The 144,179-nt window shown below is 36.7% G+C and overlaps 1 protein-coding gene across 6 annotated transcripts; it reads left to right on the top strand.

Moving 5' to 3' along the window:
- Nucleotides 1-52,913: 52,913 nt before the first annotated feature.
- LOC102555617 (uncharacterized) lies at nt 52,914-113,691 on the top strand. 6 transcript variants are annotated; one of them, XM_063280952.1, is made up of 4 exons: nt 61,885-67,363; nt 105,049-105,849; nt 106,135-106,174; nt 110,439-113,691. In XM_063280952.1, exons 1-3 carry the CDS (start codon nt 67,356-67,358, stop codon nt 106,172-106,174), a joined length of 849 nt encoding a protein of 282 aa, XP_063137022.1. In that variant the 5' UTR covers nt 61,885-67,355; the 3' UTR covers nt 110,439-113,691. The 6 variants fall into 6 exon arrangements, with proteins under 6 accessions (XP_063137025.1, XP_063137024.1, XP_063137022.1 ...); XM_063280950.1 differs by lacking the exon at nt 61,885-67,363 and adding an exon at nt 76,494-91,605; XM_063280951.1 differs by lacking the exon at nt 61,885-67,363 and adding an exon at nt 96,843-98,623.
- Nucleotides 113,692-144,179: the final 30,488 nt, after the last annotated feature.

Below are 144,179 nucleotides of genomic sequence, written 5' to 3'. Positions count from 1 at the left end.
ATATATACATTTGTGGTATATGTTTATAAGCTTCTGTTAATTGAGAATTTTATATATGAGTATTGTATTTACTACTCTCCCTACTCCTACTTAGCCAATACATGCTCTGCTGCATTCATTATTATAATGATTACCAATTATTATTATTATTACTCATATTATTGATACTATTGTTCCTGTTACTTTTTCATATATGTGCATAATACTTTCTGATGTGTATGTTAAGTGTTTGTCTTAAGTGTTCTATTACTGTGAACAAGACCCTCCAGCCATGGTAACACATGGAATATAGCATTCAAATATGGCTTATGTACACTTTCAAAACATGAAGGAAATGGTGCTGAAGAGTCAGGTGAATCAATAGGCAACAGGAGGAAAGAAAGAGCACATGGAGTAGGTGTTCTGAAATCTTAAAGCCCACTTCATGTGATACATTTTCTCCAGCAAGGCCACATCTAGTACAACAAAGCCTACCCAAGTATTGCCAAATCCAGATGATTACATATTCAAATACACAATATTATGGCTGCCATTCTTATTCAAACAACTCCAACATACACACACACACACACACACGTGTGTGTGTGTGTGTGTGTGTGTGTGTGTGTGGAAGTGTGGCTTGTGTCTGTGTGTTTAAGGGTGACGTCTTGAAATTAATATTCTACAATTTTTTGTCCCAGGACAAGACTGATTCATCTTTTAATATCCATTAATTTCTTGTTGCTTTGCTTATTTATCCTTTTATTTTATTGGATATTTTATGTATTTACATGTCAAATAATATCCACTTTCCCAGTTCCCCTCTTTCCCTCCTCTCTCCCCTGCTTCTATGAGGATGCTCCCCCTCCCAGCCACCCACTCCCACCTCACTGTCCTGGCATTCCCTACACTGGAGAATCAAGCCTACACAGGACCAGGGGATACTACTCCTATTGATGCCAGACAATACCATCCTCTGCTGTATATATGGCTAGAGCCATGTCTCCCTCCTTGCATACTCTTTTGTTGGTGATTTAGTACCTGGAAGTTCTGATGTATCTGGTTACTTGATATTGTTGTTCTTCCTGTGGGGTTGCAAACCCCTTCATCTCCTTCATTCATTTCTCTAACTCCTGGATTGTGATTCCTGTGTTTAGTCCAGTGGTTTGCTGCAAGTGTCCTTATCTGTATTGGTAAGGGTCTGGCAGAGCCTCTCAGGAGACATCCATATTTTCTCATTAAAACTGTCATGATAATTGTGATTTAATTGATTTAAGCTCTATTTTCTATTTCCAATATTTTTTAATAGCATAAATGGTATTCTTGTATCCAAAATTGCCATGAGTGTGTTTTTTACTCATTTTAATTTTTTTTTTACTGTCCAGCAGTTGCCTCCCTCCAGGTCCCTCTCTCACAATTCCTCATTTCATTCCTCCTCCCCGTGTCTCCAAGAGGATATCCCCTCCCACAAGGCCTCCACACTCCCTACGGCCTCGAAACTCTCCAAGGTGGAGCATCTCCTTTCCCACTGACACCAGAACAGGAAGTCCTTGTGTCCTGGGTCTCAGAACAACTCGTGTATGTTACCTGTTTGGTAGACCAGGGTCTGAGAGATCCCAAGGCTCTGGGTTAGTTAAGAATTCTGGCCTCCTCCTCACTTTCTTCCAGCCTTACTCTAATGCAACCACAGGAGTCCCTAACTTCTGTCTAATTGTTGGGTTTAAGTATGTGCATCTGTCTCAGTCAGGGAGGTGAGTCTCTCATAGTACAACCACGCTTCTATCAGTATTAGTGTCATGCCTTGAACCAACTCCTAGAGATGGATCCAAATTTGGGTCTGTCACTGGACCTCATTTCCTTCAGTCTTTTCTCCATTTTTGTCCCTATATTTCCTTTGGACAGAAACAAATTTTTGCCAGAATTTTTTGACTGTAGGATGATAACCCTATCCTTCCACTTGATGCCCTCTGTTTCTACTGGAGTTGAACTCTATGAGTTTTCTTTCCCTAGAATTGGATGAGTGCACTTTTAGTACTTGGAATCTCTCACTTCCCAGGTCTATGGTATCTTCTAGAGGGTCTACTCCACCTTGCAACCCATGAGTTTGCATATTTCCATTCATTCAGCTGGCTTTGAGGGATTATCTCCTGTCTCGACACCGGTTTTTATAAAATTATAAAAATTAAAACAGTCTTTTACTCAGCCCCAGGACCAGCACTGCAGTGCCTGAACATATCTGATGGATATCTCAATCTCAGTCAGCAACGTGTCTACTCCATCCCATAACACACTGTCAAAGGCTTCTCTCTGAGCCTGGCAGCATTCTCTCCACTTATCTAGTTCCCAAAGCAGGTTTCCAAGCCAAAAACACACATCTCAACTCCATGGTAGCCCAGAGCAGCAACCCCACACGCTCTTACACTTAATTCTGCACATGAAAGAACACACAACACAATAACCTCTGATCTAATTGATAAGATATAATTGCCCACCTAGACATTCACAGCCTTGTACACATCTATCCATTAAGAAATTCATAACAAACTGTAAGGTACAGCGTGGAATCTTAAGTCAGCTTCTATGTTGTTCTATGGCTACTCTACCCTCTCATCCTCTCTCCTCCTCTCCCATTAAACTTTTCTCATGTCCATCCATCCTTCTTATCCAATGACAGGCCTCATTCTATCCTCTATGGACCTCACATGTTAAATGAGAACGTTCTGAGGAAGTCATCTGAGTCCTGAGTATATGACAGGGCAGCTGTCCTTGGGGCAGCAGAATTAGCATCAAAATACAGGGAACTCCATGGCAAACCACAACAGACACTCCCATAATTTATTATGTTCACCTTTTCACACCTCCTCCCTTCTACTACCCAGACCTCTTCCTCTCTGTGCATACTATGATGGTTTTCTTCCTCTCCAAAAGTGGTATTGAAGATTCCTCACTTAAATCCTTTGGTTTTTTTTTTTTTAAACTTCTCGTGTTCTATGGATTATGTGCTTGGTATTTTGTATATTTTTGGCTAATATCCACTTATCAGTTAGTGCATATCATGCATGCCATGTTGAGTCAGAGTAAACTTACTCAGGCTTAGGCTTTATAGTTCAGTGCATTTTTCTGCAAGCATCATGATGTTCTCATTCTTAATAGCTGAATACTCTTATTTTTTTTCTTTTTTTTAAATATTACATATCTTTTTTTGTTTTTTTTTTCATCTTTATTAACTTTGGTAGATCTTATTTACATTTCGATTTTTATTCCTTTCCCGGTTTCCGGGCCAACATTCCCCTAACCCCTTCCACTCCCCTTCTCTATGGATGTCCCCCTTCCCACCCTCCCCCCCTTCCCACCCTCCCCCCAACAATCATGTTCACTGGGGGTTCAGTCTTGGCAGAACCAAGGGCTTCCCCTTCCGCTGGTGCTCTTACCAGGCTATTCATTGCTACCTATGCAGTTGGAGCCCGGGGTAAGTCCATGTATAGTCTTTGGGTAGGGGCTTAGTCCCTGGAAGCTCTGATTGTTTACATTGTTCATGTGGGGTCTCAAGACACTTAAAGCTCTTTCAGTCCTTTCTCTGACTTGTTCAACAGGGATCTTGTTCTCAGTTCAGTGGTTTGCTGCTGGCATTCGCCTATGTATTTGCTGTATTCTGGCTGTGTTTCTCAGGAGAGAATTACATCCAGCTCCTCTCAGCCTGTACTTCTTTGCTTCATCCATCTTATCAAGTTTGGTGGCTGTACGTGTATGGGCCACATGTGGGGCAGGCTCTGAATGGGTGTTCCTTCTGCCTCTGTTCCAAACATTGCCTCCCTTTTCCCTCCCAAGGGTATTCTTGTTCCCCTTTTAAAGAAGGAGTGAAGCATCCACATTTTGGTCATCCTTCTTGAGTTTCATGTGTTCTATACATCTAGGGTATTTCAAGCATTTGGGCTAATATCCACTTATCAATGAGTGCATACTATGTGCATTTTTCTGTGATTGGGTTACCTCACTCAGGATGATATTTTCCAGTTCCATCCATTTGACTATGAATTTCATAAAGTCATTGTTTTTGATAGCTGAGTAGTATTCCATTGTATAAATGTACCACATTTTCTGTATCCATTACTCTGTTGCAGGGCATCTGGGTTATTTCCAGCTTTTCGCTATTATAAATAAGGCTGCTATGAACATAGTGGAGCATGTGTCTTTGTTATAGGTTGGCGCATCTTTTGGGTATAAACCAAAGAGAGGTATAGCTGGGTCCTCAGATAGTTCAATGTCCAATTTTCTGAGGAAACTCCAGACTGATTTCCAGAATGCTTGTACCAGTCTGTAATCCCACCAACAATGGAGGAGTGTTCCTCTTTCTCCACATCCTTGCCAGCATCTGCTGTCACCTGAGTTTTTGATCTTAGCCATTCTCACTGGTGTGAGGTGGAATCTCAGGGTTGTTATGATTTGCATTTCCCTTATGACTAAAGATGTTGAACATTTCTTTAGGTGTTTCTCAGCCATTCCGCATTCCTCAGCTGTGAATTCTTTAGCTCTGGACCCCAATTTTTAATAAGATTATTTGTCTCCCTGCCGTCTAACTTCTTGAGTTCTTTGTACATTTTGGATATAAGCCCTCTATCAGTTGCAGGATTGGTAAAGATCTATTCGCTATCTGTTGGTTACTGTTTTGTCCTAACAACAGTGTCTTTGCTTACAGAAACTCTGGAGATTTATGAGATCCCATTTGTTGATTTTTGATGTTAGAGCATAAGCCATTGGTGTTTTGTTCAGGAAATTTTCTCCAGTTCCCATTTGCTTGAGACTCTTCCCCACTTTTTCTTCTATTAGTTTGAGTCAATCTGGTTTGATGTGGAGGTCCTTGATCCACTTGGACTTAAGTTTTGTACAGGGTGATAAGAATGGATAGATCTGCATTCTTCTACATGCTGACCTCCAGTTCAATCAGCACCATTTGCTGAAAATGCTATGTTTTTCCCATTGGATGATTTTGGCTCCTTTGTCAAAAATCAAGTGATGTGTGAGTTCATTTCTGGGTCTTTAATTCTATTCCACTTGTCTATCTGTCTGTTTCTGTACCAATACCATGAAGTTTTTATCACTATTTCTCTGTATATACTCCTTGAGTTCAGGGATAGTGATTCCCCTGGAAGTCCTTTTATTGTTGAGCACCATTTTAGCTATCCTGGGTATTTTGTTATTCCAGATGAATTTGCAAATTGTTCTGTCTAACTCTGTGAAAAACTGGATTGTTTTTTTGATAGAAATTGTATTGAATCTGTAGATCACTTTTGGTAAAATGGCCATTTTTACTACAATAATCCTGCCAATCCATGAGCATAGGAGATCTTTCCATCTTCTGAGATCTTCAATTTCTTTCCTCAGAAGCTTGAATTTCTTATCATACAGATCGTTCAATTGCTTGGTTAGAGTCACTCTGAGTTATATTACATTATTTGGGACTATTAAGAAGGGTGTCGTTTCCCTAATTTCTTTCTCAGCTAGTTTCTCTTCTGTGTAGTGGAAGGTTACTCTTTTATTTGATTTAAGTTTATACCTGGACACTTTGCTGAAGGTGTTTATCAGGTTGAGTAGTAATCTGGTGGAACTTTTGGGATCACTTAAATATACTACCATGCCATCTGCAAATAGTGATATTTTGACTTCTTCCTTTCCAATCTGTATCCCTTTGATCTCCTATTGTTGTCTGGTTGCTCTCGCTAGAACTTCAATAACTATTGAATAAGTAGGGAGAGCATGGGCAAACTTGTCTAGTCCCTGATTTTAGTGGGATTCCTTCAAGTTTCTCTACATTTAGTTTAATATTAGCTACTGTTTTGCTGTATATGGCTTTTACTATGATAAGGTATGGGCTTGAGTTTTTATTCTTTCCAGGACTTTTATCATGAAGGGGTGTTGAATTTTGTCACATGCTTTCTCAGCTTCTAATGAAATGATCATGTGTTTTTTTTTTCTTTCAGTTTGTTTATATAGAGGATTATGTTGATGGTTTTCCATATATTAAACCATCCCTGCATGCCTTGGATGAAGCCTACTTGATCATGGTGGATGATTATTTAGATGTGCTCTTGGATTCGGTTTGCCAGAATTATATTGAGTATTTTTGCGTTGATATTTATAAGGTTAATTGTTCTGAAGTTCTCTTTCTTTGCTGGTTCTTTGTGTGGTTTAGGTATAAGAGTAATTGTGGCTTCATAGAAGGAATTCGTTAGTGCTCCGTGTGTTTCACTTTTGTGGAATAGTTTGGATAGTATTGGTATGAGGTCTTGTATGAAGTCTGATAGAATTCTGCACTGAACCCATCTGGATTCCTTTTTGCTTGGGAGACTTTTAATGACTGTTTCTATTTCCTTAGGAGTAATGGGGTTGTTTAAATGGTTTATCTGTTCCTGATTTAAGTTTCATAGTTTGATATCTATCTAGGAAATTGTCCATTTCCTCCAGATTTTCAAGTTTGTTGAATATAGGCTTTTTTAGTAAGATCTGATGGTTTTTTGAATTTCCTCTAATACTGTAGTTATGTCTCCCATTTCATTTCTGATTTTGTTAATTTGGACACACTGTGTCCTCTCGTTAGTCTGGCTAAGCATTTATCTGTCTGGTTGATTTTCTCAAAGAACCAGCTTTTGGTTCTATTGATTCTTTGTATAGTCCTTTTTGTTTCTACTTGGTTGATTTCAGCTCTGAGTTTGATCATTTCCTGCCTTCTACTTCTCCTGGGTGTATTTGTTTCTCTTTGTTCTAGAGCTTTTAGGTGTGCTGTCAAGCTGCTGATATATGCTCTCTCCTGTTTCTTTCTGCAGGCACTCAGCGCTATGAGTTTTCTTCTTAGCACAGCTTTCATTGTGTCCCATGAGTTTGGGTGTGTTGTACCTTCATTTCAATGAAATTCTAAGAAGTCTTTCATTTCTTTCTTTACTTCTTCCTTGACCAGGTTATCATTGAGTAGAGAGCATTGTTCAACTTCCTTGTATATGTGGGTGTTCTTCCCTTATTGTTATTGAAGACCAGCTTTAGCCTGTGGTGGTCTGATAGGACACATGGGATTATTTCCATCTTTCTGTATCTGTTGAGGCCTGTCTGATAGGACACATGGGATTATTTCTATATTTCTGTATCTGTTGAGGCCAGTTTTATATTTTGGAGAAAGTACCATGAGGTTGTGAGAACAAGGCATAACCTTTTGTTTTAGGATAGAATATTCTATAAATGTCTGTTAAGTCCATTTGGTTCATGACTTCACTAAGTCTGTCTATGTCTCTGTTTAATTTCTGTTTCCATGATCTGTCCATTGATGAGAGTGGGATGTTGAAATCTCCTACTATTATTGTGTGAGGTGCAATGTGTGCTTTCAGCTTTACTAAGCTTTCTTTTATATATTTAGGTGCCCTTGTATTTGGAGCACAGATATTTAAGATTGAGAGTTCATCCTGGTGGATTTTTCCTTTGATGAATATGAAGTGTCCTTCATTATTTTTTGATGACTTTTGGTTGAAAATCGATTTTATTTGATATTTGAATGGCTACTCCAGCTTGCTTCTTCAGACCATTTGCTTGGAATGGTGTTTTCCAGCCTTTCACTCTGAGGTAGTATTTGTCTTTGTCTCTGAGGTGTGTTTCCTGTAGGCATTGGAAGGCAGGGTCTTCATTGTGTATCCAGTTTGTTAATCTGTGTCTTTTTATTGGGAATTGAGTCCATTTATGTTGAGTAATATTAAAGAATAGTGACTGTTGCTTCCTGTTTTATTCATATTTGGATGTGAAATTATTTTTGTGTGCTTTTCTTCTCTTTGTTTTGCTGCCAAGACGATTAGTTTCTTGCTTTTTCTATGGTGTAGCTTGGGTCCTTATTTTGGGATTTACCCTTTATTATCCTATGTAGGGCTAGATTTGTAGAAAGATATTGTGTAAATTTGCTTTTGTCGTGGAATATCTTCGTTTCTCCATCTATTTTAATTATGAGTTTTGCTGGATACAGTAACCTGGGCTGATATTTATGTTCTCTTAGGGTCTGTATGATATCTATCCATGACCTTCTGGCTTTCATAGTCTCTGGTGAGAACTCTGGTATAATTCAGATAGGTCTGCCTTTATATGTCACTTGACCTTTTTCCCTTACTGCTTTTAATATTCTTTCTTTGTTTTGTGCATTTGGTGTTTTGACTATTAGGTGATGGGAGAAGTTTCTTTTCGGCTCCAATCTATTTGGAGTTCTATAGGCTTCTTGTATGTTTATGGGCATCTCTTTGTTTAGGTTAGGAAAGTTTTCTTCTATGATTTTGTTGAGGATATTTACTGGTCCTTTGAGCTGGCAGTCTTCACTCTCTTCTATATTATCCTTAGGTTTGATTTTCTCATTGTGTCCTGGATTTCCTGTATGTTTTCAACCAGTAGCTTTTTCTGTCTTACATTATCTTTAACAGTTGTGTTGATAATTTCTATGGACTCTTCTGCTCCTGAGATTCTGTCTGTCTTCTCTTGTATTCTGTTGGTTATTCTTGTATCCATGCCTCATTGTCTCTTACTTTGGTTTTCTATATCCAGGGTTGTCACCCTTTGTGCTTTCTTTCTTGCTTCTATTTCCATTTTTAATTCTTTCTCCTGTTTGATTTTTCATGGAATTCTTTCAGGGATTTTTGTGATTCCTTTCTATAGGCCTCTACTTGCTTATTTATGTTTTCCTGTGTTTCTCTAAAGGAGAACTTTATGTCTTTCTTGAAGTCCTCCATCATCATGATCAAATGTGATTTAAAATCAAGATCTTGCTTTTCTGGTGTGTTTGGATATTCAGAGTTTGCTTTGGTGGGAGAATTGGGCTCTGATGATGCCATGTAGTCTTGGTTTCTGTTGCTTGGGTTCATGTGCTTGCCTCTTGCCATCAGGTTGTCTCTGGTATTATCTTGTTCTGCTATTTCTGACAGTGGCTAGACCGTCCTATAGGCTTGTGTGTCAGGAGTGCTATAGACATGTTTTCTTCTTTTCTTTCAGCCTGTTATGGTAACAGAGTGTTCTGCTTTCAGGCATGTAGTCTTTCCTGTCTACTGGTCTTCAGCTGTTCCTGTGGGCATGTGTCTTGAGTCTAACAGGCAGGTCACTTGGGGCAGAAAAGTTGGTTTACCTCTAGTCCTGGGCCTGAAGTTGATCCTGGAGGGATGCGTTTCAGCTCTCTGTGAGGGCAGCAACTAGAAGGGCCTGCCCCACCTTTTCTCAGGCCCTTGTGCACAGAGGTCTCAGACAGATTTAGGTGATTTCTTCTAGAGTCAGAAATGTGGGCAAAGTGTAGTTTCTTCTGGCTTCTCAGGTGTGTCTGCATGCATGCCCCTCTGAAGGTTTAGCTCTCCCTCCCACGAGATTTAGGTGCAGGGAACTGTTGACCCAGTCCCTTCAGATCTGGACGGTGTCTGCACCACAGGGTACCTGCCACTTGAGTGCCCCTATCTTCCTGTTCCCAGAGACCTGAATACTATTCTATTTTGTAAATTAATCACATTTTCTGCATCCATTAGTCAATTGTGGGACATATTGTTTTCAGCTTCTGGCTACATAAATAAGGCCACTATGTACATGTGTCCCTGTGTCATGGTGGAACATCTTTCAGGTATATGCCTAAGAGTGGTATAGCTGAATCTTCAGATAGATCTATTTCCAATTTTCTTAGGAACCTTCAGATTGATTTTCAGAGTGGTTGTGTCAGTTTGCAATCTCATGAGCCAAGGAGTATTCGTCTATACATCTTTACCAACATGTGTGGTCACCAGAGATATTTGTCCTATCCATTCAGATTAGTGTCAGGTGGCATCTAGGAATGACTTGATTTGCATTTCCCTGATCACTAAGGACTTTGAACCTTTCTTTACGTGTCTCTTAGCCATTCCAGATCCCTCTGTTGTGAGTTCTTGGTTTATGTTTATTTTTTAATTGGGTTTTTTGGAGGTTAGTTTCTTTATTCTTTATATATTTTGAATATTAGTCCTTTATCAGATGTGGGGTTGCCAGTTTGTCCTATTGACTTTGTGTTTTGCCTTAAAGATGCTTTTCAGTTTCATGTTGTCCTGTTTGTTAATTCTTGATAGTAGAGCCTGAGACATTGGCATTCTGATTACGAAATTACCCATTCCCCCATGCCAATGAATTCAAGGCTCTTTCCCACTTTCTCTTCTATTAGATTTAGTATATCTGGTTTCATGCTAAGGTCATTGATCCACTTGAACTTGAGCTTTTGTCTGGTAACACAAATAAATCTATTTTCATTTGTCTACATAATGACTGCCAGTTAGACCAGCACAATTCTTTTTACATTGTATATTTTTGTCTTCCTTGTCAAAGATCAAATGTCCATAAGGATGTGTGTTTATTTCTGAGTCTTCAATTCTATTCCATTGGTTGACCTATCTCTCTTTGTACCAAATCAATACTGTTTTTGTCACTACTGCTTTGTAGTAGAACTTGCGGTCAGAAGTAATTTTAATGCTATGAAATATTTTCGCTGTTTTTTTTTTCCATATGAAATTGAGAATTGATCTTTCCATGCCTATGAGGAATTGTGTAATTTTGATGGTGAGTTTACTTAATCTGTAGAATCCTTTTTTATATTTATCATACCAATCAATGAACATGTGAGGCCTCTCCATTTCTGAGGTTTTCTTTGATTTCTTTCTTTAGAAACTTGAGGTTCTTGTCATACACATCTCTCCCTTGTTTGGATAGAATTACCTCAAGATATTTTTGTGACTATTGTGAAGGATGCTTTTCTCTATTTTCTTTCTTAACCTATTTGTCATTTTTATAGAGAGGGCTATTGATTTGAGTTAATGTTATATCATGTCACTTTGCTTAAGTTTTTTATCCAATGTAGAAGTTCTCTTGTAGAAATATCGTTGAGTGCATGTGAAATAGAAACAGAAAAATTGCTGAATTTTACTGGCCAATTAGCCTATACTGCTTGTCATATTCCAGTCATAAGAAAAAACATTATCTTAATTGATCCACAAGAAAAATGCATCTGCATTTAACCAGGATTTGATAGAGATTGAAATGCAGTTGTGCTCATGCTTTTCTAACATCTAGTATGTCATGAAATATTTTATACTATATCCATCTGGCCAAAACCCAGTATGCTTATAGGCAGGATTGATTATCAAAATCCTTTTTAGTGGCTATTCACATCTAATGAGCTGATAGAGAAGTAGAAATAGAGATGTCTCTGATATGCTGGCTCTAAAACACTAGCCATGCTTCAGTATGAAATCCCATATTAATACACAGAGCACTGGCTTGAATAATTTTCATCGTTATAAAGAAAGAAAGGATATAAAAATGGATATACTAGAGATAATTATTTTAGGAAAGGAATGATAGTGTAAGTAATGCATTGTTTTTTTTGAACCATTCATATAGTTGCATTGGATTAAATATTGCATCAAGATGAACTGCACCTGAGTAACAATAATAGAAATGGTCTCACAAACACAAGTGCAATACCACATAGTAACATATTTACATATGTATTGCATGTATACATATTCTCTAATAATTTATTTTCTAAATTATTTACCTCTTAAGTTATGTCTATATGAGCTACACTTCTGGAACAGGGTTAGCCCCTGGGAATCTATTGGGGTGACTTTAGATATGACTCCTGGAAGTGGGGGATATGGAAACTGAAGTGGCAAACATCATCATATAGTCAGGTGTGAGTTCCTGTGTGTGTAGGGGGCACCGTCCCACCCATAAAAACTTTGACCCAAAATGTAAAATGTGTACACCATGTGCATGGATGAAGATGAACAGAGAAGGACAGAAAGGCCAACAAATGACTGACCCAACCTGAGACCCATCCCAAGAGCAAGAACCAGTCCATGACACTGATACTCTGTTATGCTTAAAGATAGAATCCTACAATAACTGTCATTTGAGAAGCTCCACCTGAGAGACAATTGCAACAGACAAAGAGAACTAAAGCTAAAGAGCTCAGGGAGTATAAATTAAGAGTAGGCAGAAGGATTAAGGCATCCAAATATGATAGGGACTCCACAGGACGTCAATTAACCTGGAATCTTGCAGTTCCCATAGACTGATAGATAAACTAAAAGCATGTTGAGGGTAGACTTAGCTTCCGTCCTATGTGTAGCAAATGTGCAGCTTGTTTTTTATGCAGGTTCCCCCAACATTTGGAGTGAGATGTACCCTGACCCTGTTTTGGCTGTAGATCCCATTCTCCTAACTGGTGTGCTTTGTCTGGCCAGAGATTGAAAGAATGCATATTGTTTTGCTATGACTTCATATGTCAGGGGGCTGTACTTCATCTTCTCAGAGAATAAGAAAGAAAATGTGGGGATGATATTAGTATATAAAGTGAATAAATAAATTAAGAAAAAAGGTTTGTCTATAACATTATGACACTGTTAGATACACTATGCTAAATGATTATATTTCTGAATTAAAGCTTGAAAATATGTTTTTAAAAATGCAGGAAGATTTCTGAAGGACACTTCAATGAACGAAATGCTATCTAATATTATAACTAATGCTTATTATCACTTAGTAAAATTAACAAAATCATATCACAAAAAACATAAGAAAGCTGAAATTAGCAACCAAAGTCGCATTCCGAAATGTCAAGACCAGTAATAAAGGCCTACATATATCTAGAGAGCATCTATTTCCTATAAGCTAGATATGTGTGCACTCCCCAGATACCATTGGGTGTATTTTTTTCTACTGCTAATTGGAACCTCGGTAGAGAGTAAATTACATTTTTCAAGACTTTCTACCTTCAAGTTTTATGGTTCTGCTGAAATATACCAGGAGTAGGGATAGATAGGTGAAACAATTTTGGTGGCAGTCTCCTAGGTTACAACAGACTCTTCATTTCCATAATTTTGGGTTGTGATCTAACTGCAGAATAGTCCTAAATGCAGTCTCTCTTTGAACGCACATACTTCAGAAGTCAGAAAATCAGAGCTAATAGAGTCCCTAAATGCAGGAACTTTACCAGTCTGGATCCTGGCTTGTGTCTGGCTCTCAGGCAGTTCCAGGCTATCCAATGTCTGACTAAAAGCTGCTTATCAGAGATGGAAGAATGCATTTGAGATCTGCATGAGACAAAGCTGATAGAAACGAAGCAAAGGCAGGTTTTGCTGATATTCACAATGGTTTTCTTAAGTCACCTGCTCCTGTTTTCCTGTACAGAATGTATTCTTGCAGCTGAAGTTATGGATTCTGTTTTAAGATCAATCTTCCCTGTCTCATTCCTAGAATTCTGCATTATCAGTAAAGAGTGTGATTTACATCAGACCTTAGTATCTGACAAAGACCAAAGATGGGCTACTAGTTACACTGGTTTAGAGCACAAATTGGTAAACTCTTTGCTCTGAATTGAGGTATTCCCAACTGCAACCAGAGCTGGGGATGTTGCATAGCCCTCAGACAAAAAACTTGCCCACAGAAGTCTGCTATGCCAGGAGCACTCTCCCTCTAAGCCAAGAGCCCACAAGTGTTACTCCACTTTCTCTCCATTGACTGTCCAAGGAGAGATACTACAGGAGATCACAGGGTGTGGGACCCTCCAGGCAGCCTAGGTCAGCAACCTTCTAGACTTTATATGCCCCCAGACCTGGTGATATCCCATGGTTCTCAGAAACAAATGTTGCCCTGAGAAAACTGGTTCCCAGGAGTGCTCTCACTTCTAAATCACAGGCTAATAGACTCACAGGTCCATGGAAGGACAAACTCTAGTCAGAGATAGCAAGACCAACTAAAATCAGAGATAACCAGATTGCAAGAGGAAAGCACAACAACTGAAGGAACAGAAACCAAGACTACTTGGCATCATCAGAACCCAGTTCTCACAACACAATAAATACTGGATATCCCAATTCACTGAAAAAGCAAGATGTGGATTTAAAATCATATCTCATGATTATAATAGAGGACCATAAGAAATGCATAAATAACTCTCTTAAAGAAATTCAGGACAACACAGATAAAGAAGCAGAAACACTTAAAGAGGAAACACAAAAATTCCTTCAAGGATTACAAGAAAACTCAAGCAAGCAGGTGAAAAATGTTGAACAAATCCATCCAGGATTTAAAAAGGGAAATAAAAACAATAAAGAAATTACAAAGGGAGACAACCCGGAAGATAGAAAACCTAGGAAAAAGTTGAGAAGTCATAGACACAAGCATGACCAACAGAATACAAGAGATTGAAGAGAGAATCCAATTGATAGGAGATAGCATTGAAAACTTTGACACAATCATCAAACAAAGTGCAAAAAGCAAAAGCTCCTAACCAAATAAATCCAGGAAATTCAGGACATAATGAGAAGACCAAATCTAAGAATAATATTTATAGAAGAGAACAAAGATTCCCACATTAAAAAGCCAGTAAATATGTTCAACACAGTTAAAGAAGAAAACTTCCCTAATCTGAAGAAACAGATGATCATGAACATACAAGAAACCTACTGAACTCCAAACAGATTGGATCAGAAAAGAAATTCCTCCTGTCATGGAACAGTCAAAACATCAAATACACAAAATAAAGAAAGAAGATTAAAAGCAGTAAGGGAAAATGGTCAAGTAACATATAAAGGCAGACCGACCTATCAGAATTACCCCAGACTTGTCAACAGAAACTAGGAAAGCTAGAAGATCCTGGACAGATGTCATACAGACCCTAAGAGACCACGAATGCCAGCCCAGGCTACTATATAAAGTAAAACTCTCAATCACTCTAAATGGAAAAAAAACCCAAGATATTCCATGACAAAAAAATATTTGCACAGTGTTTTTCCACAAACATATCCTTACAAAGAATAATCAATAGAATACTCCAGCAGAAGGAGGAAAACTACACCATAGAAAAAGCAAGAAAGTAATCACCTTTTAACAAACCCAAAAGAAGAGAGCCACACAAACATAATTCCACTTCTAAAAATGAAAATAACAGGAAACAACAATCATTTCTTAATATCTCTTAACATTAATGGACTTAATTCCCCAATAAAAGAACATAGATTAACAAACTGGATATGTAAAGAGGACCCAGAACTTTGCTGCATACAGGATATACACCTCGGTGACAAAGACAGACACTTCCTAAGAGTAAAAGTCTCGAAAAATTTTTTTCCAAGCAATTGGTCTCATCAATCTGGAGAAGCCATTCTAATATCAAATCAAATCAACTTTTAGCAAAAAGTTATCAAAAAAGATGAGGAAAAACACTTCATACTCATCAATGGAAAAATCTACCAAGATGAACTCTCAATTCTGATCATCCATGCTCCAAATCAAGGGCACCCTCATTCATAAAAGAAACATTTCGAAACCTCAAAGCATTCATTGTACCACAAGCAATAATAGGGGGAGATGTCAAAACACCATTCCCATCAATAGACACATCATGGAAACAGAAATTAAACAGAGATACAGTGAAACTAACGAAAGTTATGAACCAAATGAATTTAACAGAAATCTCTAGAAAATTTCATCCTAAAAGATACAAAAGTAGACCTTTTTCTTAGCACCTCATGCTACCATCTCAAAACGTGAACAAATAATTGGTCACAAAACAGGTCTTAATAGATACAAGGAGATAGAAATAAGCCCTGCATCTTATCAGAACACCATGGACTAAGTCTGGTATTCAATAACAGAGAGAGAGAGAGAGAGAGAGAGAGAGAGAGAGAGAGAGAGAGAGAGAGAGAGATTACATACACATGTATACTGAAGAACATTCTATTCAATGACAACTTGGTCAAGGAAGAAATAAATATTGAAATTAAAGCCATTTTAGAATTTAATGAAAATGAAGGCACAACCCACCCAAGCTTATGGGATACAATGAAAGCAGTAGTAAGAGGAAAATGTATATCTCTCAGAGTCTACAAAGTAATTGGAGAGCACATACACTAACAGTTTGACAGCAGGCCTGAAATCTCTAGAACACAAAGAAGCAACCTCACCCATGAGGAGTAGACAACAGGTAACAATAAAACTCACAGCTGAGATCAATGAAGTAGAAAGAAAAAGAACAATACAGAGTCAAACCCAGGAGCTTCATTGAGAAAAACGAGTTAGATAAATATGTAGCCAGACTAACAATAAGGCAGAGACACAGTGTCCAAATTAACAAAATCAAAAGGGAAAGGAAGACATAACAATTGAAACTGAGGAAAATCAAAAACTTACTAGGTCCTACTGCAAAAGCCTATACTCAACAAAACTGCAAAATCTGGAGGAAATGGAGAAATTTCTAGAGAGGTATCTAGTAACAAATTTAAATCACGTTCACATAAACCATCTAAACAGTTATGTAACCCCGAAAGAAATAGAAGCAGTTATTCCAAGTATCCCAATCAAAAACCGCCTTCACCTGATAGGATTAGTGCTGAATTTTATCAAACCGTCAAAGAAGACTTAATACCAATACTTTTCACTATTTCACAAAATAAAAACAGAAGGAACACTGCCCAGCTCATTCTTTGAAGGCACAAATATGCTTATACCTAAACAACACAAACATTTCTACAAAGAAATAGAACTTGAAACCAATTTCCTTATGCATATTGATGCAAAACACTCAGTAAAATTCTTACAAACCAAATCCAAGAACACATTAAAATGATCATTTGCCATGATCAAGTTGGCTTCATCCTAGTGCTGTAGGGATGGTACAATAAACTGAAATCCATCAACATTATCCATTATATAAACAAAATCAAGGGAAACAGCAAGGAATTCAACGCCCATTATTAAGTATAGTAAAAGCAATATACAGCAAGTCAATAGCTAACATTAAAGTAAATGGAGAGAAACTTGAAGAAATCCAACTAAAATCAGGGACTAGACAAGGCTGCTCATGCTTTTACTACCTATTCAATAAAGTACTTTAATCCAAGCCAGAGCAGTTAGAAAACAGAAAGGAGATCAAAAAAAATACAAATTGGAAAGGAAGAAATCAAAATATCACTGTTTGCAAATGATATGATAGTATACTTAGGTGACCTCAAAGATTCCATCAGAGAAATTCTACAACTTATAAACAAAGCAAAGTGGCTGTATATATATATATATATATATATATATATATATATATATATATATATAATTAGCTCAATGAAATCAGTAGTCTTCCTCTACTCAAAGGATAATCAGGCTCAGAAAGAAATTAGTGAAACAACATCCTTCGCAATATTCACAAATAGTATAAAATACCTTTGTGGTTGCCTAACCAAGGAAGCGAAAGATCTGTATGACAAGAATTTCAAGTCTCTGAAGAAAGAAATTGTAGAAAATTTCAGAGAATGGAAAGATCTCCCATGCTCAAGGAACTGCAGGATTAATATAGTAAAAATGAACCTCTTGTTTAAAGCAATTAACAGATTCAATGCAATCCCCATCAAAATTCCAACTCAATTCTTCATAGACTTAAAAGAGCATTTTGCAAATACATTTTGAAAAACAAAAAGCACAGTATAGTGAAAAATATTCTCAACAATAAAAGACATTCTGAGTGAATCACCACCTCTAACCTCATGCTGCATTACTCAGCAATCGTGATAAAACCTGTGTGGAATTGATACAGAGACACGTAGATAGATCATTGGAATAGAATTCAAAGCCCAGAAATGAACCCACACACCTCTTGTTACTTTATCTTTGACAAAGGAGCTAATACATCCAATGAAAAAAGACAGTATTTTAAACAAATAGTGCTGGTTCAACTGGACATCAGCATGTAGAAGAATGAAAAATGAGTTATTCTTAGCTCCTGTTTCAAAGCCAAAGGCCAAGTAAACCAAAGACCCACACATAAAACAGATTACACTGAAAGTAAGTAGGGAAGAGTCTCAAACACATAGACACAGGGGAAAATTTCCTGAACAGAACAGCAGTGGCATATGCTCTAAGATCAAGAATCAACAAATGGGACCTAATAAAATTTCAAAGCTCTGTAAAGCAAAGAACACTGTCCATAGGACAAAATGATAACCAACTGATTGGAAATTCCTTTTCCAATCCTACATCCAATAGAGAGGTAATGTCTAATATATGCAAACAACTAAGGAAGTTGCACTCTAGAGAACCAAATAATCCAATTTAAAAATGGGGTACAGAGATAAACAGAGAATTCTCAACAGAAGAATACCAAATGGCTGACAAGTATCTAAAGAAATGTTCAAAATCCTTAGTTATCAGAAAAATGCAAATCATAACAAACCTGAGAATCCACCTCACACCAGTCAGAATGGCTAAGATCAGAAACTCAGGTGACAGCAGATGCTGGTGAGGATGTGGAGAAAGAGGAACACTCCTCCATTTTTGGTGTCACTGCAAACTGGTACAACCTCTCTGGAAATCGGCTTGGATGTTCCTCAAAAATTTGGTCATATTGCTACCTGAGGACCCAGCTATACCACTGCTGGGAATACAGCCAAAAGATACATCATTTAGCAAGTGCACATGCTCTATTATTTTCATAGCTGCCTATTTATAATATCCAGAAGCAGGAAAGAATCAAGATGTCCTTCAACAGAGGAATGGATACAGAAAATGTTGTACATTTACACAATGTAGTACTACTCTTCTATTAAAAACAATGACTTGATGAAATTTTTAGGCAAATGGATGGAACTAGAACATATCATCCTCAGTGTGGTTAACCAGTCATAAATGAACACACATGGCATCTACTCACTGATAAGATGATATTATCCCCAAAACTTGAAAGAAAAAAATTCACAAAGCATATGAAGCTCAAGAAGGAAGACAAAAAATTGGTATGCTTCATTCCTTCTTAGAAAGGAGAACAAAATACTCATGGGAGCAAATACATGGAGAATAAGTGGATCACAGATTGAAAATATCGTCCAGAGACTGCCACACCTATATGCAGAAATGAATCCCAGTCACTATTGCTGATGTCAAGAAACGCTTGCTGACAAGAGCCAGAAATAGGTGTCTCCTGAGAGGCTCTGCCAGAGTCCTAATGATACAAATGAGGATAGTTGCAGCTAAACATTTGACTGATCAAGGGATCACCTATTGATGAGTTATATAAAAGTCTGAAGGATTTGAAGGGGTTTTCAGCTCCATAAGAAAAAATACTGTATCAACCATCCAGACCCCATCAGAGTTCCCAAGGACTAAACCACCAACCAGTGAATACATATGGAGAGACCCATGACTCCAGTCACATATGTTGCAGAGGATGGCATTGTGTGACATCAATAGGAGGAAAACCCCTTGTTCCCATGAAAGCTCATTTCCCTGATGTAGGGAAATGCCAGCATGTTGTGTCAGGAGTGGTTGGGTAGGAGTGGGAGCATCCTCATAGAAGCAGGTGAGGGGGTATGGCTGAGGGGGGAAGGAAATAACATTTGAATTGTAAATTCATAAAATATTCAACAAATTAAAATTAAAAATTCAGGAAGACAAGTTAAGCTTATTCCTTTAATCAATTAAACACTGGGGATGACCACTATGAACCTGAGTAAAAATTAGAAATTCATAATGAAATAGTATCATGGAAAACAGCAAAGCCATAGGTATTTAGATATAAATTTCTAAGTCAGCTTTTGTTAACTTCAATAGTCTTTTATAGCCTTAAATATTTATCATTATATACAGTATATTTTAAATCAGACCTTAACCATACATATATTATTTTGTAGCAAATATCACCTTAAATTTTGATCATATTGCAAAGAAGTGTACACTGACAGGAACCGGATGTATATCTCTCCTGAGAGACACAGCCAGGATATGGCAAACACATAGGCGAATGGCAGTAGCAAATCACTGAGCTGAGAACGGAATCCCCATTGAAGGAATCAGAGAAAGGACTGAAAGATCTTTAAGGGGCTCGAGACCCCATATGAACAACAATGCCACCCAACCAGAGCTTCGAGGGACTAAGACACTAACCAAAGACTGTACATGGACTGACCCTGGGCTCCAACTGCATAGGTAGCAATGAATAGCCTAGTAAGGGCACCAGTGGAAGGGGAAGCCCTTGGTCTGGCAAGACTGAACCCCCAGTGAATGGAATTGTTGGGGGGAAGGCCTTAATGGGAGGAGGATGGGGAGGGGAACACACTTATAGAAGGGGAGGGAAAGGGTTGTGGCATATTTGCCTGGAAACCGGGAAAGGTAATACCAATCGAAATGTAAATAAGAAATACCCAATTTAATAAAGATGGAGAAAAAAACTGATCATCTTACAAAAATCTGTACAAATCCAAAATATTTTTGGAGGCATTGTGATTCTTTAGTCTAAAAGAAGATGCAGTGATAAACAAAGAGTTGATTAGGACTAAGAAGTTTTACAGTTGTTCTCTACCAGATTGCCATCTGAAGATGGCAGTTAATTCACATGGTATGTACACTTTAACCTAAGGAAAAATTGCTGACTTCCTACTGAGGTAATCACCCAAGATAGTAGGGAAGCTATAAGGTTGTTATTTAAAAAAAAGAAATGTTCTGTTTTTCTATTAGATTTATATTTTCAAATTGAAAATGAATCCAAATAATATGCACATATACACTCAGAAAAGAATACAACACACACACACACACACACACACACAAACACAACCACACAGACAACCACACATATATTCTAAACAAGTGTTGAAAAAGACAATATATGGAAGCAAATGAAGACTACCTTATACAGATTTTATTTATACTTATTTTTAATGATAAGCCTTAAGTTATAAGTTTAAAGAAAAAAATTAACAGATCTTATATCTTTTAAACTATTGCACATGGACATAAAGTCTTGAGATAGAGTTTACAGAACAATATTAAGAGATTTTTTTGAAAGTAGATCACAGAAAAATAATGTAGATAGAAGTTATTAAAAGTAGCAGAAAGTTAGAAATCAGAGTTTTTGTGATCATTTGCTAGCATTGTCTCAGAAGATGTTACAATGGAAATCAACTGCATCAATTTTGGGGCATTAATTTATATTTCAGCCAATCTATAATAATAAAATCTGAATCCTTGTCAGTAGAGATAGAAGTTTTCAAAAGGAAACTCTATGAAATAATGTTCTAATAAGTTCTAAGAAGGAGGTGAAAGCTGAAACTGCAGGACAACAGGTTATAATGAAAGAGAGCCTAGAGAGTTCAGGGGTAATGGTCTTTTATGGAGAGACCCCAGACTTGTTTAGCAGGTAATACCCTTGATGGATACAAACAGGAAAGTAGAGTCTAGGAGCAAAATAGTCTATTGGTTATAGACAAGGAAGGAGGAATGAGTAAGAACTCTACCTATATTCAAATATTGTAGAAGCTGTGAGGGTGTCCAGGACTAGCAGCGTTGAATAAAAAACATGTAATTGTTGGGGGCAAGGAAATTTAAATATTGTAGGCCCCGGAAGTACAAGGAGGCATGTATCAAATAGCTTTGAGGAGAAGGTTGCAGAGGAGAGAGTCTCATGCTACGGAAGGTGGAACTTTAGTTCCTGGGTAGCTGAAGTGAGAAATGGGAGAAAATAGAAGTATAAGGAAATGCCCATGTAAATATAGATGGCTAAATTTATAGGTGAGTGCAGGAGCCAGAGAATGGTGCTCTTGTGGGGGATAAATAGGTAAAGGGAAGCAGCAGCTGAAGAGTTGGAAATTAGAATTCAGATTAAATTGTGTGTTTGGTCAAGCAGAAACAAATGTCCTTATATACGTGAGGAAAGTCAGATGGTTCTGAATGTGGATAATAGAGAAATAAATAGGGGAGTGATGGTGACAAGAAATTTAAAAAGAGTATGGGATTCATGGCAACAGTGGAAATGTGTCATTTTTGGCGGCTGGTGATGACATGAGCCTTGGTGCTGAGTTGTTGGACCAAGTCTCCTGGAAAAGCACCTGCCTCTCGCATGGTGCACTTTGTTACAACTCCAGTTTTCCAGTTTTTAATATTTATAATTTTCCTAACTTCAGTTTCATAGTGGAAAGGGTATTCAATACATGTTAAATGTTCTCTTCCAGTGATAGAGTAAGGAAAATTTTCTTCAAGTCTTAGTAATATACACAAATTAGAAAATTGTCAAACACTGTCCAGTGCTTGGACATTTTTTCCAAATTGGGGAAATCATTTAAGCCAGTTGGAAAACTTATATCCAAGTTGTACTATTGGATATCTTCCATCCACTCATTAAATGGAAGGAAGCAACAGGAAACCAGCATTTGGGAATCTGTGTTCTACTACAGGTTCTCTGCAACAGTGAAACAAATAAAAGTGGATTTTGTACAGTATGGAGTATTCAGGCCATGGAAGTATAAAAGCAGGTGACTCTATAAGTGAAAAGACGTTCTGGTGCTTCCTTTTAGTCAAAGCACACAGAAAACATTAAGTAGCCAATCACTAAAACTTTGTAAATTGACACAATAAACTCCATGTGTTCATAACTAGAATTTGGTGTTATCCTGTGTACTTTCTTTAGAGAGATTTAGGTAGAGGAGTTGACATTGTTTCTACTTCTACTAAGGAAAAATGTTTTTGTTTCCTTTATTTCTGGAAATTATTAAAAATTTTCACTTCACATCTCTCAAGTATACTTAGAGTTACTTTTTATATCCAGGTCAGCTTTCATTTTAATAGTTTTACATACATACATACATACATACATACATACATACATACATACATATATACATACATACATATGCATGTATGTGTGTATTTGTATCGACAGTTTTACAACTTGATTAGACTATACACAAGTTTAGTGCTGAACATTTTTTGTTGTATAATTAATTAATATATTTTACCTGTGGAACACTTCGTCCCTCGTGTAATTAGGATACTTTACTTTCTTGAATGTTATAAGATGTAGGCATGAACATCAAAGCCTGCTGTAAACTTGGGAATCTCCATCAGTGCTGATGATTTGCCTCTCATCCTGTCCTCCCCGAGTTCCATTACTGCAACAGAAAAATCAAAAGTGAATATGAGGAAAAAAACGCTTTTACCTTCTTTTCTCTACATTGACTAAGAGAAAACAAGACAGTGAAAGCCTAGGACTGTTACTATTTCTGGCTCCTTCTGCTTAGATCCAAACATTATAGCAGATAAGCTGTGTTTTTCTCTTTTTATTGGATATTTTTGTTACTTACATTTCAAAAGTTATCCCCTTTCCCGATTTTCCCTGCCTCTATGAGAGTGTTCCTCCACCCACCCACTTACTCCCTACCATCTCCTTGACCTGGCACCAGGGCATTCAGCCTTCACAGGGCCAAGAGTCTCTCCTCCCATTGATGCCCGATAAGGCCGTCCCCTACTACATAAGTGCTGGAGCTATGTGTCCCTCCATATCTGCTCTTTGGTTGGTGGTTTAGTCTGTGAATTCTGGGAGTCTGCTTGGTTGATATTATTGTTCTCCCTATGGAGTTGAAAACCCGTTCAGTTCCTTCAGTCCTTTTTCTAACTTCTCCATTAGGGACCCTGTTCTCACTTAAAGTGTTGGCTACAATCTCCTGCCTCTGTCTTTGTCAGGCTCTGGCAGTTTTTCAGGAGACAGCTATATCAGACTTCTGTCAACATGTGCATCTTGGCATGCACAGTATTGTCTGGGTTTGGTGACAGTATATGGGATGGATCTCTGGGTGGGGCTGTCTCTGGATGACTTTTCCCTTAGTCTTTGCTCCACAATTTGTCTCTTTACTTCCTCTTGTGAGTATTTCGTTCTCCATTCTAAGAAGGACTGAAGCACCCCCTCTTTTCTCTTCCAACATCTTGAACTTCATGGGGTCTGTGGATTATATCTTGGGTATCCCATGCTTTTGGGACAATATCTACTTATCAGTGAGTGCATACCATGTGTGTTTTTATGACTGGGTCACCTGACTCAGTATGATATTTTCTAGTTGTATCCATTTTCCTAAAATTTCATGACTCATTGATTTTAATAGCTGAGTAGTATTCCATTCTGTAAATGTACCACATTATCTGCATCCATTCCTCTGTTGAAGGACACCTCGGTTCTTTCTAGGTCCTGGCTATTAGCAATATGGATGCTAGGAACATAGTAAATCATGTGTCCTTGTCATATTTTGGAGCATCTTTTTTTTGTATATGTGCAGGAGTGGTGTAACTGGGTCCTAAGGTAGTACTATGTCCAATTTTCTGAGGAACTTCCTAGCTGATTTGCAGAGTCATTATACCAGCTTCCAATTCCACTAACAATGGAGAAGTGTCCCTCTTTCTCCACATCCTCTCCAGCATCTGCTGTTACCTGAGTTTTTTTTTTTTTCTTAGAAATTCTGACTGGTATGAGGAGGAAGCTGAGGGTTGTTTTGATTTGAATTTCCCTGATGACTAAGGGTGTTGAACAGTTCGATAGGTGCTTTTCAGCCATTCAATATTCTTCATTTGAGAATTCTGTGTTTATTTCTGTTCCCCATTTTTAACAGGCTTATTTGATTCTCTGGAGCGAAACTTATTGAATTCCATGTATATATTGGATATTAGTCCTCTATTAGAAGTACGATTGTTAAGGATTGTTTCCCAATAGGTTGGTTGCTATTTTGTCCTATTGACAATGTCTTTTGCCTTATAGACACTTTGCAATTTTATGAAGTCCCATTTGTCAATTCCTGGTCTGAGAGCATAAGCCATTTGTGTTCTGTTGAGGACAATTTTCCACAGCACCTACGAGTTCAAGGCTCCTCCCCACATTTTCTGTTATTAGTTTGAGTGTATCTGGTTTTATGTGGAGGCCCTTGACACACTTGGATTCAAGCTTCATACAGGGCAATAAGAATGGATTGGTGTGTATTCTTCTATATTCTGACCTCCAGTTGAACCAGCATCATTTGCTGAAAATGCTATTTTCCATTGGATAGTTTTAGCTCCTCTTTCAAAAACCAAGTGACCATACATGTGTGAGTTCAATTCTCTTCCATTGATCTACCTTCCTGTGTCTGTAACAATACCATAGTTTTATCACGATCACTCTGTAATAAAACTTTAGGTTGAAATCCTGTGGGAGGGAGAGCTAAACCTTCAGAGAGGCAGACACGCATGAGAAACCAGAAGAGACTGCACTCTGCACACATTACTGATTCCAGAGGAAAACACCAAACGCCATCTGGAACCCTGGTGGACTGAAGCTCCCAGAAACGGTGGCTCAGATCTTGCTGGTTGCTGCCACCACAGAGAGCTTGTGGGCAGCACCCTGCGAGTGAACTTGAGCCTCTGGACCACAGGTAAGACCAACTTTTCTGCTGCAAGTGACCTGCCTGGTGAACTCAAGACACAGGCCCACAGGAACAGCTGAAGACCTGTAGAGAGGAAAAACTACACGCCCGAAAGCAGAACACTCTGTGCCCATAACAGGCTGAAAGAAAACAGGAAAACAGGTCTACAGAACTCCTGACACACAGGCTTACAGAACAGTCTAGCCACTGTCAGAAATGGCAGAACAAAGTAACACTAGAGGTAATCTGATGGTGAGAGGCAAGCGCAGGAACCCAAGCAACAGAAACCAACACCACATGGCACCATCGGAGCCGAATTCTCCCATCAAAACAAACATGGAATATCCAAACACACCAGAAAAGCAAGATCTAGTTTCAAAATCATATTTGATCATGATGCTGGAGGACGTCAAGGAAGAGGTGAAGAACTCCTTAAGAGAAACACAGGAAAACATTAAAAAACAAGTAGAACCTTATAGACATGAATCGCAAAAATGCCTGAAAGAATTCCAGGAAAACATAAATAAACAAATAGAAGCCCATAGAGAGGAGACACAAAAATCCCTGAAAGAATTCCAGGAAAACACAATCAAACAGTTGAAGGAATTAAAAATGGAAATAGAAGCAATCAAGAAAGAACACATGGAAACAACCCTGGATATAGAAAACCAAAAGAAAAGACAAGGAGATGAAGATACAAGCTTCACCAACAGAATACAAGAGATGGAAGAAAGAATCTCAGGAGCAAAAGATGACATAGAAATCATTGACTTAACTGTCAAAGATAATGTAAAGCAGAAAAAGCTGCTGGTCCAAAACATACAGGAAATCCAGGACTCTATGAGAAGATCAAACCTAAGGATAATAGGTATAGAAGAGAGTGAAGACTCACAGCTCAAAGGACCAGTAAATATCTTCAACAAAGTCATAGAAGAAAACAAACCTAACCTAAAAAAAGAGATACCCATAGGCATACAAGAAGCCTACAGAACTCCAAATAGATTGGAGCAGAAAAGAAACACCTCCCATCACATAATAGTCAAAACACTAAATGCACAAAATAAAGAAAGAATATTAAAAGCAGTAAGGAAAAAAAGGTCAAGTAACATATAAAGGCAGACATATCAGATTCACACCAGACTTTTCACCAGAAACTATGAAGGCCAGAAGATCCTGGATTGATATCATACGGACCCTAAGAGAACACAAATGCCAGCCCAGGTTACTGTATCCTGCAAATCTCTCACTTAACATAGATGGAGAAACCAAGATATTCCATGAGAAAACCAAATTTACACAATATCTTTCTACAAATCCAGAACTACAAAGGATAGTAAATGGTAAAGCCCAACATAAGGAGGCAAGCTATACTCTAGAAAAATCAAGAAACTAATCGTCTTGGCAACAAAACAAAGAGAAGAAAAGCACACAAACATAACCTCACATCCAAATATGAATATAACAGGAAGCAATAATCACTATTCCTTAATATCTCTCAACATCAATGGCCTCAAGTCCCCAATAAAAAGACATAGATTAACAAACTGGATACGCAACGAGGACTCTGCATTCTGCTGCCTACAGGAAACACACCTCAGAGACAAAGACAGACACTACCTCAGAGTGAAAGGCTGGAAAACAACTTTCCAAGCAAATGGTCGGAAGAAGCAAGCTGGAGTAGCCATTCTAATATCAAATAAAAAGAATTTTCAACTAAAAGTCATCAAGAAAGATAAGGAAGTACACTTCATATTCATCAAAGGAAAAATCCATCAAGATGAATCCTAAATATCTATGCCCCAAATACAAGGGCACCTACATACGTAAAAGAAACCTTACTAAAGCTCAAAACACACATTGCACCTCACATAAAAATAGTAGGAGATTTCAACAGCCCACTCTCATCAATGGACAGATCATGGAAAGAGAAATTAAACAGAGACGTAGACAGACTAAGAGAAGTCATGAGCCAAATGGACTTAACAGATATTTATAAAACATTCTATCCTAAAGGAAAAGGATATACCTTCTTCTCAGCTCCTCATGGTACTTTCTCCAAAATTGACCATATAATTGGTCAAAAAACGGCCTCAACAGATACAGAAAGATAGAAATAATCCCATGTGTGCTATCGGACCACCACGGCCTAAAACTGGTCTTCAATAACAATAAGGGAAGAATGCCCACATATATGTGGAAATTGAACAATGCTCAACGCAATGATAACCTGGTCAAGGAAGAAATAAAGAAAAATTAAAAACTTTTTGGAATTTAATGAAAATAAAGGTACAACATACCCAAACTTATGGGACACAATGAAAGCTGTGCTAAGAGGAAAACTCATAGCGCTGAGTGCCTGCAGAAAGAAACAAAAGAGCATATGTCAGCAGCTTGACAGCACACCTAAAAGCTCTAGAACAAAGAGAAGCAGATACACCCAGGAGGAGTAGAAGGCAGAAAACAATCAAACTCAGAGTTGAAATCAACCAAGTAGAAACAAAAAGGACCATAGAAATAATCAACAGAACCAAAAATTGGTTCTTTGAGAAAATCAACAAGAGAGATAAACCCTTAGCCAGACAAACGAGAGGACACAGAGAGTGTGTCCAAATTAACAAAATCAGAAATGAAAAGGGAGACATAACTACAGATTCAGAGGAAATTCAAAACATCATCAGATCTTACTATAAAAGCCTATATTCAACAATACTTGAAAATCTGTAGGAAATGGACAATTTCCTAGACAGATACCAGGTACTGAAGTTAAATCAGGAACAGATAAACCATTTAAACAACCCCATAACTCCTAAGGAAATAGAAGCAGTCATTAAAGGTCTCCCAACCAAAAAGAGCCCAGGTCCAGACGGGTTTAGTGCAGAATTCTATCAGGCTGTCATAGAAGACCCCATACCAATATTATCCAAACTATTCCACAAAATTGAAACAGATGGAGCACTAACGAATTCCTTCTATGAAGCCACAATTACTCTTATACCTAAACCACACAAAGTCCCAACAAAGAAAGAGAACTTCAGACCAATTTCCTCTATGAATATTGATGCTAAAATACTCAATAAAATTCTGACAATCCGAATCCAAGACAATCATCCACCATGATCAAGTAGGCTTCATCCCAGGCATGCAGGGATGGTTTAATATACGGAAAACCATCAACGTGATCCATTATATAAACAAACTGAAAGAACAGAACCACATGATCATTTCATTAGATGCTGAGAAAGCATTTGACAAAATTCAACACCCCTTCATGATAAAAGTCCTGGAAAGAATAGGAATTCAAGGCCCCTACCTAAACATAGTAAAAGCCATATACAGCAAATCAGTTGCTAACATTAAACTAAATGGAGAGAAACGTGAAGCAATCCCAATAAAATCAGGGACTAGACAAGGCTGCCCACTCTCTCCCTACTTATTCAATATAGTTCGTGAAGTTCTAGCCAGAGCAATCAGACAACAAAAGGAGGTCAAGGGGATACAGATCGGAAAAGAAGAAGTCAAAATATCACTATTTGCAGATGATATGATAGTATATTTAAGTGATCCCAAAAGTTCCACCAGAGAAATACTAAAGCTGATAAACAACTTCAGCAAAGTGGCTGTGTATAAAATTAACTCAAATAAATCAGTAGCCTTCCTCTACCCAAAAGAGAAACAAGCCAAGAAAGAAATTAGGGAAACGACACCCTTCATTATAGGTCCAAATAATATAAAGTACGCCAATGTGACTTTAACCAAGCAAGTAAAAGATCTGTACAATAAGAACTTCAAGACACTGAAGAAATAAATTGAAGAAGACCTCAGAAGATGGAAAGATCTCCCATGCTCATGGATTGGCCGGATTAATATAGTAAAAATGGCCATTTTACCAAAAGCGATCTACAGAATCAATGCAATCCCCATCAAAATACCAATCCAATTCTTCAAAGAGTTAGACTGAACAATTTGCAAATTCATCTGGAATAACAAAAAACCCAGGATATCTAAAGCTATCCTCAACAATAAAAGGACTTCAGGGGGAATCACTATCCCTGAACTCAAGCAGTATTACAGAGCAATAGTGATATAAACTGCATGGTATTGGTACAGAGACAGACAGATAGACCAATGGAACAGAATTGAAGACCCAGAAATGAACCCACACACCTATGGGCACTTGATTTTTGACAAAGGAGCCAAAACCATCCAATGGAAAAAAGATAGCAGTTTCAGCAAATTGTGCTGGTTCAACTGGAGGTCAACATGTAGAAGAATGCAGATCGATCCATGCTTATCACCCTGTACAAAGCTTAAGTCCAAGTGGATCAAGGACCTCCACATCAAACCAGAAACACTCAAACTAATAGAAGAAAAACTAGGGAAGCATCTGGAACACATGGGCCGTGGAAAAATTTTCATGAACAGAACACCAATGGCTTATGCTCTAAGATCAAGAATCAACAAATGGGATCTCATAAAACTGCAAAGCTTCTGTAAGGCAAAGGACACTGTGGTTAGGACAAAATGGCAACCAACAGATTGGGAAAAGATCTTCACCAATCCTACAATAAATAGAGGCCTTATATCCAAAATATACAAAGAACTCAAGAAGGTAGACCAGAGGGAGACAAATAACCCTATTAAAAATGGGGTTCAGAGCTAAACAAACAATTCACAGCTGAGGAATGCCGAATGGCTGAGAAACACCTAAAGAAATGTTCAACATCTTTAGTCATAAGGAAAATGCAAATCAAAACAACCCTGAGATTTCACCTCACACCAGTGAGAATGGCTAAGATCAAAAACTCAGGTGACAGCAAATGCTGGCGAGGATGCAGAGAAAGAGGAACACTCCTCCATTGTTGGTGGGGTTGCAGACTGGTACAACCATTCTGGAAATCAGTCTGGAGGTTCCTCAGAAAATTGGACATTGAACTGCCTGAGGATCCAGCTATACCTCTCTTGGTCATATACCCAAAACTTGCCACAACATATAAAAAAGACACGTGCTCCACTATGTTCATCGCAGCCTTATTTATAATAGCCAGAAGCTGGAAAGAACCCAGATGTCCTTCAACAGAGGAATGGATACAGAAAATGTGGTACATTTACACAATGGAATATTACTCAGCTATCAAAAACAATGCCTTTATGAAATTCGTAGTCAAATGGTTGGAACTGGAAAATATCATCCTGAATGAGCTAAACCAATCACAGAAAGACACACATGGTATGCACTCATTGATAAGTGGCTATTAGCCCAAATGCTTGAATTACCCTAGATGCCTAGAACAAATGAAACTCAAGACGGATGATCAAAATGTGAATGCTTCACTCCTTCTTTAAAATGGGAACAAGAATACCCTTAGCAGGGAAGAGAGAGGCAAAGATTAAAACAGAGACTGAAGGAACACCGGTTCAGAGCCTGCCCCACATGTGGCCTATACATATAGAGCCACCCAATTAGACAAGATGAATGAAGCAAAGAAGTGCAGACCGACAGGAGCCGGATGTAGATCGCTCCTGAGAGACACAGCCAGAATACAGCAAATACAGAGGCGAATGCCAGCAGCAAACCACTGATTTGAGAATAGGACCCCCTTTGAAGGAATCAGAGAAAGAACTGGAAGAGCTTGAAGGGGCTCAAGACCCCATATGTACAACAATGCCAAGCAACCAGAGCTTCCAGGGACTAAGCCACTACCTAAAGACTATCCATGGACTGACCCTGGACTCTGACCTCATAGGTAGCAATGAATATCCTAGTAAGAACACCAGTGGAAGGGGAAGCCGTGGGTCCTGCTATGACTGAACCCCCAGTGAACTAGACTTTTGGGGGGAGGGCGGCAATGGGGGGAGGGTTGGGAGGGGAACACCCATAAGGAAGGGGAGGGGGGAGGGGGATGTTTGCCCGGAAACCGGAAAGGGAATAACACTCGAAATGTATATAAGAAATACTCAAGTAATTTAAAAAATAAAATCACTTTAGGTTGGAGATCGTGATTCCCTAGCACTTATTTTATTGTCGAGAATAGTTTTTGCTATCCTGGCTTTTGCTATTCCAAATGAATTTGGAAATTGCTCTTTCCAATTCTTTCAAGAAATGAGTTGGAGTTTGATGGGGGATAGAATTGAATCTGCAGATTGCTTTTGAAAAAATTGACATTTTTACTCTATAAATCCTGCATCCATGAGCATGGGGGATCTTTCCATTTTCTTAGATCTTCTTTGATGTCTTTCTTCAGAGACTTGAAGCTCTTGTCATGCAGATCTTTCACTTGGTTGGTTAGAGTCATACCTAGGTATTTTATATTATTTGTGATTATTTTGAAGGGTGTTGTTTCCTTAACTTCCCTCTCATCCTGTTTATCCTTTGAATAGAGGAAGGCTATTGATTTTTGTAAAGTTAATTTTACATCCAACCACTTTGCTGAAGTTGTTTATAGGCTTAGCATCTCTGGTGGACTTTTTGGGGTCACTTAAGTGTACTACCATATCATCAGAAAATAGTGATATTTTGACTTCTTTATTTCTAATTTTTAATCATTTGACTTACTTTTGTTATCTGACTTCTGGCTTGGACTTTGAGTTCTATATTGAATAGGTAGGGAGAGCATTGTCAGCCTTGTGTTGTCCATGATTCTAGTGTTATTGCATCACGTTTCTCTCCATTTAGCTTAATGTTGACTATTGGCTTGTTTTATATTGCTTTTAATATGTTTTGGTATGGGCCTTGAATTCTAGATCTTTCCAAGACTTTTAACATGAGGGAGTGTTGAATTTTGTCAAATGCTTTCTCAGCATCTAATGAGATGATCATGTGTTTTGTTTCTCTTTGAGTTTGTTTATATAGTAGATTACATTGATTGGTTTCTGTTTTTGAACCATCCCTGCATCTGTGGAATTGAAAATCTAATGCAAATACTATTAAAGCTATTTCACAAAATAGAAACAGAAGGATCACAACCCATTTCGTTGTTTGAGGCCACAATTACACTTATAACTAAACCACACACAGAGCCAACAAAGAGATAACTTCAGACCAATCTACCTTATGAACATTGATGCAAAAATAATCAATAATTCTCACAAACCGAATGCAAGAACACATCAAAATGATCATCCATTATGAATTGTTTCTTTTTCAACTCACTGATTGTTACTGTTATCTTCCAATTGTTGCTGACTGCTGATTGATAGTGATGTGCCTGTGTCCTCTTCTACAGTTCCTTTTTGTGTAGGTTCTGATTATAGACATTTCTAGGAAAATTCTCTAACAATAGATGTGTAAAGAGTTCTTGGAATACTAATTGCAACTTTCTTCCCATGTGCTGATCCATATGTATTCAGTTTACATGAAACACTGGAGTGTCTCATAAATCTGCACAATATCAAGTGGAATTCAGTGTTAAAGACAATGTTCGTATGCTGTGGGTATTCCCAACAATACATGATGTGTGTGGAATATTTAATGTGTGGTTGTAAAGTGGCCAAACATTTCCTGAACCACATACAGTTATAAGGTGTTTACTACTGTCAGGAATATCTTTTTAACACGTTTCAATGGATTTTTTTAAACTTACATTTCAAATGTTATCTCCTTTCCTGGTGTCCCTTCAATACCCCCTATCATATCCCCCTCTTCCTTGTTCTTTGAGGGTGTTCCTCGACCCATTCACAAACACCTTCCCAACAACCTACCCTTATACCTCCCTGCACTGGTGGTTTTAGCCTTGGCAGGACCAGTCTTCTCCTTTCTTTGGTAGCCAACAAGGGCAGCCTTTGCTACATATGCAGCTGGAGCCATGGGTCTGTCCATGTGTACCTTTTGAAATGTGGTTTAGTCCATGAGAACTCTGGCTTGTTGTTATTGTTGTTCTTATTGGATTGCATACCTCTTCCCTCCTTCAGTTCCTTTTCTAACAATGGGTACCCCATTTTCAGTTCAATTGTTGGCTGCAAGGATTCTACTCTGTATTTGCCATGCTCTGGCAAAGCCTCTCAAGAGACAGCTTTATCAGGCTCCTGTCAGAATGCAATTATTGACATCTGCAATATTGTCTGGATTTGATGGCTGTGTGTATATGGGCTGTATCTCCAAGTGGGGCCGGCTCTAAATATCCATTCCTTCAATCTCTGCTCCAAACTTTATCTGCATATCTTCTCCAATGAATACTTTGTTTCCCCTTCTAAGAAGAACTGAAGCATCCGCACTTTAGTCTTCATTCTTCTTGAGCTTCATGTAGTTTATGTATTGTATCATGTGTAACCTGAGATTTTAGGCTAATATTCACTTATCAGTGAGGGCATACCATGTGTGCTTTTTTGTGATTGGATTACCTCACTCAGGATGATATTTTTTTAGTTTCATCCATTTGCCTAAATTCCCATGAAGTCATTGTTTTTAATAGCTCAGTAGTATTCCAGTGTGTAAAGGTAGCACATTTTCTGTTCCATTCCTCTGTTGAATGACATCTGGGTTCTTTCCAGGTTCTGGCTGTTATTAATGAGGAAGCTATGAACATAATGGAGCATGTGTCATTGTTATATGTTGGAGCATTCTTTGGGTATATGCCCAGGAGTGGTATAGATGGGTCCTCAGAGATTACTATGTCCAATTTTCTAAGGATCTTCCGGAGTGATTTCCAGAGTGGTGGTACCTGATTGCTATCCCACCAACAATGGAAGAGTGTTCCTATTTCTCCACCTTCTCTCTAACATCTGCTATAACCTGAGTTTTTTATCTTAGCCATTCTGACTGGTGTGAAGGGAAATCTCCAGGTTGTTTTGATTTGCACTTCCATGATGACTAAGGATGTTGAAGATTCCTTTTGGTATATATCAGTCATTCAATATTCCTCAGCTGAGAATTGTTTAGCTCTGTACCAAATTTTTTAATAGGGGTATTTTATTCTCTGGAGTCTATCTTCTTGAGTACTTTGTATATTTTGGATAATATTCCTCTATCTGATGTAGGATTGTTGAAGATATATTAATTGCTGTTTTGTCCTAATAACAGTGTCCTTTGCTTCACAGAAGGTTTGCAATTTTATGAAGTCCCATTTGTTGATTCTTGATCTTAGAGCAAAAGCCATTGTTGTTCTGTTCAGCAAAATTTCTCATGTGACCATGTGTTTGAGGCACTTCCCCAATTTTTCTTCTATCAATTTGAGTGTATCAGGCTTTATGTGGAGACCCTTGATCCACTTGGACTTGAGCTTTGTACAGGGTAATGAGAATGGATAGATTTCCCTTCTTCTACCTTTGTCAAAGATCAAGTGAACATATGTAGGAGGATTCATTTTTGGGTCTTCAATTCTATCCCATTGATCTATGCTCATGTCTCTGTACCAATACCCTATAGGTTTTATCAGCTCAATCCTAGAATGACGCCTACTTAATCATGATAGGTGATCATTTTGATGTGTTTTTGGATTTGGGTTGGAAGAATTTTATTGAGTATTTTTTCATCAATATTCATAAGGGAAATTGGTCTGAAGATATTGTTCTTTGTTGGGTCTTTGTGTGGTTAAAGTACAAGCATAACTGTGGTTTCAAAAAAAAAAAGAATTGAGTGATCGTCCTTCTGTTTCTATTTTTTGCAATAGTGTCAACAGTATTGGTATTAGATCTTCTATGGAGGCCTGGTAGAATTCTCCACTAACCACAACTTGTGTCAGGCTTTTTTGTTTCTTTGTTTGGAAGAATTTTTAACAACTACTTCTGTTTCTTTAGGAGTTATGGAATATTTAGATGGTTTATCTGATCCTGATTTAACTCTGTTAACTGGTATTTGTCTAGAAAGATATCCATTTCATCCACATTTTCCATTTTTTTGAGTATAGCCTTTTGTAACACAATCTGATAATTTTTTTTTAATTTCCTCAGATTCTGTTGTTATATCTCCCATTTCATTTCTGATTTTGTTTATTTGGATGCTTTCTCTCTCACTCTGCCCTCTGGTTAGTGTGGCTAAGGGTTTATCTTCCTTGTTGATTTGCTCAAAAGTCACCTCCTGCTGATTATTATTATTATTATTATTATTATTATTATTATTATTGTAGTTCTTTTTGTTTCTACTTGGTTGATTTCAGCCCTGAGTTTGATTATTTCCTGCCTTCTCCTCCTCCTGGATGTATGTGCTTCCTTTTGCTCTAGAGATTTCAGGTGCGCTATCAAGCTGCTTGTATATGCTCTCTCCAGTTTCCATTTGGAGGCACTCCGATCTATGACTTTTCCTCTTACCATTACTTCATTGTATCCCATAAGTTTGGGTATGCTGTGCCATCATTTTCATTAAATTCTAAAATGTGTTTAATTTTTTTATTTCTTCCTTGACCATATTATCATTGAGTAGACCATTGTTCAAGTTCCATTTGTATGTGGGATTTCTATCATTTTTGTTGCTATTGAAGATTTGCCTTAGTCCATGTTGATCTGATAGGATACAAGGGATTGTTTCAGTCTTCTTGTATCTGTTGAGGCCTATTTTATGACCTATAATATGTTCAATTTTGGAGAAGGTACCATGAGGTGCTAAAAGTAATGTATACTCTTTTGTCTTAGGTAGAAATATTCTAAGGATATTTGTTAAATCCATGTGGTTCATAACTTCTGTTAGTTTCATTGAGTCTCTGTTGAGTTTCTGTTTCCATGACCTATCCATTGCTTACGGTAACGTGTTGATATCTTCCACTATTATTGTGTGAATTACATTGTGTTCTTTGAGCTTTAGTAAGGTTACTTTTATGAATCTAGGTGTCTTTCAATTTGGAGTATGGATATTCAGGATTGAGAGTTCATCTTGGTGGATTTTTCCTTTGATGAATATGAAGTGTCCTTCCTTATCTGTTTTGATAACTTTTGTTTGATAGTCGATTCCATTCGATATTTGGATGTCTACTCCAGTTTATTTCTTGAAATCATTTGCTTAACAAATGTTTTCCAGTCTTCTACTCTGAAGTAGTTTAAGTTTTTCATTGAGGTATGTTTTCTGTATGCAGCAAAATACTGGTCCTTTTTCTGTATACAGTCTGTTAGTCTATGTCCTTTTATTGAGAAATTGAGCCCATTGATATTAAGAGATATTAAGGAATAGTCATTTTTCCTGTTATTTTTGTTGTTAGAGTTGGAATTATGTTTGTATGTCTCTTCTTTTAGTTTGTTGCAAGAAGATTATTATTTTGCATTTCTAGGGTGTAGTTTCTCTCCTTCTCTTGGAGTTTTCCTTCTATTATCATTTGTAGGAATGGACATGTTGAAAGATATTGTATAAGTTTGGTTTTGTCATGGAATATCTTGGTTTCTCCATCTATGTTAATTGAGAGTTTTTACGGTATATACTTTTCCGGGGCTGGGATTTGTGGTCTCTTATGATCTGTGTGATGTCTGTCCAGAATCTTCTAGCTTTTATAGTCTCTGGTGAGAAGTCTGGTGTAATTCTGATAGGCCTGCCTTATATGTTACCTGACCTTTTACCCTGGCTGCTTTTAATATTTGTTTGTTTTGTGCATTTGCTGCTTTGACTCTTATTTGACAGGAGGAATTTCTTTTCTGGTCCAATCTATTTGGAGTTCTGTAGGGTTCTTGTATGTTTATGGGCATCTCTTTCTTTAGGTTAGGGAAGTTTTCTTCCATAATTTTGTTGAAGATATTTACTGGCCCTTTAGGTTGTGAATTTTTGCTCTCTTCTATACCATTTATCCTTAGGTTTGATCTTCTCATTTTGTCCTGGATTTCCTTGCTGTTTTGTCTTAGGAACTTTTTCCATTTTACTTTTTCTTTGATGATTGTGCCAATGCTTTCTGTGACATCTTCTTCTCCTGAGATTCTCTCCTCCATCTCTTGTATTCTGCTGGTGATACTTGTGTCTATGTCTCTTGATCCCTTTTCTAGGTTTTCTATCTCCACGGTTGTATTTGTGATTTCTTTATTGCTTAATTTCCATTTTTTGGATACAGGATTGTTTTGTTCAATTCCTTCACTTTTTGGCTGAGTTTTCCTGTAATTCTTTAAAGGATTTCTGTGTTTTCTCTTGAAGGATTTCTACATTTTTACTTGTGTTGTCCTGCATTTCTTTAATGTAGTTATTTATGTCTGCATTAAAGTTTTCTATCATCATCTTTAGATGTGATTTTAAATCCAAATCTTGCTTTTCCTGTGTGTTGGGATTACCAGTATTTGGTTTGGTGAGAGAACTGGGTTCTGATGCTTTGTGTTGCTGAAGTTCCTGTGCTTGCCTCTCACCATCTGGTTGTCTCTGGTGTTGTCTGGTCTTGCTCTGTCTGACAGTAGCTTGATTCTCCTCTAAGCCTTTGAGTCAGCACTCCTGCAAGCCGGCTTTCTCCCAATGGAATCTCAGTACAGACAGCTGTTTCACAGGTTCTGCTCTGGAAAGGTCTGTCCCAGACTGTTCCTCGGTTCCTGTGTCCAGAGAGCTCCAGGCTGGTTAGTCTTGGGTCAGGAATGTGAGCAGATGTCATGTTGTCCACTGAGCTCTCAGGGTTGTCTGAACTTCTGAGAATCCCACTATATCCCCAGAGGATCAGGATATAGAGAGCTGTGGGACTGGGTCAGCTCTGGGAGTAGACAAAAACTGAAAGAATCCTGTCCCAGACTGCTCTTGGGTTCCTATGTCCTGAGGGCTACAGGCAGGTCCCTTGGAACCAAAGTAGTGGTCTTAACTTTACTTTCACGTTTACAAATGCTCCTGGAAAATGGCTTTCACCTCTGGGTGCTGGCAGAGACTGGAAGTATCCTGTCCCTGACTGCTCCTAGGTTGTTATATCCAGAGGGCTCTAAGTGAGTTCTTATTGGTCCAGGAAATTGAATGGATATGGTGGTCTCCCCTGAGCTCTCAGGATTGTCTGCACGTCTGAGAGTCCAGATCTCTCCCCAACAAAATCTGTGTACAGAGAGTTGTGTGGGACTGGGTCAGGTCTGGGCACAGGCAGGAACCAGAAGCTGTCAGGAATATCTTTTTTTATTACTTTTTTTTATTAACTTAAGTATTTCTTATTTACATTTGAGTATTATCCCCTTTCCCAGTTTCTGGGCCAACATCCCCCTATCCTCTCCCCCTCCCCTTCTTGATGGGTGTTCCCCTCCCCATCCTCCCCCCATTGCCGCCCTCCCCGAAACAATCACGTTCACTGGGGGTTCAGTCTTAGCAGGACCAAGGGCTTCCCCTTCCACTGGTGATCTTACTAGGATATTCATTGCTACCTATGAGGTCAGAGTCTGGAGTCAGTCCATGTATAGTCTTTAGGTAGTGGCTTAGTCCCTGGAAGCTCTGGTTGTTTGGCATTGTTGTTCATAAGGGGTCTCGAGCTCCTTCAAGCTCTTCCAGTTCTTTCTCTGATTCCTTCAACGGGGATCCTATTCTCAGTACAGTGGTTTGCTGCTGGCATTCGCCTCTGCATTTGCTGTATTCTGGCTGTGTCTCTCAAGAGAGATCCACATCCGGCTCCTGTCGGCCTGCACTTCTTTGCTTCATCCATCTTGTCTAATTGGGTGGCTGTATATGTATGGGCCACATGTGGGGCAGGCTCTGCATGGGTGTTCCTTCTGTCTCTGTTTTAATCTTTGCCTCTCTATTCTGTCAGGAATATCTTAATGAAAGCAATATGTTTACTAAATATCAATTGTATAGCACAGAGACTTGATCACTAAAGACTGAATGAAAATAACAATAATAGCATAGGTCTCTAGGTATCCACTAGTACAAGATCACAATTAAAATTACTCTAATTCTTTCTTTCATAGTATTTAATAACAAGGTAACACATCACCCATGATGTGCTAATTTTATTAAAGAGTTTATCATTCCCCAGAACTGTTATTTAGCAAAAACTGAGTTGGAAAAACAAACATGTTATAGAATCTAGTAATTAAAATGAAAATAAAGGTATAAACAATGGTTTATACATTTTTGCTTGTTTGCTTGTTTTGCCATTAATGACAATAGGAAAGCAGCTTTACTGTCCAAAGAGTACATGGTTTCTGGATATAGTAAGATCTGTCTCTGGATTTTTGTGAGACTCCAGGGTAGTATGCTGAGGACATAAGCTGCCACATTAGTTCTTGCAGTGACTAATCTAATAAGGGAATGTTAGAAAATCCCTTGTTACTGTCACAAGCTGAACCTTGAATCTTTTTCTTTGCAAGAGACACAGCCCTGCATGCTTGAGCTGAAGAATGCACACCAAAATGCTGACACCTGAATTTAATATTAGGTCACAGGCCCTCTACAAGAAGTAGGAACAAAGGAATCAGAGCATACAGTCTCTGAAAACAAACAAGAGCTGTATTTGCAGCTTTCCACTGGCACTATCTCTGGTTTGCTATGGAAGAGCTTTTCCTTCTTGTTAGCACCAATCAGTCTGGATTTGATGATATCTAGGAGCAGATCAGTCCAGGAATATAGCCAACAGTCCGACTGAACAAATCCCTTCTTGCAGACAAATTTATTTGTTCTTCTTGATTAAGCTGGATGGAGTTTGGGCATTCAAATAAGGAGTGGAATCAGATACTGACAGGAGAGAGATTTCATATCTAGGCATGGATTTCAAAGCTGGCTGTAACCTTGGAGATTTCTATCAGGGCTGCTGATTCATCTTTCAACACCTCCTCCCTGGGTTCCATGACTGAAGCAGAAAAATCAAAAGTGGATGTAAGGAAAAACTGTTTTTACCTTCTCTCTACATTGACTAAAGAAAAACCAGTCAGTGGAAATCTGGGCCTGTTCCTATTTCTGAACCGTTTTGCCTAGATTCAAGCAATTTGTCACAGATGCTCTGAATGTTGTTGTTTTGTTTTTGTTGCTTGGTTTTGTTTTGTCTTCACCGTGCTGACAGTGACTTTTAACTTGAAATTGTTTCTGCTTGCTTACTAATTGTGATGTGCCTGTATCTCCTTTCCCAATTGATTCTACTGTATGCTCTCACTAGTTCCTTTCATAGTAACAAAATATCTACTAATGTATCCTCAAAGAAATGTTGGAATAGTAAGTGAAATATTTTCTTCCATGAGTCAGTTTGCCTGAAACACTTCAGTGTCCTCATAATTCTGCACAATATTAAGTAGAAATCAATGTTGAAAAATGAATATATGCTGTGGATATTCCCAGCAATACATAGGGTTTGTGGAACTTTTAATGTGTGGTTGTAAAGTAGCCACAGTATTTCATAAATCATATAATGTTGTAAGGTATTTACTACTCTCAGAAAATCTTAATCAAAATAATACTGTTTTGTAATTATCCAGTATACAACACAGAAAACTGATCTCTAAAGACAGAGTGCAAATACTCGAAAAGTGGAGGTCTTAAGGTATCCACAAATACAAGGACACAAAGAAAATCACTGTGTTTATTTCTGTCTTTTACACAACATAATAACAAGGGAGAGATCTTCAGTAAATGATGCATTGATTTCCCTATAGGACTCATGTCTCTTTAGAGATAACCCAGCAATTCTTATGACCTCTACATTGTGGATGAACAAACATCTCTAATGAGGGTTGATTGGTGCACTTATCACTAAGCATCACAAGATGTCATCAGGTCTCATTTTATTTTTATATACATTTTACTGATTGAAAGAAGTAATTTTCTCCTCAGGCCTGCAATCTATGGAGGTCAGGTTCTTTATCCCTTTAGCAGTGGCAGCTATGGCTTCCATTTTCTGGAATACATCTCACATCCAATAAAATTAGAGTACATAATTGTCATAAAATTTTTGTGAATATGATATCAGTGTATATTAAGAATATCTATTATATGTTTCTGTGTTTAGAGCTAGAATTACTGAGGATTTCATTTCTCATTAATCTTTCCTTTAATCCCTTGAATATAGTCAGTAATCACGGAGACTCTATTTGGGAATCATATTTTTACGGCTTAATAATATAAATAAGTAGTTCCTCCAGTACTAGGACCTTACCATCAAGTTGTGATTTAATCAAAACTTTGAAAATGATCTGTGATGTTTGAATGGGGTAATGCAGACTCCATTTGACCAGTGACTTAACAAAATAACCCAATAGTAGTATTGTAGAATTTATAGTATCATTATAATTTTGGAAAACATTTCTTTAAATATATTGTGATTCAAAACACACACACGTGTGTGTGTGTGTGTGTGTGTGTGTGTGTTTGTGTGTGTGTGTGTGTCTGTGAAAAATATATTTGATTTCTTTGAGAATTTCTGAAATGAGTACTGTGATTATATTATTTCCAGTTTTCTTCTACTGACTCCAATACATATGACATCTGCTCCATCTGTCTCTAATTAAAAAAAATACTGATAGATAATGCATTATGTATGCATATGAAGATTTACATAACTACTCCATGCTGTGCATATTAGGTTTTTATAACACGCATGTGTTTAGGGCTTACCTCTTAGTATTGAAGAGCCTATCAGATAGATGGCTTTTCTCTGAAAAGTACTGATTTTCCCTTGCCATTATTTGGCTGTAGCTTATCAGGGAGAATGAGGTCTTTAGAAATATTCCTATCATTTGCATGAAAATTTCTGATGTCATTGTGTTACTTTAATAAATTTTTCATGTTGCTAAAATTGTATGGCTGCAACCAATATATCATGTATAAAAGAACATTCCCTCACAGCAGATATCCTGTTCCTCAGGTTCTTTTACATTGTCATTCTGGAAAGATCTCTGAGCCTTGGAGCTAAGATAAAATTTTTAAGGTCATTAATTGGTGTTGGACACACATTGTTTTCAGTTGGTATTTGCATTTTGACCAGTTATGTTATTCTGTAATTGACACTGTCTAATTCAAAATTAAGATTTTTTTTTTGCTGAGGGTTTGAGCTAAACTTAAATGTAGATATAATGAGAAATATTTAGAACACAGACCATACTGTTTCTGGAAATCGACAGGGGTAGCTTCCACTCTAGAGACCATGACCTCTATACCCATTGGTCATTTGCTATATTTTAGGTATTAAAAATAAATTTTCTTTCTGGCCATGATGTATTTCTGCATTAGCCCCAAAAGATATCTTTGAAAAGTGAGATGTGGCTTCTTGAGGCCAATATTTTTTTGATAAGGACTAGGATTTGGCAATTGTTAGTATATTAGATCATTGGTAAAATTCTGAAGTTTACATAGAAATTCTGTCTTGCCAACAGCTGTTGAATTTTATTAACATATCATGGTGGAAAGGATAAGGCTATATACATATTTGAAAATCAAAAGCGTTCATTTTACCACCGTAATAGTGTAAGAAGTTCTCATAGAACTTACTGAAATGTTATGGGGAGCTTGACAGAAGTATGAGATGAAATATGAGAGGCTTTTGTGCTCCTTTTTGTCTATTTCTATTTTGATGACAATAGGGCAGCAGGGCTGGCACTTGCTCATTTTCTACAATGTCTGTCATTTATTCTACAATAGTAGTAACTGTAGAAACACAGGGGATACCATCAAAACTAGGAAGGGAGAAGACTAAATGGTTCCAAAGTAGTAGTGGTGTGGGTCTAGGTTCTTTCTCCAGCTCTTGTACTGTATATCTAAGAGAAAAATTAATTTATCTGTATAAATGGGACTTAGGAGTTTCACCAGTGTTGTATCTCTAGTTGTAAGTTGACTAAAACTTGGATATTCAATGGACTTGGAAAACACAGAGCCAGATTCTAGACAAGTTCCTGAAAGTAACAAAGAGAAATAAAGTTGGACGTGCCAGTTGTTTGGGGGATTGTCAATGAGTGTTCTTCATTTTGTCTCAATACTCACAGATTTCTGCACAAATCCAATGACTGCAATTAACAAATGAGATTATTAATTTTCTCTGGGATGCTAGTTTTGTTTGTTGTCCTCAAATTTTCTTTTTTTCCAGGGACTGTTGCATAAATAAGACAAACAGACAAGCATTTTTAAACTCTTTCTTTCTTTCTTTCTTTCTTCTTTCTTTCTTTCTTTCTTTCTTTCTTTCTTTTTTTACAATTCAGATATTATACCCCTCCCAGTTCACCTGAATGTTCAACATACCACACCTCTTACCGCCATCTCCAAGATCATATCCACCACACTCTCATTCCACCAAATCTCCCTATCCGTGGGTCTCTTGAGGGTTAAGTGTATTTTCTCTGACTGAGTCCAAACCTGGACTTCTGTTGTATATGTGTAACAGACAACATATCAATTTGTGTATATGCTGGCTGTTTGGTGGCTCTGTGTCTGAGAGATCCTGGGGTTCCAGTTTAGTTGACATCTCTAAGGTTAGTCTTCCTATAGGGTTGCCCTCCTCCTCTTCTTCTTCTAGATTTTCCATAATTCAACCACAGGTGTCACCAGCTTCTGTCCATAGTTTGGGTCTAAATATCTGCATCTGATGCTTTCAAATGCTTGTTGGTCCTTTCAGAGGGCAATCACGATAGGTCCCTGTTTGTAAGCACAGCATAGCATCAGTAATAGTATCAGGCCTTAGGATCTCCGGCTATCTGGTTCCCAATTTGAGGTCGTCATTGGACCTCCTCCTGAGACTCTTCTCCATTTTTGTCCCTGCAATTCTTTCAGACAGGCACAATTCTGGGCCAAAGTTTTTGACTGTGGTATGTCAAACACTTCCCTCCACTTCTTGTTCTGTCTTTCTACTAGAGGTGAATTCTATAAGATTCCTCTACCCACTGTAGGGTGTTTCATCTCAGGTCCCTCCCTTTGAGACCTGAGAGTATCTCACCTCCCAGAACTCTGGTATATTCTACAGTATTCTCCTACATTATCTCCCAGGGTTGCCTGTTTCCATTCTTTCTGTTGGCTCTCAGGGCTTCAGTCCTGTTCCTCCCCACCCAATACATGATTATGTTCCTCTCTTCCACTCCCTGTTTCCTTTCCCACCAAGGTCCCTTACTCTCTTCCCCTGCTGTGATTGCTTTCTCCTCAACCCCATGTTGAGGATGCCAACATGGGGTTGAGTCATTCTCACTTAGGCTCTTTGGCTTGTTAGCCTTTTTGAGTTCTGTGGATTGTATCCTTGGTATTCTTTACATTTTTTGACAAGACAATCATTTGACTATCAATAATGTATAAGTATATGAGAGAAATCATTGCTCTCTGTTTAACCATTTGTTTAAATATTATAAAATTGAGAACACAGTCAAAAGTCATGCTTGGACAAAAGTGTTTTTAAGAATGCTGTTTTTTCACAGATAAAATGTCAATAGGTATTATTTAAGGTTACTAAATTTGAATCAATGAATTATTTTCAGTGTGAAACAGAGAGGACCACCAGGTGAAGCTACAAGCATTCAATTCTGAAGAGTCAGGAGACTCAGAAGTTGTGAAATGCTGAGGACTCTGTGAAGACTGCTCTACTGTTATGTCACTCAGGATGATATTTTTTAGTTCCATTCCTTTACCTAAGAATATCTTGAAGTCATTATTTTTATAGCTGAGTAGTACTCTATTGTGTAAATGTACCACATTTTCTGTATCCATTCCACTGTTGAAGTATATCTGGGTTTTTACAGGTTCTGTCTATTATAAATAAGGCTGCTATCAACATAGTGGGACATGAGTCCTTGTTATATGTTGCGGTGTCTTTTTGCAATATGCCCAGGAGTGGTATAGTTTGGCCCTCTGGTAGCACTATACACAATTTTCTGGGGATCGGAAATTTTTCTATAAGACTAGCCAATAGAAACTACTTGTATACAGATTATTCTTCCTCTTCAATGTTGTCACCAATATATTACACATACAATTGCCTTTATTTGATCTATTACTTACATATGAATGCATAGGTTGCAAAGAAAGTTGTACATTAAAAATGCATATTTTCTATTATATTTTACTGTATAACTGTGAGGAAAAATATTCAACATAGATGAAACAACACTCATCTATGAATAAATGTTAGAGAATATAGTCCCAGAGAGGCAGGAACTTCAAAAAGGAAGGATCTAACCTACAGAATAATAGACTGCTTAATTTGGGAGAAAATGTGATATTTTCAAAAAACATCAGGCTACAGGTATCCATGTAATGCTACATAAATATTTGTCATATTACAATTTATCATTAGACTCACAGCATTTCCTCAATTGTGGTTAAACCATAATCATATAGGCCATAGTAGAAGTTGCTAATGGATGCTGTCTAAATTGGAAAAGTAGAATGAAGAACAGTAATGAAGAGAAACCACTCAGTGCACATCACTCATTATCATGGAAAGACTATTTTAGAGGAGAATAACCAAAGGACACACAGTTGAACAACTTTTTTTCTTGTTTTTCTTTTTATTGACTAGCTTATATATTAAAATTTCTAGTATTATCCTCATTTTCTTGTTTCCCCTTTCCTATCCTCCTTCCTCCTGCTTCTAGGATGATACCCCTTCTCCCCCTCACCCACTACCACCTCAAGACCCTGGCATTCCCTTACTCTGGGGAAAAGAGCCTTCACAGGAACAAGGGTTTCTCATCCTATTGATGCCAGACAATGCCATCCTCTGCTACATATAGTGCTAGATTCATGGTTCCCACCATGTCTATACTTTGGTTGGTGATTTAGTCCCCGAGAGCCCTGGGGTGTACAGTTGGTTGGTTTTGCTGTTCTTCCGATGGGATTGCAAGCACCTCAGCTACTTCAGTCTTTTCTCTAACTCTTCCTTTGTGGTCCTTGTGCTCAGTCTGATGGTTAGCTGGAAGCATCATAATTTGCATCAGTAAGGTTCTGGCAGAGCCTCTCAGGAGACATCCATATCAGGGTCCTCTCCGCAAGCACTTGTTGGCATCAGTAATAGTGACTGGGTTTGGTGGAAGCATATGGGATGGATCCGCAGGTAGGGCAGTCTCTGCATGGCCTTTCTGTCAGTCTCCGCTCCAATCATCATCATTGTCTTTCATCTCAAGAGTATTTAGTTCCACCTAAGAAGAAACAATGCATCCACATTTTTGTCTTCATTCTTCTTGAACTTCATATGGTCTGTTAATTGTATCTTGGGTATTCCAAGCTTTTGGTCTAATATCGACTTATCAGTTTGTGCATACCATGTGTGCTCCTTTGTGACTGGGTTATAATTTCCTGAAGAGTATACTGATGACTTACGCTCTAAGATCAATTGACAAATGGGAACTTATAAAATTACAAAGCTTCTATAAGGTATAGGACACTCTCAATAGGACAAAATGGCAACCAAGAGATTGGGAAAAGATCTTTACCAATCCTAAATCTCTTAGAGGGCTAATATACAATATATATGAGGAATTCAAGAAGTTAGACTCCAGAGAACCAAATAACACTATTAAAAATTGGGTACAGAGCTAAATAAAAATTATCAACTGAGTAATATTGAATGTCCAGGCAGCACCTAAAGAAATGCCCAACATCCGTAGTCATTAGGGAAATGCAAATCAAAACTAATCTGAGATTCCACATCACACCTGTCAGAATGGCTAAGATCAAAACCTCAAGAGAGAGCAAATGCTGGTGAAGATGTGGAGAAAGAGGAAAACTCTTCCATTGTTAGTCAGATTGCAAGCTGGTACAATCACTCTTAAAATCAGTTTGGAGGTTCCTCAGAAAATTGGACATTTTACTACCTAAGGATCCAGCTAAACCACTTCTTGGCATATACCCAAATGATTCTCCAACATACAACAAAGACCCATGTTCCACTATATTCATGGTAGCCATATTTATAAGATCCAGAAGCTAGAAAGAACCCAGATGCCCTTCAACAGAGGAATAGATATAAAAATTGTGGTACATCTACACAATGGAATAAAACTCTGTCAAAAACAATGACTTCATGAAATCCATAGGCAAATGGATAGGTCTAGAAAATAACATCTTGAGTGAGATAACCCAATCTCACACACACACGCACATGCACACACGCACATGCACACACACACACACACACACACACACACACACACACACACAAACCAAACATGGTATGCACGAACTGATAAATAGATATTTGCCCAAAAGCTCAAATTACCTAAGTTACAATACACAGACCACATGAAGCGCAAGAAGAATGACCAACGTGTATATGTTTCAGTTCTTCTTAGAAGGGGGAACATAAATATTCCTAGGAGGATATATGGAGACAAAGTTTGAAGCACAGTCTGAAGGAATGGCCATTAGGAGCCTGCCCCACCTGGGGATCCAGCATATATATATATATATATATATATATATATATATATATATATATATCCACCAAAACTAGACAAAATTGATTAAGTCAAGAAGAGAATGTTGACAGGAGCCTGATATGGGCATTTCCTGAGAGGTTCAGCCAAATCATGACAAATACAGAGGCAAATGCTCGCAGCAAGCCATTGAACTGAGAACCAGGTTCCATTAGGTGGAATTAGAGAAAGGAATGAAAGAGCTAAAAGGGCTTGCAATTCCTTATGAACAACAAGGCCAACCAACCAGAGCTCCTAGGTACTAAACCAGTACCCAAAGTCTACACATGGACAGACCCATGGCTTTAGCTGCATACATAGCAGAGGATGGCCTTGTTGGGCAACAATGGGAGAAGAAGCCTTTACTCCTGTCAAGGGCAGAATATCACCCCCCAACTGTAGGGGAATGTCAAGGCAGTTAGCAGAAGGAGGTTGGGGCACTTGGCAAGGGGGTTGGGGTAGGGGGTTTATGGATGGAAAATCAGGAAAGGGAATATCATTTGAAATTTAAATAAAAATATCCAATAAAAATAAATAAAAAGGAAAAAAGAGTTAAAATGCATGAAAGATAAAAATATATGCTAGCTGAGGTCCTAACACTTTGAATTGTGAATTGCTGTGGTAGGATACAGTATCTCCCTAATAATTTTTGTCACAAAAATCCTATATTAGAAATTTCTCAACTTGTGGATTGTGACCTTTTTGGAGCCAAAGGACGCTTTCACACAAGTTTCCTAACTCCATTACAAAGCACAGATAATAACATTACAATTCACTACAATAGCAAATTATAGTTATGACATACCATCAAAATTAAATGTATTTTTGGGAGTCACCATCACAAAAGAAACTATATTAAAATGTTTCAGCATTAAGTAGGTGGAGAAACTCTTTGCTAGATCATCTCTGTATGTATCCATATTTGACTACATAAATATAAGTATCTTGCAAGTCATAAATCAAAGTCAAGTAAACTACATTTGCATTTTTTAACCTTTACTGGTGAATTAATTGGTGCAGTTAAAATGAACATTCAAAACAAGAGAATGGGATCAGCATTCACTCCCTTGTATGCCACACCAAGACTCCTTAGTGTTATTTAGTCCCAAAGTAGGTTTAGCAGCACTACTGGGGACAGACCAAAACATTTTTGAAGATCAGACGCATCAACTACTGTTACAACAGAAGACATGTGATATGTATGAACATGTACCTAAGACTGTATAAGACAATTTTAATATAAAGAGACAGAGTCATATAATTTATGATTCACCAATTTATTTTGAAGGTTTATTTTATATTTTCAAGGATAGATGGAAGAAAGACATTTTCTCCAAATCTTTACAAGTTTTTACTCCTTCATTTGTATCCAAGTAATCTTGCCTCTCCCTCTTACTTCTCAGTGGATATTTGGTCTTTACAAAATTACCTGGTCATATGTAGAGTTTTTTTTTTAATTTTAGTAGAATTCTAAACTTTTAGTGTCCAGCCTAAAACAAATGTGAACTTGATTCAAAACAATTAATCAAAATCAAGCAAACAAACAAAAAAAACAAACAAAATACAAAATACATACAAAACCCTTAACTTTGACTGTTGTTTGTCAATTACTCCTGAATATAAGGGCTGGCTAGGACTGTCTTTGTAGGTATCATATCACATTTTTGATGATTATTCCTCTCCCTGAACTCTTCTCAGATTCTCCCAACTTCCTCACTACAAAATTCTAGTGCTATGTATAGGAAAGACTTTTTGTCCAACTTTGGGGGAAATATTTTAACAAACTCTTTGCTATTTTAGGGGTTTATCTGTAGAGACTGAGAAATGGTTTTGAGACTGCTTTAAACTTGAAGAAATTTTTGATCATTTGAAAGTTTCTACTCCATACTACATGATTTTACAGATCAAAAAACATGGCTCTAGTATACTCCTGGAAAACATGGAGTCTTTATTGATGATTATGGCTCAGGAACAAGATTTGTGTGAGCATTCTGCTCTCATGAGAAGCACGAGAACAATAAACATTGGTACTTAGAATCTTTCCTAGACTCAATTAATTTGTGTAAGGATTGAATAAATGTTACTGGAATAAACTAGTTGGTGTTAGTCTTTTCCAAGAAGTCTGAACTACTATAGTCTTTCAGAAAAACATCTTGACAAGCTTATTTCTCTATTGCATCACTTGTGAACAAAATCATTTAATAAACACCTTTGCAGAATGATGTCATACAGGTGAGGCAGATACAAGAGAGAATGTAGCCTGTCATTGGATGAGAAGGAAGAATAGGCAGCAGAAATGTTTGAAGGACGAGGAGGAGTCTAGAACGGAAAGGAGGAGAGAGAAAAGGCAGAGTAGCCATGAACATGGAGCCTGACGTTAAGATTCCACTCTGTGTATTTAGAGTTGTTGTGAATATTATTAAGGGATGGATGTGTAAAGGGATTTGTATGTTAGGTGGGCAATTATATCTTATCAATTGGATCAGAGGTTATTGCGTGTGTGCTCTTTCTTGTGGCAATTTGACTTTGGAAGTGTGTATGGCACCAGAGAAACTGGGCCACCACTTGGCCACCATAGAATTGGGATGTGTGCTTCTGGCAAGATATGTAACAGATATCTTGGGGCACTACCATGCTGGACCTAGTGGTGGATAAAAGACAGCTTTTTATTTTTTATAATTTTCCAACAACACCACTACATATTATTTTTTCTCAAAAATACACCAAAAGAAAAAAGAAACCAAAACATGCAAATAATTAATATTATAGTTGGCCAAATAGGTTATATTGAAATAAAGATCTGTACATGAAAGAGGGCTGCCATATGTGGCCTGAGAGAGAGGAGGGTGTACCATATCTTGCATAGACTTGATGCACCAAGGTAGAGGGAAAGGGGTAGGGAGGCAAAGGGGAGAGGGAGGAGGGGAGGAACTCTGATAAAGGGCCTTGGATGGTACAATATTTGGAATAAAAATAAGTCACTAAAACAACTAAATAATTTCAAATATATACAGGGGGAAAGGGAGGGGGAAGGGAGGAGGAGGGGGAGAGGAAGAGGGAGAGGGAGAAAGAAACAAGTGGGGAGTCATGTATCCTCTGTGGTTAATATTTCCATATCTCTGAGCTCAAATTAACATTTGACTTTGTGGAGTGTGGCAGCAGAGAAACTGGGCCAGCGCTGGACCAGCACTGGGATACCACCTAATTGAGATGTGTGCTTCTGGCAAGATATGTAACAGATATCTTGGGGCACTCCAGTGCTGGACCTAGAGGGGGATAAAAGACAGCTTTTTTAGTAATCCTAGTTCTCTTGGTGTCCTCCATTCTTTTGTCTTTGAGATTCTTTCTGCCTCCTTTTCCATGAAGGTCTCTGAGATCTGAGTGGAGGGAATTGATTGAGACATCCCATTTAGAGCAGCATTTTCTAAGTCTCTCTCTCTCTCTCTCTCTCTCTCTCTCTCTCTCTCTCTCTCTCTCTCTCTCTCCCTCTCTCTCTCTCTCTCTCTCTCTCTCTCCCTCCCTCCCTCCCTCCTTTCTCTGCTTAATATTTGATTGTGGATCTCTGAATTTTTCTAATATCCTGAAAAGAAGAAGCTTCCTAATGTGCCATTGCTAAAGATAACAATTACCCAACTTTGTAAAAACAGCAAGGTTGAACAGGTGCCTAAAATAAAACTTCCATAGCTACACATTAGTCTCTTTTGTGGGAAAAGTTCTTTGTAAAGTACTAAAAAAGAAATAGAAGCCCCAACTTAAAATCAAAATACTTGATCTAATATGATGACTGGTTTGCAATATATCTAGGGCAAGGGTAGGACAAATCCTGTGGAAGAAACTAACTACCAGCTGATTTGCCTTAGTGTACACTTACTCCATGAGTCAGAACCCATAATTCACATGGATTGAATGAAGAAGAGCCAGGAAATAGCACAGAGACCACGGTATTATATACTTGTAGATCTGTGCCTTACTCAGCCATCATCAGGTTGTGGAATATACATTGTGACATATTAATAAACAAATAGCAAAAAACACATAAAAGGTGGAAACCAGGGTCCAGAGAACAAAAACCAAAACAAAACATCAAGCAAACAAAAGAAAATTTGAATGAAAGAATGGACTGAAGGACATATTACTGTGGGGAATATGTTGGAAAGGTCTTGAACCATCGATACCACAATAGGATGAATTACATTGAAGAGGGTGTAAAATAATTCTTATTATTAACATGTTATTCTTTTAGCAATAATTGAATAATTATTGTATACTATTCTTATTATTTGGGAGCATATATTACTTCAAAGTATTATTAATTCTCAGCCATGAACATTAAAAAGTCAGGACAATGCAAAATGGCAACCATGGTATAAATTTGAACCCGTTATTACAATCACCGCTTCTCAAAGGAAGGAATGTTGGCGATAAAAGAAAAGTATATTCAGTACAGGTGTATACTTTGTCAGAAGTTTGGTTCACTTATAACATTGAAGTATAAGAGAGGCTTTTGTTTTGCTTTTCTTCACATATATGTGGTCCCAGGGGGACAGGATGAATACAGTCATATCTCCTAAAGTTCCAGTCAAATTTGGAAAATCTAAAGTTGAAACAAGGATAACTTTACAGGAAGATATCAGAGTTGGGATGGAAGAAAATTGGAATAGCTGTTGGCATTTGATGAACTCGTTGCACAAGGAAAGTAATGTTTTTCAGGGAAGATTAATACCAGAGGGTACTTATGCTCCTGTAAATCTCTCAGCATTTGAGCACATGAAAACAGTGCTAAATTGCCTGAGTGTGTATTAAAAAATGTTGGAATTATGTGTCTATGGATTATTCCTAATGGATATTGTGCACGGCACTAATGCATTGTATGAAATGGTTGTATTTTTAACACATTATATTATATATGAGTATTAGGTTTACAAAATGATGACATGTTAATAACAATTCTGTAAGTGCTCATATAGACTCCATATAGATGTACACAATGTACTTCACTGCAGAAAAATCATACAGGTATACAAACAAAAAAGAAATGATTGTACTATTCCTAGATTTTGTATATTTCTCTTCTAAAATAAACTCCTCTTACTATGTCTTTAACATTATGTTAATTTAAGACAAAATGTACTATGTGATAAATAGCTTCATGAAATTGGACACAGGTATGCATTTAGATAATTCAACTGCTTTGTTTGTAAGTTGTAATGTATCTAAATATAAAAATTAGTGTGATTAATTTCCAAATACAAATAACTCCTCAAGTCATTAACACAGGAAGATTACAAATACTTAGCACAGGAGTGCACTTGACCGTTCATGATTACAAATAGAAGTCCCTAGACACAAATGGAGGCAATATTATGCATGCAATTAGCGAGAAACAGGCTCAAAGTCACAGACATTACTGGACAGTTTTCTCTATTTTAATTGGAGTCAGAAACCAAAGAATAATTACATAATATTTTGGTCTTTCTCCTTCTATTTCATCTTTATTTTTATTCCAGATGAAACATTCATGGAGGAGGGAAGAGATGGAAGAGCTTTGATGGAGAAATCTCCATGGTAACACAGACTTTTGCTATCTTTATCATTTTTGCAATATCTCTCCTGATTGGTCCCAATTCTTTTCCCTATTTTCCTACATCTATGCATGCAGTCTGAGTCAACCACAGCTAAAGAAACCTATTCACCTAAAAAATTTCCAGTAATGCAAATGGCTGATATCTAGCTCTCAAATAGTACCAGGCACTTGTCAGAGGTTGAATGAAAGCTGCTTCTAGGAGAACAAGGAATGCTCTGGAATCCTGCAGATAAAAATGAAAACAGAAAATGATCATGGTCAGGTAACTCGCTGTGATTCTTCACATTCCGGCTCTGAATGAAACTGCTCCAGCTTGCTGTGCAAGGTATTTGTTATTGATTCTGGACATTGCTTTATTTTTAAGATCTATCATTCAGGACTCGAACTTCGGCTTCATATTCAAGGATGGTGTATTACATCAGCCTTCACTATCTGACAGTGACAGGAAATTTGTTGCTTCTTAGTCTACTTTGGGGGACCAGATCTCTAAAGGATTTTTATATCAGAACAATAGCTCTCAGTTGGCACCATGAGACATTCTGGAATATTTTCAGACATCATATTACCTAATATGCCACTGCCATCTGAGAGGACTAAATCCCAAACACTGAAATTCTCCTTTGTTATCTTCTTGGTACCATCAAAAGTCTCAGATGTTTTATATTACATTTCAATCCAAATTCTAACATTAGGTTTAATTTGTTATGGCTAGGAACGAACATATTTCTATGGCCATTTTTACATATCTGCATACTTTATTTTTTAAGGAGAGTCAAAGCACAGAGTTTGCATATACTCCAATGAAAATGGTTAATATGCCAATATTTTTCTTTTTTGAATATAAATTTTCAATTACTAAGGTGTACAGCCACAACCTACTTTCCGTAAGTCATAGTATGTTAGTTAAGTTATATTGCTGTCTGTTTTAATTAATATTTAGTATCATTGAGCATTTTTTCAATTGTGTTTGTTACATATTATTCACAGGCTTTTGTTTGTTTGGTAGTAATTTTATAATTCAAAGTTTCTGTTCTTGTGCATAATCTAAGAGCATCAATTGCAATTTAAGTTAAGTTAAGCAATTAAGTTCATCTAAATATACGTGGAAGTATCAATTTATGATAATAAATTGAATCTTTAATGCTCTATTATGTCTAGCTAATATTTTTATTGTTACCCTATCAGTTTTGAAAATCCAAACATTTATTTAAAACAGAAAATATTTTTTCAAATCTTTGTCAAATTTATCATCTCTATTGATCTGGTAACTATATAGTTAACTATATCATTGTTGCTCAGGGATTTGTTTTTTTGTTCTGTCCACCATCTGTATTCTTTTTGCTTCTATGTATCTAACATAGTGTTAAGCATTGAGGAGTTAAGAGATTTTGGGGCTCATTCAAGGGAAATAAATGTGCATTAGAATAACCAAGCATCGATAATTTGTTGAAAATAGTTAAAGACAGGTTGCAGTAGTATTTTTGGAAAATTTATTTTATATTGCACAAGTGATGCCTAACACAGTAACTGGGATAGATTACAATAAATAGCACTTGCCTGTTACTATAGAATGTACACACATAGAAAAGCAGAAAATTGGTGAGACCCTAATCTTTTAAGTGTGAATTGTAGTGATAGAAATTGGTGGTCTTCATAGTAATTTTGGCCTCAGATTCTTTGATGGACGAATTCGAAGTCAATAAAATCTATTATCAAATTTTTTTATTACATTCCAGCATTTAATGAAAAGGAAGGCTCATTTTCTCAGGATGGTACAATTTTTGGATGTGAGACTTTGGATATATAAATTTAGGACTAGTCAAAATATATTCTCCTTGAAAGATAGTTCATATAAACCCTATAGGTACCACTGAGGATGAGAGGGACTGGTAATATCAAATCCTAATCACTTGTGAATCTTTCAGGTTTCATGGAAACAAGTGCCAGTTAGTATGTATCTGCCAACAAGTTCAATAAAAATATGAGAGTTTTACATAGAACCAAAATCTATATTGAAATAAATACCTACTTTGGTGGAGGCAAGAATCTATCTGGTTTTTAAGGGTCCAATACACGTGAAAAAAGAAAACAAGGTGTCCAATAAAGAAACATCTGGTACTGCTTGGATAAATGTAGTAACAGGTAAATCCCCTACATTTGTCTTTATTCTCAAACACTATTATTATTTCCCATATATATTAATTCAAGTTTTTTTAATTGTCATTATTTGCTTCAACATTGCTTTGTACTCAGATAAAAAATTATCCAACAGATTTTCAATATGGCATTTCTAGAGACAGCACTATGACAACAGTGCTTCATGGTTAAGGAAACCACTGTAGTGAGAAGATTTTGAATTACTAATGTACTATATACCATCTAAAGCTCAGAGACTCTTGAAAAAAGAGGGATCCGGAAAAAAAAGAGAGATTGTACAATAAATAAAGATGCTGTTTACTCCTATATTTTAGCAAAAACAGCAGTCATTTTGGGCCATCGTCTATGCCACCAGATAAATAGATATCCTAGCTTGTCTTGCAGTTTGTTTAATCCACTTATTAAATGACAGGGAAAGACAGTAGACCCTCACTCTAGTATCCACATTCTCAGATAATTTATTGTAGGAAAGGCTACACTTAATTGAATGTAGCCTTGAAAGAGGTTGAAAATACACGCCAAGGAAGAGTATGGGAGATTGGCTCTGTCAGGTAATCTACATAAAGTGTCATCATCCTTAGTGATATTCTAAGCAGTCTTTTCTGAGAACGCACACAGCCCAGAATATAACCAAACAAAAATACTCTGTATGTTTTCCCAATAAACTCACTAGTTTCCTAGGGAAAAGCTTGCTAAATTTCTATATTGACTTGTTCTTTTAATGTTAGATGAGGGTAGGAGGCATTGACATTGCTTCTCCCTCTACTTGGTGGAAAGTAATTTTTAAATTATTCTTTATTTTTAAGATTATAGTTCAGTTTTATTTACCTTTCCCTCCTTTTCTCTCCATCCTACCATTTTAATATTTTTACTCCTTTTCAAATACATTGCTAGTTTTCATTTGACTTTTGTTAAATGCATATTATCTGTATGTATATAAATGTGTGTCTTTTTCTTTTTTTTTTTTTTGGTTATAGTTTTTTTTTCTTTTCTTATTGACTTTTTAACATTACACATGTTATCCCCTTTCCCGGGTTTCCCTCCAGAAACCCCCTATCCCATCTGTCCTCCCACTGCTTCTGTGAGGATGCTCCCACACCCAAACATCAATTCCTTCCCAACTCCCTATCCTGGCACCCTACTCTGAGTCATCTAGCCTTCACAGGACCAAGGGTTTCTCCTCCAGTTGATGCTCAACCAGACCATCCTCTGCTCCATATGCAATGGTTGGAGCAATGGTTCTCTCCATGTGTGCTTTTGGTTGATTGTTTAGTCCCTGGGAACTCTGGTGTGTCTGGTTGGTTGATATTGTTGTTATGTCTGTGAGGTCACAAACCCCTTCACCTTCTTCAGTACTTTCTCTAACTTCTCCACTGTGGAACCTATTCTCAGTCCAATAGTTGGCTACAAGCATCCACCTATGTATTTGTCAGACTCTGGCCGAGACTCTCAGGAAACAGCGGTATCAGTCTCTTCTTAGCATGTACTTCATGGAATCTGTAATTAGGTCTCATTTCATTTACTGTATATGGGATGGATGACCAGGTGGGGTTGTCTCTGCCTGGTCTTTCCTTCAGTCTCTGCTCCAAACTTTGTCTCTGTCTTTCCTCCAGAGAGTATTTTGTTCCCCCTTCTAAAGACTGAAGCATGCACATTTTGGTCTTCCTTTTTTCTTGAACTCCACATGACCTGTAAATAGTTTCTTGGATATTCTGAACTTTTGGGCTAATATCCACTTACCATGTGTTTTCTTCTGTGATAGGATTACCTCACTCAGGATGATATTTTCTAGTTCCTTCCATTTGCCTAGGAATTTAATGAAGTCATTATTTTTAATAGTTGAGTAGTAATCCACTGTATAAATATAGCACAATTTTTGTATCCATTCCTTTGTTGAAGGATATCTGGTTGCTTTCCAGCTTCTGGCTATATAGATAAGGGTGCTATGAACAGTGTGGAAGATGTGTACTTTTTATATGTTGGAGAATCTTTTAGGTGTATGCAAAGAGTGGTATAGCTGGGTCCTCAGTAAGTGCTATGTCCAATTTTCTGAGGAGCCATGAGACTGATTTCCAGATGGATTGTATCAGCTTGCAATCCCACCAAAATGACAGAGTATTCCTATTTCTCCACAGCCTTGAGAGCATCTGCTGTTACCTGAGTTTTTGATTTAGCCATTCTGACTGGTTTAAGGTGGTTATTTCAGGTTTGTTTTGATTTGCATTTCCTTGATGCCTAATGATGTTTAACATTTCTTTAGGTGCTTCCCTGCCATTCCTTATTCCTTGGTTTAGAATTCTTTGTTTAGCTCTGTACCTGATTTTATTAGGGTTATTTGATTCTCTGGAGTCTAACTTCTTTAATTCTTTGTATGTCTTGTATATTAGCCTTCTATCAGAAGTAGGATTTGTAACAGCCACTTTACTTTGGATAATGTTATGTAAGTATGTTTTTAGGGCTAATCATTTTGTGTTAGATAACCAATATTTTCTTTTTCTATATAAAGCTATATATCTTGCTGTCAGAATTATTTAAGTGCTTAAAATATTTTTAAAATCAACTTTGTTGTTGTAATCACTAGCATTCCTAGAAGACATAATCTTACAGCAAATAGCCTCAAATCCTAGATTTTACCTTCTTTCTTGTCTCTCTTCCACAGTGACCATGGAGTTTTAGATATCTGAGATATTCTATCAAATATTTGCTGACTGTGTTCCACACTGTGTTTTGATTTGTTGTGGTTTTCTGTATTTATTACTTAGATAAATAAAGGACCTTTTAAGATGCATTTTCAAATCCAATATGCAATTTTTATTTAAAGAGTATGTGATTATCTATGCAATCATTTATTTATTATAGGTATTTTTAGGTAGAGAGCTGATATTATAATGATAATTTCCCTGTTTTATTAATATACATTTACAATTTTTACTTTCCTAAAAAGATCCTTTGATCTCCTCGTTTACTCGATCAGATCATTTGAAACCTAATATGTCCCACCCTACTACTCTATTCTTCACCTAGATAATTGTTCCTCTTTCATTTTATTGTTCTGAAGTTACCAGTGTATAGATATATTGATATAAATAGTTGAAGCAAGGAGCCTGCAATCTTACACCGATGATTGAGTGTAACACACACAATATCAGCTGTTCTAGTTCCATCTTTCTGTTTAAAATTATTACTTTCTTTACTGCAGACTATCATTTAACAGTTTCTTTCTTCTATACAGTGAAAGTATTTTCATCATACTTCTACCAACTAAAGCATAGTTACATTGTTTCCATTTAAGTGTATTGCAAATATTAAATTAGCAAACATTCTCAAGGAAGTAAACATGGGTAAAGTTGTTGAATAACTTTGGATATTTAACAAGGTGTGATTTTTCATTTAGGGCTCAACAGACCACTTAATATTCTTTGCATTTACCCTGTTCAGTAATTGCCTCTAAGTGTTGTAAAATTAATAATGTGCTGAAGGTGACAAGTAAATATTTTTGTGGGCATAAGGACACTGAAAATTAGAAATTTCAGAGAATTAATAAAGCTTTTCCATAATTATTCATAACATTACCTGACATGTGAAGTTAGCTAGATTTATAATATTGGTCATAAACTCTTTCACTTTCTGTTATTTAATATATATTACATAGCAGATATGTATAGAAAAATTAAGATGTGGGTACCAAGCCACTAATACTCACATAATTGCTATGAATGGAAAAATATACTCTAGAAAAAATTAAATTTGATAAAATCATGAAGTTTACTTTGAGTTGTTGTAGTAAACTGCTATTTTTACATCAACACACCATAGTGATAAATAGTAACATTTTGAATAAAAATGGGGACTTTAGTTAAAATGTTAGTATTTTAAGAAAATGTTAAATGGAACTTCTTGGAAATTAGGAGGTATAAAGTGAGATTTTGATTGATTCTGAGATGAAATATAAGTAAGAGTCCTAGGTGCTACCCACATTTTATTATATATGTAGAAATCAGAGGAAACAGCCTGCCATTTTGTAGGATTTTCATCTCAGTACCAGAAAACAAAAAGTGTTTAAACAGGAGGAACTCAGAACAGAGAATAAAATCTGTGAGTAGCAATGTTGGCCATGAATTAAATTTATATGGTTAGGTTTTGTTCTTAAGGTTTTAATATACTGAGCCAGGTAGATGAATAAGTTGATAACATGCTCACTTGAAAATATTGGCACCTGGGATTTATTTTTAGAATGCACCTAATAACATCTAGGCAAACTGGTATAGCTTTCTATCTTATGAAAGGAGAGAAGGGGGTTAAGAGTAAGATATGTGACTTTATGCTCAGCTAGAGTAGACTGTTTGGCAATTTGCATTTTATAGATAATATTTTTATGACATGAGCCAGTCGTAATATACATCAACATTAATAAGTATTTAATTAATATTTTAAAACACATGCTGTCATGAATTGCAAAGATCTGCTAATGTTTATATAATTCTTCTACTATAGCAAGGTAGCCACAATCCCAGTATGACTAGAAGCAAGACTCATGGAGCCCAATCCTTATCATAGTGACTACTGTCATTTAATGGGCTGCTGAAGAAAAGGAGACCAGATTATTCATGGGTTTTTGCCTTGAAAGCTAACCCATATTCCAATAAATATGAATGAACTGCCCTAAGTATAGTAGTGTGAGGGAGGTAACTCCACCTCCAGTCTTCCATGTGGTAGTGAAGGTGTAGGAGTGATGTTCCTCCACAGGAGAACCCTCAACCTCTGGCTGTTGGGAAACCTGGCCTATGTCAGGTGAATGGGAAAAGTGTCCATGCTCCTTACCAGATGAAGCAATTCAAAAGAGCCTGCCTTGCATCTAACATGTTCAGCACCTGGACCTAATGATGGCAGTGATTAGGTAAGTGCTGACCCATGGGGTGGCGTGCCATGAAGTGGCCTACATCACACATATCTACAGAAAAAATAATCATTCATATACATGCACACATACATACACACACACACAAATAAACACACACAGCACATTATTGTGATCTAAAATATCAGGTGTGAATTAATTTTAGAAAACATATAAAAGCAAAAGGAATGGAAACATTCATATCTTTGTCAGGGATATCACTGCTGTTAAGAAACACCATGACCCTATTAAAAAATGGGGTTCAGAGCTAAACAAAGAATTCACAGCTGAGGAACGCCGATGTGTTCAACATCTTTAGTCATAAGGGAAATGCAAATCAAAATAATCCTGAGATTTCACCTCACACCAGTGAGAATGGCTAAGATCAAAAACTCAGGTGACAGCAGATGTTGGCAAGGATGTGGAGAAAGAGGAACACTCCTCCATTGTTGGTGGGATTGCAGACTGGTACAACCATTCTGGAAATCAGTCTGGAGGTTCCTCAGAAAATTGGACATTGAACTGCCTGAGGATCCAGCTATACCTCTCTTGGTCATATACCCAAAACATGCCACAACATATAAAAAAGACACGTGCTCCACTATGTTCATCGCAGCCTTATTTATAATAGCCAGAAGCTGGAAAGAACCCAGATGCCCTTCAACAGAGGAATGGATACAGAAAATGTGGTACATCTACACAATGGAATATTATTCAGCTATCAAAAACAATGACTTTATGAAATTCATAGGCAAATGGTTGGAACTGGAAAATATCATCCTGAGTGAGGTAACCCAATCACAGAAAAACACACATGGTATGCACTCATTGATAAGTGGCTATTAGCCCAAATGCTTGAATTACCCTAGATGCCTAGAACAAATGAAACTCAAGACAGATGATCAAAATGTGAATGCTTCACTCCTTCTTTAAAAGGGGAACAAGACTCTGACCCCATAGGTAGCAATGAATATCCTAGTAAGAGCACCAGTGGAAGGGGAAGCCCTGGGTCCTGCTAAGACTGAACCCCCAGTGAACTAGTCTATGGGGGTAGGGTGGCAATGGGGGGAGGGTTGGGAGGGGAACACCCATAAGGAAGGGGAGGGGGGAGGGGGATGTTTGCCCGGAAACCGGGAAAGGGAATAACACTCGAAATGTATATAAGAAATACTCAAGTTAATAAAAAAAAAAAAAAAAGGGAACAAGAATACCCTTGGCAGGGAATAGAGAGGCAAAGATAAAAAAAAAAAAAAAAAAAAAAAAAAAAAAAAACAGAAGGAACACCCATTCAGAGCCTGCCCCACATCTGGCCCATACATATACAGCCACCCAATTAGACAAGATGGATGAAGCAAAGAAGTGCAGGCCGACAGGAGCCTGATGTAGATCGCTCCTGAGAGACACAGCCAGAATACAGCAAAAACAGAAGCGAATGCCAGCAGCAAACCACTGAACTGAGAATAGGACCCCCGTTGAAGGAATCAGAGAAAAACTTGAAGAGCTTGAAGGGGCTCGAGACCCCATATGTACAACAATGCCAAGCAACCAGAGCTTCCAGGGACTAAGCCACTACCTAAAGACTATACATGGACTGACCCTGGACTCTGACCCCATAGGTAGCAATGAATATCCTAGTAAGAGCACCAGTGGAAGGGGAAGCCCTGGGTCCTGCTAAGACTGAACCCCCAGTGAACTAGATTGTTGGGGGGGAGGGTGGCAATGGGGGGAGTGTGGGGAGGGGAACACCCATAAAGAAGGGGAGCGGGAGGGATTAGGGGGATGTTTGCCTGGAAACCAGGAAAGGGGATAACACTCAAAATGTATATAAGAAATACTCAAGTTAATAAAAAAAATAAAATAAAAAAATAAAAAAATGACACACAAATCCATGACAAAAAAAAAAAAAAACCCCCCAAAAAAAAAACAAAAAAAACCAAAAAAACACCGTGACCAAAGCCGCTTGTGGAGGAAAGGTTTCATTTGGCTTATGTTTCCTGTTCATCATTGAAAGAAAAGGACAGGATGGGAGCTTAAGCATGCCTGCAACATGGGAAACAGGAGCTGATGCAAAGCCCTTGGAATAGTATATTTTTTGCTGGCTTGCTCCTCATGGCATATTTAGACTGATTATTTTCTTATACAATTCAGGATTAATAGCCACACACACACAATAAGCACATAAATCACTAGTTATAAAGTTACTCTATAGGCTTTCCTACAACACAAGGATGGAGGTGGCTTCTCAATCACGGTTCCCTCTTTCAGATGACACTAGCTTGTGTCAGGTTGATAGAAAAGTATACAGCATGCTACCAATGGTCTTCTTGGCTTCTTGTGGTGATACAAACATTTAACCCTACTTCTCTGTAAATATAGGGAGATATCTGTGAGGTCAAGGCCCCTTTGATCTATTTAGTGAGTACCTGAACAGGAGGGCTACATAGAGATATTTTTGTGTCAAAATCAAAACAAAGATGCATTACTAATAGTCTCCTTTGTTGAGAGAATCTTTTGTAAGCGTCACCTCTCAAAATTAAAAGCAGATAGCAAATGAACTGAGGCAGAAAATAGGAGGTTGCACAATTTCAAGAAGAAAGGGGATTCTGGGAAACATAATTGGCCAATTTAGCTTAACATAAAGGGGCAGAACAACCAGGAAATGTTAGGCAGAAAGGAATAGTAAGGCAGGGAGATAGGCCAATTAGCAACAGTATAGTAGATGACTGTAGAAAGCCTTGGGATCTTAGAAGCAACTGGCTGAACTTTTTGCAATCTAAAGGAATCTCTCACAGTACAAATGATCCTAGGCTGTGCTTGCAGAAAGGAGCCTAGAATAGCAGCTCTCTAGGAGGCTCTATCCAGCAGGTTACTGAGACAGATGCAAATACCCACAGACAAACAATGGACAGAGGTCCACAGAAGAGTTAGGGGAGAAGCAGAAGGACATCAATGAGATGGAAACCCCACAGAATGACCAAAGTGTCAAATAACCTGGAGTCACAGGAACTCTCACAGACTGAGACAATGATGAAAAACCATACATGGGCTGGTCCTAGTTACATATGAACAGAGGGCTGCTACATGTGGCTTCGAAGGGAAAGGATGCAACTAATCTTGCAGAGACTTGAAGCACTAGGATGGAGAGATTGGGTCAGAACTGCCCTCTCAGAGGCAAAAGGGAAAGGGAGGATGGGAGGTACTCTTAGAGTGGACATTGGAGGAGGCAATATTTAGAATGTAATAAGTCAATAAAGCAAATAAATGTATTTAAAATTACACAGACATGTATGTATCTCTGCCTTTTTTCCATGAAGGACCCCGAGGTCTGAGTGGAGGGACTTGCTTGAGACTTCCCATTTAGAGCAATGTTTTCTAAGTCCACCTTTACCTTCCCTTCTCTCTCTCTCTCTCTCTCTCTCTCTCTCTCTCTCTCTCTCTCTCTCTCTCTGTGTGTGTGTGTGTGTGTGTGCGTGTGTAATACTTAGTTCTGTACCTCTGTATTTGTTCTCATTGCCTGAAAATAGAAAAGTTCAAAAAATGCAATTGGTAATGATAATGTTTACACAAATAACTAAAAACAGAGAAGTTGAACAAGATCACATGCATGCCTAAATATTAGTGTCTTTTGTTTGGAATGTTCTATGACCGAAGAGAAAAATCAAAATCATTGATCTATAATGCTGACTGACGTAAATATCTAGTGAAAAAGTAACACAAATCTTGTGGAAGTAATTGACATTTCATTTGCCTTAATGCAAATTTACTCTGTATGTCAGAACCATAGACCAGAGACCTATGCATTATAAACTTGAAGATCTGTACCTTATTTGGCCATTATCAATTAAATGAATCTACAAAGTGATACATTATTAAAAAAAGAGAAAAATGAATAAAATTGGGTGAAGAGAGCAAAACCAAACCAAAAGAAAACAAAACTAAACTAATAAACAAACTAACTAACTAAAAACAAGTAAACAAACGAAATGTTGAATGATCTTAGCAATTCTGATTGGTGTGAGGTGCTTTGTTTTTATTTGCATTTCCCTGGTGTCAAGGGGTGTTGAACATTTCTTTTGGAGCTTCTCAGTCATTCAATATTCCTTGGTGTAGACTTTTTTTTAGCTCTATACATTATTTTAGCAAGGTTAGTTGGTTCTCTGGAGTCTAACTTCTTAAGGCTTTTGTATATTTTGTTTGTTATTCCTCTACTGGTTTTAAGGGTGGTAAAAATCTTTTCCCAATCTCTGGATTGCTGTTTTCTGCGTTGGACAGTGTCCTTCACCTTACGGGAGATTTGAAATTTTATGAGGTACCATTTGTTTATTCCTGACCTTAGAGTATAAGCCATTGGTATTCTCTTCAGGAAAATTTTCCTTATGCCCATGAGTTTGAGGGACTTTCCCATTTTCTCTTCTATTAATTTCATCTTATAGGTTTTACATGGAGGTCCTTGATCCATTTGGGCTTGTGCTTTGTTCAAGGAGATAAGATTGGGTCAATTTGTGCTCTGAGTGGCAGTTGAAACAGCATCATTTGCTGAAAGGTGTCTTTTTTCCACTAGATGATTTTGGCTCCTTTGTCAATGATCAAGTAGCCATAGGTGTGTGGATTCATTTCTGGGTCTTCTATTCTATTCCATTGATCTACCTATCTGACTCTGTATCAGTACCATGCAGCTTTTATCACTATTGCTCTGTAGTATACCTTAAAATCAGGTATGGTGATTCCCCCAGAAGTTCTTTATTGCTGAGAATAGTTTATGATATCCTGGACTTTTTGTTATTTCAGATTAACTTAAGAATTATTCATTATATCTCTGGAATAATTAGTTGGAATTTTGATTAGTTTGGATCTCTAGGTTATTTTTTGTAAGCTGGACATTTTTACCATGTTAATCCTGCCAATCCATGTGCATGAGAGATCTATCCATTTTATGAGGTTTTCTTCAGTTTCTTCAGACATTTGAAGTTCTTGTCATACAGATCTTTCCCTTGATTTTCAGCATCACACCAAGATATTTCATACTATTTGTGAATATTTTTTTTTCTTTTTTCTTTTTTTCGGAACTGGACACCGAACCCAGGGCCTTGCACTTGCTAGGCAAGCGCTCTACCACTGAGCTAAATCCCCAGCCCTATTTGTGAATAGTTTAAGGGGTGTCAGTTCCCTAATTTCTTTCTCAGGGCATTAATCCTTTGAATAGAGGAAGAATACTGGTTTGTTTGAGTTAATTTTATATCCAGGCACTTTGCTGAACAACAACCACCACCACAACCACAACAACTGCAACAGCAACCACAACAGCAACCACAACCACAACCACAACAACTGCAACAGCAACCACAACAGCAACCACCACCACAACCACAACAACTGCAACAGCAACCACAACAGCAACCACAACCACAACCACAACAACTGCAACAGCAACCACCACCACAACCACAACAACTGCAACAGCAACCACAACAGCAACCACAACCACAACCACAATAACTGCAACAGCAACCACAACAGCAACCACAACCACAACCACAACAACTGCAACAGCAACCACAACAGCAACCACAACCACAACCACAACAAAAACCAACTACCAATACCAAACCAAACAAAAACAAAACAATAACAAAAGTTGAATAAATGGAAGAAAATGAGGGACATACCACTATGAGGGTTGAGATGAAAGGACTTGAAAACGTATCAGGACCAAAAACGTATGCAGGACATTGTATAAGGAAGTAAAACAATTTTTACCACTAGCATGTGTTATCCACTTAGTAATTATTGAATAAGTGTACTCTATCTTTACTATTAGGAGTCTATATTACTTGAAACTATAACTTTTTCAGCCATTAACGTTAACAAATCCTATGCAATGCAAAATGAAAATTGTGGAATGTATTCTAATTAGTTAATGAAAAGTACTGCTTCTCAAAGAAAGATTGTTGGAGGAAATTGGAAGCATATTCAGGGTATGTGTGTACTGTGTCAGAAGGAAGGTTCACTTGTGACATAGAGATTATAAGAGAGACTTCCGTGTTTCTTTTCTTCATCTACATATGTGCTACCTACAGGGAAACAGCACAAATCCAGTCTTATCTCTTAAATTTCAGTCAGGTATGCAAAATCTAAATTAGAAACTTAAGAATAACTTCACAGGAAGGCATATGAGATGGGAAGAAATAAAATTGGAGAAGCTGTGGGCATTTGTTGAATTGGTTGCAGAGGGAAAGTAATATTTTTTTTCAGGGAAGATTAGCATCAGAGGGTATGTTAGCTCCTATAGATCTGTTTGAATCTGAGCCCGTAGCAATAGGGCTAAATTGTTCATGTGTGTATTAAAAGGGGATCAAATTAAGTGGCCATGGATTATCTAAGTAATAGATATTGTAGGTAACACTAATTTATTGTATGCAATGGTTGTATTCTTACCAAATTATATGACAACTTAATAAAAATTTATAAGTTTTCATGTAGATACCATAGCCATATACACAATGTGATTCTCTATACAATAAAAATGAACATGTAGCCACATACAAAGAAATGATTGTCATATGCCTAGATTTTGTATATTTCTTTCCTAAAATAAACACTTCTTAATATTTCTTTTGTATTGTTATAGTTTAAGAGGTGGCGTATCCTGCGGTAAATAGCTTTATGAAATTAGAAACAAGGACATTTTTAGATAATTTCACGTGCAGAGATTTCAAGTTGTAATGTGCATAAGAATATGAGCTAGTGTGACAAATTTCTAGTAATCATAGGTTGTTGCATATTGCCACAGGAAGATTACTAAGGTTCAGCGGTGGACTGCATTTGCTAGCCCATGATTAAAGCAGAAGTCCCCAGACACATTCCAAGGTTTTGTTTTAGGTACCATTCCCAAGATACAGGCTCAAAGGTGCAGGCATTACTGACCAGATTTCTGTTTGAATAAGAGCTAGAAATTAAAGAATAATAACATAATATTTCGTTCTGTTTACTTCTATTTTATCTTTACTTTAACCTGATGCAACAGGCAGGGAGGAGGGAGAAGAAATAGAGGAGCTTTGATGGAGAAATCACCATGGCAACAACAGGCTTTTGCTTTCTTCGCCATGTATTGAGATCTCTCTTCTGATTGGTCCCAAATATTTTCCCTATTTTATTTCGTATAGGCTATTCTGCATCTACCAGAGCTAAAGAAATCTCTTAACATAAACATTTTCCAGTATATTCTTATGCTAGATATCTAGTTATCAGCTCATACCAGGTTCTTGCCAGAGATTTCTTTCAAGCTGCTTCTCAGAGAAGGAGGAGTGCTTTGGAAATCTGAAGATGAATATGAAACTAGAAAATCAGCATGGTCAGGTAATATGTTATGATTTTTAACACTTTTCTCTAAATGAAACTGCACCTGTTCGCTGTGCTGGGTATTTGTCACTGCTTCTCGTTATTCCTTCAGGTTTAAATCTATCATTCAGTACTCAGCCTTGGATTTCTTCTTCATCTGCAATGATGGCGTAATTCATCAGTACTCAGTATCTGACAGAGACAGGAATCTTATTGCTCCTTAATCTTCTTTGGCAGATTGGATCTGCAAATAATTTTGATATCAGGACAGCAGTGATCACTTGGCATCATGAGGCTTTCTGGAACATTTTTTGACATCATGTTTCCTAGTATAGCACTGCCATCTGAGCACACTAAAACTGACACATTGCAATTCTCCTTTGTTGTCATCTTGGTACTATCAGAGAGTGAGATATTTTATATTACTTAGCAATCCAAATTCTAACATCAGGTTTAAGTTGTTATTGTTGGGAACAAACATAATCCCATGTTCATCTTTACATGTGTGCATATTTCATTATTTAAAAACTGTCAAACTAAAGAATTCACGTGTATTCCAATTTATAATGTCAGTATACCAAAATTTCTTAATTTCTGGATTTTTGAATCTCCTCTTACTAAAGTTTCCAGCTGCCATCCCCTTTAGATTAGTCATAGTAAATTAGGTTAGGTATTTTGGTCTCCTTTAATTGCTATTTAGTAACATTGGTCATGTTTTCCATAGTGATTATTACTTATTTTCCTATGCATATTGTGTGTTCTGCAGTAATTTTATTAAATTGAAGTTTCTGTTCTTTTGCCAAATTTAAGAGTCTTAATTGCATTTACATTTATGTAAATACAGATATGGAGAAGAATCAATTGATGATAATAGATTGAATCAATGTGCTTTTAATTTTCTGGCTTATATGTATTGTTGGTTTCTCATCAGTTTTGAACTTGCTAACATTTGTTTGCAACAGAATTTTTTCTTATTAGTGTCTTTAACAAATTTATCATCTCATTGTCCTGGTAGCTATACAGTTAAGAATTCGGTCTTGGATCAGTGAATTTTCTCATTGTTCTGCCCAACATTTGTGTTTTTTTCTATTTGATGTATTTAACATAACACTAAATCTTGATGATTTAACAGATTTTTCAGGCTCATTTAAGAAAAACGTAAAAAAAAACATAGAAAATTATTTAATAATAAGTGCAAAATCAGAGGTAACAATACAATCCTTTGAACATTTATAATGTATTGTACAAGTACTACATAGCAAGGTGACTGAGAATGATCACAATAGCCTTTCTCTTTTAATGAAGAAATTACACACATATAAAAGCCTGTAATAATTGAGGCCCTAATGTTTTAAACTGATTATTCTCAGATTCCTTTGGGAAAGGATTCTAAGTCATTAAATTCTTTTTAACAATTTTGTTGGTTATATTCCAGAACTGAGCGAAAAGGAAGGTTCAGTTTCTCAGAATGCTGACTCTTTTGAATATGGGCCTTGGATATAGAAATATAGGGTTAGTCAAAATGATACTCTCCTCAGAAGATACCTCATGTACCTCATATAACACCTGTAGTATCAACCAGTAAGGATGATAGGGACTGGTATCCTCAAATCCCAGTCACTTGTGAATCTTGCATATTTCACAGTAAAAAGTGTCAGTCAATGTGTATCTGCCAGCAAGTTTAACAATGGTATGAGTGTTTTACATAGAACCAAAGTTCATATTGCATTAAATGTCCACTCATAGATGTAAGAATCCGTGAGTGTTTTATGGGTCATTTATACAAACACTTGTGAAACAGTAGATATAGTCTCTAGTGAAGAAACAGCAGTTAATGGTTGGCTAAATGTAGTACCAGGTAAAATCCCCCACATTTGTGTTTATTCTCCTAAACTACAACTATATACCATGTCTATTAAGTCATGTCCATTTCTTAGCTTTCATCATTTGTGTCACCTTTGCCTGGTAGTCTGAATACAAAAAAAAAAAAAAAAAAAAAAAACATCCTATTGATTTTCAATAAGGCTTTACCAACTCAGTCCTATGACAAAAGTGCTTCAGCATTCAGTAAACCACTTTAGTGTGAAGATCGTGAGTTATTTATGTAAAACTGTTTAAAAGTCATAGACTCTTGAGAAAAGAGGGATCTGGAAAGGAAGGAAAAGATAGAGGTATAGATCAAGGTTCTGTCTCGTCCATTATTCTAATTCACACAGAACTCATCTTTGGCAATTATCTGTGGTACATGATAAATAGATATCCTAGTTGGTCTTGAAGTTTGTTGACATCTTCTCATTAATTACAGGAAAAGGCAAGAGATCATGCTTCTAGTACCACACACTAAGACAATTTATCTTATGAAAGTCTACACTTAATGACTGTAGCCTTAATGTAGGCTTAAAATACAAACCAAGGAAGAGTACAGGAGGTTCACTCATTTATGTGAAATATAAGAGAGTCATGAACCTTTCAGGATAATGATTTTCTGGGCAGCCTATTTCTGATCTCATGAAGCCCAGAAAATAATAAAGAAAATGCTCTGAGATATTTATCGATAATCTTATCTGTTACCTAGGTAGAACCTTGGGGATGTCTATATTGACTTGTTATTTTAATGGTAATTACGGGAAGTAGACTTTGCTTCTATCTCTACTTATGGTTTGTAAATTGTATGTTGGGTATTCCGAGCTTTTGGGATAATATCTGCTTATCAGTGAGTACATACAATGTTTGTTACTTTGTGATTGGGTTACCTCTCTCACGATACTATTTTCAAGTTTCATCCATTTGCCTAAGTATTTCATGAAGACATTGTTTTCAAAACTTGATAGAATTCCATTGCATAAAGGTGCCACATTTACTGTATTTATTAATCTGTTGAAGGATATCTGGATCCTATCTGGCTTATGGCTATTATAAATAAGGTTGCTATGAACATAGTAGATATGTCCTTGTTGTATGTTGGATTATATTTTGGGTGTATTCTCAGGAGTGGTATAATGGGGTCCTAAAGTAGTACTATGTCCAATTTTATGAGGAACCTCCAGACTAATTGCCAGAGTGGTTGGACCCACTTGCAATCCCACCAAAAAGGGAGTAGTGTTCCTCTTTTTCACATACTCCACAGAAGATGTTTTGAAGATGCTTTTTTTGAGATTTGATATTATCCATTTTGACTGTTGTGAGGTGGAATCACATAGTTATTTTGATTTGCATTTCCTTGTTAACTAATGATGTTCAACATTTCTTTAGGTGCTTCAAGGCCATTCAACATTTCTCAGTTGAGAATTATTTGTTTATGTAGCCCATTTTTAAAAAGGGTAAATTCTGGAGCCTCACTTCTTCTGTTCTTCTGTGATATATATATATATATATATATATATATATATATATATATATATATATATATATATTTGTGTGTGTGTGTATATGTATATATATATATATATATATATATGTTATGATATTTTCCCAATCTGTAGATTGCTGTGTTGTCCTATTAACACTGTCCTTTAGCTTACTATATATCAGGAATTTTATGAGATCCAATTTGTGGGTTCTTCGTCTTAGAGCATAATACATTGTTGTTCTTTTCAGGAAAGTTTTCCCTATAACCATGTGTTCGAGATTATTCCCAATTTTCTATTAGTTTCTGTATTCCTAGTTTATATGGAAGTCCAGTATTCACTTGGAATTGTACTATCTACAAGACAATAAAAATAGATTTGCATTCTCAAATGCTGAATGCCAGTTGAACCAGCACCATTTGTTGAAAATGCTATCTTTTTTCAACTAGATGCATTTATCATCTTTGTCAAATATCAAGTGTCCATAGATGTGTGGATTCATTTCCGGGTCTTCAATTCTACTCCTCTGATCTACCTGTCTGCCTCTGTACCAATACCATAAAATTTTTAGCTCTAGTGCTCTGTAATGCAGCTGGAGATTTGGATGATGATTCCCCAGAGGTTCTTTTATTCTTGAGAATACTTTTCACTATACTGTTTTTTTTTTATTCCAAATGAATTTGCAGATTGCTCTTTCTAACTCTGTTAAGATTAGACTTGGGATTTTAATGGGGATTGCAGTGAATCTGTAGACTGCTTTCAGCAAGAAGGCCATTACAATTTTTTTTTGGTTCTTTTTTTCGGAGCTGGGGACCGAACCCAGGGCCTTGCACTTCCTAGGCAAGTGCTCTACCACTGAGCTAAATCCCCAACCTTGGCCATTACAATATTAATCCTGCCAATCCATGAGTATGGGAAATGTTTGTGTTCCTGAGATCTTCAATTTCTTTCTTCAGAAACTTGAAGATTTTGTCAAACAGATTCATACTTGTTTGGTTAGTGTCATACCAAGGTATTTGATATGATTTGTGACTGTTGTGAAGGATGAGACATCCCTCAGTTCTTTCTTAACCTGTTTATCCTTTGGGTAGAAGAAGGGAACTGATTTTTTTGAGTTATTTTTATAGCCAGCAACTTTACTGAGGTTGTTTATCAGGATTAGATGTTCTCCAGTGAAATTTTTGGGGGCACTTATGTATACTATCTTATAATCTGCCAATAGAGATTTTTGACTTCTTTTTTTGCACTTTGTATCCCTTTGAACTTTTTTGGTTGTCTAATTGTTCTGGCTAGGATTTCAAATACTACATTGAATAGGAGAGTGAGCAACCTTGTCTAATCACTGATTTTAGTTGGATTGCTTCAAGTTTCTCTTTATTTAGCTTGCTGTTGGCTACTTGTTTTCTGTATATTGTTTTTATTATATTTAGATATGTGTCTTGAATTCCTCATCTTTCCAAGACTTTTATCTCAAAGGGGTATCAAATTATATAAAAAGCTTTCAAAGCCTCTAATGAGATGATTATGTGATCTTTTTCTTTCAATCCATTTATATTGTGGATTATGTTGATGAACTAACATTGAACCATGCTAGCATCCCTTGAATGAAGCCTATTTGACCATGAATATTCATTCTGATATGTTCTTCAATTCATTTTGTGAAAATCTGATTATTTTTGCATCAGTATTCTTAAGGGATATTGGTCTGAAGTTTTCTTAGTTTTCTATTTTTATTCTTAGTGTGGTTTAAGTATAAGTGCAATTTTGGTCTCAATGAATGAAGTGGGTTCTGTTCCTTCCTTCTGTTTCTATTTTGTACAATGGTTTAGACAGTATTGCCATTTGGTCTTCTCTGAATGTCTGATTGAATTCAGCACTAAACCAAATCTGTTCCTGAGCTGTTTTGTTTGGTTGCTTGCTTCTTTGTTAGTTTTGGGAATTCATTTAATGACTGGATTTATTTCTTTAGGAGATATGGGATTTTTTACATGGTTTATCTGTTCCTGGTTTTACTTTGGTATGTGATATCTGTCTAGAAATTGTCTATTTCATCCAGACTTTCCAGTTTTGTTGAGTATATATTCAATTGTAATAGGGTCTGATGATTTTTTTGGATTTCCTCAGTTTCTGTTGCTCTGTCTTCCTTTTCATTTATGTTTTGTTAATTTGGATAATGTCGCTGGGTCCTCTGGTTAGTCTAGCTAAGGGTTTATCTATCTTGTTGATATTCCCAAAGTATCAACTCCCTGTTTTGTTGATTATTTGTATAGATTCATTTTGTTTCTACTTGGTTGATTTCAGTCCCGAATGTGACTATTTCCTGCCTTCTACATCTCTAGGCTATAATTGCTTCTTTTTCTCATAGAGTTTTCAGGTGTGCTGTCAAGGTGCTTGTGTATGTTCTGTCAAGTTTCTTTTGGAGGCACTCGGAGATTTGAGTTTTCCTCTTTGCACTGCTTTCATTATCCCATAAGTTTGGGTGTGTTGTGCCTTCGTTATCATTAAATTCTAAAAAGTTTTTTTTATTTTTATTAACTTGAGTATTTATTTACATTTTGATTGTTATTCCCCTTCCCAGTTTCTGGGCCAACATCCCCCTAACCCTCCCCCTTCCTTTTCTATGGGTGTTCCCCTCCCCATCCTCTCCCCATTACCACCCTCCCCCCAACAATCATGTTCAGTGAGGGTTCCATCTTGGCAGGACCAAGGGATTCCCCTTCCACTGGTGTTCTTACTAGGCTAGTCATTGCTACCTATGAGGTTGAAGCCCAGGGTCAGTCCATGTATAGTCTAAAAAGTTTTTAATATATGTCTTTATTTCTTCTTTGTGCAATTTGACATTGAGTAGTGTTGTTTAGTTTCCATGTGTATGTGGGCTTGGTGTTGTTTTTGTTGTTATTGAAGAGCAGTCTTAGTCCAGGGTGATCTGATAGAATGTGTATGATTAACTCTATCATCTTTTGTCTGTTGTGGCCTGTTTTGTGACTGATTATATCATCAATTTCGAGGAGGGTACCATAAGGTGCTGAGAAGAATGTATATTCTTTTGCTTTAGGATGAAATGTTCTACAGATATCATTAAATCCATTTGGTTCATAACTTCTGTTAGTTTTACTGTGTCTCTGTTTAGTTTCTATTTCCATGATCTGTCCTTTGAAGACAGTAAGCTGTTGAATTCACCCACTAATATTTGTGAGGTACAATGTGTGTTTTGAATTTTATTAAACTTTCTTCCACCAATGCAGGTGCCCTTTCATTTAGAACATTGATGTTCAGGATTTAGAGTTCATTTTGATGGATGTTTCCTTTCATGATTTTTATTACTGTATGAGTTTTAATGTGTGCTTTGAACTTCAGTAATAGTACCTTTGCAAATGTGAGTGCCCTTGCATTTGAAGCATAAGTGTTCAGAATTAAAAGTTCATCTTGGTGATATTTCCTTTGTTGAGTATGGAATGTCCTTCCTTATCCATTTTGCTGACTTTCAGTCAAACATCTATTTACTTGATGTAAGAATGACTACCCCAGCTTGTTTTTTGGGACCATTTGCTTGGAATGGTTTTCCTAGACTTTTACTCTGAGGAAATGTCAGTCTTTTCATTTAGTTGTGTTTACCTTATGCAGCAAAATGCTGGGCTTTTTTTTACATGTCAAGTCTGTAAATCTATGTGTTTGTATTGTGTAATTCTGTCCATTGATTGTATGACAGATTAAGAAAAAATGAGTGTTGTTTCCTCTTATTTTGGTTGTTAAACACGGGATTGAAATTTTGTGGCTGTCTTGTTTTGGATTTGTTGTCAGAATGTTGATTTCTTGCTTTTTTGGGAGTAGTTTTCAGCGATGTGGTGGAGTTTTCAATACATTATCCTTTGTTGTCCTGTATTTGTAAATGGCAATGTTTGAATTTGGCTTTGTCCTGGAATATGTTGGTTTCTCCATTTATGTTAATTGATAGTATTGCTGGATAATGGAGCCTCACCTGACATATTTGTTCTCTTACATTCTGTATGACATGTGCCCAAGGTCTTCTAGCTTTTAGGGTCACTGTTGAGAAGTTTGGTGAAATCTGACGTGTCTGCCTTTATATGTAACTTGACCTCTTTCTCTCAATGCTCTTAATAGTCCATCATTACATTGTTTTTGCTCTTTTATTTATTGTATGATTGGAGGAATTTCTGTTTTGTTCCATCTATTTCTCATACTGTAGGCTAATTGTATGTTCATTGTTTATTGTCACCTATTTATTTTGCTTAGTGAATTTTTATTCTGTAACTTTTTTAAGATATTTATTCTGTTGATAGTGTGTCCTGGATTTCCTTTATGTTTTTGATTAGGAACTTTATGCAGTTTGCATTTTCTTTTACTGTTGTGTCAATGTTTTCAGGGTATCTTGTACACTTGAGATTCTCTCCTCTATCTCTTGTATTCTGTTGGTGATGCTTGTGTCTATGACTCCTGAACTCTTACCTAGGTTTTCCATATCCAAGATTTTGTTCCTTTGTGATTTCTTTTATTGTCTATTTCCTGTTTTAGTTCCTGGATGGTTTGTTCATTTCCTTTACCTATTTGGCTATGATTTCCTCTATTTCTTTAATGGGTTTAGGTATTAGCTCTTCAAGGCCATCTGGCAGCTTACCCGTGTTCTATTGTACTTCTTTCAGGGACTTATTTATTAATGTCTATCGTCATCTTCTTTCATCTTCATGAGATGTGATTTTTAGAAGTGAATCTTGCTTTTCAGGTGTCTTGGGGTATCCAGGGCTTCCTGTGGTGGGAGAACTGATTTCTGATGTTGCTAAGTAACAATAATTACTTATGCTTATGTCACTGTGTTTGTCTCATGCTATCTGGTTTTCTCTGGTATGAACTGGTCTTGCTGTCCCTGAATTGATCCTGCACTTCCTGTGAGTTTGTGAACTTGTGATGCTGGTTATTTCAAAGTGCTGCAGAACAAGCTGCCTCTGGGTATGGGCAGAGTAAGTGGATATCCAGAGCCCTGTATTTCCTCCTGTGTTCCTGTGCAAGCTAGAAGGCATGAATACATCTTTCTGGGCAAGGCTCCTGTGTCCTCCGTGTCCTGGCGGTTTACAGATACTGAATCAGTGGTTGTGGTCACACCTGTGATCATCACACTGTCAGAAGTTCTGGAGGATAAGCTGCCTCTAGCTGTGTGTGGGTTAGAGAGGTGTGAGTAGAGGCTCTGCTCACAGGGGCAGGGACAAACTGGATGGAATGTGTGCTTCCAGCTAGGTAGAGCTGACTGTGTTTCTAGGGTCCTGTGAGGTACCAGTTCAGATATTGGAAGATTTTGGTCCCATCTGTAGTCCTAGTTCAGTCAGAATTCTGGAGGAACAATCTATCTCTGGTGTGGATAGGTTCAGAAGAGTGGAGCATTTTCTGTTTTGCTATTAAAGCTTGAAACCAAATAGTAATTACATAATTAATTTTGTCTTTCTCCTCCAATGTCATCTGTTTTTTTTTTTTTTGTTGATAAGAGGCAGAGCAGTCTGCCAAGATTTTCTTTTTTCTTTCTTTCTTTTTTTTATTAACTTGAGTGTTTTTTATTTACATTTTGAGGGTTATTCCCTTTCCAGGTTCCTGGGCAAACATCCCCCTAATCCCTACCCCTCCGCTTCTTTGTGGGTATTCCCCTCCCCATCCTCCCCCCATTGCCGCCCTCCCCCCAACAATCACGTTCACTGGGGGTTCAGTCTTAGCAGGACCAAGGGCTTCCCCTTCCACTGGTGATCTTACTAGGATATTCATTGCTACCTATGAGATCAGAGTCCGGGGTCAGTCCATGTATAGTCTTTAGGTAGTGGCTTAGTCCCTGGAAGCTCTGCTTGCTTGGCATTGTTGTTCATAAGGGGTCTCGAGCCCCTTCAAGCTCTTGCAGTTCTTTCTCTGATTCCTTCAACGGGGGTCCTATTCTCAGTTCAGTGGTTTGCTGCTGGCATTTGCCTCTGTATTTGCTGTATTCTGGCTGTGTCTCTCAGGAGAGATCTGATTATGTAAGTTCTTAAATAAACACTGGGTAATATAAATAAGGCTGCTATGAATATAGTGGAGCACGTGTCTTTTTTATATGTTTAATATATGGAAAACCACCAACTTGATCCATTATATAAACAAACTGAAAGAACAAAACCACATGATCATTTCATTAGATGCTGAGAAAGCATTTGACACAATTCAACACCCCTTCATGATAAAAGTCCTGGAAAGAATAGGAATTCAAGGCCCATACCTAAACAGAGTAAAAGCCATATACAGCAAACCAGTTGCTAACATTAAACTAAATGGGGAGAAACTTGAAGCAATCCCACTAAAATCAGGGACTAGACAAGGCTGCCCACTCTCTCCCTACTTATTCAATATAGTTCTTGAAGTTCTAGCCAGAGCAATCAGACAGCAAAAGGAGGCCAAGGGGATACAGATCGGAAAAGAAGAAGTCAAAATATCACTATTTGCAGATGATATGATAGTATATTTAAGTGATCCCAAAAGTTCCACCAGAGAACTACTAAAGCTGATAAACAACTTTAGCAAAGTGGCTGGGTATAAAATTAACTCAAATAAATCAGTAGCCTTCCTCTACACAAAAGAGAAACAAGCCAAGAAAGAAATTAGGGAAACGACACCCTTCATAATAGACCCAAATAATATAAAGTACCTCTGTGTGACTTTAACCAGGCAAGTAAAAGATCTGTACAATAAGAACTTCAAGACACTGAAGAAAGAAACTGAAGAAGACCTCAGAAGATGGAAAGATCTCCCATGCTCATGGATTGGCAGGATTAATATAGTAAAAATGGCCATTTTACCAAAAGCGATCTACAGATTCAATGCAATCCCCATCAAAATACCAATCCAATTCTTCAAAGAGTTAGACAGAACAATTTGCAAATTCATCTGTTTTCATTTTATATGCTTGTATATATAGTGTACATTTCTCTCTCTCTCTCTCTCTCTCTCTCTCTCTCTCTCTCTCTCTCTCTCTCTCTCTCTCCTTCTCTCTGTGTGTATGTGTTTCTGTGTGTGTTTCGATGTGTGTCTGTTTGTGTGTGTGCACATACAGAGGAACTAGTGAAAACTCTATGTCCTCTGTGTTTACCAATCTTGTATCTCAACTCAACATCCCTTATTTTATTTAGTGAGTACAGTTCACTAGGTGTCTTCATTCCTTTGTCTTTGTTTTTTACATTCATTTGTCCATCTTTTCCATGAACTTCCCTGAGCTCTGAATAGAGACTTGATGGAGATATCACCTTTGTTGCAGTGTTTTGTAAGCTCTCTCTCTCTCTCTCTCTCTCTCTCTCTCTCTCTCTCTCTCTCTCTCATTCTCTCTCCCTCTTCTCTTCTCTTCTCTTCTCTTTAATTCTCTTTTATCCTCTTCTCTTATCTCTCCTTTCTCTCTTTCTTTTTTCTCCCTGTTTCTGCTAAATATTTCATTGTGACCATTTGTACTTGGTATCATATCTTGCAATGAGAAAGCTTCAGAAATGACATTTCTAATGATTATACTTATACAACTCACTGTCAACAGGGAGCCTGAAAAGGTGCCCAAAGTAGAACTTTAATTCCTCCATAGTAGTATCTGATTTGGGGAATGTTGTCTGTAGGTTACTAAAAAAGAAATGTGAGACCCAAGACCCAAGCCAATATCAAAATATTTGATTTATAATGCAGAGTGTCCTGAAAAATATTTAGGGCAAAGTAGCACAAATCTTGTGGAAGTAAAAACTACCATCTGACTTGCCATATTACACACTTGTTCCATGAGGCAAAACCAATAACTGAAAGAGGTTGGGAGAAGAATAAGAATTAAATAGATAGCCCAGAGCCCAAGGTGTTATGTACTTGTAGATCTGTGACTTACTTAATCATCACCAGTTCCACGGTAATACATTGTGATATATTAAAAAACAAATATCAAAAACAAGAAAAGGAACAAAAGGAAAATAGAATGAAGAAAACAAATCAAAAATCAAAAACAAAATGAATAAAACAAAACCAAAACAATCAAGCAGAATAAAAGTTAAATGAATGGAAAAAATGAAGGACATACCACTGTGAGAATTGTGTTGAAAGGACTTGAACCAGCAGGACCACAAAAAGATAAGGGATATTGGAGAAAGAAGTAAATAATTTTTAGTATTAACATGTGGTATTCATTTATTAATTAATCAAAATTTGTATTCTATCATTATTTAGGAGCATATATTCATTGAAAGTATAATGAATTTTAGCCATTAACATTAAAAATCCCTGTACAATGTAAAATAATAGCCATGATATACATTATAAAAAGTTAATAAGAATAACTTCTTCTCAAGGAAAGTTGGAAAAAATGGAAGGCATATTAAGGGTAGGTGTGTACTTTGCCAGAAGGTTGGTTCTCATATGTGACTGAGGTATATGGGAGAAAACTGTGTTACTTTTACTCAGCCATGCATGTGCTAGTCACAGGGTAACAATATAAATACAGTCATAACTCTTAAAATTTCAGTCAAGTATGCAAAATCTAAATTTGAAAATTGAGAATAACTTTACAGGAAGGCATATGTTGGGAAGATATAATTTTGGAGTATCTGTGGGCATTTGATGAACTGGTTGCATAGGGAAAGTAGTATTTTTCAGGGAGAATTAGTATTAGAGGGTACTTCTGCTCCTGTAGATCTGTTTGAATCTGAACCCATATTAGAGGCCTAAATTGGTCATGTGTGTATTAAAAAGTGATCAAATTAAGTGGTCATAGATTGTTTAAGTCATAGATATTATGGGTAACATTAATTTATTGTATGTAATGGTTGCATTTTTACCAAATTATATGACAATAACTATTTTACATTTTTTGTTTAGATACTATACCAATATACACAATGTGATTCTCTGTACCATAAAATCAAACATGTAGCCACATACAAGGAAATCATTGAAATATGCCTAGATATTTGGATATTTCTTTTCTAAAATAAACACCTATTAATATTTCTTTAGCATTATTATAATGTAAGAGGTGGTGTACACTGTGGTAAATAGTTTTATGAAGTTAGAAACAAGTACGTCTTCAAATAATTTCATGTGCAGTGACTGCAAGTTGTAATGTGCATAAGAATATGAGCTAGTGTGATACATTTCCAAATAATCAAATATCATTGCCTATTGCCACAGGAAGATTACAAAATCTCAGCACTGAAGTACATTTGATAGCCCATGATTACAAGCAGAAGTCCCTAGACACAAATGGAGGCTTTGTTTTAGGTACTATTACCTAAATACAGGTTCAAAGGTGCGGGCATTACTGACCAGTTTCCTATTTGAGTTAGAGCTAGAAATTAAACAGCAATAACATAATATTTTGTTCTGTCTCCTTCCATTTTGTCTTTACTTTATTTCTGATGCAACAGGCAGGGAGGGGGGAGCAGAAATAGAGGAAATATGATGGAGAAATCTCCATGGTAACAACAGGCTTTTACTTTCTTTGTCATTTACTGAGATCTCTCTTCTGATTGGTCCCAAATATTTTCCCTATTTTCTTATGAATACTCAACCATTCTGTGTCAATCAGAGCTAAAGAGATCTCTTCACATAAAATTTTTCCAGTAATTCTCATGGTAGATATCTCGTTGTCAGCTTACACCTGGTCCTTGACATAGATTTACTTCAAGCTGCTTCTCAGAGAAGGAGGAGTGCTCTGGAAAACTGAAGATGAATATGAAACTGGAAAATTAGCATGGTCCAGTAATGTGTTATGATGTTTAACATTCTTCTCTAAATGAAAATGCACCTGTTTGCTGTGCTGTGTATTTCTCATTGCTTCTGGTCATGCCTTCAGTTTTAAGATCTATCATTCAGTATTCAGCCTTGGATTTCTTCTTGATCTGCAATGATAGTGTATTTCATCAGTCCTCAGTATCTGACAGAGACAGGAATCTTGTTGCTCCTTAATCATCTTTGGCAGATTAGATCTGCAGAGAATTTTTATATCATGATAGCAGTGATCATTTGGCATCATGAAGCTTTCAGGAACATTTTTGACATCACCTTACCTAGTATAGCACTCCCATCTGAGTGTACTAAAACTGAAACACTGCAATTCTGCTTTCCTATTTTCTTAGTACTATCAAAGTCTGAGATATTTTATATTATTTAGCAATCCAAATTTTAACATAATTTTTAAGTTGTTATTGTTGGGAACAAACATAATTCCATGTTCATCCATACATATCTGCAATTTTATTCTTTACGAACTGTCAAACTAAAATTTACCATGTACTCCAATTTACAATGTTACTATACCAAAATTTCTTTATTTTTTGACTTTTCAATCTCATCTTATTAAAGTTTCCAACCACCATGATTTGTCATAGTAAATTAGGTTAGCTATATTGCTCTCTTTAATTACAATTAATATCATTGGCCATGTTTTCAATAGTGATTATTATTTATCATCCTATGTGTATTGTGTGTCCTGTGGTAATTTTACAAAATTCACGTTTTTGTTCCTCGTCATAATTTAAGAATGTTAATTGCATTTAAGTTTATGTAAATACTGATATGTATAATAATCAAGTGATGATAATAGACTGAATCAATTCAGCTCTATTTCCTGTCTTATAATTATTTTTGTTTTCTCATCAGTTTTGAAATTGCTAATACATGTTTACAACAGGAAATGTTCTTCTCAATATCTCTACCAAATTTATCATCTCATTTTCTTGTTAACTATTTAGTTAAGTATTTGGTTTTAGATCAGTGAATTTTTTCATTGTTCTCTCCATCATCTGTGTTCTTTTTGATTCAATATATTTAACATAATTATAAACCTTGATGACTTAGCCGATTTTTGGACTCATTTATGAAAAAAAGTGTGTTGATCTGACAAATTTGCTGACAATTTTGAATATGGGTTGTGGATATAGAAATAGATGATTAGTCAAAAATATACTCTCCTTGGAAGATACCTCATTTACCCTATATAACACCTATAGGATCCACCAGAAAGAATGATAGGCTTTGGTATTTTCAAACCCCAGTCACTTGTGATTCTTGAATGTTTCCCAAAAACAAGTGCTAGACAATGTGTATCTGCCCATACATTTAATAATGGTATGAGTGTTTTATTGTTTTACAAATAAAGTTCTTATTGGATTAAATGTCCATCCTGATGGAGGTAAGATTCTATGTGGGTTTTATGGGTCTTTTATACAAACACTTATTAAAAATATAGATATTGTCTTTAGTGAAGAAACAGCTCATAATGATTTCATAAATGAATGTAGTATCAGGTAAAAATCCCATACATTTATATTTATTCTCCTAAACTATGACTATATTCCATGTCTATTAAGTCATATCCATTTCTTAATTTTCATCATTTGTGTCACCCTTGCCTTGTAGTCAAATACAAAAAAAAGGAAAATTTCCCATTCATTTTTCAATAAGGCTTTACCAAAGTAAGTCCTACGACAAAAGTGCTTCAGTAAACTACTATAGTGCAAAAACTGTGAGTTATTTAGGTAGAACTGTTTAAAACTCATAGACTCTTGAGAAAAGAGGGAGCTGGAAAGAAAGGAAGAGATAAAAGTATACATCAAGGGGCTCACTATTCTTTTATTCCAAATAAAACAGAACCTACCTTGGGCAATCATCTGTGCTACATGATAAATAGATTTCCCAGTTGGCCTAGAAGTTTGTTCACATCTCCTCATTAATGACAGGAAAAGGCAAGAGATCCTGCTTCTAGTATCACATGCTCAGACAATTTATTTTCTGAAAGTCTACACCTAATGAATATTACCATTAATGTTTACTTAAAAATAAAAGCAAAGGAAGAGTATTGGTGGTTGGCTTTAATGTGAAATATAAGAGAATCATCACTCTTACAGGGTAATGATTTTCTAGGCAGTGTAATTCTCATATCACTAAACCCAGAAAATAGTAAATAACCAATGCTCTGAGATTTTTATCAATAATCTTATGTGTTACCTAGGTAGAACCTTGAGGAACTTCTATATTGACTTGTTATTTTGATGTTAGTTAGAGGGAGTAGACATTGTTATATCTCAACTTATTGTTTTTCAATTGTATATTGGGTATTCTGAGCTTTTGAGATAAAATCTGCTTATCAGTGAGTGCGTACAATGTGTGTTATTTTTTGAGTGGGTTACCTCTGTCATGATTGATATTTTTTTGTTTCATCTATTTAGCTAAGAATTTCATGAATTCATTGTTTTGTATAGTTGAGTAGAAATCCATTGTGTATAGGTACCATATTTACTCTATTCATTAATCTCTTGAAAGACATCTGGGTTCTTTCCAGCATCTGGCTATTATAAATAAGGCTGCTATGAATATAGTAGATGCATCCATATAATATGGTGGAACATCTTTTCAGTGTATGCTCAGGAGTGGTATACCTGAGTACTGAAATAGTGCTATCTCTAATTTTTTAAGGAAACATCAGACTGATTTCTAGAGTGCTTGTTCCAGCTTTCAATCCCACCACCTATGGAGGAGTGTTCCTCTTTTTCCCCAAATTCCACAGAAGCTGCTATCACTTCAGTTTTGATGTTAGCCATTTTGACTGTTTTGAGGTGGAATCTCAGAGTTATTTTGATTTGCATTTCCCTGATGACTATCAATGTTAAACATTTCTTTATGTGCTTCTAGGACATTCAAAATTTCTCAGTTGAGAATTATTTTTTATCTCTGTAGCCCACGTTAAAAAGAGTTAATTGATTCTCTAGAGACGAATTTCTTGTATTCTTTATATATGTAATGGATATTAGCCATCTATCTGACGTAAGACCTTTCACAATCTGTTGGTAGATGTTTTGTCTTGTTGACAGTGTCCTTTCCTTACAATAGCATCGGAATTTTATGAGGTCTAATTTGTTGATTCTTAATCTTAGAGCCTAAGACATTGGTGTTCTGTTCAGCAAAATTTCCCCCTTACCCATATGTTCTAGTCTATCCCCATCTTTCTACTAGTTTCTCTATTTCTGATTTTATATGGAAGTCCAATATTCAGTTGGAGTTGAACTTTGAGAAAGACAATGAAAATAGATAGATTTGCATTCTTAAATGAAGACTATGCAGTTGAACCAACACCGTTTGTTGAGATGCTATCTTTTCCAACTTAACGGTTTTACCACCTTGTCAATTATCAAGTGACTATAGGTGTGAGTTTTCATTTCTGGGCCTTCAGTTCTATTGCACTTATCTACCTGTCTGTCTTTGTACTGCTACCATATAATTTTTATCACTATTGATCTGTAATATAACTGGAGATTGGTGACGGTGATTCCCCAGACATTCTTTTATTCTTGAGGATAGTTATCACTATCCTGGTGTTTTTTTGCTTTTTTTGTTTTATTGTTATTCCAAATAAAGATGCAAATTTCTCTTTCTAACTCTCTGAAGATGTGGCTTGGGATTTTAAGTGTGGATTATATTGAATCTGTAGATTGCTTTCAGCAAGTTGGCCATTATTACTATATTAATCCTGTCAATCCATGAGAATATGAGATCTTTGTTTTCTTGAGGTCTTCAATTTTTTTCTTCAGAAAGTTGAAGATCTTGTCATACAGATCTTTTATTTGCTTTGTTAGTGTCACACAAGGTATTTTGTATGATTTGGGACTATTGTGAATAGTGTCATATCTCTAATGTCTTTCTTAACCTGTTTATCCTCTGGGTAGAGGAAGGCTACTGATTTGTTTGAGTTATTTTTATACCCGCAACTTTGCTGAAGTTGTTTGTCAGGTTAGGGCTTCTCTAGTGGAATTCTTCTGGCTAGAACTACAAGTACTACATTGAATTGGTAGAGAGAGAGTGGGCATCCTTGTCTAGTCCCTGATTTTAGTGGGATTGCTTTAAATTTCTCTTAATTTAGCTTGCTGTTGCATACTGATTTGCTATGTATTGCTTTTACTATATTTAGCTATGGGCTTGAATTCCTGATCTTTCCAAGACGTTTATCTCAAAAAGGTATTACATTTTGTAAAATGCTTTCATCACATCTAATGAGATGATAATATAATTTTTTCCTTGAATACATTTATATTGTGGATTACACTGATGAATTTACTAATATTTAACCATCCCAGAATCCCTAGTATGAAGCCTACTTGATCATGATAGATGTTCATTCTGATGTGTTCTTGGATTCAGTTTGTGAGATTCTGATTCCTTTTGCATCAATATTCATAAGGGATATTTGTCTGTAGCTCTCTTTATTTGTTTGGTGTTAGTGTGCTTTAAGTATAAGTGAATTTTTGCCTCAAAGATGAAATAGGTTGTGATTGCTCCACCTGTTTAAATTTTTGGAATGTTTTGAACAATATTCGCATTTGATCTTCTGGTGAAGGTCTGATAAAATTCAGCACTAAATCAAATCTGTTCATGAGCTTTCTTGTTTGCTTGCTTGTTTGTTTTGGGGAGATATTTAATGACTGGCTCTATTTCTTTAGGAGATATGGGATTTTTGCATGGTTTATCTGTTCCTGGTTTTATTTGGTATGTGATATCTGTCTTGAAAAATGTCCATTTCATCCAGCTTTCCAGTTTTTTTGAGTATAGGCATTACTATTAGGATCTGGTGAGTGTTTTTTTTTTGCATCTCCTCATTTTCTGCTGTCATGTCTTCATTTTCATCATGATTTTGTTAATTTGGATAATGTCGCTTGGCCCTCTGGTTAGTCTAGCTATGGTTTATCTATCTTCTCGATTTGCTCAATGTAACAGCTCCTGGTTTTGTTGATTCTTTGTATATTTCTTTTCATTTCTACTTGGTTGATTTCAGCCCAAAATTTGTCTATTTCCTGCCTTCTACAGCCCTTGTCTCTAATTGCTTTTTTCTCTAGAGCTTTCAGGTGTGCTGTAAAGGTGCTAGTGCATGCTCTCTTTAGTTACTTTTTGGGGCACTCAGAGCTATGAGTTTTCCTCTTTGTACTACTTTCATTATCCCATAAGTTTGAGTATGTTGTTCATTATCATTAAATTCTAAAAAGTCTTTAACTTCTTTATTTCTTTCTTGGCCAAATTGCCATTGAGTTGTTCAACTTCAATGTGCATATGGGTTGTGTATTGTTTTTGTTGATATTGAAGACTAGTCTTAGTCCAGGGTGATCTGATAGGATGCATGGAATTCTTTCTATCATCTTTTGTCTGATGAGGCCTGTTTTGTGACTGATTATATAGTCAATTTTGGAGAAGGTAATATAGGTGCTGAGAATTAGGTATATTCTTTTGTTTTAGGACCAACTGTTCTATAGATATTGTTAAATCCATTTAGTTCATAACTTTGGTTAATTTCACTGTATCACTGTTTGGTTTCTGTTTCCATGATTTGTCCTTTGATGATGGTGTGTTGTTGAATTCACTCACAATTATTTGTGAGGTAAATTTTCTTCAATCAATGCAGGGGCCCTTGATTTAAGAGTAGCTTGTTTCTTGGGACCATTTGCTTGGAATGATTTTTTCAGCCTTTTACTCTGAAGAAGTGTCTGTTTTTTCATTTACATGTTTTTACTTTTTGCAGCAAAATGCTGGGCCCTTTTTACATATGCATTCTTTAGATCTATGTGTTTGCCTTGTGTAATTGAGTCCATTGATTGTAAGAACGATTAAGAAAAAATGAATTTTCTTCCTCTTAGTTTGGTTATAAGACATGGGATTATAATTTTGCATCTCTCTTCTTTTGGGCTTGTTGTCAGAATGTTAATTCTTGCTTTTACTTGGGAGTAGTTTTCATTGATGTGCTGGAGTTTTCCATACATTAGCCTTTGTTCTCCTGTATTTGTGAATGGAATTGTTTGAATTCTGGTTTGTCCTGGAATATCTTGGTTTCTCTAACTAAGTTAATTCAGAGTTTTGCTGAGTAATGTATCCTCAGCTGACATTTTTTTCTTTTAGGTTGTGTATGGCATGTGGCCTAGGTAGTCTATCTTTTAGTGTCTCTGTAGAGAAGACTGGTATAATCTGACAGGTCTGGCTTTATACGTAACGTTTTCTTACAATACTCTTAATAGTGTATCATTGCATTGTGTATTTGCTGTTTTATTTATTATGTGATTAGAGGAATTTCTGTCTTATTCCATCTATTTGACTTTCTGTAGACTAATTGTATGTTTATTGTTTATTATCACCTATTTCTTTTGCTTAGTGAATTTTTCTGATGTAATTTTTTTGTGATATCTATTCCCTTGATATTGTGTCCTGGATTTACTGGATGTTTTTGATTAGGAACTTTATGCAGGTTACATTTTCTTTGACGGTTGTGTCAATGTTTACATGGTATCTTGTACAACTGGGATTCTTGTTCTCTCTTTGTATTATCTTGGTGATACATATATGACTCCTGATCTCTTTCATATTTTTTTCCATATACATTTTTTCCTTAGTGATTGCTTCTAGTGTCTGTTTCCAGTTTTAGTTCCTGGATGGTTATGTTCATTTTCTTTACCTGTTTGGCTCTGATTTCCTCTATTTCTTCAAGGGGTTTATGTATTAGTTCTTCAAGTGGTTCTCCAGGCTTACTTGTGTTCCATTGTAGTTCTTTAAGGGACTTATTTATTAACATCTATCATCATCTTCTATTATCTTCATGAGATGGAATTTTACATCTGAATCTTGCTTCTCAGGTGTCTTGGGGTATCTAGGGCTTCTTGTGGTAGGAGAACTGATTAGTGATGTTGCCAAGTAGCAGTGATTTTTTTATGCTTATGTCACTGTTTTTGTCTCATTCTATCTAGTTTTCTCTGGTATGAACTGCTCTTAGTATCTCTGAATTGAGCCTATCCTTCCTCTGAGATTTTGAATTGGTGATTGTGGTTGTTTCAAAAGTGCTGCAGAACAAGCTGGTTCTGGGTTTCGGCAGAGTAAGTGGACATCCAGAGCCCTGTACTTCCTCCTGTGTCCCAGTGCAATCTGAAAGGAATGTGTATGACTTGCTGGGCAAGGTTCATTTGCCCTTCAGGTCCTCGGGATTTGCAGTAGAGCCAGATACTGAATCAGTGGTGGGGATCACACCTGTGATCCTGTTACTGCCAGAAGTCCTGGGGGACAAGCTGCCTCTAGCTGTGTGTGGGTTAGAGATGTGGGAGCAGAGGCTCTGCTTGTAGGGGTAGGGGGAAACTGGATGGAATATGTGCCTCCAGCTAGGCAGAGGTGCCTGTGTTTCCTGAGTTCTGTGAGGTACCTGTTAGCTCAGGTATTAGAAGAGTTTGGTCTCATCTGTAATCCTATTTCTGTCAGAAGTCTGGAGGCACAATCTCTCTGGTGTAGCTGGTTTGGGAAGAATGGAGCACTCATTTCTTTTCAATTAGAGCTTGGAACCAAATAATAATTACATAATTTGTTCTTTCTCCTCCAATGTCTTCTGTTTTCAACATATGTGTGTATACATATATATGTGTGTGTGTGTGTGTGTGTGTGTGTGTGTGTGTGTGTGTTTCTGTCTGTTTCTGTGTGTGTTTTCCTGTGTCTGTATGTGTGCACATACAGAGGAACTAAGGGAAAATTATATGTCCTCTGTGCTTACCAGTCTTGATCTCATCTCAACCCTCCATATTTTATTTAGTGAGTACAGTTCTCTGGGTGTCTTCATGCCTTTGTCTTTGTTTTTTATATGCATTCTCCACTCTTTTCCATGAAGGTCCCTGAGCTGTGAATGGAGAGACTTAAAGGAGATTTCACATTTGTTGCACTGTTTTCTAAGTTCACTCTATATCGCTCCTGTCTTTCCTCTCTTCTCTTCCTTTTCTCCTCTCTTCTCTTTGTTTCTTTTCTCTTCTCTCTCCTTTCTATCTTTCTTTTTTCCTGTCTCTACTAAATATTTCATTTTGGACATTTGTACTTGTAATCTTTTTCTGGAATGAGAAAACTTCAGATAATGCCATTTCTAATAATACTTATGCAGTTCACTATCAACAGAGCTATTGAAAAAGTGCCTAAGATAGAACATTAATTCCTCCATATTAGTGCCCTATGTGGGGAATGTTATCTGTAGGTTGCTAAAAAAGAATGTAAGAACCAAACCAATATCAAAATCTTTGATTTATAATGCAGAGTGTCTTTCAAAATATTTAGGGTAAAGGTAGCACACATCTTGTGGAAGTAAAAACTACCATCTGATTTGCTGTATTGCACACTTGCTCCCTGAGGCAGAATCCATAAGTGTAAGAGGTTGGGAGAAGAATAACGATTAAGTAGATAGCCCAGAGTCCTAGAATTATATACTTGTAGATCTATGACTTACTTAGTCATCACCAGTTCCAGGATTATACATTGCAATATATTAAAAAAAAGGATATCCAAAACAATAAAAAGGAAAAATAGGTAGACAGAATGAAGAAAACAAATCAAAAATCAAAAACAAAATGAAAAAAACCGAAACCAAAACAAACAAGCAGAACAGAAGTTAAATGAGTGGGAAAAAATGAGGGACATACCTATCTCTATGAGAATTCTGTTGAAATTATTTGAACCAGCAGGACCAAAAAGGGGTGAGGGATATTGGAGAAAGAAGTAAATAATGTTTAGTATTAACAAGTATTATTCATTTAGTAATTACTGAAAAATTCTATTCTATCATTATTTAAGAGCTTATATTCATTGAAACTGTAATGAATTTTCACCCATTAACAGTAAAAATCTCTGTGCAATACAAAATAACAACCATGACATACATTTTTTTTATCTTTACTAACTTGAGTATTCCTTATTTACATTACGATTGTTATTCTCCTTCCTGGTTTCCGGGCCAACATCCCCCTAGCCCCTAGCCTTACTCTTCTATATGGGTGTTCCCCTCCCCATCCTCCCCCATTACCACCCTCCTCCCAACAATCATGCTCACTGGGGATTCAGTCTTGGCAGGACCAAGGGCTTCCCCTTCCACTGGTGTTCTTACTAGGCTATTCATTGCTACCTATGAGGTTGGAGCCCAGGGTAAGTCCATGTATAATCTATAGGTAGTGGCTTAGTCTCTGGAAGCTCTGGTTGGTTAGCATTGTTGTTCATATGAGGTCTCAAGCCCCGTCAAGCTCTTCCACTCCTTTCTAAGATTCCTTCAACGGGGGTCCCGTTCTCAGTTTAGTGGTTTGCTGCTGGCATTCATCTATGTATTTGCTGTATTCTGACTGTGTCTCTCAGGAGAGATCTACATCTGGTTCCTGTCAGCCTGCACTTCTTTGCTTCATTCATCTTATCTAGTTTGGTGGCTGTATATGTATGGGCCACATGTGGGGCAGGCTCTGAATGGGTGTTCCTTCTGCCTCTGTTTTAATCTTTGCCTCCCTATTCCCTGCCAAGGGTATTCTTGTTCCCCTTTTAAAGAAGGAGTGAAGCATTCGCATTTTGGTCATCTTTCTTGAGTTTCATGGATTCTGTGCATCTAGGGTAATGCAAGCATTTGAGCTAATAGCCACTTATCAATGAATGCATACCATGTGTGTTTTTCCATGGCATATATTTAACCAGTTAATAAAAATTACTGTTTCTCAAAGAAAGAAAGTTGGAAAAAATTGGAAAGCATATCCAGGGTAGATGTGTACTTTGTCAGAAGGTTGGTTCTTATGTGAGATTGAGCGTATAAAAGAGACAACTGTGTTATTTTCACTCAGTTGTGTATGTGCTAGTCACAGGGCAACAATATATACACAGTCATATATCTTAAAATTTTAAGTATGCAAAATCTAAAATTGAAAATTCAGAATAACTTTACAGGAAGGCATCCGGGTTGGGAAGATATAAATTTGCACTAGCCTTGGACATTTGATGAACTAGTTGCAGAGGGATCATAATATTTTTTAGGGAGGATTAGCATCAGAGGGTACTTTTGTTCCTGTAGATCTGTTTGAATCTAAGCCTATATTGATAGGGCTAAATTGGTTGTGTATGTATTAAAAAGTGTTCAAATTAAGTGACCATGGATTATTAAAGTTACATATATTGTGGATAAACATAATTTATTGTATGAAATAGTTGTATTTTTACCAAATTATATGACACCTTATTAACAAAGTTTTCATATAAATAGCATACCCACATAAACAATGTGTACAATAAAATCAAACATGTAGCCACATGCAAAGAAATTATTGGAATGTGCCTAGATTTTGGGTATTTCTTTTCTAAAATAAACACCTCTTAATATTTCTTTAGCAATATGCAGATTTAAGAGGTGGTGTATCCTGTAGTATATAGATTTATGAAATTAGAAATAAGTATGACTAGATAATTTCACATGCAGAGATTGCAAGTTGTAATGTGCATAAGTATATGAAGTAGTGGTAAATTTTCAAATAATCATAGCTCATTGCATATTGCCACAGTAAGATTATAAGGGCTAAGGACTTCAGTTTATTTGATAGCCCATGATTACAAACAGAAGTCCCTAGACACAAATGGAGGCTTTATTTTAGGAACCATTACCTAGATACAGGCTTAAAGGTGCAGGCATTGCTGACCAGTGATTTTGTTTTAATAAGAGTCAGAAATTAAAGAATAATAACATAATATATCTTTCTTTCACTCTCTCTTTTATCTTTACTGTATTTCTGATGCAACAGGCAGGGAGTGGGGAGAAGAAATTGAGGAGCTTTGATAGAGAAATCTCCATGGTAACAACAGGCTTTTGCTTTCTTCGCAGTGTATTGAGATCTCTCTTCTGATTGGTCCCAAATATTTTCCCTATTTTTTTATATATAATTGGCTATTCTGCGTCAATCAGAGGTAAAGAAATCTATTCACATAAAAATTTTCAAGTAATGCTCATGGTAGGTATCTAGTTGTCAGTGCATAACAGGTTCTTGCCAGAGATTTATTTCAAACTGCTTCTCAGAGAAGGAGGAGTGCTCTGGAAAACTGAAGATGAATATGAAACTAGAAAATCAGCATGGTCAGGTAATATGTTGTGATTTTTGACATTCTTCTCTAAGAGAAGCTGCTCCTATTTGCTTTGCTGGATATCTGTCATTGCTTCTGGTCATTCCTTTAATTTTAAATCTATCATTCAGTATTCAGCCTCATATTTCTGCTTCATCTGCAATGATGGCGTATTTCATAAGTCCTCAGTATCTGTCAGAGACAGGAATCTTTTTGCTCCTTAATCTTCTTAGGCAGATTGGACTTGCAAAGTATTTTGATATCAGGGCAACAATGTTCATTTGGCATCATGAGGCTTTATGGATCATTTTTGACATCACATTTCCTAATACAGCACTGCCATCCAAGCACACTAAAACTGAAATACTGTAATTCACCTTTGTTGTCATCTTGTTATTATCAAAGTATGAGATATTTTACAGTACTTTGAAATCCAAATTCTAACATAATGTTTAAGTTGTTATTGTTTGGAACAAAGAGAATTCCATGTTAATCCTTACATATCTGCATTTTTTTTATTCTTTAAGTACTGTCAAAGTAAAGAATTCACATGTACTCCAATTTGTACTGTTAATATACCAAAATTTCTTTATTTTTTGACTTTGAATCATATCTTACTAAAGTTTTCAGTCACCATACACTTTAGATTAGTCATAGTAAATTAGGTTAGCTATATTACTCTCCTTTCATTACTATTTAATATCATTGTCCATGTTTTTAATAGTGATTATTACTTATCATCCTATGGGTATTGTGTGTTCTGCAGTAATTTTATAAAAGTCAATTTTTTGTTCTTATGCATAATTCAAGAATCTTAATTGCATGTAAGTTTATGTAAATACTGATATGGAGAAGAATCAATTGATGATAATAGATTGATTGTGCTCTATTTTCTGGCTTATATTTATTGTTGGTTTCTCATCAGTTTTGAACTTGCTAAAACATGTTTACAACAGAAAATGTTGGTATTAATGTCTTTACCAAATTTATCATCTCATTTTCCTGTTAACTATTTAGTTACATATTCTGTTTTAGATCAGTGAATTTTCTCATTGTTCTATCCATCATCTATGTTCTTTTTGATTCGATGTTTTTAACCTAATGCTAAACCTTGATGACAACAGAGTTTTCGGCTCATTTATGAAAAAATGTTTATGGATCTGAATAAGAGATCATGGGAAATTACTTGATAATGGGTGCAAAGACAGAGGATATAGTATACTCCTTTGAATATTTATAATGTATTGTAAAAATACTACCTAGGAAGGTGACTGAGAATGATTAAAATAATCTTTTTCTGTTACTGAAAGAAAGCACACACATATAAAAGCATGCAAATATTGAGGTCCTAATGTTTTAAACTATGAAAATCGGTGATAGAAATGGATTGCCTTCATATAGTTTATCTTCAGAATCCTTTGAGAAAGGATTCTATGTCAATAAATTCTATTAACAAATTTCTCGGTTACATTCTAGGACTGAGTGCAAAGGAAGGTTTATTTCTTCAGGATGCTGACTCTTTGAAAATGGGGCTTGTATATAAAAATATAGGATTAGTCAAAAATATACTGTCCTTGGAAGATACCTCATTTACCTCATATAACACCTATAGTATCAACCAGTAAGAATGATACTGACTGGTATCCTCAAACCTCAGTCACCTGTGAATCTTGCATGATTCACAGTAACAAGTGCCAGTTAATGTGTATCTGCCAGCAAGTTTAGTAATGGTATGGGTGTTTTATATAGAACCAAAGTTCTTATTGTATTAAATGTCCATCCTGATGGATGTAAGTCTATGAATGTTTGTGGGTCATTTATAAAAACACTTGTAATAATATAGATATAGTCTCTAGTGAAGCAACAGCAGTTAATGGTTGGCTAATATAGTACTAGGTAAAATCCCCTACATTTGTGTTTATTTTCCTAAACTACGACTATATTCCATGTCTATTAAGTCATGTCCATTTCTTAATTTTCATCATTTCAGTCACCTTTGCCTTGTACTCAGAATACAAAAAAAAGAAGAAAAAATCCAATTAATTTTCAATAAGGCTTTACCAAAGTCAGTCCTATGACAAAAGAGCTTCAGCATTCAGGAAACCACTGTAGTGTGAAAAGCATGAGTTATTTGGATAAACCTGTTTAAAACTCACAGACTCTTGAGAAAAGAGGGAGCTGGAAAAGAAGGAAGAGATTGAGGTATAGATCGAGGTTCTCTCTTGTCCTTTGTTCCAATTCACACAGAACCCATCTTGGGCAATCATCTGTGCTACGTGATAAATAAATATCCTTGTTGGGATTGAAGTTTGCTTTCATAGCCTCATTAATGACAGGAAAAGTCAAGAGATCCTTCTTTTATTACCACATGCTCAGACAATCTATTTTATGAAAGTCTACATTTAATGAATGTTAGCATGAATGTAGTCTTAAAAATACAAGCAAAGGAACAGTATCAGAGGCTGGCTTTTGATGTTAAATATAAGAGAGCCATCACCCTTACAGGGTAATGATTTTCTGGGCAGTCTGTTTCTCATATCATTAAGCCCAGAAAATAACAAATAAAAAGTGCTCTGATATGTTTATCAATAATCTTATATGTTACCTAGGCAGAACCTTGGGGAATTTCTATATTAACTTGTTATTTTAATGTTACTTAGCGGGGGTAGACATTGTTTCTATCTCTACTTATGGTTTGTGAATTGTATCTTCGGTAATCTTAGCTTTTGGATAATATCTGCTTATCAGTGAATGCATACAATGTGTGTTATTTTGTGATTGGGTTGCTTCTCTCATGATGAGATTTTCATTTTTCATTCATTCGCCTAAGAATTTCATGAATTCATTGTTTTGTATAGTTGAGTAGAATTCCATTGTGTAAAGGTACCACATTTACTTTATCCATTAATCTGTCGAAGGACATCTGGGTTCTTTCCAGCATCTGGCTATTATAAATAAGGCTGCTATGAGCTTAGTAGATGCATCCATATTATATGGTGGAACATCTTTTGGGTGTATACCCAGGAGTGGTATATCTGTGTATTTAAGTAGTACTATGTCTAATTTTTTGAGGACCATCAGACTGATTTCCAGAGTAGTTCCACCAGCTTTTGATCCCACCATCAATGCAGGAGTGTTCCTTTTTATCTACATACTCTATAGAAGATGCTGTCACTGTGTTTCTCTCATTCTAGGGTTTTCTCTTGTGTGAACTGGTCTTGCTGTCTGTGAATTGAGCCTCCCTTCCTGAGGGTTTGTGAACTTGTGATCTTGGCTGTTTCAAAGTGCTGCAGAACAAGCTGCGTATGGGTTTGGGGAGTGTAATTGGACATCAAGAGCCCTGTATTCGCTCCTGTATTCCAGTTCAAGCTGGAAGGAATGTGGACATCTTGCTGGGCAATGCTCCTGTGTCTTCCATATCCTCAGGGTTCACAGTAGGGCCAGATACAGAATCAGAAGTTGGGATCATACCTGTGATCCTGTACTGTCAGAAGTCCTGGGGGACAAGCTGCGTCTAGCTGTGTGTGGGTTAGAGATATGAGAGCAGAGGCTCTGCTCACAAAGGCATGGGGAAACTGGAAGGAATGTGTGCCTCCAGCTAGATAGAGCTGACTGTGTTTCTTGGGTGCTATGAGGTGACAGTTAGATCAGATATTGGAAGACTTTGGTTTCATCTGTAATCCTAGTTCTGTCAGAAGTCTGGAGGTACAATCTACTCCTGAACTGGGTGATTTGGGAAGAGTAGAGCATTCTCTATTTTACAATTGGAACTTGAAACCAAATAATTACATAATTAATTTGTTCTTTCATTTACAGTGTTATCTGTTTTATACATATATATATTTGTGTGTGTGTGTGTGTGTGAGTTTTTCCTCCTGTTTCTGTGTGTGTTTCAATGTGTCTGTCTCTTTGTGTGTATGCATGTGCAGAGGAACTAGTGGAAACTCATATGTCCTCTTTGGTTACCTGTCTTGTATCTCACTTCAACATTACTTATGTTATTTAGCGAGTACAGTTCTCTTGGTGTCTTCTTTTCCTTTGCCTTTTACATTCATTCTTTCCTCTTTTCCATGAGGTTCCCTGAGCTCTGAATGGAGAGACCTGATAAAGATATCACCTTTGTGGCAATGTTTTCTAAGTTCACTCTATCTCTCCTCCCTTCTCTTCTCCTCTCCTCTCTTCTCTATCCTTTCTCTTTTTCTTTTTTCTCCCTGTCTCTGCTAAATATTTCATGGTGGGCACTTGTAATTTTTATCATCTCCTGCAATTAGAAAGCTTCAGAAAATGCCATTTCTAAAGATTATACTTATTCAACTCATTGTCAACAGAGAGATTGAAAAGATGCCCAAACTCGAACTTTAATTCCTACACTTTAGTGACTTATGTGGGTAATGTTGTTTATATGCTACTGAAAAAGAAATGTAAGACCCAAGCCAATATCAAAACATTTGAATTTTAACACAGAGTGGCCTGCAAAATATTCAGTGCAAAGTAGCACAAATATTGTGGAAGTAAAAACTACCATCTGACTTGCTTTTTTACACACTTGTTCCATGAGGCAGAAATCTAACTGAAAGAGTTTGGGAGAAGAATAATGATTAAGTAGATAGCCCAGAGTCCTAGATATTATTATATACTTGTAGATCTGTGACTTATTTAGTCATCACCTGTTCCAAGATTATACATTGTGTTATATTAAAAAACAAATATCCATTAAAACAGAGACTGAAGAAACACCCATTCAGAGCCTGCCCCACATGTGGCCCATACATATACAGTCATCCAATTAGACAAGATGGATGAAGCAAAGTAGTGCAGGCCGACAGGAGCCGGATGTAGATCGCTCCTGAGAGACACAGCCAGAATACAGCAAATACAGAGGCGAATGCCAGCAGCAAACCACTGAACTGAGAATAGGACCCCCGTTGAAGGAATCAGAGAAAGAACTGGAAGAGCTTGAAGGGGCTCGAGACCCCATATGTACAACAATGCCAAGCAACCAGAGCTTCCAGGGACTAAGCCACTACCTAAAGACTATACATGGACTGACCCTGGACTCTGACCTCATAGGTAGCATTGAATATCCTAGTAAGAGCACCAGTGGAAGGGGAAGCCCTGGGTCCTGCTAAGACTGAACCCCCAGTGAACTAGACTATGGGGGGAGGGCGGCAATGGGGGGAGGGTTGGGAGGGGAACACCCATAAGGAAGGGGAGGGGGGAGGGGGATGTTTGCCCGGAAACCAAAAAATTATTATTAAGTATTAAATAAATTTAAAAAAAAAACCAATATCCAAAAGAAGAAAAGGAGATTAGGAAAATAGAATGAAGAAACAAATCAAAATTCAAAAACAAAATGAAAAAGCTATGAGAATTGTGTTGAACTGATTTGAACTCACACAAAAGAGTTGGGGACATTGGAGAAAAAGGTAATTACTTTTTAGTATAAACAGTGTTTTTCATTAAGTAATTATTGAAAAATTGTATTTTGTCATTATTTAGGAGCATATATTCATTGAAACTATAATAAATTTTCAGCCATTAACATTAAAAATCCATGTGCAATGCCAAATAACAACCGTGGTATATACATTTAACTACTTAATAAAAATTACTGTTTCTAAAAAAACAAAGTTGGAAAAAGTGTAACGCATATTCAGGGTAGGAATGTATTTTGACAGAAGGTTGGTTCTTATGTGACATAGAAGGCACAAGAGAGACAACTGTTCAATTTTATTCAGTTATGTGTATGCCAGTCACAGGGCAACAATATAAACACAGCTTTATTTCTTAAAATTTCAGTCATGTATACAAAATCTAAAATTGAAAATTGAGAATAACTTTACAGGAAGGCTTCCAAGTTGGAAGGATATAAATTTGGAGTATTTGTGGGCATTTGATGAACTACTTGCATAGGGAAAGTAATTTTAATATTTTTCAGGAAGAATTAGTATCAGAGTGTGCTTTTGATTCTGTAGATCTGTTTGAATCTGATCTGAGCCCATATCAATAGGCCCATATCATGTGTGTGTTAAAAAGTGATCTAATTAAGTGGCAATAGATTATTTAAGTAATAGATATTATGGATAATTCTAATTTATTGTATGTAGCAGTTGTATTTATAACAAATTATATGACACCACAATAACAATTCTACAAAATTAATATATTTACCATGCCAGTATACACAATGTGATTCTTGAACAATAAAAACAAATATGTAGGCACATACAAAGAAATGATCGTAGTATGCCTAGATTTTGGATATTTCTTTTCTAAAATAAACACCTATTAATATTTCTTTAGCATTATTATCATTTAAGAGGTGGTGTATCCTGTGGTAAATAGCTTTATGAAGTTAGAAACAAGTACGTCTTCAGATAATTTCATGTGCAGTGATTGCAAGTTGTAATGTGCATAAGAATATGAGCTAGTGTGATACATTTCCAAATAATCAAATCATGTTGCATATTGTCACAGGAAGATTATAAAATCTCAGCACCGGGGGTCCATTTGATAGCCCATGATTACAAGCAGAAGTCCCTAGGCACGAATGGAGTCTTTATTTTAGGTAACCTAGATACAGGGTCCAAGGTGTGGGCATTGCTGACCAATGATTTTGTTGGAATAAGAGCCAGAAATTAAAGAATAATAACATAATATTTTGTTCTGCCTCCTTCTATTTTATCTCTACTTTATTCCTGATGCAACAGGCAGGGAGGAGGGAGCAGAAATAGAGGAGCTTTGAAAGAGAAATCTCCATGGTAACAACAGGCTTTTGCTTTCTTCGCCATGTATTGAGATCTCTCTTCTGATTGGTCCCAAATATTTTTCCTATTTTCTTACATATACTCGGCCATTCTGCGTCAATAACAGCTAAAGAAATCTATTCACATAAAAAAATTTCAGTTATGCTCATGGTGGATATCTAGTTGTCAGCTCATACCAGGTCTTGCCAGAGATTTGCTTCAAGCTGCCTCTCAGAGAAGTGCTCTGGAAAATGAAGATGAATATGAAACTAGAAAATCAGCATGGTCAGGTAACATGTTAGGTTTTTTAACATTCTTCTCTAAATGAAACTGTTTTTGTTTTCTGTGCCAGGTATCTGTCAATGCTTCTGGTCATTGCTTCTGTTTTCAATCTATCATTCAGTACTCAGCCTTGGATTTCTGCTTCATCTGCAATGATGGCGTATTTCATCAGTCCTCAGTATCTGACAGAGACAGGAATCTTGTTGCTCCTTACTTTTCTTTGGCAGATTAGATCTGCAAAGAATTGTTATATCAGGACAGCAGTGATCACTTGCCATCATGTGACTTTCTGGAACATGTTTTGACATCATCTTAGCTGTTATGGCACTGCCATCTGAGCATACTAACATGGAAATACTGCAATTCTCCTTCGTTATCATCTTGGTACTATCAAAATCTAAGATATTTTCCATTATTTAGCAATCCAAATTCTAACATCAGGTTTAAGATGTTATTGTTGGGATCAAATATAATTCCATGTTCATCCTTACATATGTGCATATTTCATTATTTAAAAACTGTCAAACTGAAGAATTCATATGTACTCCAATTTATAATGTTACTATACCACATTTTTTTTGGCTTTGAATCTCATATTACTAAAGTTTCCAGCCACCATCCCCTTTTTATTAGTCATAGTAAATAAGGTTAGCTATATTGTTCTCCTTTACTTACTATTTAGTAACATTGGTCATGTTTTCCATAGTGATTATTACTTGTCATTCTGTGGGCATTGTGCATTCTTTAGTAATTTTAAAATTCAAGTGTCTCTTCTTGCGCATAATTCTAAGAGCCTCACTTGCATTTAAGTTTATGTAAATACTGATTTGGGGAAAAATCAATTGATGGTAATAGATTGCATCAACTGTGCTCTAATTTTTCTGGTCCATATTTATTCTCATCAGTTTTCAATTTGCTTATTTGTTTACAACAGAAAATGTTCTTATCAATGTCTTACCAAACTAATCATCTCATTGTTCTGGTAACTGTATAGTTAAATATAGGGTTTTATCTCATTGATTTGTCTTATTCTGTCATCATCTGTGTTATATTTGCAGCTATGTATTTAACATAATGTTAAAGTTTGTGGATTTAACAGATTTTGGAGCTCCTTTAACGAAAAATGTTTGTGGATCTGAATAACAAATCATGGAAAATTAGTTGATAATTGGTGCAGAGATAGAGGTTATAGTATAATCCTTTGAAGATGCATACTGTACAAGTATTACAAGGCTAGTGAGAAAGATTGCATTAGCCTTTTCTTGTTACTGAAGCAAGTACACACATATAAAAGCATGTAATTATTTAAGCCGTAATATTTTAAATTACTATCACTGACTGGTAGTGATAGTAATGGGATGCCTTCATACAAGTTTATTCTCAGATTCCTTGGAGGAAGAATTTTAAAGTAGTAAAATATGTTAATGTATTTTGGTTACATTCCATGACTAAATGACAATAAATGTTGTTTCTCAGGATTGTGATTGGGATATTGGGCTTTTGTTTTATAAGTATAGGACTAGTTAAAAATACCTTCTCCATTAGAAAATAGCTCCTATATCATCTATATGTACAACTAAAATGATAGGATACAGTAAGCTGAAATCCTAGTCACTTTTATATCCTGCATGTTTTACAGTGAGAAGTGCCTTTTATTGTTATAGTGTTATCTGAAACCAACTCCCATTTTACCATTATAGTATCCACCTATTCTGAGACATCAAGGCTTTATAGGACCATGGGCCTTTCCTCCCACTGATGTGAGATAAGGCAATCCTCTGCTACATCTGCAGCTGGAGCCATGGGGCCCCTTCATGTATATTAGTTGGTTGGTGGTTTAGTCCCAGGATTTCTGGGGTGTCTGGTTAGTTGATACTGTCATTCTTTGTATGGAAATGTAATCCTCTTCAGCTCCTTCAGAGTTTCCCCTAAATTTTCCTTTGGGGTTCCTGTGCTTAGTCTGAGGGTTGGCTGAGGCCACCCCTATCTGTATTGGTCAGAATCTAGCAGTGACTTTCAGGAGACAGCTATATAAGATTCCTGAGAGCAAGTATTTCTTGGCATCATATTTGGGTTTGGCGTCTGTAGATATTGTGGATCCCTATGTGGGGTTGTCTCTGGATGGCCTTTCCTTCAGTTTATCCTCCAGTCAGTCTCTGCACTATCACTAGACAGGGACAAGTCTGGGTTAAAATTTTTGAGATGGATGATGCTCCCTTCCCTCAACAGGTGGCTGTGCCTATATACTGGGTATGGTCTCCACAGGTTCTATCTTGCCTGTGTTGGGTATTGTGGCTAATGTCATCCCAGTTGGCTCCTGGGAAACCTTTGATTCCCTGGCATCTGTAACTTTCTAGTGACTAGCCCAAGATCTCCATGGCACACTGCTATACACAGCTATTGAATTTCCAGACCCTTTGGAGTCCCGGCACACACATACCAGCCAGGCTTCTATACCCAGCAAACTCTCAACTAATATAAATGGAGAAACTAAGATATCCCATGACAAAACCAAATGTAGATAATATATTTCTAAAATTCCTGCTAAACAGAAGATAATACGTGAAAAATTCTTCCTTATGGAGGAAACCTATATGCAAGAAAAAACGTCATAAATATAATCTTAGCAAACCCAAAAGAAGAGAGTCACAAAAAACATAATTCTAACTCTGACAACAAAAGTGCAAGGAAGAAACATTCATTAGATATTATTCTCACTTAACATCAGTGGGCTATATATCCCAATAAAAAGACAGAATATTTCAACTAATGTCATCCCTATAGGATCCTGGGACACTTTTGCTTTCCTGACATCTAAGACTTTCTGATGGTTATAACCAGTTCTCCATCCAGCAATGCTACAAACCTGTTTAATGTCCTGACTCTGTACATCTCCCCTGTCTACTCCCATACCTGATCAAGCTACTTTTTACTCCTTTCCCCTTTTCTCCTCCACATCATCTTCCCCTCCTAAGTTCCTCCCTTCCTCTACTTTCCATGATTATTTCATTCCCCCTTCAAAGGAGGACCGAAGCATCAACACTTTGGTCTTCCTTCTTCTTGAACTTGATATGGTCTGTAAGTTGCATCATCAGTTTTCCAGGCTCTTTTCCTAATATCCCCTTATCAGTGAGTAGATATCATGTATTTTATTTGTGACTTGGTTACTTCACTCCGGATGGTGTTTTCTAGTTCCATTCATTTGCATGTGATTTTCATGAAGCCATTGCTTTTAAATGCTGAGTCGTACTCCATTGTATAAATATACCAAATTTTCCATATCCATTCCTCTGTTGGTGGACATTTGAGTTGTTTCTACCTTCTAGATATTATAAATACATTTCCTATGAACATAGTGGAGCATATGCTCTTGTTATATGTTGGAGTAAAATTTGGGTGTATTCCCAAGAGTAATATAGCATGGTCCTCAGTCTATGTCAAATTTTCTGAGAAAACATCAGACCTATTTCCAAAGCTTGCAATCCTATGAGCAAAGGGAACATTTGAACTATAAATAAGTAAGAAAAATATAAGAAAACTATTTTTAAAAAGCGATAGACTAACAGACTTGAAGTATGGTATATTCTTTTTCAGACGGTATGTATATTGCTTTCCTTATGTTTATGTATAGGCTTTGAATTAATGATCTCAACAGTATTTTTAACATGAAGGGGAGATGTATTTTTTCAAATGCTTTCTCATCATATAAGGAGATGATCATGTGACTCCTTTTGAATTTGTTTATATCATGGATTACGTTAATTTATTTTCATATATTGAACCAAACTTGCATCCCTGGGATGAAGCCTACTTGATTATGGCAAATGATGGTTTGGATGTGTTTTTTGAATTTTGTTAGTGAGAATTTTATTTAGTATTTTTGCATCAATTCTCATAACCAAAATTGGTCTGAAGTTCTCATTTTTTAATTGGGTCCTTGTGTAGTTTAGTTATCAGAGTTATTGTCATTTGATAGGATGAAATAGGTAGTGCTCCTTTTGTTTCTATTTTATGGAATATTTTGAAAATACTGAGATTATGTCTTCTTTAAAAGTATGGTAGAATTCAGCAGTAAAGACATCTGACCCTAGGCATTTTTGATTGTGAGGTTTTTAATGACTTCTCTTTCATTAGAGGATTTGGGCCTGTTTAGATAATTTACCAGCTCTTGATTTAAATTTGGTATGTGGTATCTGTCTAGAAAATTATCCATTTCTTCTAGTTTTTTTTTCAGTTTTGTTGAGAGTAGGCATTTGCAGTAGGCTCTGATGATATATTTTAATTTCCTCAGTTTCTGTTTTTACGTCTACCTTTTCATTTGTGATTCTATTAATTTGGATAATTTATCTTGTCCCATTCCCTAATTTGACTAGTGACTAGTCTATCTTCTTGATTATCTGAAAGAATCAGCTTTTGGTTTTGTTTATTCTTTGTTTAGTTCTCTTTGTTTCTCCTTAGTTGATTTTGCCCCTGACTTTGACTATTTCCTGCAATCAAGCCCTCTTGCAAAAGAGCATTGAACACATTGGCATGGGGGAAAATTTCCTAATTTTACTCAGGCTTTAAGATAAAAAATTGATAAATGAGACCTCATGAAACTGGAAAGCTCCTTTAAGGCAAAGGACATAGCCATTATGACAATTGGCAACCTACAGATTTGAAAAAAAGAAAATAACAATAACTTCAGTATCCACACATTCAAGAGAGGGCTAATAATCAAAATAAATAAAGGACTCAAAAAGATAACCACTCAGAATGCAAACAACCCAATGAAAAATAGTGTATAGAACTAAATGAGAATTCACACTAGAGGAATCTCGAATGGCACTTAAAGAAATGTTCAAAGTCCTTAGTGATCAGGAAAAAGCAAATTAAACAACCCCATGATTCCACCTTATGCCAATCAGAATTGCTATGATAAAATCGTCAGATGATAGCACATGTTGGCGAGGATGTGGAGAACAAGGAACACTCTTTCAATGATTGTGGAATGGCAAACTTGTACAACTACTTTGGAAAGAAACCTTGAATTTCCTCAGAATATTGGTAGTATATTAACTGAAGATCCTGTTATACCTCCTTTGTGTGTATGACAAAAAAAAAAATGCCGTATAGGAGCATCTGTTACAATATGTACTTAGAAGCTTATTTGTGATAGCCAGAAGCTGGAAACAGCCCAGATGTCTCAGAATAGAAGAAAGAATATATAAAATGTGGTCCATTTACACAATGGAATACTATTCAGCTATTAAGAATGAGGATAGCAAAAATATTTCAGGCAAATGGATTGAACTAAAAGAATATCATCCTAAGTGAGGTAACTTAGACCCTAAGGACATGCATGGCATGTACTCACTAATAAGTGGATATTAGCCAGAAAATACAGAATACCCCGGATACAATCCACTGAACTCAAAAAGGTTAATCACTAAAAGTCCCAAGTCAGGATGTACCAATTGTAAATATGATAATATATTTAAATTAATATTATTAAAAGAATAATAGTAATTAGTACTGATAAAACATTTATCACACTGTCACTATACTATCACTATAACTATGTTAATGATATTATGAATACCAATGGTTTGATACTGCATAAGCATTCATTTGAATATGAGTTTAACAGTAACAGAGGAAGAACACATAGCCCCAGAATAACTGTACTCAGGACTCCCTCTTGAACTTCCTTCAAGAGTTCCACTCAACTCTTCTGGATATTCAACTATTTCCTCATGATAAGCTCCATACAATAGGACAAAGTACAATATTGTTTGCTTCTCTGATCACACTCCTTCATGAAGGAGTACACATCCATCAGTTCTCACAGCATGTCAGGGAGTAGGCAGTGCGACTAGTGCCTATACCCAATTTTGAATCTATGATGACTACATTGAAATCATGTATTTTGGTCTCTCCTTTACTCATGTTCAGTGTATCTTCATAAAGTTTGAAAAGTCATGGAGAGCCTGATGATTTATACAAGAGAGAAAGAGAGAGAGAAATAAATTATGACTAATTTTTATTATGAATTTGTTTTGGAATTATGGAAAACATCCTGTAAATCCTGTTAGGTAAACATTTATAATTTTTGCATGTGTATGTTGTGACAAATTGTTTTCTTTTACAGTAAAATTTAAATTTTTGTCTTGTATACCTGTGAATTACATTTTGCATTTTGTTTTTCTTGAAATATGTTACATTTTTAAAAAGAATAATATATTGTTTTTCTCAGGACCACACTATGCAGTCAAACCTATAAACTAACATATCAGCCTAAATGGTGACATAGTCATCTGAGTTTCTAGGAAACTTCTTCAAAGATCTCCACATGAAATCCTGAACAAAGAAACAAATGAAGGGTGCATGGTTAAATATTTGAGATTTTAAAATCTGGTGTCCTTATTAACTATATTTAACATTTAAATTGCAGCAGCAGCAGGAGCAGCAGCACCAGCAGGAACAGCAGCAGCCGCAGCAGCGGCAGCAGCAGCAGCGGCAGCAGCAGCGGCAGCGGCAGCAACAGGGGCAGCCGCAACAACAGCGGCAGCAGCAGGGGCAGCCGCAGCAGCAGCGGCAGCCACAACAGCAGCGGCAGCCGCAGCAGCAGGGGCAGCTGCGACAGCAGGGGCAGCTGCAGCAGCGGCAGCAGCAGGGGCAGCCGCGACAGCAGCAGCAGCAGCAGGGGCAGCCGCGACAGCAGAGGCAGCAGCAGGGGCAGCCGCGGCAGCAGCGGCAGCAGCAGGGGCAGCCGAGGCATCAGAGGCAGCAGCAGGGGCAGCCGCAGCTGCAGCAGCAGCAGCAGCAGCAGCAGGGGCAACCGCGACAGCAGCGGCAGCAGCAGGGGCAGCCTCGGCAGCAGCGGCAGCAGCAGGGGCAGCCGAGGCACCAGCGGCAGCTGCAGGGGCAGCCGCAGCTGCAGCGGCTGCAGCAGCAGCAGCAGCAGCTGCAGCAGCTACAGCAGCAGTGCCAGCAGGAGCAGCTTCAGCAACAATGTGAGCAGCAGTTGCTGCAACAGCAGCAATGCCAGCAGGAGCAGCAGCAGCAGCAGCAGCAGCAGCAGCAGCAGCAGCAGCAGCGGAAAAGGAGAAAAAACAGAAGGAGCCGGCGGAGCAGGAAGAGCAAGAGGACCAGAAGGACCAGGAGAACCAGGAACACCAGGAGGAGGAGAAGAAGGAATAATGAGTGACTGTGTCTACATGTGTGGGAGGAGTTTGCTGGGAAAGGAATATTGGTAAATTTAGTACTGAGAGGTGGAATTCTAATAAGTTAAAGATATCAGAAAGGATTCAAAATCCTGCAAATACCATACATACTATATATAGTAAATTAAACTGCTAATTGTACCTTCTTTGATCAACTGCCCATTTGAAAATTATTTCAGAAATTTTCTTCTCCACTTAGCAGAATGTCTCTTAGAGTCCTGCAGTCTATCTTAAGATTGTTTAGGTTTGTGCTTTTATAAGACTTTACATGTTGATATATATGTTTTTAATTTTCTATTTTTATCCTTGTATAGCTTCTTTGGAGAAATGTATACTCAAAGATTTATCGTTTAGGTAAGACATATTTTTTTTTTACATTTATAGTTGTGTTGCCTTTCATATACTTAAAGTGGTACTTTCTTCTCCTTAGTATGATTTTAAAATCTGGTTTTTTATTGTTTCAGATGTCTACACTTAGTAACATTGAGCTCATAATTTTCTATTATTATTGAAATTGTTTTTAGTTTTCTTTGACTACCATATTTGTAGTAGTTATGTATTGAGTGTAATTACTCTCTGGATGCATGAGAGAGAGAGAGGGAGAGAGGGAGAGAGAGGGAGAGAGGATAGGGGGAGGGGGAGTAGAGGTGGAGGGACAGTGACAGGAAGAGGGAGAGCAAGGGGAATGAACAAAACTGAACCAGTATAGAAAACCTGTGGAGATACATAGGTGCTAAGTGTACCACATCTCCTTTGGGATATATGAAAGTTAACAACTACTGTGTTCAGGGTTTTCTCCCAATGTCCAACCTCTCTTAAGTAAACATTGTCATACAAAACTGAGCTTTATATTTGGCTCATACTAGCCTTTGTAGTGTATAGTTCATATTTAAAAGTTGTGAAAATTGCAATATATTTCTTAATAATTACTCCCATTGTCACATATATTAGTTATTGTTTTACTTAAGGGTATATAGTTTAGATTACATGGTATTTATTATTTGAAATTTTTTACTAGGTTTAGGTTCATTTGTACAGAAATCATTTTGAATTAATTATTTTATTGTCTGAGTTGGAAAACCAAATTTGAGTTGTTATTCACTTCAATATATATATATATATATATATAGTATAATGTGTGTGTGTGTGTGTGTGTGCGTGTGTGTGTGTGTGTGTGTGTACACATATAGGGTGGTAGTTTCTATATATATGTATATATGAAGAAATTAATATGTATTTATGCATATATATGTATATGTTATTTCTCATACACAGGTAATCATTGTATGAGTTTTTGTTATTGTTGGCATTTTTAAGTAATTCATTTTTTAACTTATATATGTACTCAAAACTGGACAGTTGACTTAGTCTACAATATGTACCTTTCTTAATAATTACTTATTGCTCAATACATTTGAACAGAAATACTGAGTTTGGATCCTTTGAATCTTCATATATATATAAACAAACACACATAGACAGGATATTGTCTGTCTGTAATCCCACCATGAACTAGGTAGTTTATTCACTTTACTGATCTATGTTTATAGTGATCTGAGCTTAATGATAGAGTGTCTTAAAATCAGAAATCAAATGAGAAATATATTTAATATTGACCTCTGTCAACTACATATCTGTGTTCCCACATCACATCCATGCACACAGGAACAAGTACATGCACATATATTTATACACATATAATAAGTAATAAGTCTTTTTTTAGAAAGGAACTACTATGCAGCCTAGGATGTAGCACTCAAACTCACAGATATCCACATGATTCTAACCCACTCAATAATAGGATTTAAAAGACATAATGACTAGCTGTGGCTTAATTCATGGATTTTGAAGAGTAAATTTTATTCCATTAAATATAAATATTTAAGAATATAACCATAAAGAATATCATATTTATAATTATTTCAAAGATAGAAGTATATATCAAGGTCTATTATAAATTGTGTTTTTCAGGTTGTTCTTTCAAAGTTGACTCTCATGGATTCCCTCATGAACCGTTTGGCCATATGACCATGTATAAATTATCTGTGCTTTTGAGACATATAGTTCTGATCTCTAAATAGATTTTTGAAATTGAGACTTAGTCTCAATACTAAAATTATAGTGAATTAATCAGAACATCTAAAATGTATATCAATTTTTTAAGTAGTTTTCAAAATGTGTTTCGGGTCATCTTTAAATTATTGGAATTTGTTCTGCTATCAATTGTTTATGCATACAGGGATCAGGGATTTCATAATGAAAGTATTGAAAAGGAATGAGTAATATTATGTCAAGTGCAGTCTACTAAATGGCAAATTATTTTGAAGTGCTAATTTGATTTATTGCTGTCAGTAAATCTATTTATACCAGAGAATTATAAACCAATCTCTGGTATATGAAGAAAGCTAGAACATGAAATTAAACTCAAATTTGTTATTTTAATAGCAGAGAGATTTACACAGATTTTCACTGTAAGTGCCAGATCATCAAAATGATGCATACTCTTCTAGCCTTCAATGTAAAATCAGATAACTAGTTATATTCATAGATATCAGAAAAAATAATTTTAAAAATCTTATATTCTTTGCATATGGCAATTTTGCATAAAAATAAAAGAAAATTACAGAAGATTTGAATGCTAAAGTTTTATTAATAGATCAGATATAGGTACCTATGGAAGTGGCTAAGGCTTTGTTTCCAACTTTATTATATTTATTCATAAATTATATGGAAACATTTCATTAACTAGTTCATTTTTATATGGATTATGACGTTTCCGTGTTCTTTCTGGTGTCATATGTTATATTTTTGAAAGACCTGCTCATTACATTATTTGTTTTTTTTAATTTTTATTTTATTATTCACGTTACATCTTGATGACAGCCACATCCCTCTTTTGTTTCTACTCCTACCCCTATAAATCCCTCCTGTCTTTGGCACATTCTTTTAGGAGAAGAAGGTATCACTCTACCCTGTGACATCTAGTCCCAGTAGGCCTAGGCACATTTCCTCCAACTTAGACCCAAGTAGGCAGTCCAGGTAGAGGTAGGGGTCTAATGGTAGAGAACAGAGAACAACGCAGGCTGAACTCTAATTCTTAAGGAACCCATATGAAGACCAAGCTCACATTTGCTACAAATGCAAAAGGAATCCTGGTCTAGTGCCTGCATAGTCCTTGGTTGGTAGCCCAGGCCCTGAGAGACCTCATGGTACCATGCTAGTTAACACTGTAGATATTCATACGATGACCTTGAGCCTCTGTCTTGCTCACTTCTATCTGCTACCCTTCCACAAGACTCCCTGTGTGCTCTACCTGATGTTTGTCTGTGGGTTTCTGTGTCTATCTCCAACAGATGCTACAGGAAGCCTCTCAGGAAACAATTATGCTAGTTCATAGTCTTCAAGCATAGTAGAGTATCATTAACAATGTCAGGGTGTCACTTTCACATGAGATTATCTCAAGTTGTGGCAGTCATGAGATGGCTATTCCCTTGTTCTTTGCTCCAAATTTGTCCTAGCACACTTTGTAGGCAAGGTCACTTTTTGTTGAAGATTTTGTGGGTGAATTAATGCCAACCTCCATAGAAGTCCTGCCTGGCTAGAGGAGGTGGACATTTCAGTCTCTATTTCCCACTCTGGTAAGAATATCAGCTAATGTCACCTTCCTATACTCCCTGTGTCTTATCCCATCCCAGACCTCCAACTAGTGACCAGAGATGCCCCTCAGCCCATTTCCATTCTCATTCAAGTCACTCCCTCCTTCCCAAACGTGATCACCATCTCTGGTACCCTCATCACTTATTCTCCTACACAGTTCTGTCTTCCTATACACTTCTAATGACTATCTAGTTATGAGTGAGAGTTTTGCATATTAGCCAGTTTCTTAGGGTCTGTGGATTATAACATATTTGTCCTGCATTTTATGGCTAATGTTCATTCATATGTGAATACATATCATGTCTGTGGCACTGGGTTATGCCACCCAGGCTGTTATTCTCAAGTTCTATCCATTTCCCTGTAAAATTCTAGATGTCTTTGTTTTAAAAGCTGAATAGAGTTTCATTGTGTAGATCTACCACATTTCTTTTATCCATTCTTCAGTTGAGGGACATCTATGTTGTTTCTATTTCAGGCTAATATGAACAAATTGCTTTAAACATAGGTGAGAAGCGTACCTGTGGTATAGCCTGTCATTTTTGGGTATATGCACAGGAGTGGTATAACTGGGTCTTGGTTAGAACTAATTGACATTTCCTGAGAGACTGTCTAATTGATTTCCAAAATAGTTGTATAAGTTTGAGCTCCCACCAAAAATAGAGGACTGTTTTCCTTATTCTACATCCTTGCCAGCATGTGCTAAAACATGAGTTTTTGATCTCAAGAATTTTGACAGGTATAAGATTGAATTTCAGGGTTATTTTGATTTGCATTTCCTGATGACTAAGGATACTGCACATTTCTTTAATCCTAACACTGTTCTTTACAAAAGCTCTCAGCACTTACTGTAAACTTAATTACGAAATATTTATATATATTACCTTTTTTCATTGTTCAAAATATTGATGATACATTTACCCAAATCTGGTTTTTTAATGTGTATTATATATTTCTGATACAGACTCTCGTTGTGCTGCCATCTGAGAATTCAAGTTCATTACTGAAACCATGCTTCTTCTCAGCATCATCAGAAGATCACAACAGACCGCAGATCACCACTCTTAGCTGGTGGTATTGTAAAATCTCTTCATTACTGACTTTCATTTTTGCTTGCTTGTGTATAAAATTGAATTTAAATTTTATATTTTTCTCATTTGCTTAAGGTTTGCTTAAGTCACATTTAGACCTAACCATATTTTTATTTCCTGCCATGTTTTTTAAATTATAAAAGATATTTAAACACTGAAATATATTTTATAATTTTGTATTGATTTTTTTTATTTGCTTACATTTCAAGTGTTATCCACCATCCTGGTTTCACCTCTGCAATTCTTTATCCCATCCCCATTTCCCCTGCTTCTATGAGAGAACTCCTCAACCTACCCACTCACTCCCCGCTCATTGACCTAGAATTTCCCTCTGATGAGGTACCAAGTCTCAAGAGGACTAAGGGCCTCCCCTCTCATTGATGCCAGATAAAGCAAAAGGCAGTCTTCTGCTACATAAGCAGCTGAGCTGTAGCCATGGGTCCCCCCATATGTATTATTTGATTGGTGGTTTAGTCCCTGGCATCTCTGGGGGCCAGGTTGATTGATATTGTTCTGTATTTTTGTTATTTAAAACAGTATTTTAATACAAATATTCATTCAATTATATTATACCACTCCCTTAAGTTCTTCAGGTCCTCTCCTACTTTCCTACCAACTTTAAACACTTTGGCAATTAAAAAAAATGATAAGAAAATCCAGTAGAAAACAACTCCCTCAAAATCAAGAAAATAAATCTACATTCAAACAATAAAAAAATACCCAAATGAAAAACAACAAAAAATCAACAAAATAAAAACAAAATCACCAAATTGTATCCATGTAAAAAAGCATACTCAAAAACTCAGAAAAACTAGATTTTATGTACCTGAGTTGTTATATGTGAGTTCCATTGTTAACCATTACTTTATTGAAGATATTTTCACTTTATTTATTTACTTATTTATTTTTATTTATACATTCATGAATTCTTTTTTTAAACAAAGTTAGAGCACTGCTTGCTCTTCCAGAGGTTCTGAGCTCAATTCCCTGTAACAACATTGTGGTCCATACCCAACTATAATAAGATCAGGCATACACACAGACAGACTATTATGCATAATAAATAAATCTAAAAATATCTTTAAAAATAAAATTAAACCATCAATAATGTTAATGAACTAATCAATACTGGTATGGAATTATACCTGCCTCAATGGTATTATATATCCTGTTTGCAGGAGAGGATCTGCAAGTAGCTTCTGGGAACATGCCCCAGTTAATTCTGATTGGTAAACAAAGGTGCTAGCATCCAATAGCTGGGGAGGAGAGATGCAGGATTTAAGGTTCCCAGGCTTGGGACCATGAGGAAGAAGAAGGGCAGAAAGATGATAGGCCTGAGGAATATGCAGGGGAGAAAAGCAGAATTATCATGTAAAAGGGACAGGAGAACATGGCCCAGAGGGCTGCTCAACTAAGTGAAGAGCAACTAAATCAGAACAAATAAATTTGTAAACAGTAACACAGTCTTATCTGTGGGAGTTAGATTCTAACAGCAAAGAGGTTAAGGAGTTGCTCAGATATTGTGTTGCTTAAGTCATGTCAAATGTAAAGGCTGTGTGTCTCTTTCATTTGCAAATATAAACCATTGGCATGGGTAGTTATGCCCTAAGAGATTAGTTTAAAAATTAGTACTACAACTATGATAATGGCATTGGACAAGAAAAATCAACAGAAAGACGTGGGTCAAAAACAAGGCACAAGAATGAGAGACCCACTTATTTATACACTTAGACATCCTATTAAATTCCTTAATTGGAAGTCATCGAATATGTGAGAAGGACATAATACATTATAAAAGATCCTGCAATGTAGCAGTGTAAGTTCTACATGGGCACTGACTTGACACCTCCACTTTAATAAAATTTCTAAGTACAGTCATCCATAATTGGGCCTTATTGTCGGTTTGAAGAGAGGACTCTATAGTCTTGGCAACAAATTGGCTTCTTTGGAAATTTCTGCTATATTTCTGACAGACTTTTTGGCCCGTAACTTAAATAAATGTAAACCAGTTCCAGTACTGGAAGCTTTGTTTGGTAAGAAATAATGTCCAATTGAGACACATTATTTGGTGATTTCATTTAGACCACACCCACACAGATACACACCGGCACATGCACACACATACACACACAAACACACACACACACGCATACACACACATATATGTATATATGTATATATAATTTATAATGTATTGTTTCCTACTACCCCTCCAGTAATCCTCTAGTATCCCCTAACATTGAGCTATTCCTCCTGTATTCCTTTCCACAAACCACTTTCCTTACGCTAGCTTTTTTCCCTGTTTTCTCTTCACTGTCTCCTCTCTTCTCCCATTCCTGACTTGATTCTAACCCCAATCAGTTAAATTTGTCTGGTCTCTTTCTTTTGTCAGAATGTGCTTTAAAAACGTGTACATTATCTGATATTTAAGAAAAAATGCCTATTTACTTTACATAATGACTACCCTGAACACAGCATCTGGGACAATGTTCAATGGAAGTGGCAACAATTTGTATCAGATAATTTTTAAAATGGTCGATATACTGAGGTGTTTAGGATCTGTATTTATCAGTTTTCCATTTGTGTTTATGGAATTTCATTTTTGTAACTAATATTTGAATTATTTTCACAAATCATGAAAGTGGCTATGGATTTTCAAAGATTTTGATTTTCTTTTACTGAACATTGAAATGATCCTGTAGTTTTTTGTCGTTACATGTATCAATGTAGTAGTCGTTTATATGCGCTCTTTATAAATGTTAAGGTATTCTTACATATTTAGGTCACATTTACAGTGTCACAGTATAAAAGCTTTTATATCTGTTGGATGGTTTCAACTGTACTTGTTAGTATACAAATTCATTTTGTATTTTTTTTGTTTTTCATACAATATAGTTTAATTACTGTCTTTCCACTTTCTAACTACTCCCAGATTTTCCTGTCTCCCCACCAATAAAAGTTCACCCACCCTTGCTTGTGTACAAGGTAACTATCTCTGTGTTGTCTCACCCCTCCCCCAAAAAATAAATAAAAAACAAAAAAATGACAAAATAAAACACCCAACAATGCAAAAAAGTACAAAAATAAAATAAATCAAATGCTCACAAGAAAACAATGGATCAAAAATGGGTCTGTTTTCTGTATTCCAATCCATGTTTCCTTCCCCGGAATGTGGTTGATTTATGCAGTAGCACTCCATTGGGAAAAAATGAGTTTTGCCTTTCTACACAGCAGGTATAAATTATAAATAGTATCTTATTTAAGGATTGTACTTTGTGTCTACTTTCTCTCCTTAGTACTAGTATTTTTCTGTTTTAAACATGTGCTGGCACTGTGTCTCTTGACTTTCTATATCCATCATTTGGGTAAGTTTGATGAATACATCCTTATGAAGGCACAATACTCTGAAGTTTGTTTGTATAGGCGGTCTCATATCCATATACTCACAGATGCCTTAAATAAACAGTTACTCTTGAAGAGTGAGGAAGTATATGAATTTAGATGGAATAAATAATACTGTGGAAATAGATTTTCTAGGATAGGGAACTGCATATATTTTTTTTCCAATCACAAACTGTTCAAATAATGAAATTTCATAAACTATTTTATCAAAATATGTCTATAAACCACCAAACACCTCGTTCCATGCACAGAACACTCTATCTACCCTAACAGCCAGAACTTTCCAACATTACAGAAGAAAATGTGTAAGCTCTATAACAGAGTCTATAAAATATCAACTAATTCTCATTCTGAAAATCTCCAGAAAGCTTTACCCCCAAGAAACCTTATATAATCCCTCCTTTCTGCTCAGTCCTCTGCTGGTTCAAGTTTGAACATGGGCAACAATCGACTTGGGTCTTTTCCTTCCAATGAATCTCTTGCGTGAATTTTGTTATGTACTGTGAATTTCTGGGATACCTTGGCTCTCAGCTGCAAGGATACTCTCTCCCATAGAGCTGTGATATTTGCAAAGACTGGTACAGTTCTTACCTGGCCCACTGACACTATCATCTCCTTGAGTTGTAGGATTTTCAGACATTATCCTCATACTTGTTGCATATGATCCTCGCAGAACAAAGAAAAATAATACTGGCAGTCTTATTTGCCATTATTCCAGTGCCAACAAGGGTCTCAGAGATTCAAATTTTGCAGTCTATGTTAAACAGAAGTGGAGAATTGTCATTGCCATTTGACAAATATTAACTTTTGTAGTTTTTTTTTCTTTTTGTGTTCCATGTGTTTCCATTCTTTTTTACGAGGTCAGGCAAGAGTGTTAGAAAAATCACTGCCTCTCTGTGGTATAAAATTAGTATTTCATATTTTCACTGAAAGAAATTTACCAACCAAATTTTCTTGTCATTCTTTGAAAATAAATCTTCCACAGACATACCACTATGCCTGCATTAGTCTTCACACTAATTATTTCTATATCATATGCATTTATGTAATTATACAGCTTTGTCTGAATTTCTGATTGAAAGGACAAAACTTTTTAAGTCATATATATCAAAAATATATAGTATTCTTCTATATCATCTGTTTTTCTTCTTTTGGAACATCCGATATGGAATAATGTAACATAAAAAAAAAACAGGTCAATTGATAATAAGTACAGAAAAGTCTGCAAACACAAGTAGCAATCCAAGTGCTTCATTAGTAATAAATATCAAAATAAGATGTTTGCATTTCTTACAAAATGTCTGATTGATATCAAAACCAGACATTAGTAGATATGTGTTGCTGTAAATGTAGAGAAAAGAGAGAAATTAATGAAAGGGAAAAATAGGAAAGTGAGCAAGATGTGATTAATTAATTTATATAGCCTTAAACAAGGACCCTCATTTTTAATAGCTTTACTAAAAGAAAGCACAAATTGGGGAGTTCGCATGTTTTCTAAGCAGGAGTTGCTTTACTGTTCTTCATGAACAGGAGGAACTAGGATACCAAAACAACTCAAAACTAGGAGCAAACTTCAGTAGAAACTTAGCACTGGGGATCAGCTCAAAGAGATGAACGTCTAGATGGATCACTTTGTGAACTATTATTTTTTAAAACACTAAGCACCTAAACATAATATGGTAACTGAGAGAATATTTATCTAAAACATGCATTATCATATGATGTCATCCATTAGCTGAGGAATCTTGTTTGAAAATGGAAATACATTAGCCCAAAAGCTTGAATTATCCAAGGTGCAATCCACAGACCACATGAAACTCAAGAAGGCTGACCAAAATGCAGATGTTTCCACTACTTCATTAAAGGAAACAAAAAAATCCATAGGAGGGGATATGGAGGTAACGTTTAGAGCAGAGACTGAAGGAACGGCCATTCAGAGCCTGCCCCACATGTGACCCATATATATACAGCCACCAAAACTAGATAAGATGGATAAAGCCAAAAAGTGAATGCTGAAAGGGACTGGATATAGATATCTCCTGAGAGACACAACAAGAGCATGTCAAATACAGAGGTGAATGCTATCAGCAAACCACTGAACTGAGAACAGGACCCCCATTGGAAGAATTAGAGAAAGAATTGAAAGAGCTGAAGGGACTTGCAAACCCCATTAGAACAACAATGCCAACCAACTAGAGTTTCCAGGGACTAAACAACTAACCAAATGCTATACATGGACTGACCGAGAATTCCAAGTACATATGTAGCAGAGAATAGCCTTGTTGGGGCACCAATGGAAGGAGAAGCCCATGATCCTGCCAAGGTTAGATCCCCAGTGCAGGGGAATGTCGGGGGGGGTGGTAAGGGGAGGTTCATGGGAGGGGACACCCTTATGGGGGAGGGGGAGGGGATAGGGAGCTTATGGAAGGAAACTGAGAAAGGGAATAACATTTGAAATGTAAATAAAGAAAGATATCCAATAAAATTGATACTCTAAACACAAAAAGATACATAAGTATTCTAATTTATAAACCCTAATATATATTTTGTAAATAGGGATGGTATTTAGGCAGAGAGAAGTCTTAATATAGCTATTCATATGAACTCACACATTCTCTAGTTAAACACCTCACCACTTCCTAATTACAATCTAAAATATTATTGGGGTCTCTTAGGAAGGAAAATGCTCAAAGAATCATGAAATCTTTCAAAAATAAAACTCTACTTCTACACTATGAGATCTGAATAGACATTGAACAGTGTACAGGCAATGCTGCATAAAGTGATTAAAAAAACCTTAACAGAGTTGTATCTGAATGGAAAGTATATAACTTATTCCATGTTTTAAATTTTCCATTATTTAAGTGTTATGCTTATTTTTATATGTGGGTATTATGTAAGAATGTGTCCTAATTTTATTATTTCATATATGGTAGGATTTGTTTCTTCCTTTATGCAAAAATGAAGTTGACGTTTGAAACAAATATTACATTTACAATGAAACAGTGAATATTAGGAATAGCTCTTCTACTCAGTCCTCACAATATGTATAAACATACTAACCACAAAACTCTACTACTCCCTTACCTACTTCTTAATATGAGATGTAGAAAAAAAGACAAGAAAGTATTCCAAGACCAATTTAACATTACTATTCTTTTTTGAATACAATTATTTTAGTTATTTATCTTCCAAATGGTGTCCCACTTTTCAGTCCCCTATTCCAGAGCTCTTCATGCCAAACTTGCTTCCCTTTGGCTTGAGAGAGTGCTCCCTCATGCAACCACTGCAACCTCCAGTACTCTCCTCCCCTGTAGAACCAAGTCTCTCTGGGATTAGAAGAAGAATCCTCTCCCACTGAGGCCAGACAAGGTTGTCTTCTGCTACATCATACATGGTGGGGGCAAGGGACCAGCCCGCTTATGCTCTTTGGTGGGTGCCTTAGTCTCTGGAAGCTCTGAATTGCCTGTATTAGTTGATAATAATTTTTATTATGGGTTTCAATCCCCCTCACCTCCTTTGACCCTTCTCCTAACTCTTTCATAAAGGTCCCTGACCTCTGTCCAATGGTGTGCTGTATCTGTCTCATTCAGTTGCTTGTAGAGCTTTTCATAAGACAGTTCGTGTCCACAAGCACAACATGGCATCGTTAACAGTGTCATGGTTTGGGGGCAGGCACCAAACTCAAACAGTTCCTTTGTAAATGAGTTATAGTTTTCCTCCCTTCACTGAATTTGCTTGGAATGAAAGAATCTCTAGAATATTATAGTCTTAATTCTCGAAGTTTACCATAAAGCTCAAGCACACAGTTATGTGACTCTTCTATTTTCTTTTTTCTTTCTTTCTTTCTTTCTTTCTTTCTTTCTTTCTTTCTTTCTTTCTTTCTTTCTTTTTTTTTTTTGAGCTGGGGACCGAACCCAGGGCTAGGCAAGCGCTCTACCACCAAGCCAAATCCCCAACCCCATTCTGTAGTCGTTTTTTTGTTTGTTTGTTTTTTTTTTTTTTCTGAGCTGGGGATCGAACCCAGGGCATTGTGCTTGCTAGGGAAGTGCTCTACCACTGAGCTTAATCCCCAACCCCTCTTCTTCTATTTTCTGTATCAGTGGGAAATTGGTTTTCACCATAATCAAGGAGTATGCTAGATACCTGTGGAAACAAATATTGTGGCTCCATTCATTTAGTTATCCATCTATCCATCCATGCATCCATCCATCCATTGTTTTCTTTCTTTCTTTCTTTCTTTCTTTCTTTCTTTTTTCCTTTCTTTCTTTCTTTCTTCCTTCCTTCCTACCTCCCTCCCTCCGTCCCTCCCTCCCTCCCTCCCTCTCTCTCTCTCTCTTTTTTTCTTTCTTTCTTTCTTTCTTTCTTTCTTTCTTTCTTTCTTTCTTTCAACCATTTGTTTCTTTTAAACTAATTCAGTTCAACTAGTTCTGATCATCAGTACATAAGTATATAGTTATTAACTTGTACCTTGGCATCCAAGAAACAGGGTTGCAGACCCCAAGAAATATCTATTTCTATCGTTCATTCATTCATTGCAAATGTTCTCAAAGGATATAACAGACATTTCATTTACCTAGGCTTTTCTGTGCTCGAAATTTTATTTTACTTAATTTTGTGTAGATTGTATGCTGGAAACTGACTCCAAAAGGGAATAGTGCCTGAGAAGGATGGGTGTAACAGTTGACATGGAGATAAATTTCACTGGACAGAGGCTTAAATTTTCTTTGAACCACAGAGGATATTTTGTCTGCCTGTGCATTTAGAGGAAGGAACAATGTTTCCAAAAGGCAACATTTCATACAACAACAATTATACCATTTCTTATTTGCATTTCAAAGAATTTCTAAGATATAATTATGCAGGTAGAATTATACTTCTTTGTAAAACTTATATTGAATGATTCAATAATCCCATCTCTTGTGCTGTCTTAGACCAAGTTTTGCTATGCAGGGAGCAGAGGCCTTATTGTACTTTCAATCAGAGACTTGTAGTTACAGATACTAGACAGTATGAAATCTAGAAAAATTAATTTTTACATGATATTGACAAGCAAAGCAAAAACATATAAGTTGAATTATATCTTATTTCTTGCCATGTTATTTCTTTTCTTTCTAATGTATATCTTTCTAACATGCTCTTTATAGTCATTTCACTCTTGTGTGTGATAAGATGGTCAAAATCTAGAATGTAGAAAGTCCCTATCCTTATTGTTTCAATATTTTTCAAGAAATGCAACAGGAATTCTGATGATAACCTTAGATTCTTTGACTCTTGGTTTCCTAAACACTTTTTGGTATCATTTCTTTTTAAAAACTTACTCAGACTGATATTATCACTAGAGAATATTAAAGATATATTCCGATTTTTCTTTGTTGGTTTTCTACATATCCACAGCTTGGGTCTCTGTCTGAGACTCTGTGGTCAAGGAAAAGACATTCTGATGATTTTATTAACTATGTTGTTCTTTTTGACCCAGGTAATTTTATTTCCTGTTCTATTTTTCTTACTGATACTATCCTAAAACACCTTGGAATTTAATATTAACAAAGGCAAAAGCAAATAGTGAACAACAGAAATAGTTTTATAGATAATTTTATATAAAAGAGAATGAGTCAGACAACTCACTGCTGAAACCTGGAACTCTGTCACAAGGTTTCATTAGAGCTGGAATTATACAATGTAGTCTCATTAGCATTTATGGTGAAATCTCTGCATGTTTTGCATAGGATTTTCTGTGAGTTCACAAGAAAATAGGCATGCAAATTCAGAAGGACAATATTTCCCAACTCTCCTACCCACTTTCCTTCTCTTATATCAAAATCATATTTCTATCCTTGCTTCCATTCTCCTTTTCAAATGATTGTTGAAGCTATTTCATCAGGGACAGAGCGAAGAATATTGGCAGAGACATAGGTACCAGATAAAACAGATGTGGAAGGTTTTTATTCCTGAAAGACATTTCTAGGTCTAATAATGAAAAGGCACTGATACACATTTCTAAATAGGAATAAAAAGAAAAATTGAAGACCCAGGGGATTTTTCAGACATTTAACACAAATCATACTTAGTAGAATTGCAGAGTTAGGTTCAGTCTATCCCTAATGTAAAATGGAAAACTTTCTTAATTTGGGTCTTTCTAAGGCTCAGTCTTTTGTCCTTCCATAGAAATAAGCTCAGGTATTTTCTAGATGATGAAAATTCCCAATATTACTGTTTGGGGACTAACATCCAGGATTTTAGAAGATCTCTACTCAGGTTAAAATACTTGTTAGAGAATCATGGGAAAAGACATGATTGTACTGAGTTGTCAAAGTCCCCTTCTGATCTGAGAAGACTATTAGGAAACCCTAGTCAATTTTTATCTCCAGCAAAAATGAAGAGAACACAAAAATCTCTGACCATGGAGGTGTGTGGTTGGATTTTTTATAATTGTCAGATGATTTCTTCTCAATAATCCAGGGAGTAAACATATACCCTGAAATAAGAAAAAGCTCAAGGAACTAAATTCCTTGGGATGAGTGGTATAGGGTAGAGTCCGTAGATACACCCTGTAGTAAATAATGTGGACAGTCACTCTTTTGACTAACTTATTCTTATCCCATACTCTGATTTTAGTATAAAAAAACTGTGATTAACTAAGTGAAGCCCTATGGGTCTAAGTTGTTTGGCAATAGGGAAATATTCAAATGCCTAAATATCTTTAGATTGTAGTAGTCTTGAAATTTTCTGACTGGGCAATAATAAATAATACCTAGTTGCAATCAGTTCAAGGTTGGCAGGATCTGTCAATCAAAGTGATGTGACTTTAGTGAGTTAGGAGGGACAGTTTTATTTCTGTTTCTGGAAAAAAAAAACAGAAAAACATGTGTTGGGTGGTTATTGCTCTTAGGTGATTATTTACCTAGCACCACAAGTATACAAGAAATTATTCTTTGTGCTTCCAAAGAACCGTCAGGAAAGAGGAATGGCTCACCTGCCTCAAAGTGTTACCACTATAGTGCCTGTGCCATTAATTTCCTGGGGGCCACATATGGTATAAAATACAACTCTGAAGGATCTGAATGGATCAGGATTGGGTTTTGTTTGATGGACTCTCTGGCAGATAACAGTTATTTCCTTGCAAATGGAACTCTAAACAGGTGCTTCTTCTCCCATTCAGCCTTTCTTCATCCTAATTGTGTACACAAAGAATCATCTAGCCTTGTAAAGACACTAGGAAGAAAATGTTAATAAAAATATCTAAGTATGGGAAACATTGAAGAAAGTTTAAATATCTGAAACCTTGGGTCCTCTCTGCAGCACTAAAATACTGAGTACTATGGGAAAATAAATTTACTTCAACTAAAGGAGACAGCAGATTCAACTTTATGACTATGGAACCAAGACTGCAAAATGATGGAAACATTTACAGTAGTTCACAAGTTAGGTCCTATGCAAGCCCTGCCAATAACAACAAAAAGCATAAAAACATCAACCTAAATAACTGAGACGTTGAAAATGGTAGTGTCTCACTTGGTCTTTTTTTTATTGGATAGTTTTTGTATTTACAATTCAAATATTATCCTTTTTTCTTATCCCCGCCTCTCCAATGCCCCTCTTCCCTGCTTCTGTGAGGATTCTCCCCTTTCCACCCACCCACTCCCACCTCAACATTCTGACATTTCCCTACACTGGGGAAATGAGCCTTCACAGGACCAAGGGTTTCTTCTCCTATTGATGCCAGACAATGCCATACTCTTCTACGGATGTGGCTGGAGCCATGGTTCCCCCACATGTATTCTTTGGTTGTTAGTTTAGTCTCTGGGAATTTTTGGCTTCAGGTTGGTTGATATTGTTGCTCTTCCTTTGGGGTTGCAAATCCCTTAAACTCCTTACATTTTTTCTCTAACTTCTGCACTGGGGTCCCTGTGGTCAGCCAGATGGTTAGTTACAAACATCTTAATCTATATCAGTAAGGCTCTGGCAGAGGCTTTCAGGAGACATCTATATCAGGCCCCTGTCAGCAAGCATCTCTTGGCATCAGCAATAGTGACTGGGTTTGGTGGCCGTATATGGGATGGATCCTCAGGTGGAACAGACTTTGGATGGTATTTCCTTCAGTCTCTGCTCCACAGTTTGTCCCTGTTTTTTTTTTTTCTCCTGTGGGTATTTTGGTCCTACTTCTAAGAAGGACAGATGCATCCACATTTTGGTTTTTCTCCTTTTTGACATTATGTGGTTATGAGTTTGGAAATAGTAGCTTCTTACTTGGTCTTATACATACATCTATTATCTAACTACTTCAGCCACTCCATTGTTTGTAAAATCTAGGTGGTCTCTAGCAAGGTGAGGTTTATTGGCTTGTTTCATGTGTTAACTTCACACAAGTTGTCACAGAGAAAGGAGCCTCCCTTGAGGAAATGTCACCATGAGATCAACCTGTAAGACATTTTCTCAATTAGTGATCACGGGTAGGAGGACCCATTGTGGGCGGTGCGATTCCTGGGTTGGAAGTCTTGGGTTCTATAAGAAAGCAAGCTGAGCAAGCCCAGGGAAGCAAGCCAGTGAGAAATATCACTCCATGTCCTTTGAAGCAGCTCTTGCTTCATGGCCTGTTTGACTTGCAGTCCTCACTTCATTTGGTGAAGTGTAAGTGTAAAAAGAATAACCCCCTTCCCACCTTGCTCATTATATTTGATGCAGGCATCAAAACCCCGAATATAACAAGATGCACAAAACAATTCTTACTATCAGAAGTGTAACATTTCCAAGAACTCTCATAGAGAAAATTCAGGGAACAATAGGTAGTCATTTGAAGGGAGAGTCTCTACACTTGTGTAAAGAATTCTCACACCTTGATATGCAAAACTTTATAGATTATTTTAGAACGAGCATAAGGGGAAGATTCCTAAGACATGAAAGTTATATAAAGAACAAGGAAGTAGCAGGAGTCATATTTATTACTTTAACTACTGATGGAATAATGAGGGAGAGCTCTGTGGAAAAGCTCTAAGAGATGGAAATATAATGGTTTTACATACATAATTAAACAAGTGCCTCATACTCGTTCTATTTTGTCCAACATTAATAGGTTGAAAAGAATTGATGCAAACAGATTAAATTTACACATGCTCTAGTATATCTGGCTTATATTTAACATTAATATCTCATTACTTGTGACATTTTTGAAAGATGGTCAGAATGATGAGGGATTTCAAAATAATTCACCACTCATTCATGTAATTCTATTATTAACTAAATGGGAGTGTCTCAAGATTTTGCTTCATTTTTTTCCAATGCTCTGTTGTAAGTGAGGTTTTTTGTTTGTTTGTTTGTTTGTCCGTTTGTTTGTTTTCATGTAGATAGAATGATGATAATCTCTGAATATTCTTCACATTTAGAGACTCATTTAAGATACTTGCCCATGTTCCTGAAGAATCATGTATAAAAAAATGAATAAAGGGTGCAAAGGACAGGATTTGCTGTAGAATTCTTGGGAGCTTATGTGATATGATGCACAAGTGAAACTTAATAAACTTATCAAGTAAGCTTAAAGTAGTCTGTTTTAAAATATTAAAATATAAATGAAAAGTAAAAGCAACTACATTAGAGGATTGCATATTGTGAAACACAATTTTAAGAGTGGTTTACTTCATTATCATTTGCTGGCCAACAAGACTGTACACATGTCTAAATCAGTAAAGGCTGATATCACACTTATTGGTTGCCTTTCAGACATTTAGAAAGCATTTTTATTACTGAGGGAGTTGATTTTTTTTGCATATGCGACTTGACATAATTAAGAGTAGTCCCAAGTGTCTCATTCTTGGGAGCTAGCACCAAAAATATCAGTATGAAACACTAACTGTACTACATAAAATTAGCCTCAAATCCAGAAGCACTTAGGACTTTGTATGTTCCAAAGTGGAAGTTAAGGTAAAGATAGCCATAATATGGCCACCTAGGACCATAATAGCTTGAGTGGATAATGCAGAGAATCAGAATTCTTTTTTTTTTTTTTTGGTTCTTTTTTTCGGAGCTGGGGACTGAACCCAGGGCCTTGCGCTTCCTAGGTAAGCGCTCTACCACTGAGCTAAATCCCCAGCCCGGAGAATCAGAATTCTTATTGGATCAAATATCCACTCTAGTAGGGTAAAAGTCAGAAGTGGTATGAATCACTTAGAAAAATACTTGTGGCAAGAGAAGCAAGCATCTCCTAGAAATTGCTTACATGTGGTACCAGCAAAAGTGTTTTTCTGCATTTGTGTTTACAGTCATAGGATTTTCTTATACTCCATGTCAATAAATACAGTTTTCTTATATCATCATTTCAATCAACTCTGTCCATTATTCTTCATAGTTTCTATTCCCAAGAAATCTGTTTTCTCAAATTGTGGCCCTTAGACAAAAAACAGTATACAATCGGGTACCTGAGAAAATATCATATACCTAATATGACATTCTATTAGTATTTATTTATCTGTTTGTGTCCACAAGTGTGTGCAGCTACATATATGCTGGTACAATAGGAGTTTGCCTGGTGCCCTTCCCTATGACACTTGCCCTCATCCCTTGTATATTACACTGAAGCTCTAGCTTCAGTGGGTGCTGAACAGTTTTTGGGGCTCCAAACAAGCTCCAAATCACTCTTTGCCCAGGATATTCATTACATGCATGCACGGCACAATTTTTATTAGTACATGACTCTGGGAGACCAATTCCAGAATCTTTACTCTTTCTCAGAAGTACTTCTTACTAACTTCTTGAGACCTGAGAACTGGTATGACTTCAGTGCAGGTGTGAAAAATGCTCACAGACCAGCCCTCTGCACCTCCATGGTACTGTATGGGTATGCAGAAGATACACAGACCCACACTTGTTCCCATAAAAAATCAACACAGGACAGGGAAGATGTCCACAGACTCACCAACTTCCATGTACCACAGAGAGAAGAGGTCCCCCAGAGGCCCGAACGATGTGTGCTCTCCCTGGAGTGGGAACCATTACAATGTTCAAATGAATGGTTTACCAATGGGTGGAGAAAGAGTAGAGAACCAGTTTGAGCATTATTAATCTAGGTGGAACTGCATATACCAGGGTGGAGAGGAATAGCCTGTTTTGAATAGTCAGCCCCTACACCTGCGACCATAGTGAAGTGCCTGCTCAAGGTTTCTCTGAGGGCCATGTCTGGGTTTCTGGGTTTACAGTAGCAAGCTTAAATGTCAATGTCTGTGGCTCATACTACCACTGGAATACATGGCAATCATAGTTGTTTGGGCAGCACCAAAGACAATATAGCTGTCCATATGCTGTGCAGATCTGGTCCTGCCCCTCACTCTCTCCCCATCACTGATGCTCTTGAAAGCTTGCCCCACAACTCACCTGCTGAAGCACGTGGGAGATCTTGCTGTCTACCTTAATAGAGCATCGCAGTGAAGCTAGCCTGTTAGTAGGGGCGCTGTAGGGGGGCATCGATGTTGGAGGGCTGACCCAGCCTAGCCTGCTATGAGCTAACTCTGACAAGGAGGTAATGTCCCCTTTCTAATTACCTTGTCAATTATCTCAGTTTGGAAAAGTGGCCTGGGAGTCTTGAAAGTGGGAGAGCTAGCCCTGCCTCTCACAGGCTACAGCATTTGGGAATCTGCCCTGGACCTTGACTAGGTAGAGCAGAAGAGTATAGCTGTCTCTTGAGTCATGGGTGTTTGAGCCAGCTTTGGCACAAGAGCATAAGAACTGAAATTACAATAAAATATATAAAAAGATGAATTAAAAAGCATTCTTATCACTGACAAAAGGGATTTCAGCTCCTTTCATTAGCATATGCCTGTGGTGCCTATTAGCAGGTCAAGGTCTATTACCTTCTGGTCTCCTTCAATCACCATTCACAAGTAGCAGTTATACAATTTAAAGTCTTTTTTTTTACAGGTGACTGTTTTTCTTACACTGTTCATGTCCTTTGTTTCTTTCTGATTTCTTTAAAAATAGGCTTATCAGTCTGGAAAATTGCCTCTTGGGTAGCGCGCAAAGGGCCTTGCATAAGGCCTTTTGATAAATTGAAGGGTTTTTGATAAATTGAAGGAGGTGACCCAGAGACCAGACAAATATGCTGCAGAGTTCCTAATCCTACTTATGGAAAAACTTTTTTAGTACAAAATGATAGGTACTAATTCTTATGAGGGCATGCTTGCCCTCAACTCTCACTACCTCTCCTAGTCAGCTCCTGATATTCACAAGAGGAAGCATTAATGTCCGGTTGATGGCCTTCAAACTTTCCAGAGAGATGTATTGCATATGGCATTTGAGGTGTTTAATAGAAGGGAAAAACAAAAGAAAAAATGATAGACAGGCGTTTAGTAATCATCAAAGTTTCGATCGCTTGGCAATAGCCCTATGGTTAATGATATGGTTAAGGACAATGAGTCACAAAAAATATAACACAAGCATATAGCTTTAAATTTAGCAATGCTGGACATTGTGTTGAAAGGTACCCTTCACATGACCTAGTGCCAGCATCTGGCCCAAAGTGTTAACAAGCAGGAAATTGAGGAATTAACTGTCTTACACCGCATAGACAAAATATAAAATATATAAATATACATATAAAATAGCCCTCTAAGTTCCTTCCCAAGAGAAAATATTTTAGGACCTGTTTGTTCTGGCATCTAAAGACTAACACTGACTTGGGACCTTTGGCCCCAACAAAATCAATATTACCACAGAAGAGTCTAGGGTATTCACTCCATAGTCAGTAAGTCTATGTCATTCATAAGAGATTCATAAACCATTTAGTGTTATGAAATAAAAAAGTTGATGGGGTAATTGATAGGCCTATGCGAAGATTTGCTCCTTAGAAAATACACTATGCAACAGGTTTGGTACAAAAGAGGGCATTGAGAGGGATAGATGGGAGCCAGCCATGTAGATAGGACTATTATATATACACACACACACATATATATATGCTATATATATGTATGCTATATAATATATAATATATAATATATAATATTATTATATTATATTATATTATTATATTAATTATTAATATATTGTATTAATTATTAATATTATTATAATATATTGTATTACTATATTATATATTATATATAATATTATATATAAATACATGTATACACACACAAACACACACAAATATATATACACACAGTAATGGAGCTATGCAGTGGATGGCATATCAAAATTCAGGTGTAGATCTTATTGTGATGCTTATATCTCACTGGACACTTTAAGGAGGGTCACTGCTAGGATTTGGGAGACTCTGTCATAATAAGTTTAAGCATATTACTTGCCATGCTCAGAAATTTTCTGACAGGTTTGAACACTAACATATCAGAGTTAAACAATCTTTGTCTGTCTGTAATTTTCTGTTCTAAATTATACTTCACATAAATAAAACAGGAGTCCAGTTAAAGCTTAATCTCATCCCTAGCTGCCTCAATTCTTAGCTAGAATTACTACAATTTGCATTTTTAAAATTATAATAGATTTATATAATTAATACTTTAGGTTCTAATATTTTTTTTATTAACTTGAGTATTTCTTATATACATTTCGAGTGTTATTCCCTTTCCCGGTTTCCGGGCAAACATCCCCCTCCCCCCTCCCCTTCCTTATGGGTGTTCCCCTCCCAACCCTCCCCCCATTGCCGCCCTCCCCCCATAGTCTAGTTCACTGGGGGTTCAGTCTTAGCAGGACCCAGGGCTTCCCCTTCCACTGGTGCTCTTACTAGGATATTCATTGCTACCTATGGGGTCAGAGTCCAGGGTCAGTCCATGTATAGTCTTTAGGTAGTGGCTTAGTCTCTGGAAGCTCTGGTTGCTTGGCATTGTTGTACTTTTGGGGTCTCGAGCCCCTTCAAGCTTTTCCAGTTCTTTCTCTCATTCCTTCAATAGGGGACCTATTCTCAGTTCAGTGGTTTGCTGCTGGCATTCGCCTCTGTATTTGCTGTATTCTGGCTGTGTCTCTCAGGAGCGATCTACATCCGGCTCCTGCCGGTCTGCACTTCTTTGCTTCATCCATCTTGTCTAATTGGGTGGCTGTATATGTATGGGCCACATGTGGGGCAGGCTCTGAATGGGTGTTCCTTCAGTCTCTGTTTTAATCTTTGCCTCTCCCTTCCCTGCCAAGGGTATTCTTTTTACTCATTTAAAGAAGGAGTGAAGCATTCACATTTTGATCATCCGTCTTGAGTTTCCTTTGTTCTAGGGATCTAGGGTGATTCAAGCATTTGGGCTAATAGCCACTTATCAATGAGTGCATACCATGTATGTCTTTCTGTGATTGGGTTAGCTCACTCAGGATGATATTTTCCAGTTCCAACCATTTGCCTACGAATATCATAAACTCGTTGTTTTTGATAGCTGAGTAATATTCCATTGTGTAGATGTACCACATTTTCTGTATCCATTCCTCTGTTGAAGGGCATCTGGGTTCTTTCCATTTTCTGGCTATTATAAATAAGGCTGCGATGAACATAGTGGAGCACGTGTCTCTTTTATATGTTGAGGCATCTTTTGGGTATATGCCCAAGAGAGGTATAGCTGGATCCTCAGGCAGTTCAATGTCCAATTTTCTGAGGAACCTCCAGACTGATTTCCAGAATGGTTTTACCAGTCTGCAACCCCACCAACAATGGAGGAGTGTTCCTCTTTCTCCACATCCTCGCCAGCATCTGCTGTCACCTGAGTTTTTGATCTTAGCCAATCGCACTGGTGTGAGGTGAAATCTCAGGGTTGTTTTGATTTGCATTTCCCTTATGACTAAAGATGTTGAACATTTCTTTAGGTGTTTCTCAGCCATTCGGCATTCCTCAGCTGTGAATTCTTTGTTTAGCTCTGAACCCCATTTTTTAATAGGGTTATTTGTTTCCCTGCAGTCTAACTTCTTGAGTTCTTTGTATATTTTGGATATAAGGCCTCTATCTGTTGTAGGATTCGTAAAGATCTTTTCCCAATCTGTTGGTTGCCGTTTTGTCCTAACCACAGTGTCCTTTGCCTTACAGAAGCTTTGCAGAGATCCCATTTGTCGATTCTTGATCTTAGAGCATAAGCCATTGGTGTTTTGTTCAGGAAATTTTTTCCAGTGCCCATGTGTTCCAGATGCTTCCCTAGTTTTTCTTCTATTAGTTTGAGTGTGTCTGGTTTGATGTGGAGGTCCTTGATCCACTTGGACTTAAGCTTTGTACAGGGTGATAAGCATGGATCGATCTGCATTCTTCTACATGTTGCCCTCCAGTTGAACCAGCACCATTTGCTGAAAATGCTATCTTTTTTCCATTGGATGGTTTTGGCTCCTTTGTCAAAAATCAAGTGACCATAGGTGTGTGGGTTCATGTCTGGGTCTTCAATTCTATTCCATTGGTCTATCTGTCTGTCTCTGTACCAATACCATGCAGTTTTTATCACTATTGCTCTGTAATACTGCTTGAGTTCAGGGAGAGTGATTCCCCCTGAAGTTCTTTTATTGTTCAGGATAGCTTTAGCTATCCTGGGTTTTTTGTTATTCCAGATGAATTTGCAAATTGTTCTGTCTAACTCTTTGAAGAATTGGATTGGTATTTTGATGGGGATTGCATTGAATCTGTAGATTGCTTTTGGTATTATAAAAATTTAAACCATACTATATCGATATTAAATCATATCTAAATAGCAAGCTACAGATCTTTAGAAAAGAGTTTACATCATAACATTAAGATTTCCTTTCCTTTTCTCTTTTTGAGATCAGAGTGCAATGAAATCACAGATAAAGTCTTTTAAGAGTGGGTAATTAGACCTTTTGAGATAAGAGACTTTCTGGACATAGAGCAGAATAATTTGGATAAAAAATAATTGGGAATTATTTGTTCATGGTAGTGAGAAGTTGAACACTATGTGTGCCAGTTTCAGTCCTTTGAATGGGACCAAGTTTTTGTAATGAAATCAGAGTGTGAGGAGACCGAGGGAGGGAAGCCTGACTGCAGAAAGCAAGATGGGGTAAAGGCATCTGAGGGTGCATATGGGCTAGGTGAGAGCCAGAGCTTCAGGGAGGGATGGGATTCTAGGTAATTTGGAATCAAATTTACATACAAATGATCATGCATACCTTGGGAGTGGTTAGATAAGCAAGTTGGTTCAGAGCATCCATTAGCAGGATCAGTTGTATGTGTTGTAGTGCCTAGATCTACTCTACTCTGATCTGTTGCAGCTTATAGACAAAATGTTTAAGCAGTATGAAGAGGAGAACAGGCAGGAAGAAACAGGGTTTAGAGAAAAGAAAAATGGAAGATAGGGAATTACTTTCCCCAAATTTCTTGTATTATTTTTAAAGTTCCCTAAGAAAATTAGAAATTTAATTGGAAAAGTGAATAAATTTAAGGCCATTCAGGATGGTCTCAGGTGTAGAGAATCTAGGTTTCCTAAAAGGCATCCCAAGTAATACTAAGAGGTTATTAAAGACACTGTTTTCCAGGACTAGAGGAAGAAAAGTGTCAGTGCACACAACATTCTTATAAGTGCAGGAACGACTAAATGTTGAATATACAGTGAGTTGAGTTTAATTACAGTCAATAGGGTCAGTGGCTTAGCCTACCTAAAGCGGAGGAGAGTCTCAACACCTGGTACTAGTGCTTTCATAGAAGACAGGATGCAAACAAAAAATAATACCTAATACTAAGTAGTAACACCTCTTCCAAATTTAAAAACTAATGAGGAAGAGAGTCATAAAAATAAGATCATCTAGAAGAGCTGTGAGATTAAGAGACGGTTTGAAAGTGGGGCGGGTAGGAGAGAGTACGAAGGAGACACCATGGAGACTGCAGAATTGAAGCTCCAATTGTGGTGTGTTGGTGACAGGTGAATATCAATCACTTTGGCTTTAATGACTTTGGCTGGAACTACCTCTGCTATAAGCATATCAGAAGTCTTGAGAACATGGAACATGTCACTTCCTTGAACTTACAAAATATTTTCAGAGATGAAATAAGAAACTTACCTAATTGTTACTGGTAGATGGGTTGCGTAGTTATCAGGAGACAGAAAGCAGATTTGTTGCAGGTAGTTGAGGGTTGAAAATAGAGTATTGTTGTGTGGCGTCAACCCATGAGAAGGAGCTTAAGTACCAGGACAGCCTACTGAGTCTCAGCACCAATATCACAAAATACAATGTGGAGTTGGATACCTACCCAGCCCATGCCTCTATTCTCTCTTGAGTAGTTTTGAAATGCAGCAAGGGTTGATTGGGGAAAGAAAGAGGAACCCACCATGTAGACTGGTAGACAGACAAATGAGAACAGAACTATAAGGGCAAAGAAAGGGAAGGTATGTGCACCGAAGGACAGAAAGGATGTGAAAGAGAATGCCAAACAGATTTTGTGAGAGAGAACTGGGGTGACATTCCTTTTATCAGGCCATACACAACCTGGCACACCTGGTCGTGTCAGCAAATCAAGACAGCAGCTATTGTTATGTCCCTGAGGGCATCCTAGTGGTATCATCCCTTCATTGGACTACACTCCCTGCTTACTCTGTTGACACTTAATTTTCTGTGATCTCTGTGGTGGCTGGTAAAGACTGGCCCTACCAGCCAGGAACTACAATCTCTCTTCTCCATCTGGTACCACTTGATAGCTCACTCCTTCTTTGTCATACGTAGTTGCCCACACCCATTCTTGGGCAGTTGTATCATAAAGAAGTTAAACATTTCATTTTTTCAAATAATTTCCTCTGGAATACTTCCTCCTCTCTCACCCTTTTCTGGCATCAATTCTTCATTCTACCCTCACCATATTTTTCTGGTGATTCAAAATTGAAGGGCAACATTTTCTCATGATCTCCCTATTAAAATTGTATTGTACGTGCCTACCATCCATCTTGTTACTCTCAATACCATATTCTGCAAAAACATAGACACAGCTTAATACTTTGAGAATAAATGTATTCACTAACACATTCACTCAATCTACAACAATGTTCCTATCTTGAGTGTCCCAAACTCAAAATCTATTTGAGGAGCCAGAGATTAGCATAACCCAGATTGATCAGTTGATTTATTGGTGGGGAAATGATAGAATGTCATGCTAAAACAGTCTACAAAACTGAAGTGGAAATTATCAGAGGAAATGAATCTGGATTTCACACAGCTAACAATTTTAATGTCCCATGTATATTTTTATAACCCGTATTGATATGCTGAAGAATCAAAGGTGACAGATATGGTCTAACCATGTTCTAATTTGCAGAGTTTATATTTGATATTGAACTTTGACTTTTTTTTCCTTTTCTTTTTTTTCAGACCTGGGGACCGAACCCAGGGCCTTGCGCTTCCTAGGCAAGCACTCTACCACTGAGCTAAATCCCCAACCCCGAACTTTGACTTTTTTAACACTAGCATACTAGCTCATGACAGATGACCAATGAATTACAAAATTGTTTACATTGTCATCTCTGTTATCCTACTGTAAGGTATTTGCATGATGGTTCTGGAATTTTCCTCATTGCTCTTCTCATCTCTCTCTCTCTCTCTCTCTCTCTCTCTCTCTCTCTGTGTGTGTGCACACAAAATTATATATGCATAATTAATGGGAAGTCAGAGACTACAGGGAAGAGACATGTGCTTTCATTTGTTAAAGGTAGTACCTGCTAATTTTCCCAGACACTTTTTTTTGCTTTCATATACTATTACTATTTTCCATGTCTAATAATATTTCAGAGTTTTGCTAAGGAATGGTACAAAGACCATACAATGTAATGCACTCCACTTAGCACAATACATATATTAGAGGTTGGGACTTTCTGAACAGTGAATGAAGAAAAAGAAAGGAAGGTGTGATGCATGGGCTTTTGAAGGCTTTTCTACTCATGGTGGCAGTAAATATGTGCTGCATTTAGTGGCTGGTGGTGATGTAGCTTTTGACTCTCTGACCTGAAGTGGTCTCTTTATGGAATGTGGGGCTTTTATAACATTCCTTCCTTTTGCTTATTACAAAAGAAGATAAATTGAATGGGATGGTTAGAGTGGCAGAAATGGGGGCACAATGTACTTTAGATCACTTGTGTCTGACTTTGGACTCCCAAGAAAACTGGAAGCTAGCCAAGTCCATTTAGAGTAGGCTGTTTCACTTTCTTTTCAGGTTCCTCAGGATCATGTGATGTAGGCAGCACTTGGGACAGGAAAAAGAGGACCAGCAGACACAGGATGTCTCAGGGTTCTCATATTTGTACCCACTCAAGTACTCTCAGAATTAAACTATCTGCAGCGAGCAAAGATTATGATTCTCCCAGAGCACATATGAGGTCAATAGTTGACTGCTTTGAATAATCTGCATTATCCCCATGTTCTAAGACTGCCATTAAACAAACAATTGTTTCCATAATATGAAAAAAGTCTCACTACAGTCTGGGACTAGGAAAATGTAGGCAGATTCTGTAAGTCTAGAATACAAGTCTTACAGGAAAGGCTAGAGCTAGTGGGTTGCTTGAAGATTTTATATGTATGACAGAAGGTAACTTAAAGGAACTTAGGTGAAATTGTTTTCTTAGGTGTTAGGTGGACATTTGAAACTTTTAGCCTCATGTTTTTAGGTGTTAGAGAAGGACAGTCCCAACATGAGGGAGAGTGGGTATGGTGGAAGTTCCTAACCCATAGGATTAAAACAGAAAACAGAACAGCCAGGGTGAAAAAACAAGCTCTTTATCAACCGAATTTATCAAGAGTCCTGTTAGATATGAACTCAAGTGTATTGTCTTTAGTTTGCAAGAACTTTTTTGTTTAAAAATAAGATACAACTCTCAGATATGTTAACATTACCGCTAGTTGTAACCTGTACAGAAATCTGCAAAGAATTCTGCACTCTAGAAATGGAAATAGACGCAAGGACTTGAGACATACTAAAAACAGATAAGCTCAAAACGATTTGGGGTTAAAACATTAACACACTTTAATCCTGCATTTATCTACAGAAGGAAAAACAAGAACTTTGAAGTTTAAATGTGTGACTACAATAATATTATAAGTACATTACTGGAGCTAGATTAAGAGCTTATCAAAAATTCATTACTAAAATTCTGAGCTTTTGAATTCATAATTTAACATGTAAAAGAAATGTACCAGTTTTTTTGCATTTTATATATTTTAAGTAATTTTCTTATACATTTAAAAATTGCATTTACATACCCTGAGACACTCCCTATAACTGATATAACTTACATTTACATAAGAGCTTATCACAATTCATTACTAAAATTCTGAGCTTTTGAATACTTAATTTAACATGTAAAAGAAATGTACCTGTTTTTTTATATTGTACATATTTTAAGTCATTTTCTTATACCTTTAAAAATTGCATTTACATACCCTGAGACACTCCCTTAGACTGATATAACTTAATTTACATATCTTAAAACACTTAATGGAAATGTTGGGGTGGAAAAGGAGGGTGGTTGAGGAGTGGAACAACCTTATACAGGAAGGGGAGTGCGATGTGATAGTAGGCTCATGTCTGGGAAAACGGGAAAGATAATAACATTTGAAATGTAAATTAACAAAAAAAATCCAATAAAAAAGAAAAAAGATATTATAAAAAATACTTTTCATACCGCTACACTTTACTTAAATTTTCATATCCTCAAATCTTACATAAATTTTTCCCTTTGTCCTATCCAATTATTTACCATGGGACACCAGTTGTTGAATACCAAGAATAGTCATTATAAAGTGAATTTTTGAAACAAAGGAAGAATAAAATGTTATATTGAATCTGTTTTGTGAGTTATCTCAGATTTCATTCTGTTTGCCACAGAAGTTGTATTTAGACATAATAGTAGCTCAGCAGTGTGCCCTGAGGCCTGCTTTTACTCTGGGAAGAGAACTGATAAGAAAATTGAATCCTTGGTGTCTGGGCTGCTATACTTCTTGCTATTAAACTGGCAAATGTATTGTTTTCCTACTTTTTGATGCCATCAAACATCTCATAAAGAAATATTTCACCTGGGTAATCAGAAAGTACAAGCCTACCAACTCCAGAATCTAGGAAAATGTGGCTCCTAAGTTCTTCTCAGTTTCATTTGACATAGAGGTCCCCGGGTAGCATCAGACTTTGGCTGACAGTTCCAGAAGATCCAACAGTCTTTTCTGTGAAGTAGAAACTTGGGGGATCAGCCTACCTAATGTTACTAAAGCAAGGTAATGAACTTGTCACTGCCCAGCCTTTACACAGTTGCACAGGTCCTGGCTTCAGGCAAGGCCATTGGCAATTTTTCACCAAGTGGTCAGATTTTTCATTTTTAAGCAAGATCCATCATCTTATTGGGAGGATATCTTAGGGATGAGTCCAAGAGCTTATACTTCTTTTTACCACAGGAAACTTTTGGATTATATATTTTAAATGCAGTATTCAACAGATACCAGAATTTCTGGAACATTAATCTATTAAGTATAGCCAAACTAAACAAACTTTTCTTGTTCCTTGTCATTATTTTAGAAATAACTTTGAAAACATATGCAAAAAACAAATTAGCATATTCCTTTACCCAATTACACACTGAGAATGACTCCTTTGAACCTGAGTAAAACTTAAGAATTCATAATAATATATAACTTACTTATCAACCATGCATTTTTACTTATCAAAATCTTAGATGCCTGGAGAGAACAGCAAAATCGTAAGTATTTAGGCATAAAAATCTATGTTAGCTTTTGTTAACCTTAATAGTCCTTTTTAACCTAAATTTTCTATCATTAGGTAGACTGTATTATAAATCAGACTTGTTGTAGCAAATATTATCATACAAAAATACATACTAATCCAAAATATTTTGAAGGCATTTTGCTTCTTTTGTCTAAAACAAGATACAATGATAAACAAAGAGATGGTTATGACTAAGAACTTTTACAATTGTTCTATGCCAATTTGTCTGAAAATGGCAGGTAATTAAAATGGTATATACATTTTAACCATAGTAAACATAGCTGACAGCCACATGGTTGCTTCTTAATGAGGACATCAACCAAGATGGTTGGGGAGTTAGATGATTGTTATTTCAAAGGAAAAAAATCTGTTTTCCTAGGAAATCTAGATTTTTGAATAGAAGAGTAATCCACATTATATGCACATGTATACACAGAGTGAAATACACTTCACACACACACATATAGTTTGAATCCAAGTTACATGCATACATGCATACATACACACACAGAATATATCCTAAACAAGTACTAAAACATATATATATATATTTAAGTTTACATTATACAGATTTTTATTTAAATATACTTATTTTAAATATAAGCTTGTTATAATTATAAAGACAAATTTTGTTACAGATTTTATGAATTTTAAACCATAGTCAATACTACAGAGAAGATATGTAAAGACATAAATTGTGGAATTTTCTTCAATGCATAAACAAAGGGCAAGCTTTAGATAACTGAGAGACATTTAAGTGTTCTTTTGATTTTGCTTTCATAAAAAACAGCAGACAGAAAAATATATGACTATAATTTTTCTTTACTTATTTTATATAATTTCATAGTTACACCCAATGTCTTTACTATTTGAGTGTTGTATGTCTGGTTAGTTCCTCTTTGAGATGTAGTTAGGGTTGCCTATCAGAGAAAGGAGTGTATCATTAGAGAACATTTTGTGTTTTATTCTTAAGTGGGTGGGTAGGGGTGGGTCCCTTCTAGATACAGTTTCTTCTCAGTTCCATGAGCACATAAGTAATGCATATATGTAATCCATTGGTTATTCTATACAAATTAGCTTACCCTATATTACCTTCATACTTAATGGAATTTTAAAATCATAGCATTATTAAATAGATTATTTGCATAAGTATCCTCTTTAATTTTGTTGTTATTATTGACTTTGAAAAAATAAGCCCTGATGTAGTAGTTTAAGGATTGTCTTATTTTATGGTTTAGATGTCATGAGGAAAGACCATTACCAAGGGAACTCTTATAAAATACCCTTAAAAATATTTATTTGGAGATGTCCTATAGGCTCAGATATTCACTCCCTTATCAAGAGAGAAGTATGTCGGTGCCCCATTAGGAATGGTATGGGAGGAGCTGAAAGTTCTACATCTTGTTCTGAAAACCTCCAGGAGAATGCTGGCATCTCCAGAGAGCAAGAAGGAAGGTCTCTCAAAGTCCACCACACAGTAACACCCTTCTTCAACAAGGCCACACCTCTTATTGGTACCATTCCCTGAATGAAACATGTTGAAAATACCACCTCCTATTCCCTGGCCCACATAAGATTGTTCAAGCACATGACTCTTTCAGGGCCATATCTAACCAAAGCATGATGCAAAATATACTTAATCCAACTTCAAAATCCCAATATTTGATAGCAATCTACTGAAGTTTAAAAGTCTAAAATTCAAAGTCTACTCTGAGGTTCATGTAATTTCTTAAAGTAATCTTCTAAAAAGCCAACATCAAAATGAAGTGAGTTGATGCCTTTTTGTAGGTAAGGGCAGGCACAAGATAGGACAGAGTCTATGATTCAGTAGTGAAAAAGAAATGTGCACACATAATTTAGAGAGGCAGAAAAGATAGGAGAAGAGGGAGAAAAACCAAGATGTAGGAAGAGGACCACCCTGATCCATCTGGTTTTAAATAGCCTCAGGTAGCTATGTATATCTTAAAAGGGATGGATAATTATAGGAGACATTGTCTTATCTAGGTGTGGGCAGTGTATATCTATATCATTTGTCTCTGAGATTATTGTGTGGATGTTTTGGGAGGTGAGAATTTACTGATATAAGTCTGATTGATAAATTATAAGCCTTTACAATTTCGATTTTACTGAGTTACTGGGAATTGTGACTGAGCAGAATCAACAGCAAAAGAGCTGTGAGATGGGTGGTTTTTGCATGGGACTGGTGTGACAGTGACCCACCATGAAAACTAGAATTGCAGTAGCTCCTGGAGCTAGCAGTGGTGGCAAGATCACTGCACTGCCCAGAGAGTAGTTAGCGATAGTGTGGCATGGTGTCTTATTTCATTTTTTAAAAATATTTCCTGCTATACAGATCACATATTTCCATCATATTATGGCACAGGATATACATTAATGTTTCAAAAAATATCATGGTGAAGAAATACATGATGAAAGTAATATCAAAAACCATTTGGGCAAGTACCAAACTGTGCATTTTCATGTTCAATATGAAAGTGCTCTTCAGAGCTCCAATTACTTTCTTGTTGACTACTGTTAGAAGAGCTGGCATTCAGCCTAAACAAACTTTGTTCTCTTATGCTAGTTCAACTTAATGTTAGCTGCTTTCCTCAGCAGGTATCCCATGGCTCTGTCATTTCTAATATCTTGTGGTATTAAAGGCAAATTTATCACTTCTTGTTTCAGTGGCTGGTGTCCACACATAATATTCTGAATATTGGATCATTTCTCCAGCTCTGCACTCTGGAGTACTCTAGGCATTGGTTAATATCTACAGCTGTTCTTAGTGACTATCCCATAATACTGACTTCTCTGATACAATGGGGTCATTTTCTGTAACTAAGCTTCACCAATAACATCTCAGAGACCCTCTTCATGGTTCTAAACCTCAACATCTTTACCTGAAACCTTCAGTACTGGTCCACAAAATGTAACTGAGGCTATATCTTCACCAATAGTATTTCATATCCTCTTGCATTGCCAAGCCCTCAGCTTCTCTCTATAAGGACTTCATGCCTTCATTCCCAATACCATTTGGGTGATCATTACATATTATCAAGTCTGACCTCAAGAATGGTGTCTATCTATAAAACATAGCTTCTTTCCAATCTCAGAACAAACTTCCCAGAACATTTAACAAGAGATGTGCAGATCTCATCTTAGTCACTGTTAATATTTTTTTAGCTTTGCCTAACCAACATCAATTGTCCCTGTGACGCCTTCTATTCTTGACTCTAAATCTAGTGCCAAATGACAAACCTATTGCCTAGTGTTTCTGGAATATAGACCACCATTTCTATTAAACTATCACCTTCTGTCTGTTTTCCAAATCCTTCACTATCTTAGCTTGACTGTCTTGGAACTTTCTCTGTAGACTGGTGTTGAATTTAGAGATCTTTATGCCCTATCTGTTGCATGTTGGTATTAGTGATATATACCACTATGTCTGAACCTAAGCCTTCCTTTACCTTTTCACAAGACCTTGCAAAACATAGTCACCATGCCTCAAGATATGGATCACAGGGATGCCTTCCTTTTCTGGAATGTAGTTCATTCCAGATATCGTCAAGGTTACAATCAAGAATAGCCATCAATACCCATCACTTGTCAATTTGGCATGCAGTATTCATATTTTTGTATATTTAAGTTAAAACTATAACCAGGTCATAATAATGCCCAAGATGATTTAACTATCCATTGTGCAGCAGAGGACTACTGGATTTGGGTTCAGTCAGAGGAGATGCAACTAACCCTCAAGAGACTGGAGGCCCCAAGGTGTGTAGGGGTCTTGTGGGATGGAAGGGGTAGAGATATCCTTGTGGATACAGAGCATTGCCAGGAGAAGGTATGGGATGTGGGACAGTAAAAGGGCAGACCAGGAGGGGAATGAAATCTGAAGTGAAAACAAATAAATAACAAAAATAAATAAAATAATAACTAAGTCATAATAGTGGCTAAGATAATATAACTATCACTTTTGCAACTACAAATGAATATTGCTCTAAAGTCAGGCCTCCCATAATTTGTTAATCTCCTCAAACACAATATTTAGCTTCATTCCACTTCCTTGTGTGCCTATAAAAGATCAACCATCCTTTTTCATATTTTCTTTATAAGCTTATTATGCTTGATGAAAACATCACTCATATGCAATAGCCACTGGAAAAATTTCCTACTTGACTTTTTCAAGACTTCCTTTGCCAATGCAATTGATATAAATCTCTTTATCATAGTTTCAGGGAGAATTTTCAACCTGATCAAAAAGCAGTCACATGCTTCACCAATATATCATAAGAATGATCTCTTGAAATTATACTAAAAGTCTTCTATTCTGAATTATGTTGATTCAGGTCATCAGAGTTAAAATTCCCTCAGGACCAATGTCTTCCATATTTCTACTAGATTGGCTTATTAATCCCCACTTAAAGCATTCAATGTTTTCAAAATTTAATGAACCCAGATTCACATTTCTTCAAACAAAATATTGTCAAGCCTACCATTGTATTACCACAGTCTCTGGTACTAACTTCTATTATTTTTCTTTATAGAACATGATATTTCTTACAAAGTTTTCTTAATTATATATCTTAAGTATTTACATTTCAAATGTTATCCACTTACCAGGTTAACCCTGTTCCATTTCCCTTTCGTCTGCTTTTGGTACTCTGAGAAGTCACCATAACTAAAATGCTTCCTGTTTCTGAAAACATTGCATTTTTACAGCTGGTTTACAGCTTCAGAATTTCAGTCTATTTTCATCATAGTGAGAAAAATATGACAAAATTTTTTTAAAAAAAATTGTGCAAATAAGCAGAAGCAAAAGAGACCCCTGCAAAAATGCACATGATCATAGATTCACTTATTCATATATCCAGGTCTACCATAAAAATGCTAAATTATCATCTCTACAGAACAGGGGAGAGGGGAGAATGGAGTAGTTATGGGGGTAGGGGACAAGAAAAGACTTTGGATAGACAGGAAATGAGCATGGTTTATAAGTGTACCATTGGAATGCCTGTATTAGAGTTAGATGTTAATTTTGATTAAGTATATTAATTAGGTGAGCCAACGTGGGCTTTGGATTGCTAGACATCAATACTTTGCTAGATAGACCTTCACAATGAACCTCAGGAGGAGAAAATTTCCAAATGTGGGAATATATCTTGGTGGCTAGAATGTTAGGAATGTTAGATAATACATTTTAACAAGGGAAATTGAATGGGAGTGAGGAGTAGGCATGCTTGAGTCATATTTGACATGCTGTTAGGGTCCATTAGATATCCCTTTGATCTTAGAGACTAGGGGAATGCATGGAATCCTGTGTGTTTTAAAAACATCCAATTGAGAAAGGTCTAGCAAAAGAACATTGAGAACAACAGGTATAAATGAAGACATCTCCATCAAACATATGAAGAGAACATAGAGGTGAGGTTGCAATAGCCAAGGAAACTGTCAGGAGATGGGAGACCAGAAGAAAAGAAAATGCATTCATATGGAGATAAGCATGCTCAAAGAACACAACTTAGTAATATAAATATGTCTTCATGAAGCCTCTGGCTATATTTTTAAGAGAAATCTTTCATATTTGCCTCAACTGAGTTGTGACTAAGAACAAGCAAAAAGAAACTGGACAAGACATGGATAGAGTTGCTTCAGAGAAGTACAACCTTAGAAGAATGAACACCCAGCAGATTGATGAAAGAATGGAAAGACATACTGGGAAACATGACCCACTCTGACCATCTGAGGACACATGTACACAAGTGTGCAAAAATAGGGCATGTGAATTATATACACGGTTCACAAATTTGATGAAATGTTTTTGTGGACTCCATGCTAAATATTAATCCTTACAGGTAGAAAAAGCAGAAGACAAGGTAAATTGCTAGCTGCAAAACACTTGATATGCACACTTGTATAAATACACACACACATACTTACAAAAAACATCAATATACATGCAAACATGTACACATACTGAAAAACATACTGTAAATACACACATACCCTACAAACTTATGCTCCAAAATAATGGGTTAGAATTAACTTTAGAAAACATATAAGTAGGAGGGACAGTAAAACTTCCTATTTTCCTCAGGGTTATCATGGCTGTGATAAAGCAACTTGATCAAAGCAGCTTGTGGAGGAAAGGATTATTTTTGGGTCATTTTTTTGTATATCACTGTTTATTATTGAAGGAAAAGGGCAGGACAGGAACTCAAGCAGGCACCTGAGAGGAAGGAGCTACTGCAAAGCTCATAGAAGGGGACTGGTTAATTGCTTGCTCCCTGTGGATTTCTCAGCCTGCTTTCTTTCTAACACAATCCAGGAGGACCAGATCATGAGTGTCAACACACACAATGACCTGCATCAATGAGACATGCAGCATTACTTTTAAATATTTCCTACAGGCTTGCCTAAAGTATAACTACAGAGGCAACTTCTCAGTTGAGCCTTCCATCCTTGGTGTGGTATTACAGTCCCTTAATCCTAGTACTCTGGATGTACAGATAGGCAAACATCTGTGAGTACAAGGCAAGTCAGATCTACTTAGCAAGTTTCTAAATATGAGGGTTGCATAGAGAGAACAGTTTCAATATTAAAATAAACAAAAAAATAATTAGTAATGATTTCATTTGTTGAGAGAATTTCTTGTAAGCACCACTCTCAATAAAAATGTCAACAGCAAATAAGCTGAGGCAGAAAATAGGAGGTAGGACACTGACAGGAAGAGAGAATACACTGGGAAGAATAATTGACCCAGTGTACCCAGTAGATCAAGGGGCAGAACCAGAAAAGGTTTGCCAGAAGGTATAGTAGGGCAGGGTGGAATGCCACTTAGGAACAGTCTAGTAGATGACTATACGGCCAGTCAGAGCCTGCACCACATGTAGCCCATATATACACAGCCATCAAAACAAGATAAGAGGGATGAAGCTAAGAAGTGCTTGCTGACAGGAACTGGATATAGATCTCTCCTGAGAGACACAGCCAGAACATGTCAAAAAACAGAGGCGAACGCCAGCAGCAAACCAATGAACTGAGAACGGGACACCCATTGGAGGAATTAGAGAAAAAATTCAAAGAGCCGAAGGGGCTTGCAACCCTATAAGAACAGCAATGACAAACAACCAGAGCTCCCAGGGACTAAACTATTACCCAAAGACGATACATGGACTGACCCATGGCTCTAACTGCATATGTAGCAGGGGATGGCTTTGTTGGGAACCAATAGGAGAAGCCCTTGGTTCTGCCAAGGATGGAACCCCATTGTAAGGGAATGTTAGGGGGCGGTAAGGTTGGTGGATGTGGAGGGGCACACCCTTGTAGAGGAAGGGGGAATGGTGGGCTTATGGAGAGGAAACCAGGAAAGGGGATAACATTTGAAATGTAAATAAAGAAATATCCAATTAAAAGAAGGAAAAGAAAGATTTGAGTTCTTTGGAACAATTGACTGAATTGTCTGTACCTCACAGAAATGAGTCAAACAATTAATGGTGTTACATTGTACTTTCAGAAAGGAACTTAAAATAGAATCCTTTTGAGAGGCTTTACCAAGCAGGTAACTGAGACAAGCACAGATACTTACATACATTAGATTGAGGTATGTGGAAGAGGTAGGGGAAGAATTGACAGCTCTCAAGGAGATGGCAACCTCACAGGAAGACCAAGAGTGGCAACTATCCTGGACCCTGGAAGCTCCCAGAGACTGAGCCACCAATCAACGAACATAGAGGGTCAAGCTCCAGACACATATGTAGCAGAGTGCTGTCACATTTGGCCTCACAGGGATAGGATGTGCATAAAGCTTCAAATATTGATACACCAAAGTAGAGTGATAGGGAAAGGGCTGCCTCTCAGAAGAAATGGGAAAGAGAGGAGGGGTCACAATTTGATATATATAAAATTGTGCAGACCCTTGTATCATCTGTGTTTACTTCTGCTGTATCTCTGAGCTCATATGAGCTTGTCGTATTTGACTTAATGACCCAATTTCTCTTGGTGTCCTTCATTAATTTGGATTTTCATTCTTTCTGCCTTTTTTTCCATGAACGTCCCTGAGCTCTGACTGGAGGAGCTTGGTAGTGATATAACATTTAGGAAAGTGTTTTCTAAGCTCTCTTCTCTTCTCTTCTCTTCTCTTCTCTTCTCTTCTCTTCTCTTCTCTTCTCTTCTCTTCTCTTCTCTTCTTCTCTGTCTCTGTCTCTGTCTCTGTCTCTGTCTCTCTCTCTCTCTCTCTCTCTCTCTCTCTCTCTCTCTGCTTAATATTTGGTTATGGATCTCTGTATTTGTTCACAAATCCTTCAAATATTAAGCATCAGAAAATGTCATTGCTAAAGACAACACTTACACACTTACTACTAATGGAGAGGTTGAAAAATTGCCTATAATAGAACATCCATTCATACATATTAGTGACTTTTGTGGATAATGATCTCTCTAGGTTAGTAAAAGAGAACTGTAAGTCCCAATTGAGTATCAATATCTTTGATCTATAATGATGACTGGCATGCAAAATATCTAAGAGAAGTGTAGCACAAATCTTGTG

The sequence above is a fragment of the Rattus norvegicus genome, chromosome 1, assembly GCF_036323735.1.
Source record: "Rattus norvegicus strain BN/NHsdMcwi chromosome 1, GRCr8, whole genome shotgun sequence".
NCBI classification, from domain to species: domain Eukaryota; kingdom Metazoa; phylum Chordata; class Mammalia; order Rodentia; family Muridae; genus Rattus; species Rattus norvegicus.
Note: the sequence above shows the minus strand (reverse complement) of the source record. Positions and strands in the feature narration are given on the sequence as shown.

What these genes read in the sequence shown, in the direction of transcription:
- LOC102555617 (XM_063280952.1), top strand. An exon ending in TTGCTGGGAAAGGAATATTG is followed by an intron (nt 105,850 to 106,134) that starts GTAAATTTAGTA and finishes ATCCTTGTATAG; the next exon opens with CTTCTTTGGAGAAATGTATA.